The sequence below is a fragment of the Perca fluviatilis genome, chromosome 6 (assembly GCF_010015445.1).
Source record: "Perca fluviatilis chromosome 6, GENO_Pfluv_1.0, whole genome shotgun sequence".
NCBI classification, from domain to species: Eukaryota; Metazoa; Chordata; class Actinopteri; order Perciformes; family Percidae; genus Perca; species Perca fluviatilis.
Window position 1 is genome coordinate 38,682,214 of NC_053117.1, and position 144,179 is coordinate 38,826,392.

Consider the following 144,179-nt stretch of genomic DNA (forward strand, 5'->3'; position numbering starts at 1 on the left):
TTTGACCCAGGTCACTAAATATTACCACATTCTGTGACTAAAAGGATATGCCTTTTCTCACATTTTTGTAATCTACTTTCTTTGTCAGAGGACATTGTTTCATCCGTTGCTTTCTCTTCATTTGTGCAACAGGCTCAGGCTGCCAGATGATAAGTTTATATTTAGTCCCACTTTCTATTTGATAACAGTACCAAGGCGTTTGTTGGTGCTGCCGCTGCCTGTCTGTTTCAAGGGAAATCCCTCCTTTGTCTTTCAAGGAAGCTCAGCAAAACTGGGAAAACCTGAATCTGGCATCAGAAGTCAAACAGCTGGAACGTATTTGATTACGGAGAGCCACCGCTAAACGTGTTAGTCAACACTCCAGACTCTACCTATAGGCTCTGGAGACCACTCATTGCAAGAGCAGCACAGTAAAACTGTTTTTCAGTCAACGTGCCAGAGCTGTGGTGCAACGCAGCGACACAGGGCCACCTGGGGATTGCTCTTTAAGTGCTTAACCCCGAAGGATTACTGCTTCTTTATGACTATATGTGTGGTTTGTGCCTGTGCTCCAAATGATGCACATGTGATCAGGGTGGATCAGAGGTGACAGACACAGGGAACTGGATCTGATCTCATTCTTTCTACTCTCTCTCTCTCTCTCTCTCTCTCTCTCACGCTAACATTAAAATCCTGATCATCAGAGAAGAATTCGAAAAGTAACCCGTAACCCGTAAATCATTTTCGGAGATGATGCATCCATAACTCACGCTCGCTGCTGTTGTAATAACAGCGATGTTTAATTCAGAAGATCTTGCAGTTAAGAGTTCTGGTTTTACCTGAGTTTTTCCATTTGGTGATACTTTTTTTCAGAATCAGAAAAAGGGTTTATTGCCAAGTAACCCTTACAAGGAATTTGCCTTGGTGGTTGGTGCATACATAACCCTAAAGTGTGATTTATGGTTGTGCGGAGGCTCCCCGCAGAGCTTTCGCCGTAGCCTGAAGTTTATACTTGTGCGCTGGTGTGTGCGTCGAGCCGGCATGCAACGCTACCAAGCCACGGCCGAGAGACGTGCGCCGTCGCCACGTGTAGTTACATTTTTCGAGAGGTGCACGTCAGGCTACGACGTACGGTCTTTTTTCTTTTCTTTTATTGGTTTATTTAAAAGGGGACAATGCAATTTCATAAAACACATGAACAAACATGGTTAAAAAATGCCAGAATTAGCCAAAAGGCTATTTTTCATCTGTAGTCGCCTGGCCAAGATGTAAAAGAAGCATTAAAATACAAACATGAAGAAACATTTACAAATCTATGGCAAATTGATAACTACAATATAAATGACAATGTAAAATACTTAAGGTACACTGTAACTGTTAAAATATTATAACACACAAAAAACAAGTTCAAAAAACGACAGTATATAAAATGTATAATACAGCGTGATAGGCTCGTTGGCAGACATAATTGTTAATGAGCCAAATTTTCAATTTTTTAATTTTCCCGGTCCGGTGTAGCCTTACATGTCTCCACGTACCTACGCACGTAGCAACGGCGTTGATTTTACGCAGAAGTATAAAACAGCCTTAACCCTAAACATTAATATGAAACAAACAATACATGCAGAAAAAAATATATACTTACAAAATAGCTGTTTAACATTTAAAAAAGAGGTTGAATGGATTGAGTGCAGAATGTGCAAAATAGTATGTGCACGTGGGCAGATGTATAGTCCAGGATGAGGGTAAATGCAGAGTGTGGTGACTTGGGGTCGGGGTGTTGGGGTGGGGGTTAAAGGAGAACTCCGGGCAATTTTTATGTTAATCTTGATCGCTATAAATATGTGAGTACTTTTGTTGGGAAAAAAAACGAGCAGAATCGGTCTTAGCGAACTGGAGTTGCTGCAGTTAATGCCCATAGCTCCCAGTTAGCTAAAACGGTAGTTTTGGGGGCATAACATACGTCTCAACAGACACAAGTAGTGCACACAATTTTTATAGCGATCAAGATTAACGTAAATTGCTATGAGTATCGTTTGTTCAAGCAGCAGTAACGACCTATATTTAAGTGTATGGTGTCGGCGCCCTCTAGTGGCCGTAGTAGTTATGACGGGAATAGTCTCGCATTGCCAGACCTTCCTCCACAGCGCTGCGGAGGAAGGTCTGGCTAGTCCACACAGCATTCCGGGATGGGAGAGAAACGTGCTCTGGTTTATTGGCATTTCTTTAAACCAATCACAATCGTGTTGGGCGGTGTTTCTGATGTTTCTGGACTGGTTTACTGGTCTGGCCCACTTGAGATCAAATTAGGGTTACGTGGCCCATGAATTCAAATGAGTTGGACACCCCTGCACCAAAGCTTTAAATGGATGCACCCAAACTGACTGGATTTGGATTAAAACAGTCCTTGGACACAAACAGGCGTGTCCTGGGTCAAACTCTTTTGTTTTCCCCGGGACGCAAACTCCTCTCCCCGGCTTAAAAAAAGCCCTGCGCTTTAGGACACAACCGTCCACCCCGAGCCCCTCTATGCACGGACCAGAGCGCTCTTAAAGCAGCAGCAGTCACTGTGGTGCATACAGCAAAAAATACGGGGAATACATAGGAATTACAATGCTGCTACGTTTCTCTCTGCTCTGGCAACGCGTAGCTATATGAAGGAATGGTTGATGAGCGCAGCCTGAAATCAGCCACCTGTCGTCGGACAGGAGTTCACCGCGCAGAGCGGTTAGTGTGCGTCTGTGATTGTGCGAGTGAACGTAAGTGACTGGGACTTGGGTGGTGGGGTTGGTGGGGTGGGGGGCTGTCCATCCTGCTGCACAATAAACAGTTTGTTTCCCAGGAGCACCCCTCATGTTCCTGTTGTTGGCTCCATCGCCGCTCACTGGGAAACGTCCTGGCCTCTATTGTCCAGGAGGTCGGGGGGTCACAGGATGCTCCTAAAGGCCCAAAAGGGGAGGTAAGAGGTTGGATAGGGAGGCATGATAAAGAGCTACCCACACCCCCCACCCCCCCCACCACCTCCCCTCCCCCCAATCTCTCCACTCACACACCCTTTATAAATACAAAACTTTAAAAAATGCTTATTCCCCCCTCTCTTGTCACACCATCTTTTCAGTCAAAATGCCAGTCATTATCAAGAGTTTCAGGAAATGAAATTAGGACAATGCTCCGACTGACTGTTGCACATTGAACATCCTGATTAGTTTTATTTTTTTTCATGTGTAGAGCTCTGTTCCTTGCGTGCGTTCTTTGCATATCCTTAATGGAGGACTTTGCTTTCCCGTACAAAAAATGGTAAATTCAATCTGAGCAGCTAACAGAGGGTAAAAGGCGTATCATTAAAGGGAGGAAGAAAAAAAAAAAACAGCCAAGAAAGGAGTGGTTGTATTGTACCGTTTTCACCACACGAATGTTGTACTTTTACCACAAACGGAGCTCAAACCAGTGGCGATTTTAGACCCCTTTTTAGGGGGGTTCAAGCCCCCCCTAAATTTCATCTCAGCCCCCCTAAAAATTATAATAATAAAAAACTTTTTAGTGCTTCAAGTTAGAGTTTGCGGACATTTCTGTTAGTGAGGGGCTTCAAAGAATATATTTAATATCCTGTGTTTCTGTCGCCAATGCTACGCACCTGTAACCCAGTCAAGGGAAGATTTAATTATTTATTTATTTATTGTTTACACCTCATTATCATTTCATTTGATTCTTGTAGTCCACAAAGGGACCTTCGTAGTTTTTTTCCTATGTTCAATATTTTGCATGTATCCTCTGTTATAATAAGAGTTGTTTTGTGATTGTTGCGGGGCAAAAATCCTTGATTAATGCGGCACGTTTGCTTAAAAAATGCAATGGAATATGCTATATATGATATTTATGCAATTTTATGCGATGAAATTGCTGGAACTTGCAAAAACTGCGGTTTGATGAAAAAGAGAAAAAAAAGCGATTCCCCTGCTTTTTGATGATGTTCACATCGTGTAATTACGTCACTTCATAACGTTCCCATAGCAACAGGGTGAAACGGCTGCTCTTGTGTGAAGTAAACGCAACATTTTTCAACTTTCTGCTAAGGTTTATCACGGGACTTTTTTTGTTTTGAAATGTCTTTATTATTTATTTTGAAAATGCGGGGATTATGAAATCATGCAAGCCCCGCATATTTTGCGCGGAAAACCAGCAATTTATGCGGCGAAAGTGCGGCTTATTTGAAAAAATGCACCTCCCCCACCCCCGCAACAATATGCGCACTTTGGCTGATTATGCATTGAATTATGCGATCGCATAATTGCGTTTTTCTGGAGGGACTGAATACATATATTATTATTATTATTATTATACATTTATTCATTGTTATCCAGTGAAATTACGGATTTAGCAAGACACTGTATCCGTGTCACATTCTCATTAGGGGCTGAGCCCCCCCTAAAGGTCTGATCCTAGAATCGCCCCTGGCTTAAACACCGGCTGAGACTACGGAGCAGATACTTCTGATTGCACTGACCTTTTAAAACTGACTAGCACACAAACAGCCATGTAAACGCTGTTTGCGCAGCCCGATTAAATATGTGGCCTCATAATGACAGCAGACGTTTACGACAGTTAAACAGAGACACTCTCTCTCTCTCTCTCTCTCTCTCTCTCTCTCTCTCTCTCTCTCTCTCTCTCTCTCTCTCTCTCTCTCTCTCTCTCTCTCTCTCTCTCTCTCTCTCTCTCTCTCTCTCTCTCTCTCTCGAGACTACAAACACTCTGATGTGAGTTTCAGTTTGATCTCTTGTGTCTGTATTTGTCAAACAGCATCCAAGCAGTGTTTCCCCATGAAGTTCATTCTTTAAGGTTGTTGAGCAATAGCCCTAATTCTATTTTTTTTGCACTTGAACTGAAAAGCTTTAGGGCCTGCCATGTCTCTGGACCTTCACGGAGACACATTTAACTTTTTTTTTTAATGGAGCTGAGCTAACTTGGAGCTTTGAACAATATTCCAGATGCTTGTTTGCACTGCGTTGAATCGGCTTATTACTAATGCATTGCTAGCCACAGCGCCCTCCACAGCAACTGAAAAGGCTGTATCCGTCCCCAAAACTTAATTTTTTATCTATGTAGGCTACTGCATTACATTTCATGTACAGTATGTTGCAATGAAATTATATTGTTTCTCACATTCATAGGTTAAAATAACACTAGGGATGTAACGATGCATCGTGAATCGGTTACAAATCGATATAAATGTGTAAAGTTAACAACCACTTGAGTAAAAACATGAACCGCGATGCACTTTTTAAAGGACCAAGGGCATAATCTATTTGATTTCACTTATTTGGGGAAAAAAAATATTATTTTATGTTATTTAGGGAAGGTAACAATACACTCAACCCACAACATTTTTTGGCACTTTGTTTTGTTTTTCAATGTTTTCAGTGCTATTTTATCCAACTTATTACCAGTAGTTTTACACATATTTTTGGAATTCAAGGTCAGAAAATCTCATTTATAGGAGATTATAACTTATTTTGAAATGATGAATGACTTTGACTAATATTCACAGACGTGTGGATGTCCAGGTTTAGTCAGATTTTGAAACCATTTAAATTTTTTCAAATGCTATACAATTGAATACCCACAATTTAATGAAATTAGTAATCGAGTACTTGCAAATGTACTTCATTTGAGTAATTTGGTTAAAAAGAAACCCATATTTCTCTTATAGAAGTTTTGAGAACGGGTCAAATTTGACCTAAGGACAATATGAGGGTTAAGGTGCCCAGTGTGTTTATAAGACACCAAATAAAATCTGTTACACAAAAACTTCTTTTCTCAAAGCACAACTTAGAATTAAAATTATAATTATAATCATCCAGCCAGAAAGAAATCATCATAAATAAAGTTAATTTTTAAGGATGTAACTCACAATTCAGGATTTTAAACTCACCATGTGATTTTTTTTAACAGGATGAGCTGCAGACCTCCTTCATTACTTCAAATGGTGCAACAACAGATGTGTCCTCTTATCAAAAAGGGACACAGAAATTGTATTTGATCTTAAATAACAAAAATGTAATATAAAATTAATAATACGATTTCTAAAACAAATCCCACATTAAATAACTAAATATATAGAAAGAAATCTCTTCAATTAAGTAAACTAAGAAGACGCGGTGACGTCTGAAGTCTAACTAGTGAAATCTAAAGTAGATTACGCTCTAGGACATGTGTCAAACTCAAGGCCCGCGGGCCAAATCCGGCCCGTTGCAGATTTAGATCCGGCCCGTATATCAATTTGGGTTCACAATACATTTTGGCCCGCCTAGTTGGGTGCCAAACCAAAAACACAGGACTCTGAGACTCAGAAATTCCCCCAGAAGCAGCAGAGAGAGTTTTCATAATCAGGCTGAGAAACAGGTTGTTGTTAAAAAAATGTATCATTGTTCTGCTTGATTTGCTAAATTCTCTGATGGCTAAGGATCTCTTTTGATGACTTTTGTAGGTCTTCATGTCAACAAAAATGTGACAAAAAGCGCACAAAAATTTCAGAAAAAGCAACAAATTTACAAAAAGGTGAAAAATGTCTGAGAAAGCCACAAAAATGTTGGAACAAAAACAACAAAAATAAGAAAAAAAGCTACCAAAATGTTAAAATAAAGTGACATGCAGTAACACAAGCATGTCAATAAACTCTCCATGTCTGGCCCTTGGTGGGATTCTCTCTTTCCAGTGTGGCCCTCTGGGAAAATGAGTTTGACACCCCTGCTCTAGGACATTTAAAAACTGCATCGCCATTCATCCATCTTTACACATTTATATAGATTTTTAAACCGATTCCCGATGCATCGTTACACCCCTACCGCCAAACACGTGTAATGGAGTATTTACCTTTAAAGGTGGCAGAGTATAAAAGTATTAAAAAGTACATCAAGCACAACAGTAGAGTAGAGGTACCTGTTACATTCCTCCGCTGCGTGATTGTGGTTTGCCATTGTTCTTCGCCTTGTTATTGTGTGTGTGAAGACTCGTCGTGTCTGATGTAAGACGAGAAGTTAATGAAGGTAACGTGAGAGACAAAAGGCGCAGCACCCGGCCATCTTCATTTTCCAACCACGTGCAATTATGAATTTAAGGCTCACAGCTCGAGTTACGTGTTATGAATCTTCCTGGAGGCCCGGCCCTCACCTCGTCTTGCCCTGTCATATCGGGTTAGGAGTTCCACCGGAGCGGGGGGACGTGACAGCTGGAAATGATTTCAGGCTCTCCGGATAGTTTGTTTTTTTAGACGGCGCTGCAGGGAATGAGCGAGAGACACGTGTGGGTTAGCCTCTAGCTGTGGTGTGCCTCATGGCTATTAAACTGTTACTGTGAATCATATCTCTGAACACATCTGCACTGCTGCGTGTTTAGTAGAGTTCCCTGATCTGAGTTGTCTTAAAAAGTCCTCCAAATCATACGACGATTAGATTAGATTAGATTAGATTAAACTTTATTGTCATTGTGCAGAGTACAAAGTACAAAGACAACGAAATGCAGTTTGCGTCCAACCAGAAGTGCAAAAAGAGCAGAAAAGTGCAACGTGATATACAAAGTATAGACAGGTGGTGCATAGACAGGAGAAGAAATATACGTATACAGTACAGGCCAAAAGTTTGGACACACCTTCTCATTCAATGTGTTTCTTTATTTTCACGACTATTTACATTGTAGATTCTCACTGAAGGCATCAAAACTATGAATGAACACATATGGAATTATGTACTTAACAAAAAAGTGTGAAATAACTGAAAACATGTCTTATATTTTAGATTCCTCAAAGTAGCCACTCTTTGCTTTTTTTGGTATCTCTGCAAACCCTTGGTGTTCTCTCAATGAGCTTCATGAGGTAGTCACCTGAAATGGTTTTACCTTCACAGGTGTGCTTTGTCAGGGTTCATTAGTGGAATTTTGTCCCTTATTAATAAAAAAGCAAAGGGTGGCTACTTTGAGGAATCTAAAATATAAGACATGTTTTCAGTTATTTCACACTTTTTTGTTAAGTACATAATTACATATGTGTTCATTCATAGTTTTGATGCCTTCAGTGAGAATCTACAATGTAAATAGTCATGAAAATAAAAAGGAAACGCATTGAATGAGAAGGTGTGTCCAAACTTTTGGCCTGTACTGTATATGTACAGTTGGCTTACAGAAAGTGGTTCAGAGTAATATCAATTAAATATAAATATATGCAGTGTATTAGCAGTTTCCCGCCCTCGTATCTAAACCGTAACGGTTGCTATTTTGAACGTAAAGGTCGCAATTTTTTAACGCATCTTTTCAATCAACGGTCGCAGTTTGGTTATGCTTAGTCACCAAAAGTACTTAGTTAGGTTAAGAAAAAGATCGTGGTTTGTCGCGTCCACTGCGGCCACCCACGCTGTGCTGTCCCACGCTACACCCCGTAACGCCCTGCAGTGCCCTGATATGACATGAACTACTACGACTACCATTGTAGTCACTGTTCCAGTATCTTTATTGTGACTATTATTGCCACTGTTCATCACACCCCCAACTCTTGCTTGCTCTTGGGGGAAATTACTGGAATTGTTGGGTCTTTGTAAATTATAGAGTGTGGTCTAGACCTACTCTATCTGTAAAGTGTCTCGAGATAACCCTTGTTATGAATTGATACTATGAATAAAATTGAATTGAATTGATTGTGTGTGTCTGTCTGTGTGTGTGTCTCTGTGTGTGTTTGTGTGTGTGTTTGTGTCTCTGTGTGTCTGTGTGTGTGTGTGTGTGTGTGTGTCTGTGTGTGTCTGTGTGTGTGTCTCTGTGTGTGTTTGTGTGTGTGTTTGTGTCTCTGTGTGTCTGTGTGTGTGTGTGTGTGTCTCTGTGTGTGTTTGTTGTGTGTGTGTTTGTGTCTCTGTGTGTGTCTGTGTGTCTCTGTGTGTGTATGTGTGTGTGTGTGTGTGTGTTTGTGTCTCTGTGTGTGTCTGTGTGTCTCTGTATGTGTGTGTGTGTGTGTGTGTGTGTGTGTGTGTGTGTGTGTGTGTGTGTGTGTGTGTGTGTGTGTGTGTGTGTGTGTGTGTGTGTGGGTAGTGTGTGGTTGAGTGATATAGTGACAGGGAGTAGGTGTGAAACGACTACCGACTCCGGAGATGGAGATGGAGACAGAGAAACAAAGTGTCTCTCCTGTGCGTTCTGACCACGGAGAAGGAGAACAGGGAAATGAGTAGGGGGAAATGCAACGCTACCAAGCCACGGCCTTTCGGTCTGCATCGCCGCGCCGTGTAGTTACATTTTCTTTCCTTTCCTTTATTTATTTAATTCATTTAAAACAAATGCAACAACAGCATTTAACATGAATGAAAAGGAGCAGAAAGAAGTACAACTTATAATGTCTGCCCCCTATCAACACAATATCATTTACAGTTCCAGTTCATTTGAGCTGTCTCATGCAGCTGTCTCTTTTTCTAAGACATCAAAATACATCAATAAAATGTATCTGCTACTCCGCAGTATTATATTTCTGCAACATTGATAATTTAACACACTTCTTAAACACATAGATGGACGTTGAAGTTTTAATTCTACAATCAAGACTGTTCCACAAACTGACTCCTTTGATTGTGACACATTTTTCCTTTACAGCCGATAGGAACCTGGGTTTTGTAAAAACCTCAGTACCTTTTAGTTCATATACTTGTCCTCTTGGTGAATCTATTTTGCAAATTGTTTGGTAAACTTTCCAGATGGGCTTTATACATTTCTAGAGAGGTGCCCATAAGGCTACCTACGGCGTAGGGTCTGTATATACTGTACGTGCGTTCCCCTTAGTGTAGATTCAACGCAGAACCATAAATCAAGCTTCATATTTCCTCACCTTACATCAGGCACGGCGCCAGGATTCCAGTTTTGGATGGGCCAGGCCAATTGTGGGTGGGCCTTAAATTAAAAACATTATCAAATCACTGTTTAACCTAATACTAATGACTGACTAATATACTGTATATATATATATATATATATATATATATATATATATATATGCTTACATAATAAAGATTGTAATAGCTTGATGCTATTTAAATATGTTGTTGCATTGTAAACATTTTCGGTGCAAAAGAAGGACCTATCCGTGATCGCTCTCCTTGGTTCTGACCAAAAGAAGAGCGCTTTGGAATCTCCATTACGCACCATACCTGGCTGTGCTATAGCGCATCTCTCCTAACCTAAGGACTGTAAAAGTGGTCAGGAATCTAATATTTAACCAAAACATAGTTTAGTTCTGCTCGTAAAACATGAGGCCGAATATTTCACAAGTCTGTTCAATTGTTTTAAGTTTTCAACAATATACAAATCAACAACACTGCCCGACAGTTTCAATCAATGCTCGGCCACAGAACTTGTTCATTGACAACGTCATCTGTCATGTAAAACACGACTCAAGTTATTTCCTACTGAGACAAACTGTTACTTTAGCGTGATGATTCATGTTATAAACATGTTTAACAAAAATAAATAAATCACATTAACAAGTCCTAAAGCATCATTGGCTGTTTAGGTTTAATTACTAATGTTAACTAGCATGTTAGTGATCAGTAATTAGCCTGTGCCTATGTTATCTCCTTACATATACCTACGCTCTCCGTCTCTGTAAGACTGGGAATGATTGAGATTTCTCTCGGCACAGCTACCAGAAGACTTCACACTTTCACACAGGTTGCTCACGTCACATCTACGTTGTCTCTCTCAGTTGTAGGCTGCTCAGTAAAGCTAGAGATCACCGGAAAAGTGATTCTAATATCCTCCACTGGTCTCCATCCAGAGCAACGGGGTCTATTGGTCCATTATATATATGTCAATGCCCATAACGCCGTGCCTGCCTTACATCCTGCTTTGTTCCCGTCACAACTACTACGGCCACGAGAGGGCGCTGTCACTACAAATGTAAATATAGGTCGTAATTGCTGCTTGAACAAACGACCTATGGGAGCGTTTTTCAGGGGGAGGAAAGTCTCCCAGGTATCCCAGTTATGTGTCACTATCTGACTTAATTAGACTTGCCGCGCTTTGAGCACTGTTGACCTGTTGGGGATTCAGTTCCTGGCCTGTTATGTTTCCGAGGCTGCAACTGGGGTTCTTCTGGCATAATTTGCGTTCCCACTTCCCAATCCTTCTCAGACGGTGGGGGTGCTTTTCCTTTCTTTATGACCAAATAAATCTAACTGGTGCCAAAGAGGAAAAAAAAAAAAAATTGGGATTAAAATTCCCCTTTTCGCTGTCTTGAGGAGCCCAGCTGCACTGCACTGTTTGTTTTCCCCAGCGCGGTGCAGCTGCAGAGTCGAGCTTTATGGAGAGGTGGGCCAGAAGCAAAACAGAAATGACTTATTTTCGTTGGCACGCACCTTCCCCGTTCACTGTCTGATAATTGCATTGTGGAACTAGAAAGCAAGGCAACAGTCTGGTTAAGTTAATCTTAATGTGGTTTAACATGCTTTCTGTTTACATGTTCATCTACGAGGCGCTGTTTTTTTCCTTCCGCCTTGGAGATGGACTTTTTTTCAACTTTACTGTAGCTCTTTTCTCAGAGCTAAATGCTCTGCTCTCACCACAGTCTATTTAAGAAGACACACTGTACTCGCAGCACTTACCGTATGATGTCGAAGCGCATGAGTGACAACGCAAATAGTGCCTGTCGCCAGACAATGATAATAACCCTGATGGTGTAAAGATGATTTAAGCGCTACAAGAACAACATGTACAGTGTTTTTTTTAAGAAGAAGAAGAAGCTACAGTTATTTAACAGACATACAGCAGCTATTTTAACAACCACACGAGCAGCTTTAGTCATTCACACGAGACGGAATGAGCTGCAGAGAAGAGAGCGAAGAGGTGTTGATGCACTTAGAGATACCACAGGAAGAAATGTGGTGCAGCAGGTAAGACATGTCTGTGAGTAATATTATCTGGGTCCAGGTGATTCTCTGGGAATAACGTCTGGATGTAAATGACTGCAGGTTTATGAGAGCTCTCTCTCTCTCTCTCTCTCTCTCTCTCTCTTCGGCTGAATCACTCAATATCTGCCCTAACCTTGGAGCAAAACCTTTTTCTCAAAAAAGAGAGGGAGCCGCACTTTTGCTTAATTATCGGACCCATCTCATGCCATTTCTCTTGGATTTCTATTTACTTTTCTGCACAAACAGTCCTCGAAATTCACGTCTATTTTCAGTTCTTGAGAGTCCGGATGCGACTGAGCAACATGACTCAGTTCCCTGCAAAGAGTACACAGCCAGCACAACAAAACGTGGCACATGTTTTACCCCCTGAAATAATAAATGCATTCAAAGTGCACGAAAAGTAGATCTGTACTTTCCAAAGAAAGCATTTACTACGTCAGAAAAAGAGCACATGTTCTCCGAACGAACGCGGCCCTTAGAAATGATTCATCTGACTGATATTCAAACCCAAATCATCACAAATAAAATCAACTATTTCGTTGAAAGATCCTATTTTTTTTCTTATTTTGGCACTTCCTTTCCTCTCTTCCTTTTAACTTACTTCCTTTTCCGTTTCCTGGGCGCAATATTTTTTTTCCCCCACTATGGCCACGCCAAGACCCGCCCTTCAATAGCAGCTCGATTGGTTGGGGTTAGGCATTGACCTCGAGTGGTTAAGGTTAGGATAGCCGACTGGTCAGGGGATAGGACCTGTACAACTCAGGTTACATTACCTTGTGTAAGCATGGACGCCTGGCCAATAGTAGCTATTGAAGGGCGGGTCTTGGCGTGGCCATAGTGGGGGAAAAAATATCGCTTCCTGGGCCACGTTCAGCCCCGACAAAACGTAGCAACGAGGTGTAAAAAAAATAATAATTGAAACGGAGGTGCGTTGAACACCCTGTTGTGTGCGCAAGCGCTCTGCCGTTTTATTACCGCGAGTTTACAGTCACGTCTCTGCTGATTGGGTATCACCTGTGACACAGCCAATAAACAAGAGACACGCCCACCAAATGGGAGAAAACATTTCTCAAAGCAGTTGCACGCTGTTTCACACCGTTCAGAGGAAACATGTCGTTCAACCAGGACACCGTAGCAAAACGGTGCACATGGTTTTGAGATTGAACGTTCCCCATGTTCTTTTAAGCTTCCACCTGGGGCACGTTCAGTCTCAAAATGGTGTGCACCGTTTTGCTACGGTTTCCGGGTTGAACGACTTTGTGTGCTTTCAGGTATGTTTTCTCTCATTTTGTTGGGTGTGTCAGAGATGTTACCCAATAAGTAGCAATGTGTATGTAGACTTCTGGTAATACCAAGCCGGTCTACGGAAAGCCTTTCCATGCCCTATTCAGCTCCATTGTACCGAATTTAGTTGCAGTTCCACCAGAGTTCCACTGGGGGTGATCGCGGTCCAGTGCAAAATGAATGGGACTCTATGGAGCTAGACGGCTAAATGTGTCTCTTTTTCCTGATTGTCGTTGAGAAATCTCACATTTGATTGTAGTTTTTGCAAGTTCAACATGGGTTATAGGTCGAAAGTTGAATGAACGAGTACTTATGTCCTTTCAATTTCTTACAGGTTGAGTCATTGTTGCCCATAACACGCTATAGCATTCTGCTAATGAATGCTGATTGGTCAGTGAAGGACTGATTACGAAAAAAATCTAACACCCAGTATTTTCTTAGCCTCCCCTTTCGAATGCAACATTCAAATTACTAGACAAAAGATTGTATCATTATATAGATTATAAAAGTGGATTTTGAGGGGTATAGCTCCATAGAGCCCCATTCATTCTGCACTGGCCTGTGAGCGCCCCCTATATGCAACTCTGGTGGAACTGCAACCAGTTCAGAAGCCGGAAGTAGCGAGGGAGTGGCACTTCTTCCCTTATTAAAAATTCTTTGGTAACACACAGCAGCACAGCAGGGTGTTCAACGCACCACCATTTGAGTTTAAATAAACGTTTTGCTACGTTTTGTCGGGGCTGAACGCGCCCCTTGTCACCCCTAATTACATGATTGAGTTCACCTGGTCGCTCCTTGTTTAACACTGCACTCCCTCTCAGTTACAGTGATGGAGCGGCAGCTGGTAAGATGAGTTGTTTTTGCTCTTTAATCACACGTCCGTGTTAGTTTTAACCACACAGTCTATGTTTTTAACTGACAACTTTATTGTAACGTTATTCCCTGAAGATTGGTGACTTTTTGTCAAGTTCAAATTTGTAAGTTTGTTTTGCCCATGTGTGTTTTGTTGCACTCTTTATCATTTGCGCCGCCATTTAGTGGAAATAAACCTTTGTTGAGTGGACTGACGTTTCCTGGGTCATGCATTCTAGCCGATGACCACGCCAGATTTTAAACAAATGTACACATCTCCAACCAAACAGAAAAACAGTCTGCCAAATTCCACAGATTTTTATATTCTGAAACACCGCTGAAAACTGTAAAACAAATTAAAAATAAAATCCACAGATCTCGTTTGGGTCTGCCGATGACCCATGATTATGGCACTCAATCACAAAAACTGAACCCTCCTCCTTAACAGCTATGTCTCAAGTCTCCTCATTCCTGGTCGTGTCCAGAAATTCCTGTTAAAATATATAGACTTTGGTAGGCACGACAAATACAATGCATACACATACAAGCCCCCCGCCTCCCGTGATTGTGCACACACTACCAGCTGTAGACATTCAACTGTGAGGCAGAAATTCTACAGAAGAAAGATTTACGCAGCAACGCATAAAGATGATGGTTTCCAGACCCTGTGCATTATTTTAACTGTGTGCTGGACATGGTCATTGTGTAGCTAGAGAGGGTAAAAGACAACACTAATAATAAGTAAATCCATGTGAAAAACAAAAGTCCTCGTGGACTGGGAATAACTTAATCTTCTCCTGTGGATACACACGGACAAAAACCCAGCAAGGACGCTAAAAATATGCAGAAGACTTGTGGTGCAGTTTCCCAAGGCCAGAGAAAGGAAATAGACTGACAGTTTCTCCCTGACCTCTTTACTACCCCCCTGTAACCTCCTAACAACCCCCACGGGGGATCCTGTCTCTATGTGTAAAACAGACAGTCAAAAAAGCATCCTGGAAACTTTAGAGCCACGAAAACAAGAGGACATGAGGAAGTCCAATAAGCTTGTATGTAGAGGGCTCAGTCGGGAGATAATCTCGAGGCCACACAGACCCGGCGCCAAGCCTATAGAGCCTGAAAGCTCGGCGGCGCAGCAGAGCAGCGTGGTCATTGTTGTCTTTGGAAAGTAAGCAGCTTCAGTGAGGCCAGTGGTGTGAAAGCCACCGCTCTTCTTGAGTGTCTGCTCCAGACCTTGTTGTTGACATACATGGCAGGTGCAGCTGCTCTTTACAACTGCATCAAGAACCCCCCTACACACACACACACACACACACACACACACACACACACACACACACACACACACACACACACACACACACACACACACACACACACACACACACACACACACTTTTGTTTCACTATCTTTGTGGGGACCCGTCATTGACATAATGCATTCCCTAGCCCCTTACCCTAACCTTAACCATCACAACTAAATGCCTAACCTTAACCCTTACCCTAACCTTAACCATAACCTAATTCTATCCCTAATCCTAAAACCAAGTCTTAACCCTCAAACAGCCCTTTAAACTTGTGGGGTCCAGCATTTTGGCCCAAAGGCTGTTGGGAGCCCCACAGAGTATACTGGACTCCGGTTTTTGGACCCTACGAATATAGTTAAACAAGCCCACACACACACACACACACACACACACACACACACACACACACACACACACACACACACACACACACACACACACACAGCTTAGATTTTACAAGACAGGGTTATATGGACAAAGACAAATCTAACATTTTAGATTCGTCAGGGTTATACTAGTCTGGATCCACGGAAGTACATTTCCAGGAAAAAGCCTGACGTCTGTGTGTTGCTGTTCTCAAAATCCCTTCAGGAAACAACAACCTTCGAGCTAGCGAAAATGGCAAGTTTTGAAGCCAATTTGGATGGTGCAACAAGGCAGGCCTGCTTGGTCCTTGTAAAATGATTGTAAAGATTTACAAAGAATGTGTTTAGGGCATTTCCTCTCAAACTGGGACATTGTGGGACCGATTGGTGGGATTACTGGGAGTGGGAGATACACTGGTAAGAGCCAATGAGGTTTAACTATGTATCAGCTAATTTAAATAGCTCACGTTACTGTATTGTGTCAACAGTTAACTTCATTTAATATGATGGGGCGTTTTCTTTTGCGGGGTGCAAATGTTCCACCAGAACCAGTTTCTTCCCGAGACTATTTAGCAGAGCCGCTGTCGCTGCGTCCGGAGCTTAGCGCCGCCCAAGACGACTGTGATTGGATTAAAGAAATGCAAACAACCCAGAGTGTTTTTTTCTTCCCCCTCTTATCCCAGAATGTATCTGTGGTGAAGCCAGACTTTACTCCACAGCGCTGTGGAGATAAAGGTCTGGCAATGCGAGACTAGGGTTATATGGACAAAGACAAATCTACCATTTTCTTTAATATCTCTGCAACAATCAGCGAAGGCACTGCTGAGTTAACACAGGGCCCACAGAGATGAAAACAATGGCTGGATTCTTCTGGCTTGAAGATGGCTATGGGAAATGGCAGGGATGCCAGGGCTGATAAGTGACCGAGGGGCTCAAGTTACTTCCAGCTGTCTGCAGCCGTGCATGCCTCAGCGGAGCGTATGGTTCACGCATAATGCAAACCATTTCATTTGCGTAATGCTCATGAAGAAAAAAAATCTGGAGGACATATTAAATAAAGTCAACAGCCTCTCACTTGGGCAGGGTTTTACATCACAGCAAAGAATCTCCAATCCTCGGAGGAGCGCTGCTATGCGTCCTCAGCTGAGAAAACACAGACTGTTGAAGACTGACCTTGCAAGCAAAATGTTAACTGGATCAATAAAACCAGGCGATAGCAGAAAGCCTGAATGCAGCATCTGGTTAGTCTGACTCAAGCTTTGTGGACAATTACAGAGCTGTGCATTGTAAATAGTGTCCATGAGGACTTGTTGGCATTGTTGGCTGTGCTTGTTTTTTTCCTTCAACCATAAAAGTCAGATTTCCATATAGACACAGCAAAATAAAGACTATTTTTGTCTTCTTGTATTTAAAATGACGGGAAATTAAAGTTAATATCAAATAAAGCCTGTAAAAGATTAACAGTACTTTAATACAGGCTGTTTTTTGTGCTGTAAAGTAAGTTTCAATGAAAACCTAGCGCCACAATGCATTAGCATCACCTCAATACCAGTGAGGGCCTCTTCCTGTCCATTTGGAAAATACTTGGAAAGTACATTTTCAAGCTGCAGCACACTCCAAAAGGAGAGTGCTTTTGGCAGGCTTTGATGTCCTCAGAAATAATGCTCCTTAAAAGCATCCTCTGCAATACAGAAAAACATGAACATGTATTTCAGTCAAGAGGCGTGAGCGAGCACTTCTTAGCAACCATGTAAATCTGCACTGGAGGACTCAGACATGCTTGTCTTTCAAGTCTGATAATGTTGCATCAAGCATTGGTTTTGCTAAAGGAAAAATAATCCATTCACTCATTCATGTTTATGCCAGTCTTTAGTTTAAGCCAGTGATTCCCAACTAGGGGTATTTGGAAAGATTGTGGAACAGAATTTATCAGCTACAAGACCTGAACTCATGTATTTTGAAAAGGTTGCTAAAACTAATGAATGGTAGAAATAAATAGCTTAAAGTAATGACTAAACAGTTCAAGTAGTTAGCTAAAACTAATGACTTAACAGTTGAAATAGTTAGCTAAAAGTCATGACTAAATGGTAGAAATAAATAGCTAAAATTCATGACTAAATGGTAGAAATAAATAGCTCAAAGTATTGCATAAGCGGCTAAATTAGCTAAAACTACTGACTAAACAGCTCAAATAGTTAGATAAAACTACTGACTAAATAGCTCAAATAGTTAGATAAAACTACTGACTAAATAGCTCAAATAGTTAGATAAAACTACTGACTAAATAGCTCAAATAGTTAGATAAAACTACTGACTAAACAGTTCAAATAGTTAGCTAAAACTACTGACTAAACAGTTCAAATAGTTAGCTTAAACTACTGACTAAACAGTTCAAATAGTTAGATAAAACTACTGACTAAACAGCTCAAATACTACAGACTAAACAGTTCACACACTACTGACTAAACAGTTCAAATAGTTAGATAAAACTACTGACTAAATAGCTCAAATAGTTAGATTAAACTACTGACTAAACAGCTCAAATACTACAGACTAAACAGTTCACACACTACTGTCTAAACAGTTCAAATAGTTAGATAAAACTACTGACTAAATAGCTCAAATAGTTAGCTTAAACTACTGACTAAACAGCTCAAATACTACTGACTAAACAGTTCACACACTACTGACTAAACAGTTCAAATAGTTAGCTAAAATGAATGGATAAACGAGTAATGGATAAAAGAACTGGACAGAAATGTGTTAGCCTGATTCAATCTGTGTCTGACTAAATTAAATGTCAAATTCTGATTTTAATCATATAGAAATAAACCCATTTCATTAGCTGTCTTTGAGTGTGTGTGTGTTGTTGTTTTTTTCTTTCTGCGGATGAACCTTTTCTCAACCCTTCAGGAAAAGAATACTTCAAATGCAACAAAATGCCAGCGTGAAGGAGAAAAGTCAGCGAGCAAAGTCTTATTTTCTCTTCTCTGTGCACAGTTTAGTGTTTCAGTTACACCCTTTAGGCACTAAAAACTGTCATCTAATCATATCCTCACACAGTCTTAAATGCCATATACGCCCACACCAGCCTGGAATGGAGACCTTTCTGTGGATTAAAACGGATATGAGGTTATTTTTGTGAGATCCATGATTGCATGAGGCACTCCCATCCAGACTTAGTGTGATGACTGAGGAGGTGAGCGAATATGGCAGAGTGGTGATGCAAAAGAGGTGTGTAAATCCATCGGCAGTGGATCCTGCCCTTTGGTTGAAAGGTTTTCGTTTTTTTTTAAATCAGTTGATCCCTCTGTGATGTCTGAAAGAAAGTTGGTACACACCTTATGTTCATATAATGGGGTCACATGGGAAGAATTTCAGGATGTTTTAAAAATATATATAGGCCTCCAGATATAATGGCTAATTATGGATACAATTATGGAATGATGTAAAACCCTTGAATCACTTTTTTTTTTTTTTTTTATGAAAACATCCACAAGAGAATGTCCTCCCCCGAAAACAACCCCAGAGGTTGGTTGTTTAAGCAGCAATTCCGACCTATATTTACGTTTATACTGACGCCGTCCGCTAGTGGCCTTAGCAATTATGACGGAAGCAAAGCAGGAAGTAAGGTGACGAAGTTTAAGAGCACTAAATTTAAACGTAAGGATGCAGGTTGGGGTGGTGGATGGGTCAAACAAACAGGACCTGGGGTTTCGAGTCCCGTTTGAAAATAAAAGTAAAACGTTACGTTCACCGCCAAGTGCGTAACCTTCAGGAAGCGTCTGATTTTAAAGCTTTAGCGCGTAACTATTTTTATGTTAATGAACATCCGTAACATTCAAGCCATTGCCAAATAAGTTGATACAAAGCTAATTAACCATTGTGTTTTCCTCGGGTCAAGTTAGACCCAGAAATATGGGTTTCTTTCACCCAAATTGCCCAAAAATAATGGTTTCACTGACAAACCGTATCCTGACTAAACTTTGACATGTACCTGTACCAGTCTGTGATCCACTCAACATCCTCTGATTTTAACTATTAGTCGAAATAATTCATAATTTCTGCTTTTTTAACTCAAAATTTAACCCTTGTGTTGTCTTTGCGGCGACCGTGAACTTGTCCTTCTGGGTCAAAATTGAAAATGAACTTTTTTGTTGTTGTTGTCTATGCATTTGATGCTTTTTAAAAGTTTTTGCCATAAAGGCAGCAGCTTTTGTTACATTTAACGGTGCCACCCGAAGCGCGAGCGGCTGCTGATGCCGCTGTCGCTGCTACGTCCCCCGGATCGTTGGTCTGATTGGTTGAAGGACTATCCGACTGCGCCCAGAGGCATTTGAGCGGCGTCCGTTGGTGACGCCCCCTTTTGGAAATGGGCTGTGAATGAAGCTTGCCCAGACCCCCTCTCAGTTACAGCTGAGAGAGGGTCTGGTGTCAGCCAGGCTATGAGGCTGTATGTCCTGCTACAAGCGACTTTGCCTCGCCATCTTTCATTATTAAATGGTTCAAAACGTATCTGGTTGATGGTGCGGTCCTTGCTAGTGAAAGACGTGTTCAAAACGGCGAGCGTTACGTTCTCTGGTTTAGATATGAGGCTGTATGTCCTGCCCCCGCTAGGGGCTGTCAGTACCCGATCCGTTCCACCGGCACGATCCGTTCTGCGCATGTGCAAGATGATACGTATGCCATGACGTAGGCGCAGATGATAATACCGTTTTACGACCTGCGCAATCTGTTCCACGCTAGCCTCCACCGGGATAGCTAACAGCTAATTCGGCTAACCGCTAGCCGACAGCCTTCAGTCTAAAATAACGCATGCACAGAACGGATCGTGCAGGCAGAACGGACAGCTAGATTCAGTCTAAAATAACGTTAAGTCAAACTTAATGGGAAAAGCAGGCTACAGCTAAATTAAGACTTTACAGTAATAACAATAAAGACAAGTATTGAGTGATTGTATTTTAAATGAGCACAAGTAGAACTGACGTAACAGCTGTTATATATGTTAACGTTTATTTTCAAGTTTTATTTTGAGGGCCTTTTAAAGTTTACATGCTGTCTCAGCTAGCGGTTAGCCGAATTAGCTGTTAGCTAAACTAACGTTAGCTTCCCGGTGGAGGCTAACGGCAGACCGCTACAATCAGCTAGCGGTTAGCCAAATTAGCTATTAGCTAAACTAACGTTAGCTAGCGTGGGAACAGATTGTGTAGTGTCGTAAATCCTCGTACCACAGCGCACGCGTGAACATCTTGCGCATGCGCAGAACGGATTGTGCCGGTGGAACGGATCGAGTACTGACAGGGGCGCTAATTTATGAAACGCTCCTGTGGGTCGTATTAGAGGGGAGGAACAGAAGGCCGTCATATGGTTTGGAGGATTAGTTGAGCACATCTGTTATAGTTGATTCAGATTAGTTTTGATCAATTATTTTTCCACATCTCCCTAAATTCAAACTGTACAAAAAAAAACAAAATAGAGACATTGTGGAGGGCTCTTCAGATTAATGAACGAACATGACTTGAGTACACTTCAAAGACAATCAAGTGAGAGCTAAATCTCCTGAAGTGAGATAGATGGAAGCAGCAGTCGCACACCGTGTGATCTGACGTGTTCGCCGCACACTTTTAACTCGTATCATTAGAGAGCTTGTCAGGGCGGGTGTGGCCCCGGCAAGACATGTTGGACACACTGCAGCAGATCAGAGGGAAGACAAGGGAAATGCTCGAACGCCTCTGCAACAGTGAGGCGAAAACTTGACGAGGAGATGGGGAATTACTGCTGAATTAGGTGCCGCTTTGATTGGAAAGTGATTGACCGATGGTTGGCAAAACATGAAAGGATGACCTTGAATTCTCCAAAGCCGGGATGGATTGGCACACAGCATCTCGCTCTCCATCTCTCTCTCTCTCTCTCGCGCTTTCTCTCTCCATCTCTCCATCTCTCTTTCTCTCTCTCTCTCTCTCTCTCTCTCTCTCTCTCTCTCTCTCTCTCACCCTCTGTCTCTTAAACACACACACATAGAATAGAATAGATCTTTATTATATATATATATATATCATCGTTTTCAACAACGAAACACAGTTTAGCAGCTCTCAATGTGTTCTCTCAACAGTTAAATCACAGACAACCACAAATATAAAAATGTAAATAGTAAAATATAAAAATAACAAAATTAAATTAGTAAAATATAACAATCAAGATACTGTAATAAACACGATGACGTAGCACTATACCCATAATATCACCTGCAAGCACACAAACAGACACACACACACACCACACGTGGAAAAGCAGGCAAAATAATATAAACTTTATTTGCCGTCCACCTTTTTAAAAAAAAAAAAAAAAAACAATAGTTTACAAAGTGCTTTGACAGAAGCACATGTGCAAAGATGAATCGATTAATTGTCAAACCAATAGATGAATCGCCATCTATTTTGATAATCCATTAATCGGTTTCTGACATTTTAGAGACCAAACCAATCGATTAATGGAGAAAATAATCCACGCTAAAAATAAACGTTGGTTGCAGCCCTGATATCCGCGCATCATCGTAATAGTGAAAATATATTAGGACACTTTTAAAGAACAACAAAAATGACGATGAATAAATAAAATAAAATGAACACTTGATGGGGTAAAAAAAAAAAAAAATAAAAAAATGACAAGATCACAGATAAAAGCAAGTCTATAAGAAGTGGTTTAAAAAAGGCACTGATTCAGCAAAGCCTTGTCTCCGATATCAACACACAGGAGTGCTCTGTCTCTGCTTTTTCGCTCTCTCTTTTTAGTGAGTGAGGCGGGGGATGAGGCGGGGGGGGGGATGAACACACTGTCACGTACAACAAGCCAGAGTTGAGAGAGCAACTTCAAAGTAAGGCAGATGCAGGGACAGCACCCCCTGAATAAATTTTCTGGCCAACCAGTCGATCTGCCCCCAGGCTAGGATTGTGGCTGCTGTTTGCATCTCTCATGACCCCTCATCAGCTCCCAGTTAAAAGCAATCTCACTCCTAAAAAAAAAAAAAAAAAAAAAAAAAGGTATGCAGTCGTAGAGAGAAAGGAGCGATCCGTAGGTACATCTGAAGGACATCACATTCTCTCTCACGTGTGAAGAAATGATTCTCCATCAAATACTCCCATTGTCACCCGCTTTGATGAATAAATCAGCGCTTCATACCGACAAACAACACAGAACAGACACCTGGAATTTATCATTGAGTAGATATGTAATAATTATGTTTTCGGGGAGAGAAAGGAGCGATACGTAGGTACATTGAGCAATGGCTGTAACCCTATTATTTCATATCTAATATTGACTGTTGATTTGTGTCTATCCTACTGTCTACATTATTCCCTTATAATGCCCATATTTAATGCTGGTCTCTAGACTTCATCCTTGCACTATTGGACTTATTTGCCCTACCACCATGACACCCCCCTCTCATAGAGCACCTTACCATGCAGACTGAATCACAGGGTCAGGTCCCTGCCCTGTCACTGCAAGCCTCTCATGCTTATACATCCCTTATAGTATATTCACGTGGATTTTTAATTCAGCATCTTTTCTTTTATTGTCCATATTATTCATGTGGATTTGTCATTTTATCATCCTGTTTATGATGTATGTGTGTGTTGTGTGTGATGTCTTTAAGCTACTGGGACCTTGAATTTCCCCTTGGGGATCAATAAATTATCTATCTATCTATCTATCTATCTATCTATCTATCTATCTATCTATCTATCTATCTATCTATCTATCTATCTATCTATCTATTTAAAGGACATTGTCGCCCGCTTTGATGAATAAATCAGCAGAGTGAGGGGCTTCATACTGACAAACAACACAGAACAGACACCTGGAATCTATCATTCAGTAAATATGTAATAATTATGTTTTTGGGGACGCCTGGGTAGCTCACCTGGTAGAGCGCTCACCCATATATAGAGGAGGTTGACTCCTCGAAGCAGCAGCCACGGGTTCGACTCCAACCTGTGGCCCTTTGCTGCATGTCATCTCCCCTTTCATGTCTTCAGCTGTCCTATAAATAAAGGCCTAAAATGGCCAAAAAATAATCTTTAAAAATTTTTTTAATCAAATTTAATTATCTTTTCTCACTGAAGCTAAAAGCAAACAATTAACCTGCTTTATTTTAATGCCCGCAACCATTTTGTAACAAATGAAGGCCTCCTTTTGTTTTTTTTCACACTGGATTTTTTTAAAAATATATTTATCACAGAAGTGTTATATTTCACTGCGCTGCTACAGCTTACTGTGAACAACAGTCTACTCACTGCATGCCAATGGGGCTTAATAGCATACTGCTGAAACTGGTGCGTGTGTGAGAAGTGTCAGTATTTAAGTCAAGTCGAGACGTCTTTATTTATAGCCTATGGCACGTTTAAAGTTGACCCAAAGGGCTTTCCAGTCGAGGCAGATGGTTTAAGTTCTGCCTTTTTAAATAGATAAACAACACAAAGATAAAGGCAACGACACAAAATGTAAACTGACATGATAAAAGCAATCTCAAGTAAAGAAATAGGAAGTTAGATAGACAATAGATAGAAAGCGGTATAGAGAGGTGAAGTCCCTCCTCTTCCGGTGAACCCAATGGGACATTAATCTGGAAAACAACATGACCGGGGAAGACAGATGATATTTTGATCCCGTTTGAATTGAGCCATGAATTACACAAATGATGTTTGTCGATTTAACTGATAATTTTGCAAGTCAAAAAAGTCTCAGTTTATCGTAGCTTTGTCGTAGCACGACTCAGTTTTGTGTCAAAACCGCTCTTGTCTCGCACAATATATGTCACCTCGCCAGCTGCTTGTTTTAGCTCTGTTCCACAACACAGGTAACGTTATCTTACCTGATGTGTTTTATCCAGTAGAGTCTTTTCATCAGCCGGGAAGCGAAAGAACTGGCAAGAGTAACGTTACATCCCGGTACCACACACAGAAGCATCGTATAGCCTCGGCGAGGCTGAGACGCCACTTATGCGACTTTGGGCTGAGTAGTCTTTCTAGTTATTTTCACAGTCTTATACTTTAACAGTTTTACAACAAACTGCGACTCGCTCGACTTGCAAAATTATCTTTTAGTCCCTCCAGAAAAACGCGATTATGCGATCGCATAATTCAACGCATAATCAGCCAAAGTCCGCATATTTATGCGTCGGCCGCATTTTTTCAAATACGTTGCACTTTTGCCGCATAAATTGCCGATTTCCGCGCAAAATATGCAGGGCTTGCATGATTTCATAATCCCCACATTTTCGTTGCAAAAAAAGTCACGTATATCTTAGCAGAAAGTTGAAAAATGTTGCCTTTACTTCACACAGGAGCAGCCATTTTCCCCCTGTTGCCATGGGAACGTTATGAAGTGATGTAATTATGTCATCAAATCACTTTTTTTTTCTCTTTTTCATCAAACCGCAGTTTTAGCAAGATCCCACTATTTCATTGCATAAAATTGCATAAATATCCCGCATATTCCATCACATTTTTTAAGAAAACGTGCCGCATTATCAATTTTTGCCCTCAACAACCACAAAAAAAACAAATTCTGGAAGGACTGTATACTACTACCGATGAAAATTAGCACTTTGAGCTAACTTCGGGAACATTTATATTGTTTCAATGTTGTTAATGTTCACTGTCCTTCAAAAATAAAGAATGTTGAAAAATGAGAAAAACAAAATTTTATCTCCCAGAATAATATTGAAATCACACAGACAACAATAATCTATAAGGACTGATTTTTGCATGATGATATATTAGATTGACGAACATCATATGTGTAATTCATGGCTCAATTCAAACGGGATCAAAAAATAATTTGTCTTTCCCCGTTCACTGCCGTGCATCATTTTTTCTGAAATAATGTCCCGTGATGGTCCACCGGAAGGGGGAGGGTCTTCGCCTCTCTATAGGGAATTCTAAATAAGTCAAGAGGGGACATGACAGAAGCCAAGCAGCCTCAAAGTGAACTAAAAGCGAGTGAAAAAAGGTAGCTCTTTAAATATGATTTAATATTTTAAATTATGGAACATGACTTAATGTGGGACGAGACGCTGTTCCAGAGCAACAGAAAAAGCACGGTTTTAGAGATGTTCCTGTTCAGCAACTGCTTATGCATGTCATTATTATTTTTCTCTGTGTTGACGTGTTTTTAATATTTGATTCCTTTATTAATCTTTCATAAGGCTACGGTGCATGAGCACTGCATAATTGTAATTACACCTGCCGGGACACGGCCCATTACTTGTCTGACATGTGATACGCTGAGGAATTTTGTGCGTAGGAAACTGTACTATAGCTCAGTGTCAGACTACAGGGTTGCATTACAAATGTCTGTGAATCATTGGGAGAATGAATTCTCTGCATACTGTATTCCAGGAGGAAAAAAAAACAATGACATGTAGCCCTTAGGGCAAATATTCACTTGTGTGCGCATGCAAGTGCAAACATGAGTATCTCTGTGTACAATAAACCCAAAACCACCTCGTATGCAATTCAGAGAAGATGCGGTATGCAACTACAGTATGTTGCTTTTAACTGAATACAAATACCACACTGACATACACACACACACACTCTAACATCCAGGAGGAGTGTGGATCTAATGAGGCCCGTGGAGACTCGGCTGAATTGTCAGTCAACCCTCAGCTCGCTGACACGCAGTCGACAACATCAATGACTTCTTTTTCTCGAACGGGGGAAGCCTGTCGGATTGCATCAGAAGTCTGAGGTCCACTGGACTCGGACTGAGACAGGTGAAGATAGGACGAGGTAAGAAAATGTTCCAAAAAGAGCTCCAGTGACACAAGAGTGTAGCAGCTAACTTCTGCGTTACACCCGTAGACTGTGAAAATAATGGATGAAGCTTCCGGCCCTTAAACGTGAAGCTCCCTTAAAGCTGCATTCTATCTAATTTTATTTATTAAAAAACAGAAAGCAGTCTGTTTCTATAGAAGTCTATGAGAAAATGAGCCTACTTTTCACTTGATTTATTACCTCAGTAAACATTTTCATAATGAGTTTATGGTCTCAATCGCTAGTTTCAAGTCTTCTTCAATACAGCATTTTGTGTCATTTAGTAAATGATGGTCCCATTTATTTTAATATAGACGATAAAGCAGGAAATGCTTTAGGACCTGCCGATCAGAACAGAGGCTTAGCAAAGCAAACCATGCTAACACTGACTTTAAAATAGACCTCAACTTGTTTTTGGCTGTTGTCTCAGACTTTGACCCTCTCACTGTGTGTTTTCACTTCTTCAAAGTTAACTGGAACATTTTGGTCGCCTAAAAATGTCTTGTTCAGCGTTCTGCCAACCAAGCTAGCTAGCTAGATACCACTAGCGTTAGCCGGTAACTTAAGAAAATGTTTTGCAGATTTTCTGTTCTGGCGTCCAATGCGGACGAATGGCACCAGTACCCGACGGTCCGTCTGTAAATCTCCGCTGGATGACTCGCTTCAGAAGGGTTGAAAATCAGCAACTTTCCCTCTTTAGCGTTTAGCTTAGCGTTTAGCTTAGTGTTTAGCTTAGCGCAGCGCCATGAAACCATAAACAACACTGGCTTGGCCGCTCCATCCTCCCCAGCTCCATCCTCCCCAGCTCCACCCTCTCTTCAAAAATCATCACTTAAGGTTACAAAAAACCAAGATGCTATCGCCAAACTCGAGGCTTCAAAAAGGCAGTCCACGAACCAATGGGTGACGTCACGGATGCTACGTCCGTTATTTTACAGTCTGTGGTTACACCCAACTCTGGTTTAAAGGTTTAAAGGTACACTGTTTCTCTGTGTAGGAATTTCTCCCATCTAGCGGTGACATTGCATTTTGCATTCAAACCGAATAGCGCTCTCTAGCGCCTCGCTTTTTCAAATGCGTGTTGCAACTACGGTAGCCGTTATGTACCAAGAAGCTATGACAAAGTGTCTTCCAATTTTTGCTTTTTTTGGCCACGAGGATTCCTTCTCCTGTGGCTCGGCATAAGTCTGATCCTCCATTATGAACTAAAGGGCGGTGACAAGCGCCTCTCGCTGATCTCCTCCTCCGTTTCAGCTGGTTTCAGTCCCGCGGCGCTGGCTCTGAACCAAAACGCGTTGTGGATTAGCTAGACAGGTCGGCTAGTGCTTTATGTCGCTCTCAGCGATTATAGTTTTTCAAAATGGCGGAACGACATGGAAGCCTCCTTGGACTTGCCCGTCCAATGTAAATATAGATACGAAATTCTTCGCTTACGAGGATAAGTCAATGGCAGAGGCAATTTTACACCAATGACGACATATGTATGAATGAAGACACTGATTTTAGCTCATAAAATACTTCAAACACTACACAGTGTACCTATAATGCTTGGTGAGCGAACATTTCTTTTTCAAAACACATCTCCAAGTCACGGTTGTGATTTATGTGCAGGTTACTCGACAGGAACGAACGAAAGAAGAAAAAAAGCTGCAACCACATCCCTTCTTCCTTCTTCCAAGACTGCTTGTAAAACAGGGCCTCCAATCCTGTTCCTCAAATCAACAATGGGGCCATGTATTTCAGTCGAGAGAGAGAGAGAGAGAGAGAGAGAGAGACTAAAACCACCATGAACAGTCATCTGTGTATTCCTGCGCTGACCATCTGCACTGTGCTGATCTCTGTACATAGACACACTGTACAGATACCTCGAAAATGTTGCATGTTTACACAGTTCTCACTTATATTATTATAACTAATATAATATTAATACTATTAGTATATTAAGGCGCCCCTAAAGGGACATGGGTTGTTTTTTTTCGAAGAAGAAACTTTCTCATGAGCACGCCAAATTATCTCGTTCTCACAAGAAACCAATCTAGGGCTAGCAAAATGATGCTAACGTCATGTGGCCAAAGACAAGGAAATATTTCACATTCACTGCATGAAATTGTTTAACAGCTACCTTTAACTTAAATTTCTTTTAACTTTGTTAATGACACTATCAGGTACACTTTGTTGCAGCCGTTCTGACCGGTAGTCAGATTGGTTTCTCGTGAGCACGAGATATTTTTGCGTGCTCACGAGCAAAGTATCTGGTGAGCACGGTAAAAAAATAAAATTCCCCAAATCCCTTTAGGGGCTCTGAGGCACATATTGGAACATTTTTGTTATCATTTCACACTTGCTTTAGGAATATAAGTGTCTATTTCCCATGCCAATAAAGCCGTTTTTGAATTGAATTGAGAGAGAGAGAGAGAGAGAGAGGGCGGAGGCCTGGATGTTCAGAGGCTTGTTGCCTCCCTCTGTCATGCCTACAGTTGTGCCATAATGGGCCCGTGCTTATCCCAGGTGTTATAGAGCTTTGTCTTTCCCAGGGTATTGTTTCAGAACACACAGACGTGCAATTTACACGGCAGTGTGTAATTAGGACTTTCTCACTTAATCCTGGTCTGTCATTTTCACACAGATGGAGGCAGTTTGGTCTCTTACAGTATCCAGACAATACAGGAGATATCAGCTGGGCAACATGTGATACACTGCTGCTCAAGTTTACTTAAAGGTCCTATATCGTGCTCATTTTTAGGATCATACTCGTATTTTGGATTTTTACTTGAACTTTAACATGCTTTAATGTTAAAAAAAACACATAATTTTTCTCAAACTGTGGGACTGCATCTAAATTATTTTCTTGATTAATCGATTAGTTGTTTGGTCTCTAAAATGTCTAAAAAATGGTGAAAAATGTGCATCAGTGTTTCCTTAAGTCCAAGATGACGTCCACAACTCAAAGATATTCAGTTTACGGTCACAGAGGAGAGAAGAAACTAGAAAAATATTCACATTTAACGCGCTGCAATCCGAGCCATTTAGCTTATTTTTCATTTTTTTATTAAATGACTCAAAACGATTAATCGATTATCAGAATAGCTGGCGATTAATTTAACAGTTGACAACTAATCGATTAATCCATTAATCTTTGCGACCTCGACCTGCTTTAAAATCAAAGCAGACATGGAAATGTGACTTTTTAGCCTACAATATGGAACCTATAAACTATAGAAACATACAGTTGTGTTTTATTTTCCAAGTCACAACATTGGCTGACTTCTCCCACTTATTTTTGATATAATCTGCAATAATAGAAAAATCGTCGTTTTAGTGAATACATAACAATGCCATTAATCTGCATCTCTATTTCCCCATGTGCAAACCTCCACTTTTCTGTAGTGAATGCCCTCGTTTCCCTGCGTGGTGTGGTGGCTCGAGGGTAAAGAATAGCTGATCTACATGGCGTTGAATGAAGTGTCGGTTTTCAGTGCAAACTCCTCCCCTACGGACGGGGCTGCGCTTTTTCTTCCACTTGAACAACCAAGTAGTTTTTCAGGGCGCATTCCCCGGCAGCAATGTGGAGGGAAAGGGCGACTACATCCAGCTGAACATTTGATTTTTTATACGTTTGCATCGTTTTTTTCCCCTTTCTTCCTATTTTGTAAACTTTAGCGATTTTTAGCGCTTCTTTTGGGGGGGTAAAACAAGCGAGTGCCTGACCCTCTCGTGTTTATTTTTTTCTGTATTTTTTTTTTATTTTATTTTTTATAACTCGAGCCATTGTTTTCTCACACATGGATATTAGGAGATGAAATCGGACGTGCGTCTTGTCGTTGCTTTCGCTTGAGTAACCCTCTCGGGACTAGTGTAGTTTATGTGGTCCCCGGGCTCCGTAGGAGGAGGAGAAGAGAGTCCTATTCCTCGGCAGCGCAACCAGGAGAGACACGCAGGGGCCACAAGTTGTCCGCAGGCTGCGAAGGGACACCAAACTTTGCCAAGTTGCTGCGCATCCGGCCGCGGACGCCAAACACTCGATATCGATATTTTTCGATCTCTGTCGCGACATTTAACTGTGTGGATTATCATCGCGATCGAGGCTCGTCATGGACTACTGGAGCCCGTTCACAGGATGAAAAGGGTGTTTTAAAAAAAAAAAGCATCGACACTTTCTTGCATTTAGCCTATAGTCCACTACTACGGCGGGGGACTCGTCTGGACTACACTGATCTGATAAAGAAAAGAAAAGAAAAGTCATTTGTTATTGCGGTTGTCCCCCCCCTCCTCCCTCTTTTGATATCTAACGTTATTCTGCAAAAATGCCACAGTTGAACGGAGGCGGTGGGGATGATTTGGGGGCCAATGATGAGATGATCTCGTTTAAAGACGAAGGGGAGCCGGAGGAAAAGATATCCGAGAATGTGTCAGCGGAAAGGGATTTGGATGATGTGAAATCCTCCTTAGTGAACGAGTCGGAAAACAACAGCAGCTCGTCGGACTCAGAGGTAAGCACACTGCAAATATAGGCTGTAAAACAACCATAGGGACACTTTTTTTTTTTACACTTTCATTTCATATTTGTCCTTTATAATGCACGTTTTTTTTTAAATTGCTTTAGTTGCTACTGTTATGTTTTGCCTGACTTCTGCAGCATTTAGCATGTATGTAGGCTATATTGTATACATTAGGCTATCTGTTACTTGTTGTGCATAGCATAGGCTACATGTTGCACCGTGGGTCGGAGAGAAATGTATTTGGACTCCTCTGTATCCACATATTGAGGGAATTGGGAATTGACAATAACGTTGACTAAACTTGCTTTAATGCTGTTGGAAGTTTCAATAGTTTCTTCCCCTCCTGTGTGTACATTTCTTTCCCTGTCAGCAAGCAGAGAGGCGCCCCCAAACCAGACCCGACTTAGAAAGTTACGAGAAAGCGAGAGACTACTTCAGTGAAGGTAAAAAAAATAATAATAAAAAAAAACCACACAAACACCCTCGGTACTTTGTGTGTGCTTTAGCTAGCATTTTTTTTAGTTTGTCTCTTTTAAAGACTGACTTTTCCTCCCTCTCCCTCTTTCTCTCTCTCTCTCTCCTTCTGCAGCCCTAAGGAGGCAGCAAGATGGTGGCTTTTTTAAGAGTCCTCACTATCCTGGCTACCCGTTTCTCATGATCCCAGACCTCAGCAACCCGTACATATCCAACGGTTCACTGTCTCCGAGTGCAAGAACAGTAAGTGTCCCCTCGTCGTCGACATGTTTCTCTTCGCTCTCTTCCCTTCGTCTCACTCTCTTTACTCCGTGAAAAACTTTGTTTGGCCGTGCGTTAAAGTTCCCTGTGCACTGCCAGACCGCCATATTCCCTCCGAGTGGCCTCTCAAGGAGTCCTACTAACTACTTCTTTGTTCTATTTTTTTGGGGATATAAATTTCTCCCTGGCTGCCACCCCCTCCCTTTTCGACAAGCCTCGCGTTTGACAACTTCTCATTCGGCTCAAAGTTCAGACACATTAGCCTTTCTTTGTCATTTTTGAAGGATTTATGGCATTTCCTTGTCGAAAATCCCCTCATGCTCACGCTGCATATTGATTGTATAGGCTAGAGCTGCAAGGACGAATCGATTAGTTGTCAACTGTTCAATTAATCGCCAACTATTTTGATAATCAAATTAATGGGGTTGAGTCATTTTTTTAATGAAAAAAAGTAAAATATTCTCTGAGTGCAGCTTGTTAAATGTGAATATTGTTCTAGTTTCTTCTCTCCTCTGTGACAGTAAACTGAATATCTTTGAGTTGGGAACAAAACAAGACATTTGAAGACGTCATCTTGGGCTTTTTGGGAAACCCTGATCCACATTTTCTGACATTTTACACAGCAATCAATGTATTTTAGAATTGCAAGATATTTTTAAAGTCGGACGCTAAATTGCTTTCCATTTAGTACTTGTGTTTGTAATGAAGGTTTGTCTTCAGCATGCAGGATAGTAACTATCAGCTCTTTAAAAACCTGCAGGCTGTTTGCACACATTCTCTGCAGAAAATTGAAGAAAAAAATAAAACAAAGCTGTCCCTGAAGTCATATCCTACAGTAACAACAACGTAATATCTCGCTCTGACACACACAGGAGGCGTTTCACTGCAGTGTCCGTGACAACTGTTGTTCAGAGACTTTTAAAAGTCTAGATAAGGCTGACAGTCTTAAGTAAGTGTTGTTGATGCAGAGTTTTTTTTGCAAAGGTTCAACCGACTTGTTGCAATCGCACCAGTAAATGCTGCATTGGTTTCTGCAGTTTAATCCATACATATCACATATTAAACATCCCCTAACTACCGGTAAATAAAGCATGGAGACCTTACAATAGTTGGCATGGCAATGCTGCAAACAGGAGCCACATAAGACAATTCATGATTAAAAAAAAAAATCCAACATTAAGGTCAAAGAACGTGTTATAAACATAGTGACGAATACTAGGGCTGAAATTAATGATTATTTTCATTATCGATTAATGGTTTGGTCTATGAAATGTCAGAACAAAAGGGGGGAAAAAATGTCCATCCCAGTTTCTCAAACTCCAAGCTGATGTCTTTAAATGTGTTGTCCAAAACCCAAAGATATTCAGTTTAATATGACGATGAAATAGAAAAGGGCTGGAAATCTCCATATTTATGAACTGAAAGCAGCATTTTCTGCCATTTTTGTGTGACAAATTATGCTAACGATAAATCGATTATCAAAATAGTTGCCGATTTATTTTTCTGTTGATTGACTAACCGTTGCGGCGCTATGAGAAAGTTCATGATTAAAAAAAAAAAAATCCCACTCTAAGAGGGTATACACGTAGTGACGACAAATAGCGATTCCAAACAAACGTGCGTGATTTTAAGCAATTCAACCAATTGGAATATTTGGAATGCTAACCTACTAAATACAATTGAACTATGCAAACTTCCTTGAAATAATCCCTGCTGGAGAGCTGTGTTCTTTGGAGCTCGTCCATCCCCCAATCCGTGTCACACCCCCCTCCCCACCCCTCCCACCCCCCAAAAAACAAGTACTTTCGTTAATGCCTGGCAGGCATCTGACTGAAAAGACGCCCCCCTTTCCCTCCCTTCTTTTCTGTCTCCTTTTCACCGTTCCTGGCCCACTCCCCTCGCCTCCCTCTCTCCACCTTCCATTCAATTAGAAAGGCGTTAGTTGACCATTGTTATTCTGAGCAGTCTTGATGGCTTCATTGGAGGTCTCCGTTGGGGCTCATTAACTAAATGGCTACTCTGGTGATACATAGATTTGTCTCTCTCGTTGCTTTTGGGCCGACAGAGTTCGGCAGGAATGTTGTCAGATATAAACATGAAGGAATGCAAAGGCATTGTCATATTTTGTGCTTTTTCTGAACGATTTTTTAGCAGGAAAAATGGTTTTGGGTAGACCTGCAAAGATCAAACGTTTGATCGCCAACTATTTTCAACTATTAATAGGTTTGAATCATTTTTTTTATGAAAAAAAAAAAAAAAAAGTTCTCTGATTCCAGCTTGTTAAATGTGAATATTGTTCTAGTGTCTTCTCTCCTCTGTGACAGTAAACTGAATATCTTTGAATTGGGAACAAAAATCATCAATTTTTTTTTTTACCATTTTCTGACATTTTAGACAACTAATCTATTAATCGAGGAAATAATGGACAGATTAATCGGCAATGAAGATAATCGTTAGTCTCAGCCCTAGTTTTTTGGTATAATCGAGGAACACACCTAACAAATTGACTGAATTTTCAGCAGCCTATTATCTCGTCTGTGCTTTTTGTCTCGTGTGTCTGCTATGAAAGCCTCTCACTCTTCCTTGTGTTTTTATGCAGCATAGTAGAGTTTGAAAAAAAAAACCATCAACAAAAAAACCCGTTGTTCTTGTTACTTGAGGCAAAGTAGCAAATAATTGGAGAGGACTTAAAATTCAGAGGTATAAGCCCCCAATATTAGAAAAAGAAAAGAATGAGGTCAACGGGACAGAGTGAGCTGACTGTGTCAATCATCAGCGTTGCAGAAAACACGCAGGCAGACAATGGCCGGCTTACACCGCAGACGTCTTAAAGTCCTCCATATTGCTCGTGGCTTTTAGTGCGAACGCAGTGAGTTTGATTGATTATGAGAGCTTCGACTTAGCACCTCTTAAGGATGGCATTCGGGGAGTGGGGGGGGGAGGGTTGGTTTGTTTACACCTGTGGATGAAGTTCAATACAGTCAGATGATATTTACCAGCCGCTCACACCCGCGTCTGGCCAAGCGACCTTAGTTCAACTAGCTCTACATTCATCACGCATCTTTAGTCTGTGGAATACACCGATTGGCTCTTGGGCTGCAACTCGGGCTGCACGATATGAGGAAAATATGCGATACGCGATAAAGTTGATTGAATATCGCGATAACGATATTACTTAAATTAACAGATATTTGAGCGTACTCAGTTCTGCCTTTCAGTATTCTTTTAAAGTAGGGCTCGGCAATATATCGAATTATATCGATATCGTGATATGAGACTAGAAATCGTCTTAGATTTTGGATATCGTAATATGACGTAAGTATCTTTTCCTGGTTTGAGCACGTTCCAAATGTCTAGTTGACCAATCAGATTGTCTGGTCGGACCTACTTGTTGTACAATATGATATAAAACAGAAAAGAGCAAAAAACCTCCATATTTGAGGCTAAAAAGAGCAGCTTTTTTTTTTCCTGCCATTTCTGCGTGAAACATTACTTTAACGATTAGCAAAATAGTTTCAGGCGGTTCTTTTTCTGTCGATCAACTAATCGATCAATCATTTGGTCTATCAAATGTCGCGAAATAGTGAAAAATGTCTTTAAATGTCTTGTTTTGTCAGTCCCAAACCCCAAATATATTAAGTTTAACATAATTTAAAACAAAACAAAGCAGGAAATCTCCATATTTGAGAGGCTGAAACAGCATTTTCTGCTATTTTTTGTGTGATAATTCACTTTAACGATTAATCCATTGTCAAAATAGTTGATAATTTTTCCTGTCGATTGACTAATAAATCCTCGCAGCTCTAATCGGCTCGTGAGATCAATATTTGCCCACAGGGTAAGCTGATTTGTGTCGTTGCCTCTCCCCAAACAGTCCCAGTTTGTTGTAGTGTGTCTCTTGGAAGGCCCCATCGGGTCTGACAGATATGGTTTATGGGTGTGGTGTGTGTGTTGTTGTTCTTGTGCTGCATGAGACACATTAAAGTTACGGCTCCCAAACAGATCATATGATTCATGCCAAGTCGATAGAATCCACTTCTTTCTCTTTCGCTTTCATAGCTTTGAGCCTGGTGTAAATATTTCTGTAATTACAGATGGAACATTGTGTTCTTTTTTTTTTTTATTTCCTGCATGTGTCCTACTTACAACTCCCCCTTCTGGTCTGACATCTTTGTAGTTTTTAGGCCTGCTTCCTCTTAGTCGATTAAGTGACAAAGAGAGGGGAACTCGCTTTGTTTTATCCAACGTTAGCACCTCTCTCTCTCTCTCTCTCTGTTCTTTCTCTAGCTCGCTCCACCACTTTGTTTTATCAAACGTTAGCACCTCTCTCTCTCTCTCTCTTTCTTCCTTTCCTTTCTCCGCTTTCCTTCCACCCTTGTTTTATCAACCTTACTCTCTCTCTCTCTCTGTTCTTTCTCTCTCTCATCACTTTGTTTATCAACGGATCTCTCTCTCTCTCTTTCTTTCTTTCCACGCTCCACCACTTTGTTTTATCAAACGTTACCTCCTCTCTCTCTCTCTCTCTCTCTCTCTCTCTCTCTCTCTCTCTCTCTCTCTCTCTCTGTTCTTTCTCTAGCTCGCTCCACCACCACTTCCTAACGTTAGCACCTCTCTCTCTCTGTTCTTTCTCTAGCTCGCTCCACCACTTTGTTTTATCAAACGTTAGCACCGCTGCACATAGCACTCTGGGATACTGTAGCAGTAGCTGTTGTTATAGCAACAAAAGACGCTCTCGGCTGCTTTTTGGAACCAAAACGCTGCCAGCTTTTCTTTTCTTTTTCTTTTTTTATTACTACAAAAGCGCCATAGTCAACTTTTTGTTATAAAAAAAGACGCCATGTGTGAACACAGCCTAAGCGGTTCTTTTGGTCTTTAGACAACCATGATTTCTTTAGTCGATTGGTCATTCTTTGCGGAGAAAGTCAGTTTTACAGATCCGTCATTTTGAATCAAACAATTGATTAGTCAAAATCATGTGTTATTCAACTAAGCATTTCCTTAGCTGCGATAAGTTGTCAACTGTTAAATGAATCTGCAACTATTTTAATAACCAATTAATCAGTTTGAGTCATTTTATTTTTAAATTAAAAAAAAGTAAAATGATCAACTAAATGTGAATATTGTTCTAGTTTCTTCTCTCCTCTGGGACAGTAAACTGAATATCTTTGAGTTGGGGACAAAACGAGACATTTGAGGACGTCGTCTTGGGACTTTGGGACACATTTTTCACCATTTTCTGACATTTTAGAGACCAGACAACTCATCCATTCATCCAGAAACCAATCAACACATTAAATGACAATAAAAATAATCGTTAGGTTGCAATGCAGCCCTTTTAATAAACCCACCTGAAGCAGTGTAATGCATATATGGGGTGGCGCCTTTCCATGGGCAGCCCCTCACTCTGACATAAGTGCATGTATAGGTACTGAGCATGTGTGTGTAATTTAGGCCTGTGTGTAATAACAACAGAGTGAAAACATTGTAATTTCCACTTGTGGGATTAATAAAGTATAAAAAAATAAATAATTATATATATATATATATATATATTCTGCAGAGACACAAGAGTCACCGAGCAGTGATTTTAATGTGCGATGTGCAACATGATGAAGGATTTGAGGCCCGAGAACTTAAAAATTTGGATGTGGCAACCCTATCATGAGCAATGAGGGACAGGCGTACATGGGATCAGCGCAGAGTTCCCCCCCCCCCCCACCCCCCCCGAGGGGCCAAGCATAACTGATTTAAAGCCTGCTCCGAGCTGACATGCTGCTGTAATCCACTGAGAGCGGAGGAGGAGGTTTAATGTCTGCAGAGATGTTCCACCAGACTTCTGCCTGCTGTGCTGAGCGGGGGGGGCAGAGAGAGCTTTTTTCCAGTGGTGGAATGTAACTAAGTACTTTTACTCCAAGTCCAGATGTGGAGCTACTTGTACTTGTAGTCTTTTCTTTTCATGCCACTTTCTACTTCTACTCCGCTACATTTCACGGAGAAATATTGGACTTTTTACTCCACTACATTCATCTGTTACAGCTCTAGTTACTAGTTACTTTAGTTACTCCGCTACATTCATCTGTTACAGCTTTAGTTACTAGTTACTTTAGTTACTCCGCTACATTCATCTGTTACAGCTGTAGTTACTAGTTACTTTAGTTACTCCGCTACATTCATCTGTTACAGCTTTAGTTACTAGTTACTTTAGTTACTCCGCTACATTCATCTGTTCCAGCTTTAGTTACTAGTTACTTTAGTTACTCCGCTACATTCATCTGTTACAGCTTTAGTTACTAGTTACTTTAGTTACTCCGCTACATTCATCTGTTCCAGCTTTAGTTACTAGTTACTTTAGTTACTCCGCTACATTCACCTGTTCCAGCTTTAGTTACTAGTTACTTTAGTTACTCCGCTACATTCATCTGTTCCAGCTTTAGTTACTAGTTACTTTAGTTACTCCGCTACATTCACCTGTTACAGCTTTAGTTACTTTACAAGTTTAGTTTTTTTGCGCTCTAAACACATGCAGTGTATAAAATATGATGTTTTATTATAAATTAAACTACCCAACGATATATAGACCCCACAGCTGACATGATGAGACCATTAAACACACAACTGTTGGATCGTTTTCAGTTTCAATGCAGGACTTTTACTTAGAACAGGGTATTTTTTTTACAGTGTGGTATTAGTACTTTTACTTAAGTAAAGGATGTGAATACTTCCTCCACCGGTGCTTTCCCCCCACCCCTCCCGAGTCAGCGTATTGTTTGTGTATTCATTGATGTGATTATGGCCCCATTGTTCCCGTAGTGACAGACTAGTGCCAGATTTAATTGGCGAGCAAACACTCTGCTTGACGCCACCGCTTGTCAGCTTCATCAGCACTTTTAGATATCTCTGGCGAGTACCTCATCATCATCGGCGCCGAGGAGTGAAATGCCTCTTGTGTGTGTGAGAGGTGGCACGTTGGCGAGAGCGAGGTTAGCCGCACAAATGTATCTTCATCAAAACACGCAGCGGGACAATCGAACCCTCCCGAGTAGGGCTGCAGCTAACTATCATTTTCATCGCCGATTAATCGGTGGATTATTGCCTCCATTATTGGAATAGTTGTCTGGTCTCTAAAATGTCAGAAAATGGTGAAAACTGTGGATCAGTGTTTCCCAAAAAGTCCCAAGATGACGTCCTCAAATGTCTCGTTATGTCCACAACTCAAAAGATATTCAGTTTACTGTCACAGAGAGAAGACACTAGAACAATATTCACATTTAACAAGCTGACATCACAGAATTTGAACTAGGGCTGGGCAATATATCGATATCTAGATATAGATTTTGGATATTGTCATATAGCATAAGTGTCTTTCCCTGGTTTTAAAGGCAGCATTACAGTAAAGTGATGTACTTTTCTGACCTTACCAGACTGTTCTAGCTGTTCTATTATTTGCCTTTTCTCCACTTAGACATTATGTCCACATTACTGATGATTAGTTATCTAAAATCTAAGTGTGAAGATATTTTGTTAAAGCACCAATTGCCAACCCTAGAATATCGCCGCAATATCGATATTGAGGTATTTGGTCAAGAATATCGTGATATCTGATTTCCTCCCTATCGCCCAGCCCTATCTTTGAACTTGTTTCCTATAGAAAATGCAGGGTTCAACAGTAAGGGTTGATGTGATATTGCGATATCTATTATGAATATTGCGATGTCGATATTAATTTTGATATTTTTAAACCTATGTAAAATTACTAAACTTATGGGAAAACGCATCGAAATAGATTCATAACAAATAAAACAAGTTTTCTTACAACACAAGGTTTATTTCAACTGACGGCCATACTGGACTGGTCCAACATGAATAAATAAATAACAGGACATGTTAGAAACAATAAAAATAAATATAAAAAAATATTGCATACTTATCACGACACTTTCAATATAATATTGCGCAACGTGATATCGCGATAATGATATTGAGTCAATGCACCCCTAGTTGCCGGATGGCCCGGGGCAAGTAAAACGCCACTTCGGGCAAGTAGATATAACAACCTACTTGCCCAATGAGATTGATGCTTTTAATGTTTGACATTTTTTTGACATTTTTTGTGACGTTTTCTGGTTACATTTGTGACGGTTTTTTTTTTACCTGTTTTCTTTTCGAAGTTTGACTTTTTTCGATATTTTTTCAAGTTTTTTTAAAAACGTTTTTTTTGACGGGGCCAGTAAAAAAAACAACAACCTGAAATGATTCAAACCGATTAATCGATTATCAAAATAGTAAATATAATATATATATAATAAATAGATTAATTTAACAGTTGACAACTAATCGATTCATCTTTGCAGCTCCAAACATATGTGGTAAATAATGTGGTTTGTCAGAATCCTTCATTTTCACTTGAATGTAACAGACTTGTACAGTAAAATGCCAAGGGCTCGCCACACACACACACAGACAGACAGACAGACAGACAGACAGACAGACAGACAGACAGACAGACAGACAGACCGATAAAATAGTTGACAACTAATCGATTAACCTTTGCAGCTCTCCTCCCGAGCACGGTTGTGGAGTGGGAGATTGTTTGAGATTGAGATACGATCCTCAGCTTGTATGAGTCCGAACATGTCGGTGGCTACGGTTGCACGCCTCTTTGACTTCTTTTTTCCCCGTTCTTTTCTGCTGCTTTCGGTGCTTAAAAATGTGCAGACAAAGAAAAAGTCAACAGAGACATTGTCCCGCCGAATAAAAGAGCCTCTCCCTGCATGAGCAAACGCTGTTTGTGTGGAGGTGTCTTTTCATCAGGTGGCTCACTTTGGCATTTCGCTCGCCTTGCTGCGCATGTGTGTGTGTGTGCGAATGTGCACACGTGCATCCATGCGTGCCGCGCGTTTGTGTGTGTAAAGTGTGCAAGTGTCGGGGGCGGTGGGTGGGGTGAGGAAGGGAGGGGAGGAGGGGGGGGGGATGTTCAGGTGAGGCTCTGTGGATAACTTTGCAACAGAGGGAACAGTGTGCAAGGCCTCACATTCTGACAACCCTCAGTGTTGTGTTCCTGAATGTTGGCGCGCAAATATTTTTTCAACCAAGCGCTGTGTCAACAGAGCGAACATATTTTCGACTAGGTTTGTAGTTTTTTGAAAAGATTATTTATTTTTTTCCTTCAAAGGAAAAACACATCTACATCAATTTTGTGACAGCGTTCAATTAAAACCAGATTGCGAGCGACCGCAGAAATGCCATCGCTGGCTGAGAGCGCTCGCCTGGAGTGATTCATTTCGGTAATGAACTCAGTGCTAGGGGCTGGAGGAAATTAAATTAAATTTAGCCAAAAATTGGTTTTGAAATATTAGATGAATCATGATTTATTTTGAGAAGGAGAGGGGGGCAGATGTTTTTACTGATGTTATTGCACTTTTAACGTTTCAAAATAGAAGCATTTTAAGTGATTGCACTTGAAACTGTTGCGTATTTTAGGCAACTGTGTGTCTCAGCAGTTACTTTCATGTTACACAGAAATAATCGAGGTCAGGTCTAATTAGTGCAACACAAACCAAAGCAGTTCGTAGTGAGGATTATATAACCACAACATGTTACAAATGTTCCACTTTGCGTGCCTTTACATGTATAAATCCAGAGCTGCAAAAATGAATCGATTAGTTGCCAAGTATTAAATTAATCGCCAGCTATTTTGATAATCAATTTGAGTCATTTTTTGAAAGCAAGTTTGTTGTCAGAGCTATAATCGTGCAGGAATGCAAACACATTGTCATATTTTGTGCTTTTTTTACCTGAAGGACTTTAGCAGGAGAATGTTTTTGGTAGATACGAACAGATGACTCGATTAATTGACTGTTTTGATCATCGTTTCATCGGGTTGAGTCAACAAATTCTCTGTCAGCTTCTTAAATGCGAATATTTTTTAGTTTCTCCTCTCCTCTGTGATCAGTGAACGCCGATCGACATTTTTCACCATTTTCTGACATTTTAGAGACCACAGACTAATCGATTAACCCTTGTGTTGTCTTCCCGTCGACCATGCAACTTTTTGGTCGTCTTTTTCAACACTTTTGTTGCTTTAACCACAAGGTTTTTGTGACTTTTTTTTCAAATTTTTTGTCACTTTTCCTGATGTGTCTTTGTCGATTTCTTTCAGCACCTTTTGACGTTTTTGTTTTTTCTTCCCACGTTTATTGAATCTTTTTCCGACATTTTTGACACTTTTTTTCAACGTTCTTTTCTGATTTTGTTTCTCCAAATGCTATAAAATTGAATAAAACACCCAAATTCAATGAAAGAAGTGAACTAGTCATTTATTTGACTTGTGAAGAACGTTGTAGAGAACCATTTTTGGTTAAAAGAAACCCAAATTTCTGATATAGAAACTTTTTGAAAATGGGTCAAATTTAACCCGAGGACATCAGGAGGGTTAATGGAGAAATAATCGTTAGTTGCAGCCCTAAAATCAGTAGATGATGATGATGATGATGATAATAATCAGCAGTGTTAGTAGCTCCACATAAAGCCCTTCTAATGGAGTCCTACAGGAGCACGCGTGTTGGTTTTCAGACCGTCGGCGCTCACGCTGACTTCCCAACATCACTTGTAAAGAACCGTGTCAAATGGTGTCAGTCCTGGTCTGTATCCTTCCCTCTCCGGTCTCTGTGGAAAAGCATTAGTTGGCGTCAATTCCTCCCTCTACCCCATGCTCTGCTAGTTCACTACGTTAACCCACCCACCCGCGCGCCCGGCTGGCATTACAAATTCTGTTTATAGCGCTCTCTGGCTTCTCCAGCGCGCGGCCCGTCAGGAGCATCCCAGCGCCCTTTGAGGAAAGGATATCCAACATCATCCACTCTCCCGCCGCCGACTCCCCGCGTTCAGCGACATTAATGAATCCCTTTGATGTGCCAAGATGAATATGTGTGCAAATATGTTTTATTTTTTTTTATCAATTAATGTGTTTTTCTCTTTGGCTGTGTTTGGCCAGAGTTACAGAGCGGCGCAGTTTGGTACATAGCTTTTTCTTTTTTTCTTTTTTTGCCCTGTGAAAATTTGGGGCGAAGTTGTGTGTTGAGTTGAGTAGGGCTGTGCTTGATTTGAAGAAATTCTTAGTCGACTAACACTCATTCAATTGTTTCGACTAATCGATGAGTTGATTTAATCGACAGATCTGTAAATCTGAGTTTCTCCGCAAAGAGTCACGCTAAAGCGCCACTTTAATTCTTGTGTTTACCAGAGATGTGCTCGTACGTTTCTTGGAAATAAGTCATTCAGCATGAAAAAAAGCATAGAACATGACTAATGGACTAAAGAAATCTAAGTTGACTAAGACCAAAACGACCGATTAGTCGACTAATCGACTAAGAGGGAGCAGCCCTAGAGTTGAGAGAAATTTTGGCCAAAGGTGAACATCTCTAAAGGTGTGGACACATTAAGCCGACGGCCGACCGATGACAGAAAAGCCAGTCGAGATGATCAGTCGGGTCCCCGAGGTCCAAAAAACTGCCCCGGGACACACTGAGGCGACACCAAAATGTAATACGTCTTCATAGCAGCAGGCGGCGCTACTCTATATTGTTGCCCAAGAAATGAAAACCGGCAGCTGATTGGACGAACGCGTCACATGGGTTGGTTTTCTCCGGAAATTCAAAGCCAGACTGTCATGGCGGCTCGTTCAGAATACGATCTCATATTGTACTAAAATAGTTCACTGAAACGTGTTTCTGAAAACATTTTAAGAGAGAAATAGGCCATGCAGTTGCTGAATCTGTCTTCATTTCAGATCAACAAAGGTCAGTTTAAAAGATTTTTGTCAGATTTTGAGAGACTCTAGTCCCCTCATCCCGCTCGCCATTTCCGGGTGAGTCCCGACTGCCCTGCCGCCGACTGAACACGTCAAGTCGGCCAAAATGAACGCCGACAGCCCCCCCAGACTGACGACAGCACGGGACACACCGAACAGATTTGAGTCACTGACCTCGCCAGACTGTCCAACGGCCGATAATCGGCTTAGTGTGTCCACACCATAACACGCCCTGAGTTCACTCCAAAATATCTTTTTTATAGCTTCGAAAAACCGTTTAGAGATGACCACGTCTGGGTGTATTCCAAACAAAAGCAAAACAGTTGCAGAGTTACATTATTAAAGCCTTTTCAATAAACAAAGAAATCTCAAGCTATTAATAGAGGAAACTGCTGGTCTACACGTGTTCGGTCTCTACTTTCAAACAATCCCAATCCTTGTGTAGTGGATGGTCACTTGAGTTGAGTTATTCAGAGACTCAGAGACAGAGGAGTCGAGGTTAAAGCAATGGAAATGCAGATTCTTGCTGTTTCTCATCCACAGCTGCTCAGTTTTTGCCACGAATTGAAGCGCTGGGTTAGGGTTGCAGAAGGTCAGCTTTCGGTCAAGACCTTCATAAGAGTAAACATAAGATAAAGGTAAAATATACATAAGTAAATACATAAGGACCAGCCGGAGCGCCGGTCATCCAGTCTGATATTTTAGATAGTGGCCTAAAGCAAAGTAGGCTTGCTAGCACCTGCTAGTTTTTCTGTCGTATGAACAAGATCATATTTAACTTGGGTGCGTTTCAGAATGAGACGGCAAAGCTTTAACTTTGTCCCATTCTTTGTGTAACACCTGCTAGTTTTTGCTAGCTAGCTGTTACCCTGTGGGATGCAGCTTGATTGAGCATGCTAATGCTAATGGAGGATGTTTTAATGATTCTTATTTCCATTCATTCTTTATCGTGAAACATTTCTTTTTATAAATTCGTTGTCCACTTTAAAACCTCAAAGTTTGCACACTGCCCACATTGACGGCTCAAATGTTTTTTAATAGTACCTTTCCCGGTTAGCTAACTTGCTAGCTCGCGATCTCCCCATCACACATTGTAGGCTATATATTTGACAAATTAATGGATTATGTCTGCTTATGATATAGTAACATGTTTCTTTCTTGTTGCTTTTGACATGGTCAACACAGCCTGAGCAAATAACCCTTTGTATTTTGTATTTTTGTCCTGTTAATTCCCATTAATTTCCCACATGGAAAGGTTCCACCTTGAATATTTCTGGAATTCTACAACCCTACTCTGGGGGATGGAGATGTGGGAGGGGGAGACACGTATCATGTGTCATGTGAATACCAGCATAGTCATGTCTGTTCTGTGGTCTTAACCTGGAGCCCCGGTGCAGGGTAGGAGGTGGGGGTGGGGATGGGAGGATTTATCAGCACAGACTCACTCCCAGGCGACCACAGTCCTGAAACTATTTCTGATCATGGATTAATCATTTAACTCATAATTGACCCCGTAAAAATCCTTTAAACAAGCTCTCTGCAGCTTCTTCCCTGTGTATATGTTGGTCTATGGTCTGTCAGTCTGAACAAGTGATTTGAAAACATTATCGCTGCAATCAATGATCATTTTGTTAATTAATTGCTTAATCGTCTAGGCTGTAACATATTAGAAAATATTAGAAAACAGCAATTAGATTTTCCGAGAGCCCGTGGTGTTGTATTTGAAATGGTTTTGAAGCTGGAAGCGGTGAATTTGGGTGAGTTTTTGCGTAAAAAAAATAACTAAGGATGAATTAACTAATCAACTTATCAACGGACTAGTCGAAGGCATCGTTTGAATGAACGCTTCAGTTACTTGCAGCCATACTTGTATCGAACTGTTTACGTACGTGTCCACTGGCGACGTCATTTCCATGCTTTCCATTCGTTGTCCCTGTAAGCAGCTGTGCAATGCATTCTGGGAGCATTCTGAGGCGAGTTGCCTGCTCCTCGTTTGCCATTTGACTCACCGCCTCTGGAATACACCCGAAAATTCTTTTCCGGCTGACCGTGATCTGAAACACATGTTGGCGAACAATTTTTTTGAAGCGAGCCGCCATCTTGGTCTGTTTTTGAAATTTGGGAGCAGACAGCCCACGAGCGAAAGCAATCGTCCCAATCAGGTGTAGCCATTGCGGTTGTAAGAGGGTGGAGCCTGTTTTCTTTGCTTGTCAGTGTCCATGAAAGAGAAAGTGATACCTGCTAGTGGCGGTCCCATCAAGCATCAAATCCTGGGAAGCGGGGCGCTTCCCTGCCGTCAGAAATCGCCACTGCTGTCCATACCAGGTCCTGAACGAACCGTTCTATGAAATCCATTTTGACGAAAAGAAATGACAACGTAAGGCTCGTCTCTGTGTAACGTAGAGTTTATCCTGCATGTCTCTATGACGACAGACAATCACAAGCGTTAGTGGATCTCGGTAGAAGCATGCTGCGTGCTTATTGGCTCACTGACTCTGATGAGATTAACTCCTTAGGTATTGCAATTTGGTATTGAATGACGAGGCATTTTTGTCTGAGGCAATTTGGTCTGTGCCTTTAAAAGTATCGAAGTTCTGTGTTCAGCCATACTGTTGACACGTACCGTTAGACAGGGAGGGGTGGGTGGGGGGGGCAGTTTAATGTGCTGTTGGACTGGTCATATATAAGTACATAAGTGTATATATGTAGCCCCCTCATTGCCATAACCACTACTGTTCAGCTCACATAAAGAAATGTTTTCCCCTCTGTAATTGTACCTTAAACGCTTCACTCCATGCTAATAAAACGAGATTGTACAGCAGGAAGAAAAAGAAAAGCTCTAAACAGGGTTTCATCAGTCTGGTATTCCGAGCAGCTGTTTTCAGTTTAGAGAGAGAGAGAGGGAGAGGGAGGGAGGGAGAGAGAGAGAGAGAGAGAGAGAGAGATTGTTGATGAGATGTGGTGGTGGGAGCGTAAACTGGGGCAGATACGGGTCCTGCTATATTCCTTTGCCTGTTATCCCGAGGTGGGCCGGCTTCCAGACCTTGAGGCACTCACTTATCGGAGGGATTCTGTCTCCCACAGAGCGCCTGGTTTCTCCACCGTAGCCCACAATGCTTTGCCATTCCTTTACAGTCACGTGCCCAATCAGCAAACAGCAGGAGGTTATCAGATCTAGCCCATCACTACTACCGTAGGCGTAGATTTCTGGGGGGATACAGGGGATATGTGTCCCTAACCCCCTCCCCAATACTCAGAAGAGGTAGATTTGACCCCCCCCCCCCTCAAAACATATGAAGGACAACCCACTCCCCGAAAGAGGCTAAAATAACAGTCCAGGGGGCCTCAAAACATGTATATATCCTTCTTACCTGTAAATGTGTTTCCACATGATTTCAGACACCCCTACACTGGACCGTACCATCTTAACCTTTTTTGCGCTGCATGTTTGTGTTGCAGTGGCCAAAAAAGCACGGTCCCTGCGTGTCTTTTCTTTCTCTTTCTCCGTCAAATGAAGCTGCCTTCGAGTGCGGCAGCAAGTGTCGAGATCTATGAACGATCTGACAGGAAACAATAATAATAAAAAGTGTCTACTTGTGCTACACAAATTGTTGCTTAAAATAAAATCCCCAGGATGCAGGAAAACGAAGATGCTCGAATCTTTCTGTGGGACGACCCCCAGATCCCCCGGTTTTAAAGTGTCCCCTCCAATGTTGAAACAAAACCTACGCCTTTGAGTACTACTAAGAAAGAAAGAAAGAGGTGTTTTCCGTGCACCTGGCCTGTTAAAGGCCACGTCTAACAGTGTGTGCGTCGTATCAGCGAGGTTGTAATGGTCATACTAAATTAAGAAGTGGATGGATATCCGTCCAGAACGATGTTAGTTGACCGCGAGCAGAGCAGCTGTTCTTCTGCTTGGAGTTATAAATCAGTGTGTCTGCTTCCCGCTGACGTTGTCCCTGTTATGGAGCACCGAGTTCGGACTCGGGTCCCCCGACGGACGCGCGCCACGTCAACACACACACTGCACCTGCGTACACGTGCGGCACACAGACCTTAAGCAGTGTATGCTTGATTTAACTTAGCTTTCATTTGTGTAGATTGTCACTTAACCTGATTGCACGTCTGCCTATTTCATTGAATTTGAAGTTGCAGCATGGATCTGTCTTTCCCTTTTTTTTAATAACTCTGATTATAGATTAAAACTTAACATATGCTGTATAAACTTCCAGCTGTAAGCGATGATGTAACCGATGAGACTGGCGTGCCATCTGTAATCTGAATTTAACCCCGGCTCTAAAAACACAAGTAGAGTGTGTAATGGATCGTATACATAAATCTCCAAAGGGCGCCACGGGGAATTTGTCCATGTTTTAATACGTATAAGCAGGACACGTGCTACTTTGGGGCTACTTTTACTCACTTTGTCTTAAAGACAGAAGGGGAAAGGATCTGCTAAAGTCTTACAGGTAGTTTTGGAAGTACAACCAGTCAAAAAAAAAATCTGTTATTTCTCCAAAACATAGCCATGTTATCGGTAACATTTCTATAAATGTATTTATTTGTCAAACAACTTTGGAATTGCCTTGACTTATTGGATTAAGTCATGAGTCTGTTCTTCAACTTAAGGTTGATTCAAAAAAAAATTTTGGTTCGGGATAATTGTCGTTCTTGGGTATATATCGTACGCTTAAGCCCAATTTTCCCACGAGATCGGCCTGCTCATTCTAATATTGCTAAGAACGTAACCTTTGGGTGCCTCCTTGCTTCTCTTAGTTATCCTCATAAACCAATTGTACTTGTTAGGAAGTCACAATGTTCCGCTGAGCAACAAATTTGATTAAAGGCGAGCAAAGTCATCTAAAAATGTGTAGCCTCCTTATCTGGAAGCAGGCTCCTGTTAGAATAAACAGCAGAAAAGCTTCTGATATCTGTTTGCATTGGCCTCGGCAAACCGAATGTCACTCTTTTCCTGACCTCATCCGCTCAATTTAAAGTTATGAGCTAATGAAATGTTGATAAGTTTTTGAGTAATGGCTGTGGTTCGAGGTCCTTGTGCTCCTCAGACATAAAGACACTCTGTAGTGATAGAGGGATTTCCCCCTTGGGCCCGCCTCAGATGACCAGCCTGATTAGATGCCTTTGTTCTGACAGAGTTAATCATTTGATACACTCAGGTTTGTGTCTCTCATTCCTGTAAATTAAAAAAAATTAAAAAAAAGTGTGTTACCGCGAGGTGAACCTTGTTATTGGATGATAGCGACGATGGCCGTAGGCGGGTCGGAGCTAGAGCTGTGGAGATTTATTGATTAGTTGTCAACTATTAAATCAATCGCCTATAACTATTTTGATAATCTGTTTTGAGTTGTTTTTATGATAAAAAGTCAAAGTACTCTGCATTCAGTTGTTTGTGAAAAACCAGTATGTCTTTGCCTTTTAAGTGTAGTTCAGTTTCGTGTCCATTTTATGTACATTGTTTGGAATTTCATTGGCTTATCGTTGGAGTTGTTTTTTTTAGCCGATATCTTGCATCCCATTTGGAGTAGAGCTAAGTAAAGATATATCACTTAGTTGTCAACTATTTTTGATATTCGATTAATATGTTTGAGTCATTAAAAAAAAAAATTGAAAACCAAGTAAACATTCTCAGATTCCAGCTTGTTAAATGTGGATATGTTTCTAGTGTCTTCTCTCCTCTGGGACAGTAAACTGAATATCTTTGAGTCGGGGACACAACAAGACATTTGAGGATCTTGGGTTTTTTGGGGAAACACCGATCCACATTTTTCCCTCCATTTTCTGTCATTTAAGAGACCACACAACCAACCCATTAATCGAGAAAATAATCAACAGATTAATCGCCAATGAAAACAATCGATTGCTACAGCCCTAGTTGGGATGGCAGCTCCACATAATCCCTCATCCATTTCTGTGGCTTTATACCAACCCCCAACCAAAATGTGACTCATTTGCCTCAAATATAGAGTAGCTACATTAGGGGGGGAAAAAAGATCTAATCAGCCTTATATGACATAGAGTAGGCCAAGGAGCCCTTTTGTTTGATTTGTACATGGCTTGGAGGGGCAGGCTATTGGAAATCCCTGAAGCAGGCTTTAGGGGCAGGTCTGATTCTCGTGTGAAATGGGAAGGCTCTATAGCTCTCGGCTGACTTGACTGGGGCTGTATGGGTGTGTTGGCAGGGGGAGCGCCGGTCATGAATGGGGTCTTTGACTACCTCAGACTTGCCCTGAAAAGGCAGGACAAAGACCCTAGGGCAACGGCTTAGAGCCTCACAGCTGAGCTACAGAATGCTTGGCCCAGTCGTCCTCCCTCCTTGCCTGATTTAAATACTACAGTGGCTTTCAGCATTCTGGCGACGGAGGCTCGCATTCACCGCGCAGCACATTTACCAATCAACTTTTCTCCCAGTTTCTCTGTTTTTGTTTACAGTGTGCTACGCCCCCAAAAAAAAAAAAAATCCATTGTATAGAATCCACCCGAGGTGCGCGTGAATAGGCATCAGTGACTCTCTTAAAAACCGCTCCATGTTGTTCGTGTTAAGCATTTGGATACACACTGACTGCTGGCATATGTGTGTATCTCCGCTAATCACAACTCGACTCAGAGTCGTTAATTATGGAACGTTTGTGTAAGTTTTTTTTTTTTTGTTTGTTGCTTATCTCCGTGCAAGATGGAAATACTGGCAAGTAAACAAGACGCTGCGCACACACACACACACGCACACACACACACACGTCTTAAGTGCTTGATTATTTTTGACAGACATGTGCGCGACTCATCACCGTTGAATTTGCAAGAGCAGAATTTTTTAAAAAAAGCCATCCATCTTTCTTTTTTTTCCTGCAGAGTTAATGGGGTTATTTGAGTCGCGTCCAGACAACTCTCTCCCCACAGAGTGTCTAGTTTCAGATGTCACTCAGAGCTTTGTTTGCCGCCCCCCTCCCCCACCCCAGGGTGAAGGGTTACAGGTCAAGGTTCGGGGCCAGTTGGCTGAGTGGCCACAAAAGCCCAGGCTTCCCCTCGGCACATCCGATCTCTACCTCCACGCCAGCCTGCGGCCGCAATGGCAGCATCACTCTGCAACATTTGTCTCTTTCTTATTATAACCCGAAAAGTAAATTTTCACTCATGTCACGAGTGCAATTATAAAGTTATAGGCCACAGTTTCACAATGAGGTCATTAAACTGTCTTAGGTTTGCGGTTAGGAACTTTATTTCTCAGTGGAAACTTGTGTAATTGTTCTCAAGACTGCAGAGATTATTCAATTAGTTGTCAACTAATAAATTAATCGCCAACTATTTTGATAATTGATTAATCGGTTTGAGTCATTCTCTGTGATGTCAGCGTGTTAAATGTGAATATTGTTCTAGTGTCTTCTCTCCTCTGGGACAGTAAACTGAAGATCTTTGAGTTGGGGACAAAACGAGACATTTGAGGACTTCATCTTGGGCTTTTTGGGAAAACACCCATCCACATTTTTCACCGTATTCTGGCGTTTTATAATAATCGACAGATTAACCCTCCTGTTTGTCCTCGTGTCAAATTTGACCCATTTTCTAAAAGTTGCTATATCAGAAATCTGGGTTCCTGTGGCCGGGTTAGCTCAGTTGGTAGAGCAGGCGCACATATATAGAGGGGTGTGCCTCGACGCAGAAGGTCCAAGGTTCGAGTCCGACCTGGACGATTTTCCTGCATGTCCCCACATGGGTTTCTTTTTTTCAACGAAAATGTCCCCAAAAAATAACTTGGATGCTTCCATACTACGCTCTTTACAAGTGAAATAAGTGATAAGTTCACTACTTTCTTTGAATAGTATAGTAGGTGTTTTATTCAATTTTATAGCATTTGGAAGAAAAAAAAATGGATAATGGAACGTTGAAAAACTGACAAAAAAACTGACAAAAATGACTGAAAAAGCTTCAAAAACGTCAGGGAAAAGAACAACATGAACATCAAAAAAGCGCAGAAGAAGAGTGACAAAAACATCGGTGAAAAGGGGAAAGGGAAAAGAAAAGTTGGATAAAAGTATCAAAAACGTCAAAAGAATGGGACAAAAATGTCGAAAAAAGCGGCAGAAAAAGTTTTACGGTGGGGCGGGGGGGGGACAACGCGAGGGTTAATCACCACCCAAAATAATAGTTTCAGTGAGTGTAATTATGAAGTTATAGTTCACAGTTTCACAATGAGCTCTTAAAACTGTCTCAGCTTTTTTTTTTACGGTTTGAAACGTTAACTGTTCCTCAGTGGAAACTTGTCTAATTATTCAGTTACAGTTTTGGAACGGTGGTTGTTGTTGTTGCGTTTACTGTCCGGCTACTGTGCACCGCCCACTCCCACAACCCCATCGCGGCATCGGCTCGTACACTCGCAGGACGGGCGTTCTCGTTCTCTCTCTTTCTCCGTCGACATTAACCGTCCAGAACGCCACCTCGGCAAAAAAAAAAAAAAATAAAGAGTTCTGTTTCTTTGTTCTAAACACCTTCGAAAAGTTTGCAAGCCCACAGCCTCGCTCGCATCAGCCCCCACACTCACAAACTCAACTTTTCTCCCCCACCCACCCAAACATGTCCTCCAGCCAGGTTTATTATGCCGTTTCACGCAGACCAAAATTGCAGCTGCATGGAGAACAATCTGGAGCACATTAGCTCAGGCGCTGTGATTTATAAATTGTTTCTCAGGCCATAAATCCCTGCTGTAATTGTGCACAAGCACCCCTCTCTCTCTCTCTCTCTCTCTCTCTCTCTCTCCCCCTCTCTCTCTCCCCTCTCTCTCTCTCCCCCTCTCTCTCTCCCTCTCTCTCCCTGAGCAGCGTACAGTTCTGGGGTTAACACTAATTGTTTGCAGAAGTGTGCAGTTTGCATTGAGTAAAAAGTTTGTTGCATTGTGGCGCACATTTTCATCTGAGGCTCGTAGAAACCGCTCTTCGCCGGAGATAAAGTCTCCTCACGCTGTTCGTAAAAGCCTCATCCGTCGCGTGGTGTGTGCCAGCGGTGGAATGTAACTAAGTCCATTTACTCCAGTACTTTACCTAAGTCCAAATGTTGAGCTACTTGTACTTTACTTGTAGTCTTTTCTTTTCATGCCACTTTCTACTTCTACTCCGCTACATTTCACAGAGAAATATTGGACTTTTTACTCCTCTACATTCATCTGTTCCAGCTTTAGTTACTAGTTACTTTAGTTACTCCGCTACATTCATCTGTTACAGCTTTAGTTACTAGTTACTTTAGTTACTCCGCTACATTCATCTGTTACAGCTTTAGTTACTAGTTACTTTAGTTACTCCACTACATTCATCTGTTATAGCTTTAGTTACTAGTTACTTTAGTTACTCCTCTACATTCATCTGTTACAGCTTTAGTTACTAGTTACTTTAGTTACTCCTCTACATTCATCTGTTACAGCTTTAGTTACTAGTTACTTTAGTTACTCCACTACATTCATCTGGTACAGCTTTAGTTACTAGTTACTTTAGTTACTCCGCTACATTCATCTGTTACGGCTTTAGTTACTAGTTACTTTAGTTACTCCGCTACATTCATCTGTTCCAGCTTTAGTTACTAGTTACTTTAGTTACTCCGCTACATTCATCTGGTACAGCTTTAGTTACTAGTTACTTTACACATTAATATTTTTGCACACACAACACATGTAGTTTATAAGTATGTATTATACGTGTCTGTGTGTGTGTGTGTGTGTGTGTGTGTGTGTGTGTCTGTATGTCTGTGTGTGTCTATGTGTGTGTGTGTGTGTCTCTGTGTGTCTGTGTGTGTCTGTGTGTTGGTGTGCGTGGGGTGTCTGTGTGTCTGTGTGTGTGGGTGTGTGTGTGTGTCTCTGTGTCTGTGTGTGGGTGTGTGTGTGTCTGTATGTGGGTGTGTGTTTGTATCTCTGTGTGTGTGTGTGTGTGTGTGTGTGTGTGCTTAGCGTCCAGAATGGGATGTGAGCGTTTTGTCTCCAGCTCCATGTAGCTGTGGTTCATGCTCTGCATTCCTGAATCCTGTGTAATTGTAAAAGGGGGGGGGGGGCCTCTCCTAAAACTCAGTCCTTGGGAATCTGATATTTACAGCAGCCCCTGATCGTAATCACCTTCCCCTTCTCATTAGATTGGATTGGAACTGAAAGATAGCAGCAGCTGGATATATTGTTTTTAAAAAAAAAGCGTGTCCAGCCTTGAGTTCTCTCAAAGGTCTGGTTTATGTTATGAAGACATTTTTTCTGCAACTTTGCAAACTAGACCAGCTCTACTGAATCAACGTTGGGTCCCCTAGAACATATTAGGGCCGCTCGATTATGGAAACAAAAAAACAGAATCACAATTAGTTAGGCCAATACAGAAATCAGGATTATTGAACACGATTACTCGTTGACTTTTGTAAAGACGTTGCATTTATCGAAGCTAAAAAAAACAAACCGCGAAACAGATCAACAGTGAAAACACCTCCAGCTGTGACGTTTCCCTTCATTCTTTAAACTTTTGTGTATCTCCCCCTTAAAGTAAAGAATATAAAAGCCGTATTCACGTCTCGGCTGAGCGAGTTTAGCCGCGTGGAGGGGCGGGAGTGCACGCGTCGTTCGGAACACGAGACAAAATAACGGTGCGTTCTTTTTGTCCACCGAAGTCGATCTACGAGTCGTTTTCCGGCAGTTACGAACCGGAAGTTGCAAAAAGAACGCCCCCCGAGGTCGTACATACGACTCGTCAAGTCGTCTGAACTCATGGTGCGTTCTTTTTGTCTTTTGATCGCGACTAGTAGCTTGAGCGTGACGTCACATCTGTGTCGAAATACGAATAACCGTGCGGTTGTTGCGTTCTTTTTGTCACACGATACTACGAGTCGGAGAAAAGATGGATTTTTGTAACATTTTTAGTAACATTTAGGATTCTATTCACCCAGTTATTGACATATTACACAAATATAGTTCACAGTTTGATACATGAAAATTACGTTTTGATTAACGTTAACGTTAGGCTACTGCTCTGCTTTCTGCTCAAGACTCGGCTTAAAGCCATTGTTGTCATATAGCAACCGAGCGTCTCTAGCCAATTTCAGCTGCACAAGCTACAAAATAACTAATCAGGCGGTATTTAACTCCTAATAAGACTGTAGAGACATGCCTATAGGTAGCAGTATACAGCGCTATGTTTAACTCCTAATAAGACTGTAGAGACATGCCTATAGGTAGCAGTATACAGTGCTATGTTTAACTCCTAATAAGACTGTAGAGACATGCCTATAGGTAGCAGTATACAGCGCTATGTTTAACTCCTAATAAGACTGTAGAGACATGCCTATAGGTAGCAGTATACAGCGCTATGTTTAACTACTAATAAGACTATAGAGACATGCCTATGGTAGCAGTATACAGCTATGTTTAACTCCTAATAAGACTGTAGACACATGCCTATAGGTAGCAGTATACAGCGCTATGTTTAACTCCTAATAAGACTGTAGAGACATGCCTATAGGTAGCAGTATACAGCGCTATGTTTAACTCCTAATAAGACTGTAGAGACATGCCTATAGGTAGCAGTATACAGCGCTATGTTTAACTCCTAATAAGACTGTAGACACATGCCTATAGGTAGCAGTATACAGCGCTATGTTTAACTCCTAATAAGACTGTAGAGACATGCCTATAGGTAGCAGTATACAGCGCTATGTTTAACTCCTAATAAGACTGTAGAGACATGCCTATAGGTAGCAGTATACCGGCCTATGTTTAACTCCTAATAAGACTGTAGAGACATGCCTATAGGTAGCGGTTTACAGCGCTATGTTTAACTCCTAATAAGACTGTAGAGACATGCCTATAGGTAGCATGTATACAGCGCTATGTTTAACTACTAATAAGACTGTAGAGACATGCCTATAGGTAGCAGTATACAGTGCTATGTTTAACTCCTAATAAGACTGTAGAGACATGCCTATAGGTAGCGAGTAGTACAGCTATGTTTAACTCCTAATAAGACTGTAGAGACATGCCTATAGGTAGCAGTATACAGCGCTATGTTTAACTCCTAATAAGACTGTAGAGACATGCCTATAGGTAGCAGTATACAGCGCTATGTTTAACTACTAATAAGACTGTAGAGACATGCCTATAGGTAGCAGTATACAGCGCTATGTTTAACTACTAATAAGACTGTAGAGACATGCCTATAGGTAGCAGTATACAGCGCTATGTTTAACTACTAATAAGACTGTAGTGACATGCCTATAGGTAGCAGTATACAGCGCTATGTTTAACTCCTAATAAGACTGTAGAGACATGCCTATAGGTAGCAGTATACAGCGCTATGTTTAACTCCTAATAAGACTGTAGAGACATGCCTATAGGTAGCAGTATACAGCGCTATGTTTAACTACTAATAAGACTGTAGAGACATGCCTATAGGTAGCTGTATACAGCGCTATGTTTAACTCCTAATAAGACTGTAGAGACATGCCTATAGGTAGCAGTATACAGCACTATGTTTAACTACTAATAAGACTGTAGCGACATGCCTATAGGTAGCAGTATACAGCGCTATGTTTAACTCCTAATAAGACTGTAGAGACATGCCTATAGGTAGCAGTATACAGCGCTATGTTTAACTCCTAATAAGACTGTAGAGACATGCCTATAGGTAGCAGTATACTGCGCTATGTTTAACTCCTAATAAGACTGTAGTGACATGTCTATAGGTAGCAGTATACAGCACTATGTTTAACTCCTAATAAGACTGTAGTGACATGTCTATAGGTAGCAGTATACAGCACTATGTTTAACTCCTAATAAGACTGTAGAGACATGCCTATAGGTAGCAGTATACAGCCAGGGTTCTAAATTAGCACCGTTTACCAGCCAAATGCTGGTGAAATATGCAAGTGGCTGGTAGATTTGCTTCACTCACCAGCCAAAAACCCAATGGTAATCTATTGAATGGCTGGTAATATTTGAAAATTCATTAACCATTTGGCTGATAGACGAAAATGTTAATTTTGAAGCCTGTATACAGCGCTATGTTTAACTCCTAATAAGACTGTAGAGACATGTCTATAGGTAGCTGTATACAGCGCTATGTTTAACTCCTAATAAGACTATAGAGACATGCCTATAGGTAGCAGTATACAGCGCTATGTTTAACTCCTAATAAGACTGTAGTGACATGCCTATAGGTAGCAGTATACAGCGCTATGTTTAACTCCTAATAAGACTGTAGAGACATGCCTATAGGTAGCTGTATACAGCGCTATGTTTAACTCCTAATAAGACTGTAGAGACATGCCTATAGGTAGCAGTATACAGCGCTATGTTTAACTCCTAATAAGACTGTAGAGACATGCCTATAGGTAGCTGTATACAGCGCTATGTTTAACTCCTAATAAGACTGTAGTGACATGCCTATAGGTAGCAGTATACAGCGCTATGTTTAACTCCTAATAAGACTGTAGACACATGCCTATAGGTAGCAGTACACCAGCTATGTTTAACTCCTAATAAGACTGTAGAGACATGTCTATAGGTAGCTGTATACAGCTATGTTTAACTCCTAATAAGACTGTAGAGACATGCCTATAGGTAGCAGTATACAGCGCTATGTTTAACTCCTAATAAGACTGTAGACACATGCCTATAGGTAGCAGTATACCGCACGCTATGTTTAACTCCTAATAAGACTGTAGAGACATGTCTATAGGTAGCAGTACACGGCTATGTTTAACTCCCTAATAAGACTGTAGAGACATGCCTATAGGTAGCAGTATACAGCGCTATGTTTAACTCCTAATAAGACTGTAGAGACATGCCTATAGGTAGCAGTATACAGCACTATGTTTAACTCCTAATAAGACTATAGAGACATGCCTATAGGTAGCAGTATACAGCGCTATGTTTAACTCCTAATAAGACTGTAGAGACATGCCTATAGGTAGCAGTATACAGCACTATGTTTAACTCCTAATAAGACTGTAGTGACATGCCTATAGGTAGCAGTATACAGCGCTATGTGTACGACTTCTTCATTTGATTACAACAAAGACAAAAGTGCTTAAAATTGTAGAAAACCACAATGTTGACTACGTGTGATGCACGACGTAGCCATCTTTGAAAGTGAGCTCGGGGTCCTCTGAGTTCAGACGACTTGACGAGTCGTAAATACGACCTCGGGGGCGTTCTTTTTGCAACTTCCGGGTCGTAACTCCGGAAAACGACTCGTAGATCGACTTCGGTGGACAAAAAGAACGCACCATCAGAGGACAAGCAAAAACCTACGACGTTCTCAGGAGATAGACAGTCCCTCGCTTAATGGTTGTACGCCATTGTTTCGCTTTTCAAGAGAGCTGATGACCCAACAACATCCCGCCGGGGGACTCCTTTAAAGGCTACACCTTCTCACTGGGGGATTGGGGAAGTATTCAGATACTAGGGCTGCTCCCTCTTAGTCGATTAGTCGACTAATCGGTCGTTTTGGTCTTAGTCAACTTCGATTTCTGTACTCCATTAGTCATGTTTGATGCTTTTTTTCATGCTGAATGACTTATTTCCAAGAAACGTACGAGCACATCTCTGGTAAACACAAGAATTAAAGTGGTGCTTTAGCGTGACTCTTTGCGGAGAAACTCAGATTTACAGATCTGTCGATTAAATCAACTAATCGATTAGTCGGTACGGTTGAATGAGTGTTAGTCGACTAAGAATTTCTTCAATCGAGCACAGCCCTATCAGATAATAGTACTAATACCACACTGTCAAAATACTCTGTTACAAGTTAAAGTCCTGCACTGAAAATGTTACTTAACCCTCGTGTGGTCTTCTCGTCGGTCATCAACTTGTTGTCCTTAGGGATCATTAGGGATTTAAACTTTTTTGGGGCGCCTTTTTTCCGATGTTTCGAACCCTTTTTTTAAAATTCATGGTCAATAAACCTTATTTATATGACATATCCAATTTTTAAGTTGGAAAAAAAGCAGAAATCATGAATTATTTTGACTAATAGTTAAGATCAGGGGATGTCGAGTGGATCACAGACTTGCTTATCTGTCAAAGTTTAGTCAGGAAACTGTTTAAGATTGTTTTTGGGGCTTTTCTGCCTTTATTTTGATAGGGCAGCTAGGTGAGAAAGGGTAGAGAGAGAGGGGGAAGACATGCAAGAAATCAGGTCGGATTCGAACGCTGGACCTCTGCGTCGAGGCATAAACTTCTCTGCACACGTGCGCCCGCTCTACCAACCCGGCCACGAAAACTGTATTCTTTCCAAACGTTTGAGACGTGTAAGAGGATCCCTGGATTTCCAGCCGAAGCTATCACTGGCTCATGATTTAGCTCTCGGTACTCGGACGCGCAGCGGGATGAAAATGAAACCTGTAGATTGCAGCAGGAATGACTTTTACAAATGTATGAAGGTATGAAAAAGAAAGGGGGAAAAAAAATTGCCGACGTTCCAGACCTCCCCGCGGCACTGCTGACAACACACATAACTAATCCAGGGGAATGTCATGGTAGGAAGTTGTGCGCCTTGTCGCACAACTGTGGAAGTTGTGAAAATGACTTGTGAAAGTATTGTCTTATTCAACGAGATCCCGGGGAACAGACCCAGCTTTAGACGTCAAGTGAGATGGTTTCCAAGTCAACAAAATGCTAAATATTTGTTGTAGTTTGTCTGATTTACGTCTGTTAGAAGTAGAAGAACAAGAGACGTTTTATTCGTGCACGTTCCCCACGTGATGAATAATTTTTTTTGGGACGGTCAGCCTGTGTGTGTGTGTGTGTGTGTGTGTCCCGTGCAAAACGGCGCCGAGGAGGGTTGAATCATACCTGTGGCGTGTGAATACGTCTGCGCGTTTGAGTGGGACAGCGGTGTGTGTGTGTGTGTGTGTGTGTGTGTGTGTGTGTGTGTGTGTGTGTGTGTGGAGAGTGGAGTGAGTGGAGTTAGCGGTGGGGTGATAGCGATGTCAGGTAGTAAAAAGTGAGATGAGGCAGGGCCCGGGGTCTGCGGGGTCTGGAGGTTTGCGCCTGCACTCGGAGAGCAAACACAGGAGGCATCTGCAGGCAGCTGTGTGTGTGTGTGTGTGTGTGTGTGTGTGTGTGTGTGTGTGTGTGTGTGTGTGGTGGGGGTGGGTGGGGGGTGGGTGTGGAGCTGGGTGGTGGTGAAGAGAGGGGGAGGGTGGGGGGGGACTTGCGGAGTGAACACAATCAGCCCTCTGTTTTCATAAGACTTGTGGTATGTGAGAGCAGAAACAAATGTGTTTAATTTAGGCCCTTTTCTCTCTCTCTCTCTCTCTCTCTCTCTCTCTCTCTCTCTCTCTCTCTCTCTCTCTCTCTCTCTCTCTCCTTCTCCACTACACCCACTTATGCCCACCTCCAGGCTTTTCAAAACTGACTTGTCGCCCCTTCAAGATGCCTCACTGACTACGTCTACATGCACATAATTTTCCGTTTTTCTGCCCTTATTCTGTAAAAAGACAATGTTCCCACTAAGCTGTTTACACGGCTAATGAAAGGGAATATTTCACCGATATATTCCCGTTTACATGGCAGCCGCGCAACAATAGGATTATTCTAAAAGGACTTGTCGGAGCGTGTGAGCGCGGCGTCCCTCTTTCATTCCTTCAACCGGCTTCTTGAAAATGTTCGGCGTTGCGATGTGGTATCCCAAAAACCTGTTGATATCCAAGTCTTTCAGGATGTTTTAAAAGTAGCTGTGTTTTCTCCTTTTCCTTTTGCCCGTGCGTCTCTACAGCTGGCAGGAGGCCGTAAAGTGTCCCAAACTGCAGTAAAAACCCCGACTGAGACGCAGACTCTAAATGCGCTGTACACATGTCCAAAGAATTCTTCTAAAACCAGAAAAATACCGCTGTATCCCATATGTCTTGATGAAAAAAAGAAGGTCAATTTGTAAAAAGGCCTTATTCGGGCTATTGAAACGGAATATGTTGTTTACATGACCTGAATCAGATTTGGAATATTCGCCTCTTGCCTGTTTACGGTGTACGGTTAGTGGTGACTGTACACAAACCAACCAGCCGAGATGCATGGCCGAAAGAAAAGAAGGAGAAACACAGCTACTTTTTTTTATTTTTAAGATGAATTTTTGGCCATTTTTAGTTAGGGCTGTGCAATTAATCGAAATGTAATCGGGATTATGATTTCGGCTCCCAGTGATCACAAAAACAGAATAATCGAGAAAAACAAATTATTTAGCTCATTACGTTTTGCAAGTAAACGCTTATTTTCTCTTTTCTGAATGAAAAAATAAAGTTTAAATAGGACAAGTATTGAGGCAAATTTCAGTGGTATGTGTTTTTTTTTTTACTATTGATTTATTTAACTTTCTCCACTATTTTTTAAGTTCAATAATTACATCTTTCCAGAAGTCAACGAGTAATCGTGTTAAATTATCGTGATTTCAATATTGACTGAAATAATCGTGATTATATATTTTTTTCCATAATCAAGCAGCCCTATTTTTAGTCCTTTATTTGACAGGACAGCTGATGAAATGAAAGGGGAGAGAGAGAGAGGGGGATGACATGCAGCAAAGGGCCGCCGGTCGGAGTTGAACCGATGTAGCGCATCTATTGTTTTTAAGCCCTCAACCTGCTATAGGGACTGCAGATGAAAATGAGCCTGTATGGCTAAAATCTGGCGCATTTACACATTGGACCTTGTACTTGTGTTGATTAATGTGCGTTGTCCCTTTTTTAAATAAAGAAATCTTTAAAAAAATAAAATAAAAAAGAACCTGCGGCCGCTGCGTCGAGGAGTAAACCTCTATATATATATATATGGGCGCCTGCTCTTCCAACTGAGCTACCAGGGCGCCCCAAACACAGCTACTTTTAAACATTATCAAAGGCTTTGATATCAACAGATTTTTTTGGATATGCGCACACACCGCTGAAATGAAAGAAGGACGTTGTGTTCGCACGGTCCAACAAGTCCGCCACCGGTTTAAAACTTTGAAAAGAAATCCTACTTGGCACGACTGCATATGAACGGGAATATTAGTGGAATAATAAAAAAGCTTAGTCAGAATATCATCTTTTTCAGAATAAGGGCTGAAAACGGAACATTATGTGCGTTGTAAATGTACCTTGCCTCTCCTGCCGCTGTCAGCTGCACTTAGGAAGTAAAAAATAAATAAAAAAAGAGAGACACAATCAGCCACTGTGCCCTGTCAGGAATAAAACCAACTTTCAGACACACTTTTAGCAGACGTACTCAAATTTGCTCCTTCAGTGGGGGTAAATATTTATCTTCAGTTTCTGGAAAAAGAAGAGAAAAAGATTATTTTTATGTCTTCGCCCAGAGTTTGGAGTGATTGCTGCGCTGTGGTATTTGCCGTGTTCAGGGTGAGGGGTGCATGCTGGATTATTGCCTCCTAAATGCCTTGGCAGGAAACGCTGCATTATATTGCTAACCCATGCTGTCTCCAGTCAGTTTGTGTTTGGTCATAAATGAAAAATTCAGGTCTCACTAGTGTGTCATTGGCGTAGACGCGGGCGCACACACACACACACACACACACACACACACACACACACACACACACACACACACACACACACACACACACACACACACACACACACTTCATTTCTAAGTCAGTCTTTACTGTAAACATCGAGCCGACCAGCGGTGGAGGAAGTATTCAGATCCTTTACTTAAGTAAAAGAACTAATACCACACTGTAACAATACTCTGTTAGAAGTAAAATGTTACTTAAGTGAATTTGTGTAAGTATCATCAGGAAAATGTACTGTAGACACACACAGACACACACACACACACAGACACAGGCACACACACACAGACACACACAGACGCACACACACACACCACACACACACACACACACACACACACACACACACACACACTAACATTGCATTCAATATGTAACTTAAGTAAAAGTCTGTAAGTATCATCAGGAAAATGTACTTAAAGTATTAAAAGTAAAACATCCTCCCATTGTAGAAAGAGTAAAGGATCCAACCAGCTGTGTGTTTAAAGGTCTCATCATCTCAGCTGGAGACTTGTAGCCGTTATATTGTCGGCTAGTTTACTTTAGAATACAACATCTGATTTTATAAACTACATGTGTTTTGTGTGCAGGAATCTGAATGTGTAAAGTAACTAGTAACTAAAGCTGTAACAGATGAATGTAGCGGAGTAACTAAAGTAACTAGTAACTAAAGCTGTAACAGATGAATGTAGCGGAGTAACTAAAGTAACTAGTAACTAAAGCTGTAATAGATGAATGTAGCAGAGTAACTAAAATAACTAGTAACTAAAGCTGTAACAGATGAATGTAGCAGAGTAACTAAAGTAACTAGTAACTAAAGCTGTAACAGATGAATGTAGCGGAGTAACTAAAGTAACTGGTAACTACAGCTGTAACAGATGAATGTAGCAGAGTAACTAAAGTAACTAGTAACTAAAGCTGTAACAGATGAATGTAGCAGAGTAACTAAAGTAACTAGTAACTAAAGCTGTAACTGATGAATGTAGCGGAGTAACTAAAGTAACTAGTAACTAAAGCTGTAACAGATGAATGTAGCGGAGTAAAAAGAACAATATTTCTCTCTGAGATGTAACAGAATAGAAGTAGAAAGTGGCATGAAAAGAAAAGACTCAAGTGAAGTACACGTACCTCAACATTTAGACTTAAGTACAGTACTTGAGTAAATGTACTTAGTTACATTCCCCCGCTGCAGCCGACCACTGGGAACCACCGCGTGCTCTGGAGTTAATTATACCGATGTTTACGGCTGTGAGTTTCAATGAAAACGAGGCGACTCCCCAAACAATAAAAAGTCGTGTTCCTGTGCGTTTCGGACAAACAACGCCACAGGACACGGGGGGGGGGGAAAGGACGACACCTTTGACATTTTGGGGGTGTAGCCCGTCCTGACATCAGATCACGTTGACATTACACGGAGCAGTCTGTGACAATAGAAAGCAGATCTCTCCCAGGTACGGAAAACCACATAACGGACTGCACATAATTGACTTGAATAGCTTCGCACCCTCCTCTCCATCTTTATGGGATGGCCTTGCTCTCACCAGATGCGTAATTATTTTCTTGTGTGTCTAATTATACAGTGAGTTTTTTTTTTTTATATGGCCTGCTGTTTGTGCTGCTCTGTAACAGAATTACTCACTTGTTCCTAAGTTTAACCCCAGCGAGACTGAACGCTTCCTTTAACCCGTTCTGTATCAGAAATAACATGGATGGGTCCACGCAATGTTCCTCGCAGGTAAAACAAATGAGAACTTTCCTTTTTTTAGTGGCATTTTAGAGCTTTACTTTTGAGAGGACAGCTTAGACATGAAGGGGGAGGGAGAGAGGGGGAATGACATGCAGCAAAGTGACTTAAACGTTAAAAAAGTGACAAACATTGAGAAATGTGACTTAAAACACTGGAAAATGTGACTTAAACGTTGATTAAATCGACACAAAAATTGGAAAATGTGACTAAAACTGTGAAAATTAGACTAAAACGTTGGAAAATGTGACAAAATTATTGAAAAAAGTGGCTAAAACGTTGAAAAATTTGACTAAATTATTGAAAAAAGTGGCTAAAACGTTGAAAAATGTGACTAAATTATTGAAAAAAGTGGCTAAAACGTTTGAAAAATGTGACTCAAAGATTGAAAAATTTGACTAAATTATTAAAAAAGTGGCTAAAATGTTGAAAGTGACTAAAATGTTAACAAATTTGACTAACACATTGAAAAAGGTGACTACAACGTTAAAAAAATTGACTAAAACATTGGAAAATGTTGACTTAAATGTTGATAAATGTGATTTAAACGTTGATAAATGTGACTAAAACGAAAATTTTCAGCAGTTTAAAATTTTTGACAAGTTGTTAGACAACACAAAGGGTTAAACTACGTCTGATTCAAAGTAGCTGGATGTCAACGAGACGGATTTAGAACAATGGCGACTTCATTCAAAGACTCGAGTTAGGTTTAAAAGCTGTGGATCCGGGAAGCAATAACTCAGGAATCATGTCATCATGCAACGGGAAGAAGAAAAAACAAAAACCCCTGATACAAAATAATTGCTTGAGTTGCAAAAAAATGCAAACTCCTGCTGAAGTGGCAGCTCGCTCGCTGGGACCGAATGCTTAAGAATCTGTTTGTTTTGGCCTTGTTTTCTCTACATGCTGCTTTATGACTCAAACGGCAGTAAAATCACTCCCAGGACTCTTAAATAAACCCAGTTTAGTAGCCAGTTTGGACAGAATAGGCATGAGGACACAGTCTCTGACACCGTTGCTTGTTGACTTTTTAGGAGTTGAATATTAAAACGTGGCGCAATAAACGCATCGGGAAAAGCTGCGACGTACCTCGAAATACACTCTTAAACGTCAGTTAAAACCAAACGATTTTGATTCCTTTTTTTATTCAACTCAACTTTCAATTTGTTGGAAATGGTTTCCTTTTTTCAATTTGTTTAATTGCAGAACTGAGTACACTTTAATATCGGATTATTTATCGCAGGTAATATCGTGAATGGCGATATTCGGCAACGTTATCGCATATCGCATAATGTGCTCATATCGTGCAGCCCTACTTTATATGCAGCTCAACCTTTTTTATTTTGGATTTCCTAATACATAACCCACACAGACAGTTTCTTCTTAAAGCGATAGTGTGTAGTTTCTGTCGCACCCATGAGGAATTCTAAGTAACAATGCTGTCGGCGCGTCCACGCGATACAAGCCTTCTGTGATTGCGCAACCTGTGTAGATCTGATAGTCTTAACTAGCTTTGTAACAACTCATCTGGCAATGGCTTGAATGTAACGGACGTTCTTTAATATCAAAAAGTTATGCAGTAATGCCGTAAGTGTAGGGCTGGGCGATATGGAGAAAATCAGATATCACGATATTTGTGACCAAATATCTCGATATCGCTATTGCGGCGATATTCTAGGGTTGACAATTGGTGCTTTAACAAAATATCTTATAAATAATCATCAGTAATGTGGAGATAATGACTAATTGGGGAAAAGGCAAATAATAGAACAGCTAGAACAGTCTGGTGAGTTCAGAAAAGTACATCACTTTACTGTAACGCAGCCTTTAAAACCAGGAAAAGACAAAACTTATGTCATATCACGATATTACGATATCCAAAATCTAAGACGATATCTAGTCTCATATCACGATATCGATATAATATCAATATATTGCCCAGCCATACTTAAGTGTCCTCTAAACTCTAGGGCTGCTTCCTCTGAGTCGACTAATCGGCCGTTTTGCTCTCAGTCGACTAACATTTCTTTAAGCGTTAAGTCATATTTTTATGCTTTTTTTTTTTCTCGTGCTGATTGACTTATTTTCAAGTAACTTACGAGCACGTCTCTGGTAAACACAAGATTTAAAGCGATGCTTTTGCGTGATTCTTCGTGCAACCATCTTGGAAATCTTGGAAAGTCCCTGTCGCTTAATGGATTAGTTGTTTGGTCCATAACGTGTCAGAAGAAGGTCTAACAAAAAGTGTGTGTTTCCCAGGCTCCTTGGTCTACTCTATGATTAGATCTGTTTCCCCCCCCCCCCCCCCTAATGTAGCTACTCAAAATTTGAGGTAAATGAGTCACATTTGGTTGTGGGGGAGGGGTTGGTATAAAGCCATGGAAATGGATGAGGGATTATGTGGAGCTGCCATCCCAACTAGGGCTGCAGCTATCGATTGTTTTCATTGTCAATTAATCGGTCGATTATTTTCTAGATTAAGCAATTAGATGTTTGGTCTGTAAAATGTCAGAAAATGGTAAAAAGAAAAGAGTCGATCAGTGTTTCCCAAAGCCCAAGATGAAGTCCTCAAATGTCTCGTTTTGTCCCCAACTCAAAGATCTTCAGTTTACTGTCACAGAGGAGAGAAGACACTAGAACAATATTCACATGGATTTATTTTTGGGCATTTTTCTGCCTTTATTGGATAGGAAAGCTGAGATATGAAAGAGGAGAGAGAGGGGGTGGGGGGGGGGGGGAGACATGCAGGAAAACCGTTGCAGGTCGGACTCTGGACCCTGGACCTTCTGCGTCGAGGAATAAACCTCTGCATATGTGCGCCCCCCTCTACCAACTGAGCTAACCGGCCACATACTAGAACATATTCACATTTAACAAGCTGCAATCACAGAAGTTAGACTTTTTCTTCACCCAAAAAAAACGACTCAAACCAAATAATCGATTTATCAAAGTAGTTGGCGATTGTTTTAAAAGTCGACAACAAATTGAATAATCGGCCGTTTCAGAACAATTACCCAAGTTTCCACTGGAGAAATAAAGTTTCTAAACGCAAACCTTAAGACAGTTTAATGACCTCATTGTGAACCTGAGGCCTGTAACTTTATAATCGCACTCTTGACATGAGTGAAAATGAGCTTTTCGGGTTATAATAAGAAGAGGCAAATGTTGCAAAGCGACCAGTTGATTCATCTCCGCTGCTCTGCTCCATATAGACGTGAACGGAGCCGCGGGCAGAGTGCGTAACCATCTTGGAAACGTTGGAAAAACCTTGCGTCTGTGTTGTCGGGACCTCCCTGGCGCTGCCTCCCCTCTTCACTCTCCTCTCTCCCTCTTTGCACTAATAGTTCTTTTGTGTACAAGAGCATGTTGAGAGGCCAATGAGCCTGGCCTTAATAGGCCATGTTGCCATAGAAACCACAGCACTCTGGATGTCTGACCTTTGACCCAGTTTTCTTTTTTTTCTTCTTTTTTTTTTTTAAACCGGGCTGTGAATAAGAGCGCAGGGAGACCAACCGGGTCACAATGGAGGCCCCGGCGAATGGAGGGAGTGGCCCTGTCATAGTCACTTAACTTCATTCCTCTATGGACTAATGGACACTTCAAATGTGCTCGCCATTAGCAGGATGCTATCTCCACTCAGGCTGCTCGGGGTTAATATAACGCAAAGAGACTCGGCTGTATGTGTAACTCAAGTGAAGAGCGGGGAAAACGGACGAATGTAGCCGGGCTGCCACTTCTTAACGGTTAGTCGACCAATCGGTGGCCTCGGTCTTAGTCGACTACGATTGCTTGAGTCGAGAAGTCTTTTTTTTTTTAAATGCTTTTTAATGCTGAGTGATTTGTTTCCATTAAAGTTCTGACTTTAGATTTCCAAAGTAGAGCTGGGCAATATTTCAATATTATATCGATATATCGTGATATGAGACTAGATATCGTCTTAGATTTTGGATATCGTAATATCTTAATATGACATAAGTGTCTTTTCCTGGTTTTAAAGGCTGCTTTACAGTAAAGTGATGTCATTTTCTGAACTTACCAGACTGTTGTAACTGTTCTATTATTTGCTTTTACCCACTTAGTCATTATATCCACATTACTGGTGATTATTTATCAAAAATCTCATTGTGTAAATATTTTGTGAAAGCACCAATAGTCAACTCTACAATATTGTTGCGGTATCGATATTGAGGTATTTGGTCAAAAATATCGTGATATTTGAGTTTCTCCATATCGCCCAGCATGAGAGGAACCAAGGAGAGCGATTAGTCGACTTATCGGAAGATTTTGGTCTCAGTCGACTAAGATTTCTTGAGTCGATTAGTAATTTTTTTTTTATCCTTTTTTTTTTTATCCTGAATGACTTGTTTCCAAGAAACCTTTGATCAACATATCTGGTAAACACAAGATTTCAAGTGTTTTCTTCTTGTGTGTTTTTACAGATCTGTCGATTAAATCAACGTATGGATTAGTCGACAAAATCATATGAGTGTTAACCCTCGTGTTGTCATTTTCTGAACTTTTTAGACGTACTTACTTATTGGCAGACTGTCCTCGCAGTTCTACTATTTGCCTTTACCCCACTTAGTCATTATATCCACATTATTGGTGATTACTTATCACAGATCTCATTTTGTAAATATTTTGTGAAAGCACCAGTAGTCTCCTCCAATATCATCGCAATAGCGATATCGAAGGTATTTGGTCAACAATGTCGAGGTGTTTGATTTTCTCCATATCACCTCTGTGATTTATTTCCAAGAAACTTCTGAGCACATTTTTTGGACAACACAAAATTTAAAGTGTGGCTTTTTTGCATGATTCTTTGCGGAGGAACTCAGTTTTACAGATTTGTCGACATGTGTTAAATCAACGTATCGACTAGTCGACAAAATCGGACTAAATATTTCTTTAGTAGACGAAGGCCCTGAAGCGTAGGTGCCCGACGTGACTGATTTCAGCATCTAAAGACAGACAGAAGAAAAACAATAAAACAAAGTCTGTACAAGTTACACCCTCCCTGAATATATATTTGTCCTTTTTATCTCTTTGTACCTTCCTTTAAAATAGCTTTAATTAATAACTTCCTCCCTGACTAATCTACTTACTTCACAGTGAACCGGATAATGGGACATGGTCCCCATTCAGAAAAAATTTGCAGTGGCCCAGCAGTGCATTGTGGGTCTGAGCGGCTGAGCCGCTTGTCGTTTCCCCATCAATTACACACTAATTAGCACAATGGCCGCCGTGGTTTGCTTAAGAATTGTTGCTGTAATTGCCTCTAATGTTGGCCAACAATGAGCCTTAATGCAAACTCTGCAGCCAGGCGGGGGCTACTTATCACAATGTCTTTGTCCCCCCAAAAAAGCTTTTAATTGTGTTCGGTGCATAGATCAGGTTGAGGTGTCAATGGGCCCCCGCGTGGGCAGGTGATATCAGCAGAGCAAACCAGGGAGGGACAGTCGAGCGGGGGGCCTGACGGGGCCCATTGTCTGAAAGTTGCTGCTCATACGGGGCAGGGGACGGTAATTAACACCTCAGCCAAACAGCAAGCTGTGCGGCCCATTTGTTTTCTGTTGGGGGGGGGGTGAAAGAAAACAATGGGGAGGGGCTCTCCACACAGTAGGTGATTGACATTATCTGCCGGAGCGATCCGCCGAGGCATTCCTGCCGCTCGGCTATTCAACACGAGCCAGGAGAAGCCGTTTGACGAGCGTCTGAGCTGCCGCTCCGTGGCCTACATAAGCTCTCCTTTATTACTGGCTCTAGGTCTTTGACTTTGTCTGCTCTTGACTTCTTGAGTTAATGCAATTCAGCATAAGACGCAATAACATTTAGATAATGTTTAAGATTATAATAGGGCTGCAACGATTATTATTTTTTTTTAAAGTTGATTAATCCGTGGGTTCATTTCTGGATGAATGGATGAGTTGTCTGGTCTCTAAAATGTCAGAAAATGGTGAAAAATGTGGATCAGTGTTTCCCAAGATGACCTCAAATGTCTCGTTTTGTCCCCAACCCAAAGATATTCAGTTTACTGTCACAGAGGAGAGAAGAAACTAGTAGTTGTCAACTATTAAATTAATTGCCAACTATTTCGGTAATCGATTAATTGGTTTAAGTAATTTTTTATGAAAAAAAAGTGAAAGATTCGTGGCCGGGTTGGTTCAGTGGGTAGAGCAGGCGCACATATACTGAGAGGTTTATGCCTCAGCGCAGAGGTCCAGGGTTCGAATCTGACCTGTGATGATTTCCTGCATTTCTTCCCCCCCCCCCCTCTCTCTCTCTCTCTCTCTCTCTCTCTCTCTCTCTCCCCTTTCTCACCTAGCTGTCCTGTCAAATTAAAGGCAGAAAAGCCCCAAAAAATGCATGCTTCTAGTGTCTTCTCTCCTCTGTGACAGTAAACTGACTATCTTTGAGTTGTGGACAAAACGAGACATTTGAGGACGTCATCTTGGGCTTTTTTTGGGGAAACCGATCAAACAACTAATCGATTAATTGAGAAAATAACCGACCGATTAATCGACAATGATAATTATCGTTAGTTGCAGCTCTAGTTGTTGCGCATATCTGCTGTTTTCTAGAATCAAGAAATATTTTATGCACATTATATATGACTGGAAGTACAATTCTACATTGATATTATTTCTGAGTTTACTTCGCCCTGGAGTCGACAGACAGCAGCTAGCAAAGTTTTGGATTTTTTTTTTTCTTCTTCTCGCCGTCTCTTTGGCAGAGTTTCTGACTTAGTTTGACAGCAAAATGTCCAGACATCTGCCTCTCCTCGGCGCTCTGATGTTGGCCTGCAGTATGGCACCACACACACTTCAGAGATGACAAAGACTCTTGGCTGGGCTTTCCGTTCGCTCTGTGAGAGCGATGTAACAATTAGAACCCAGCTCTGGCAGGCCACAGGCCCCAGAGCATATGTTGCATTCTCTGTGTTCAAAAAACCAAAGTGCTCCAGTGTAGCCCTTTTTGGAAAATTTCGGTGGCATCACTGCCACCTTTGTCGCATCTGGGTCCTGTAAAAGTAGCACATTCTACTGATGTCTATTCTGAGTGTTGGAGGCAGCAGGGAAAGCTGGAAGACAATTAGAGAAAGCTGTGAAAATGGATCAGCTAAACTTCCCTTTGGTTGCTCGTTTCTTTCAGTAGTCCGTCCGAGTCGGTTTACCCAAAGCTTCCAGCTCCCGTTGCTATGTGCCCCGACCATATGTCTGTATTTGTTTCTAAATAAAATAAGGGCATGTGGAAAGCATCTCTTAATGTTCTGCAGTTACATTGAGTAGGTTAACACGCACACTTATTCTGAATTTGATACAGGTCACTTAAACTGCATACTCTGTTTGGATATTCAGAATAAGGCCTTTTTTTACCCCAAATATAGCATTTTCAGATTACATAATATGATATTACATAGAATATGATATATATACCTATATAATACACATATATATACCTATATAATACACATATATATATATATATATATATATATATATATATATATATATATATATATATATATATAGGTATTCTTTGGACATGTATACAGCGCATTCAGAATCTGTGTCTCAATCAGGGGTTTTTACTGCAGTTTGTGACAGTTTACGGCCTACGGTCAGCTCTGTGCGTTGCTACGGTTGTCGGAGACAAACCAACCAGCCGACAGCGTGCAGGGCTGCGGTAGAGATGCACGGACGAAAGAAAAGAAGGAGAAACGCAGCCGCTTTTAAACGTCTTGAAAGACTTGGATACCAACAGGTTTTGGGATATCCTCACACATCGCTACACTGACCTTTTTAAAGAAAGAGGGTTGAAGTGATCAAAGAGGGACGCTGTGTTCCACAGTCCACCACTGGTGCAAAACTATGAAATAATCCTATTTAACACCGCTTCATATAAACGGGAATATTAGGGGAATAGTCTTTTTTTATCAGCCGTGTAAACAGCTTAGACGGAATATTGTCTTTTTCGGGATAAGGGCAAAAAAAACCAGAATATTACATGCATCATTGTGTCATTGGCTCTCCTGCCGCTGTCAGCTGCTCTTAGGAAGTCAATCAGCCACTGTGCCCTGTCAGCAAAAAAAAAAATAACCTACAACTTTCAGACCCACTTCTAGCAGACGTACTCAAAGTGACTCTTGATCTGCAGTTTCTGGAAGAAGAAGAAGAGAAAAAGATCAGACGTAGTCGCCGTTATTTAACGTATCTCCTGTTTCAATCTTTTGCAAACGTTTAATATCACTTCGTCATAACTGTTTGAGTCATCCACTGTAAGTGCCGCCTCTGTCGTAACTTTTCTTTTTCTTACACCTCCCTCGGGTCGGGTTGTCTCCCCTGCAACAGTGAGAAAGTTTTTCGCTCAGCAGCACGGCCCACGATTCCTCGCCTTTTGTTTCCTGAAACAACTCCTAGACCCAAACACCCTCCCTCTCTCTCTCTCTCTCTCTCTCTCTCTCTCTCTCTCTCTCTCTCTCTCTCCTGTGTTAGTGAGTGTGGTGTGCTGCTACCGTAGTCTGGACTAGAGCTAATGTGACAGCGTGCGGCTGAATGTTCCGGCGAGTGTGCGAAACAGTTGCTCCATAGGGCAACGCTGGCAATTAAAAGAAAAGTAGGCGCCTCCAAAACCCCCCAAAAAAGTGCCCAGGGGGCATGTTCCCTCGGTCCTGGCAGAAGCTGTCAAAATAAAGGATGGATTTGGGCGGGAGGGAGGTGGGTGGAGAGCCGGTGGCGGGCACGGCCCGGGCAAGACCCAAACGCTCACAATAGCGCTGGTTTCATTTGTGGAAGGACTCATGATTGACATAGATTAGACAGAGAGAGAGAGAGAGAGAGAGAGAGAAAAACCTGCATTGTTTTTGGATTTTTCTCTCTCTCCGGAGAGCAGCATTCATTAGGCGCCGTGCACACAGCAGAGTAAAGTTTCAACGTGGGAGCTAGCAGCCTCTAAAGGCAACCGGCTCCTGACAGTTGTATGGACCAGGGCCCATTAGCTGGGAACCTACGATTCAGCCTGGAGCAGTATAGTAGAAAATGAAGAGGGCTGATGTCAACTCCAAGAATTTCCCCCTCTTTTTTTTTTTTTTTTTTGAAAGGGAAAAAGGGTCCCCCCACACTCCCCACACCCCACACCCCACCTCCTGCCTCGGTTCTCTGTTGGACCCCAGCTGTCAGGAAACAATACCCTCTGCCTGCTCCGACAAACTCATTCCTGAAAATGTTTTTTTTTCTCTCCCTCCTCCCTCCCCCCCACCCCCACCGCCCCCCACCCCCTGCTATAATGTCTTTTCCATTTTTAACCCGCACAGCCATCCAAGCTTCCTTCCTCCTTACAACCCCCCCCCGGTGATGAATGAAGTTTTCTTTTTAAATCCGATCGTGAATACACGACTACTCCAGTTTTGCTTGTTTGTCGTCATTTCTCTTTTACTACTTTTGGTCATTTAAAAAAATAATAATAAATAAACGACGCGATTTCTCTCTTCGTCTTTTTTTTCCCCTCTTCCTCTCCATCCATCAGATGTTTGCTATGGCCGGACGTCACACTGTTTGGGCATAGGAATTCGCGAGCGCAAAAGCTATGTAAATAATAAGGCCTGTGTACATTGTAGAATAATAACAGAGGATGCACGGGGAGATTGTGTAATCACCACTTAACAGACCGAATGTATAACCCCATAGTACGCTTGTCATTTTCACGGACCTGTATGAGCAAAAAAAAAAACATAGCCTAACCTATCAAATAAAAGCCCTTTTTAATTCATTTCAAATTGTACCAGAGAGAAAAAAAAATCCACATGCATGACAAGCTGCCGTGTCCGGTATGTAAACTGATTCACAAACCAGATGGTTGAGCCGTGCTTTCCGAGCTCGGGCTCCATGCTTTCTCCACTGCTGGAGGAGAAAAAAAAAAAATGTAAAAAAGAAAAAGAAGCTTGTTGCACGAGGCAATAAATCACAAAAAGACACAGCGGTGACACGGCGGCGAAGGGATGGGCAGCGGCGAAACGGTCGTTTGGAAATCTCTGTGACGTGTGTGTGAGAGGGGGAAAAAAAAAAAGAGGGAAAGCAAACGCTTACACAAGCCCTGTATGATAACTTTGATACATGTGTGAAAAACCATTGACGCCAAAAAAGGAGGAGGGCCTGTGTGTCCGAGGGTTCAAAAGGCCAAAGCGATGTTAGCGCCGAGTCCGCGGCCCCAACCTCTGTAAACGCGGCTTCCTTCCGGCTGTCTCTTCCCACCTCCGGCTCAGCGACGGGGCGCCCACAGCTGGCCCCTTGGTTTTTTTTTTTTGGGTCTTTTTTTTTTCCTTGACAAACGGCAATTTCACAGTCCTCCAGCAGTCCGTTGTGTTCACATGGCTCTCCGCCCTCTCCCACCGTGCCAGAACCTGGCTCTGTCTGACTCCAGCAGCTACAGGTGTCTGCCCGAGATCTCTGCGGGGCCCCACACCCAGTCATAACACTTTTACACGCTTCAGTCCCTACGGTTTATATAATAATAAAAATAATAATAATAATAATAAACTTTATTTCTAGAGCACTTTTCTTAACAAGGTTACACAGTGCTTTCCAGAAACCCAGCAAATTAAACAAGAGCAACACAGCCAACAACAATGAAGCACCATCTACTGTATGTGTGTGTGTATACATGTAAATAGATGTGTGTGTGTGTGTGTGTGTGTGTGTGTGTGTGTGTGTGTGTGTGTGTGTGTGTATGTATATATATATATATATATGCCTGTAAATGTACACAGACATACATTAAATGGGCAAGGCAGGGCAGGATGATAAAACCCAACAGTGTATTAAATATTCATAAATGCTTTCCTATAAAAGTAAGTTTTAAGAAGGGATTTAAAGGTGCTGTAGGTAGGATTGGGAAGATCCAGGACTTAGCCAAAACATGTGAACAATTTCTCAGTCCCTCCCCCCTTTCCGCTAAAGCCCAAAACTGTCTCCTACAAGGGAGAATGAATGCGTGTGCATGAGCAGTGATTGACACGCAGTTAGACACGCCCCTCTTGCCCTGATTGGTGCATCTGAACAGGGAGCTGTGGGTTTTTGCAAATCACACTACAGGCTGTAGGTGGTGCCAGTTTATTTATTTTTTTATTACCTGCTTCATGTAGTTCTACTGGAACATAGGGTCAGTTTCAGCTAATATGACAGAAAGGTAGTTTTAGAAGTCTTACCTACTGCACCTTTAAATTATCCTAATGATGTGGCGGTTTAGTAACAATAAATACCTTTTCCCTGCAACATAGAGCCTTAGATTATGCGTTTTGGTTTCTATACTGTCTGTTTTTGAATGCATTTCATCAAATCTTGTATGTTTTTGATGTTTTTGGTTACTGTGTATTCAGGGCTGCAACTAGCGGTCATTTTCATTGTAGATTGTAGATTATTTTCTCAATTAATGGATTAGTCGTCCTCAAATGTCTTGTCTTGTCCACAACTCCGAGACGTTCAGCTCGCTGTCACAGAGGAGAGAAGACTAGAGGATATTCACATTCAGCAAGCTGACGTCAGAGCTTTCTGTCATAGAAAATGACTCAAACGGATACATCGGTTATCAAAATAGTTGGTGCTAAATCCATTAGTTGGCAACTAATGGCTTCGTCTTTGCAGCTCTTCTGTGTATGTTTACGTGTTGTTTATTTCGGCTCCTTTTCTGTCTCTCCCCCCCCCGCAGTACCTGCAGATGAAATGGCCTCTCTTGGACGTCCCTGGATCGGCAGGACTAAAAGACTCCCGTTCTCCAACGCCGGGGCATTTAGTAAGTGGACACTCGAAAACAAAACTCCAATGGATTGAATTAATGACAAGATGAAGCTAAAAAAAATAAATAAAATAAGATTGTGAAGTCAAACCTGAGAAAGGGTGTTTGACAAAAGAGCAACACGGCCGGTTGGAGGGAGGGAACCCATTTCCAATTTCCACATCAACATTTCACACACAAATAACCTGTGTGTGAACACAAGCACTGTCACTCGCCTTATTTCTTGGCACTAATTAGCTTTTTCCACCAGGACATTAACCTAATTATCAAACAAATCACGTCAACTTATTGGGGGGGGGAAATCAATTCACAGCCAACCATACGCGCACAGTAAATGCTTTAATTACACAGTCACCGTAATGTGGTTTATTTTCACAATAATGAAGTTATAGTGTGCATGTAAATCTGCTGGTTCCCATCCATCCACGGTTAGTCCCCCCCCCCCCTTTAGCGCCCGCAGGTCTGTCTGTCTTTACCACGATCGCTCCCATCTCCACCATAAATCTCTCAACTTTCCAACCTCTTAGCCATTCTTGAACCTTCCCACACAGGTGTGAACTAGTCATCCCGGTGTCTCACTCGGGTTAGACAATGCGGGGCCTCGGCAGGCCTGTTTGCTCTGTGGCTTTTTCGCTGAGGGATGGGTGTGTTTGGGAATTGAAAAACATTTTTAGATAACACGAGCATCTGTCTGGCATCTCACCTGCCTGATTGTATCAGGGCGTTTCCTAAGTTCATGTAAGTCCTCACATATCCTGGCTAGACGTGCCTGCTGAGGCTGCAGCTACACTTTTTTGGGACTTTAGCTTATGGTGTTTTTCCATCACATGGTACCTGCTCGACTCGCCTCCTTTTTTGGTTTTCCATTACGAAAAAAAAAGTCCCCGGTACCTGCTAACGGGTACTTTTTTTAGTACCATCTCAGTCGAGGTTCCAAGCGAGCTGAGGCGACACCAAAAGGTGACGTGAAAGCGACAGAGCGGGCGGTGTCCTGAACAAACCCGCCATTTTTAAATAGTTTAGCCAGCTGTGTTTTTATTTTATTTTATTTTTTTGCTGCCTCCAGCTTCATTTGAAACTAAATGTGTCAGTTTACTGCGGCACCGCTATGACGACCAGCCACGCTGAGGCGGTACTAAAATCTGCAACGGAGGCGAGTAGAGTTGAGGCGAGTCGAGCACGTACCGTGTAATGGAAAAATGCCATTATTCCCCGTATCCCCCAGAGTTAGACAAGTCCATACATACCCTTCTCATCTCCGTGCGTGTCCTAACTCTGTCTGACGCACCCACCGCTAGCCTAGCTTAGCACAGATCCTGGAGGTAACCAGCTCCAGCTAGCCTAGCTTAGCACAGATCCTGGAGGTAACCGGCTCCAGCTAGCCTAGCTTAGCACAGATCCTGGAGGTAACCAGCTCCATCTAGCCTAGCTTAGCACAGATCCTGGAGGTAACCAGCTCCATCTAGCCTACTGCTCCCAATAAGTGACAAAATAACACCAACATGTTCCTATTTCCATGTTGTGATTTGTATAGTCACAGCGTGTACAAATAACAAGGTCACATGACACACAGCCATCTTCTAACCCTATACATACTGGGAACTATATTCTCAGAAAGGCGAAGTACTGCTACTTCTGCTACTTGGGCGGAGGGATTATTACTCCAACTCTGAGCGAACTCCAGGCGAACTCTCCGCTCCTCACCCCGGGGCTTCTCAGGTGCTGCCAGCAAAATATATGCATTTCTCTATTTATTCTGACCGCATTTCGTCCCTAAGGCCAAGAATCCTTCCAGCATTGTGTTACTTTTCTATATTCTAAGTAGCTCTGTTGCAGAAAAGACTGCGGAGACAGAGCAACACCTAGGTGGAACTGTTACTGAAAGTAATGCGGGACTACAATGCAATAAAGGTGGAGGAAAACGCAGATTGAGAGTCTGTGAAAAATAAGCCATCGATAGTCAGTCCAGGACGTTGCAGCGTCTCCGTTTTAGGGGCTCAAAGGCCGGAGCAGTGTGGACGCCAGGCGTGAACGTAGCAAAAAGATGTTCATTTTTAAGACCAAAACGTAGCAGTGCAGACGTAGACTGAGTTTGTGGCTGATTCCCTGGATCCCGCGATCTCAGCGACGCACATGACAAAGTCCTCATTGAGCGCGACCCCATTGTCGAATGGGGAATAGCTGTGTTTGCTGAGGACTGACTTTAGTCTCAATAGAAACCAATCCAATCCATTTTTAATAGAATAAACGCTGACCTGTCTGTGACCCCCGTTGGCACACAGCAGCTGCTGTGTGACGTTCGGTTGCAGCAAACTCGCTCAAATTAGTTTAGTTTAGCCAGACAATGTGTAACATTATGAAGTCTGTGACTCCACGACGCAGGGAGACGGGATGAAGAGAACACGTCAAAACAATGAGTGGGATAATAGCAGTTGGATTTAAAGGAAATGAAAGCACATTGACTGAGTTTGAGTTCCCTGTTTTTTCGGATTGTTTCTGCTCTGTCCTTCGGCGGTTGCCGTTACTCTTCATGTGGCTCTGTGTTGGTGCTTTTCTTTTTTTGTTTGGCCTTCGTCTCTTTGAGCGTCATTAAAGCTATTAAAAAAACAACAACCTCAATGCAGAAAGAAACATTGTAGAAGACGGAGAATGTGAGGGATCCAACTGTGCGCTGTAAGAAATGTTACTCACATTGTCAGAATAATAAGTAGCCTTCACTTTTGTGTGCTTACACATGTACTTTTCTTCAAGTTAGTTTTTTTTGAATGGCTGCATGTAAATGTTATTCAATTGAATGCGTTTTATATCTGCACATAGGAACTTATAAATGCCTATACAGGCTCTATATGTTAGCATGGGTAGAAGCTTCTTTGTATCTTGGCTTTATTCAATTAAAGACGATACTTTAATGCTTTTTAATATGTTCATTTTAATACTGCAACTTAGATTATTTCATATATCTATATATTTCATGATTTCATAATGCGTAAGTGCTTGAAAACCAAACAAATATGCTCACCACACATCAGCTAAATACTGTCGTTTATTGTAATTAAACCTACATGTAATGGCCGGTGTTCAAGTCAGTTGTTTGGTCTCTAAAATGTCAGAAAATGTGGATCAATGTTTCCCAAAAAGCCCAAGACGACGTCCTCAAATGTCTCGTTTTGTCCCCAACTCAAAGATATTCAGTTTACTGTCCCAGAGGAGAGAAGAAACTAGAACAATATTCACATTTAACAAGCTGGAACCAGAGAATTTTATCTTTTTATTTCATAAAAAATGACTCCAACAGATTCATTGATTATCAGAACAGTTGGCGATTAATTGAACTAACAACTGATCGATTCATCTTTGCAGCTCTAGATCATTTAGCTATTTTTATTCCAGTTGAAAAACACGACTCTAAGGAACGGGCCAAACATCTCCTGTTCTCCTCGGGGGTCAAATCTGACCCATTTTCAAAAAGTTTCTACGTCAGAAATTTGGGTTTCTTTCAACCAAATTTTAAAACGAAACGACATGGATGGTTCCCTACTACACTTTTCACAAGTTAAATAATTGATCAGTTCACTACTTTCATTGAATTTGGGTGTTTTATTCAACTTTATAGCATTTAAAGAAAAATGTATACTAGAACGTTGAAAAACACAGGAAAAAAATGTCTAAAAAGCACAGAAAAAGTGACAAAAACATTGGAAAAGCGCAAACAAATGCAGAAAAATATTGACAGACACTTCGAAAAAAGTGACAAAAGTGTCGAATAAGACCAAAACATTGGAACTTTTTTTGGATTTACATTTTAACCCAGAAAAACAAAAAGTTGCACGGTCGACAGGGAAGAAGACAACACGAGGGTTAAATTGGCAGGAACCGAATACCAGGTAGCTTTCATTTTCAAAGCAGTATCAAAGGTAGGGAAGTTCACTAAAAGTGTAACAGCTTGTCAGCGTGTGAACTAAAGGAGGAAGTGGCCGAGCCTGAGCTGACGACCTGTGACCACAGTCACAAGTTGTATCACAGTACGATATCATATTGATTCTTTAGACACCGATACAATATTTACTGATATCTGTTACGACACAATTTCGATTTGATCCATTTCAGGGGCCTGCGATCGATACGGGCCGATATCATTAACGCCTATTCAACACAATCAGTTCCATTTATAGCAACTCAAATAAACAACTGAAATAGGATTTTTATAACTGTGCTCTTCCAGGCATTTAAAGTAAAGTCTTCCCGTCCCCCATGCACGTTTTTCTGGGTCAAAATTCAAATGCTTATTTTTCTGTCTTTTGTAACTTATTCTGATGTTTGTTGATTTTTTTTCTGCGCTTGTTTTTTGACGTTTTTTTGTTGTTATTTCCCCATTTTCCCCTTTTTTCTGAACCATCCACGTTATTTTTTGGGGACAATTTGGTTAAAGTAAAACCCAAATTTCTGATGTAGAAACTTTTTGAAAATGGGTCAAATTAGACCCGCAGACAACAGGAGGGTTAAAAACAATCAATTTTTTAGTAAAAAGAATAAATACGACGCGGGGAATCTAAAATAAGGGGGCGTATACGTAGACATATCTTCTATATGTATCGCTATTTTCACTTTGCATCGTATCATCATATCGGATCGTGGTGGATCTTTGAATCGATACACCGATCCATAACCATGTGTCGTTTCCCCCCCACCCCCCCTAGACAAAAGTTTTAAAGTAAAGCTGGGCGATATGGAGAAAAATCTGATATCACTATATATATATATATATATATATATATTATTATTATAGTGTGATATTAAAAACAAATCTGCAATTCTTCAAGTGAGATTCCCTCAAAATGTCTCACAACAGATTTTCTGATAAAATTGAGTCAGTGTGTGTTTATCTTTTTAGACAACATACTTGTATATAGGGCTGCACGATATGAAGTAAATATCTCATTTCGATCATTTTGACTGATATTGTGATTGCGATAGGATTCCCGATATTGGAGGGAATGATCATTTTGTATCATTATTCTCATTTTCATTGAAAAATATATAGATTTGTTTTGCGAGGATCTGTACCAAACAAATACTTTTTCTTTAGTCTGTAGGATACGACAGACGCCCCCCTTTCCAATTTGGATATTGCACTAGTTCATATTGCGATTTCGATAAAATTGTGATTAATTGTGCAGCTCTACTACAATATCTTCATATATGATTTCATCAGGATATGATTCCATTGGTAGTCTGTAAATGATCATATTGAATTATTGCCCATCCCCCCCCCCATTTCAAAGCAGAAACGGAGGTAGGGAAGTTCACTGAAAGTGTAACCGCTTTCAGTATGTGAAGTAAAAGAGGAAGTCACCAAGCCTGATCTGACGACCTGTGACTAGAGGGTCATTTGATCAGTTGTGGGGCGCTCTAATACGGGGGCGTGGTGTACCCAGCCCCCGGTCCTCCGCTCTGGGCCAGGAGCCCACATGCCCCTCTGGTGTGCTGCTGCTGACAGCGAGCCAGGCTGATTATGTGCTCATTACGCCAGCCGCGGTGAGAGAGAGAGAGAGAGACAGAGAGAGAGAAAGAGAGAGAGAGACTGGCTCCTCCAGGCCTGCAGGCTCCCCAGGCCCCCCAACACTGCACTAATGAGAGCAGGGGGAGCGGATGGGCACACACTGGGGGGCCGGGGATTACTGCCCAGAGAGAGAGAGACAGACACCAGCAGGGACTCCTGAAGCAGACCTGGACTTCTGCAACCAACGGTTACTTTCACTGTCGGTTAATCCGTCCATTATTTTCTGGATTCATCGATTAGTTTGGTCTATAAAATGTGGATCATTGTTCCCCAAAAAGTCCCACGATGACGTCCTCAAATGTCTCGTTATGTCCACAACTCAAAGATATTCAGTTTACTGTCCCAGAGGAGAGAAGAAACATGAACAATATTCACATTTAACAAGCTGACATCAGAGATGTTTAGTATTTTTTTTCAGAAAAAGAGACTCAGTGTGGAACAAGAATTAGGGGATGTTTAATAGAAATCAGAGCGTTCGGTAGATACCAAACTCCGGGCAAAGAGCATCCTGTGGCTGTGCAGATTGGGTCCATACGGCCTGTATGCTAATGGGAGCCGGCTCCGGCCTGAGAGCCTCAATTATTCAGCAGACAGGTTTGTTTAGCATTCAAGCGGTATTGCTTTTGGTAGGAATGGTGGTGGTGGTGGTGGTGGTGGTGGGAGGACTGGGAAGAAGGGAACCAGCTTTGCTGTGAACGTGCCGCACCCCAGCATCAATATACACACACACACACACACACACACACACACACACACACACACACACACACACACACACACACACACACACACACACACACACACACGATGTTCAGCACCCCAAAACCGCCAAAAAGACCCCAGTGTTCAGAGGGGTGCCTCTTCATGAATAAAACATCAAAGGCGCTGCAGGGCCAGGTGATGCAGTATGGGTAACATGTCAGCCGTCAGGAGTGACTGAGGAGGAGAGGAAACGAGAGGAGAGGAGAGAGGAAAGGAAACGAGAGGAGAGGAGAGGAGGAAATGAGAGGAGAGGTTTTCAAAGTCTCTTTATTGGACCATTTCCAAAGAGAAATACAGTCAATGCACATTCAATCCTAAAGGAAGGAAAGAAGAGAGGGGGAGGAAAGGAGAGGAGATAAGATGATAGAGAAGAGGACAAAAGAGCAGAGGAAAGAAAAGGAGAGAAGAGGAAATGAGAGGAAAGGAAAGGAGACAAGAGGACACAAAGAGAAAGGAAATCCTGTGCGTCTCGTTCTCATCTCGTCATTTAACGTTTGATTTATGGTTGTGCGGAGGCTCCACGCAGAGCTTTCTCCGTAGCCTACGTACGTGTGTGTGTGTGTGTGTGTGTGTGTGTGTGTGTGTGTGTGTGTGAGTAGCGACTCTAGAGTCGTAGTGAGAGAAACAAAGTGTCTACCCTGTTTAGGCCCGTCGCAATATGCAATAAATCAGTTAATCGCATGATAAATAAAAATGACCTCGATCATTTTTAAATGGAAATCATCGCGGCTGGAAAAACTTCCATTTTGTTTATTGTTTTTTGGGCCGTTTGTTCATTTATTGTGGACATTTAAAATGTCTTCCAGTTCCAGTGTTAAATATTCTTCAGAAATAAAAGTTTATTGATCTTGAAAAAAGGTGTACCTGCATTATTATTATTGTTATTATGCCATTGTCATTATATTAGATGAAAATGGTCTCAGAACGACAATATTATCATTTATCGCAATCATTTCTGGGACAAGTTATCGTCCAGCAAAATCTGTTATGGTGACAGGCCTGCCCCTGTTCTTTCTGACCACGGTGGGAAATCTGGAGCGGGAGAAGTTGACCCTCGCGACGCTACCAAGCCACTGGCCGAGCCACGTGCGTCCCCGCGATGCGTAGTTGAATATTTCGAGAGGTGCACGTCAGGGTCCGTGTCTCCACGTACCTACGTGCGTAGCCACGGCGTGGATTTAACGCAGAAGCATAAATCAACCTAAGCGCTCGGCTGATAATGATGTCGAGGCTGCGGACTTCCCTGTCTGAGCTCCCTCAGTCACTCGCACGACTTTGCTTTGCCGTTCTCCGGATTAGACGGAGCTGTGGCTCCCTAATGAGGTGGAACTGACCAGGGGTGTCTGTGCCTCCGTTACTTATCAGATCACGGCGCACTCAGCGCTCAAATATGGGCTCTGACCTCCACTCGACAGGCGCACAAGAATCGCCTCTTTGTTTTTAATATTGTATCAGCGTCCGGAGTAATCAAGGCATCAGGGGACTGCCAGCGTGTCATAAGTCACTTAGTCACAGATTTTCTTTAAGTGAATTGAAGTGGTTAAGGTCTAGAGCAGCGTTCCAGAGATGCCGTTTGTCTCGCTGCACGTGTCCAGTGCAGTTTTTATCTCTCAGTAGGCTATACGACACTTGAAGTTGCAGGGCTGGGACGATATGCTTTTGTCTCAATTCAATTCTAAAGCCGCTTTCTGACCGGAGGGATTTTTGCAGTTCCTAGAACCCTTTTTTTTCTCGTGTTCAGACTGGACCAATTTGGGGATTATTAAGTTCCTCTGGCCACAGTTCCTGTAACTCTTTCAGCTCCTACTTCAGGGCAGGGTCTTTTCCCTTTTCCGCATAGTGGTGGTTAGATGGCTGTGTTATAATAACAAAAGGTCAGTCCCTGTGGCCACTTGGCCAGTGTCAACGCAAATGGCAAAACCTGTTTTGGGGGAGAGTAGTTATTAGAACTGTTTAGAAGTGGACTGTTCCTATAACTACGTTCCTGTAATGACTTGGTCAGGAAGCGGCTTTTAATGATAAATGGGCGCTGATTGGATTTGTATTGAGTATTGGGATTTTCTTTTCCTATTCAAAAAGCCATGTTACAAAATTTCATCTACTGTTTTATTCATATATTACACTACTTTTGTGAACCTTTGTGAAGACTTCGGTAAACTCATTTCAAGCAACAAAAGAATTTGTCTACACGAGTAAAGGTTTGTTTTCATCTTCACGAGATTTGAGGACTTCCCAAAAAAAATGAACTTTTCATCTTTTAGGGTCAAATGATCTCTTTACACATTGCTCTCGGACAACTTTGGGCCTCACTATACAGCAAGTCCACATTGAAATCAAATCCAGGAAGTGGGGATGGATCGGTCATACACTTAGGAAGGATCCGAGGAACATAGCAAGACTGGCTCTGGACTATAATCCCCAAGAAAAGAGGAAGCTAGGGAGACCTAAATCCAACTGGAGGCGGTCCGCGCTTGATGAGCTGACCAAGAAGGGGGACCTCCTGGCAAGAAGTAAAGACCTTAGCGCAGAGGAGAGTGAGGTGGAGATCCATGGTGGACGCCCTATGCTCCCAAGGGGGCCAAGAGATTAAATGGAGAAGAAAAAAAAATACAGCAAGCTGAGTTTGTTCTGAACAAGTTGATATGCAGCACACAGGGATCAGGTTATATGGAAATACCCTTTAAAAGGAGAATTTAAGATGTGTATAAATCAGGTTAACAACAACTAAAGTTGAATAATATATCATATATCATGAGACGTTTCTAAAAACTGTTTTCTAAGAAGAATGCACATCACGTCAGTCAGTCAGTCAGTCAGTCTGACATTTATTTCATTTGTAAAGAACATAACGTGGATTTTCGCTCTGTTTTGCTAGGAACGGATGTGATGCGGTCGCTGTCGGCGGTACCGCATAAACTCAAATATTTGGGTGAATCACTGGTAAAAAATAAATAAATCAAAAGTAGCGATTCTGGGGAAAAGAATCTATCTTAAAGCTATATTGTGTAAGAATTTCTCCCATCTAGCGGTGAAATTGTATATGACGACCAACTGAATATTACTTTCTAGCCCCTCCCATTCCGATCGCTACGATCGCCATCGTTTACACGCAGCTGTTGTAGCCACTCCACTATTAACTTTGGTCTTGTTGCTTAGCCTGTCGAGTTGTCGTTTTAATTCTCTTTTTTCGCTTCCCCTGGTGAGTAATCTCCCCCAGGCATTCGTCACGGTGCCACTGAGTATAAAAGGGCGAAATGCAGAGGTATGTCCCTCTTTGGCTAATGTATTATAAAGATGGAGGTATGTCCCTCTTTGACTAATGTATTATAAAGATGGAGGTATGTCCCTCTTTGACTAATGTATTTTAAAGATGGAGGTATGTCCCTCTTTGGCTAATGTATTATAAAGATGGAGGTATGTCCCTCTTTGGCTAATGTATTTTAAAGATGGAGGTATGTCCCTCTTTAGCTAATGTATTTTAAAGATGGAGGTATGTCCCTCTTTAGCTAATGTATTTTAAAGATGGAGGTATGTCCCTCTTTGGCTAATGTATTATAAAGATGGAGGTATGTCCCTCTTTAGCTAATGTATTTTAAAGATGGAGGTATGTCCCTCTTTGGCTAATGTATTTTAAAGATGGAGGTATGTCCCTCTTTGGCTAATGTATTTTAAAGATGGAGGTATGTCCCTCTTTGGCTAATGTATTTTAAAGATGGAGGTATGTCTCTCTTTGACTGTATATTTTAAAAGATGGAGGTATGTCCCTCTTTGGCTAATGTATTTTAAAGATGGAGGTATGTCCCTCTTGAGCTAATGTATTTTAAAGATGGAGATGTCCCTCTTTGTAGTATTAATGTATATAGATGGAGGTATGTCCTCTCTTTGGTTAATGTATTTTAAAGATGGAGGTATGTCCCTCTTTGGCTAATGTATTTTAAAGATGGAGGTATGTCCCTCTTTGGTTAATGTATTATAAAGTTTGGAGGTATGTACCTCTTTGGTTAATGTATTTTAAAGATGGAGGTATGTCCCTCTTTGGTTAATGTATTTTAAAGATGGAGGTATGTCCCTCTTTGGCTATCTATGTTAGATGGGTATTTCTCTTTGGTTAATGTTTATAAAGATGGAGGTGATGTCCCTCTTTGGTTAATGTATTATAAAGATGGAGGTATGTCCCTCTTTGGCTAATGTATTTTAAAGATGGAGGTATGTCCCTCTTTGACTAATGTATTTTAAAGATGGAGGTATGTCCCTCTTTGACTAATGTATTTTAAAGATTGAGGTATGTCCCTCTTTGGCTAATGTATTTTAAAGATTGAGGTATGTCCCTCTTTGGCTAATGTATTTTAAAGATTGAGGTATGTCCCTCTTTGGCTAATGTATTTTAAAGATTGAGGTATGTCCCTCTTTGGCTAATGTATTTTAAAGATGGAGGTATGTCCCTCTTTGGTTAATGTATTATAAAGATGGAGGTATGTCCCTCTTTGGTTAATGTATTATAAAGATGGAGGTATGTCCCTCTTTGGCTAATGTATTTTAAAGATGGAGGTATGTCCCTCTTTGACTAATGTATTTTAAAGATGGAGGTATGTCCCTCTTTGGTTAATGTATTATAAAGATGGAGGTATGTCCCTCTTTGGCTAATGTATTTTAAAGATTGAGGTATGTCCCTCTTTGGCTAATGTATTTTAAAGATGGAGGTATGTCCCTCTTTGGTTAATGTATTATAAAGATGGAGGTATGTCCCTCTTTGGCTAATGTATTTTAAAGATGGAGGTATGTCCCTCTTTGACTAATGTATTTTAAAGATGGAGGTATGTCCCTCTTTGACTAATGTATTTTAAAGATGGAGGCGCTACATGGCGGCCGTCATTGGAGCGACTCGCTCGTATTTTTTCTGAATGATTCTGAATGGCAGATTCTACGCTGACGAGAATACTTTAATTAGTTGGTGGAAGTAGTTACACATGAATGAGCACATATTTGTGAAAGAACAAAGTTTTTTTTTTGGTAAGAATCAACTCAAAACATTACACAATGGAGCTGTAAAAATCGTGGGCAAAAATAAATAAATCTCGATACATATGTGAATCGATTTGTTTCCCACCCCTATTAGGTTGAGATATTAACTGAATATCTGCTGTTTGTTTTTTTTCTCCCGAAGAGATAAATATGCTTGCTTTTTGACCCATTTTCTTTCAACGGAGCTTTGAGTGGGCGTCCGGTGAGATTCTCTCGTTTTGCATTAGGCAGTGAACAACCGGGATCCATCATGAAATCAAAGGCTTTGGGAGGACTGCACTGAATACTGATCTGAGGTCTGCAGCCCTGCTGGGCCACTGCAGAGGCTGGATCCTCTTCAGAAAATAGGAAACGAGGAACCAGCACTTTGAGTCTGAAGCGAAGAGATTTAGGAGCGCAGAACGAGTTTGTGAGATTACACAAGATGTGGTTTATCAGAGGCAGATTTACCAGACAATCTGTCGGTTTACAAAGATGCATTTACACACCAGATCCCTCTGAAGTTCATCCATATCCCGTGCTGATTGTTTTATAAAAAAAAACTCAATTTATTGAATGATCACTGGGGATATTGTAGAGCTGCAAAGATTGGATCCATCAGTCGATTCATTGTCAACTATTAAATTAATCGGCAACTATTTTGACAATCGATTAATCTGTTTGGGTGAAAAAAAAAATTCTCAGATGTCAGCTTGTTAAATGTGAATATTGTTCTAGTTTTTTCTCTCTTCTGTGACTGAAAACTCAATATCTTTGAGTTTATTTGAGGACGTCATCTTGGGCTTTGGGAAACATTTTTCACCATTTTCTGACATTTTATAGACCCAATAACTAGGGCTGCACAATTAATCGCAATTCTATCGAAATCGCAATATGGACTAGTGCAATATCCAAATCGCATGGGGGGACGCAATATTTGTTGAAGGCAAAATATGTGTCAAACCGTTCTAAAATAAAGTATTGTGGTGCTGCAGAGACGTCCCGGCCTACAGATCCTATCCTACAGACTACAGAAAAACATCTTTGTTTGGTACAGATCCTCGCAAAAATAAATATATATATATATATATATGTATATGTATATATTATTTATTTTTTCAATGAAAATGAGAATAATGATACAAAAACGATCATTCCCTCCAATATCGTGAATCATATCGCAATCGCAATATCAGTCAAAATGATCACAATTAGATATTTTCCTCATATCGTGCAGCCCTACCAACAGCTATTAATCTATTAATCCAGAAAATAATCGACAATGGAAGCCGTCCCTGGTTGCAGCCCTAGGATATGACGCTGCTCTGCGCTGCATTGTTTTAAACTACAATATCACTCCCATCGACCCCTTTTTTCAGAGGCGATGACCAGACGCAAAGCACACGTTGGATGGCAGAGTTTTGGAGCGGGCAGATTTTTTATTTTTTTAAGACATACGACACGGTCAGTCCCCTCTCACGTCCGCTTCCTGTTGGCGTTGACAAACACGAGGCTTGGATTTCTCAGCATGCCAGGCATTCTTTTCAGCCCCGTCTTTCCTCTTTTTGAGTTTTTTTTGAAAGGCCTCCGAAAGCCTCCCACCCAGAATCACCGAGCATAAAGACACACAAAGCTGCGGGGTTATTCAGTTTGTTCTAAGCTCTCTTCCCCATCGGCTGTTTGCCTAGTAATTCAATTCAGATGTGCAGGATCCAAAAACATGTTTGCTTGAATGAAATCCACCCCTCCACCCACACTGACCAAGGACTGTGCTTTTCTTAGCGCCGTTCCAAGTTGGACAGCAAGGCGAGGTACTGCCACCTCGGCTCTTTTTAAGCTTCAAACCCTCTTAAGAGACAGACATCTTTTTCTCTGCACTGGCTCCGCAAACCTTCTGCTGTTCCTCCCCATCATCAAACATCCCAGTTCATCAAACCAGTGTTTACACCTTTTACTTATTTATCTATTCATTACTGAGGCTGCTAACTTCTCAGGAATGTGCAATAACTTATCCTTATCTCTTATCTGTACTGTGCATTATCTACTGCTGGGACCTTTTCACTTGTTGCTCTACTTAAATGCCTTTCCCCCTCCCCCTATTTTGTGTTTTTTGTTTTCAAATTTGACCCATTTTCAAAAAAGTTTCTATATCAGAAATTTGGGTTTCTTTCAACCAAATTGCCTAAAATGAACATGGATGGTTCTATAAAATGCTCTTCTCAAGTAAAATGAAGGATCAGTTCACTACTTTCATTGAATTTGGGGTGTTTTATTCAATTTTATTAAGCACATTTCTGCTTTTTAAACTCAAAAATTAGGTTGATTGACCCTGAATTCCAAGAATGAGTGTCAAATGAGTGTATAAGTTGGTAGTAGTGGGGAAAAACGGGTCAAGTAACAAAAATGTCAAAAAAATTACAAGTGACAATCAGTCAAAAGCAACAAAAATATCAAAAAAAGCAACAAAACTCAACGAAATTCAGAAAAAAAAATCCCGGAAGCTGGAAATTGGAAAAGTGCTAACATTTCTTTAGCCGGGAGGACAACACAAGGGTTACTACTCAGGGAGTACTAAATGAAATAATTTAGTTGTAATCAATCAGAATCTGAATTGGAAAACTTTATTGATCCCCGCTCAGGGAAATTGTTTAGTTGCAGTTGCTCACAGTCAACTTTAAGGTAAAATAAGAGCGAGTCATTAAGTGTATAAAGCAACATAAAGTAGCACAGCTACAGTAAGAAATAAAAAACGTATTGAATTAGGGTATAAAAGATTATGGATTGTACAAATGCTATTGTAGTACAGCTTCCTATGTCTTATGTCCAGTGCGCTGTAACCAAGGGCGTAACTTTGGGTTCAACATTGCGGGGAGGGCGAGATCAAACCCTTAATTTTCTGCATTCTGGTGCCTTTTTCTGCAACAGTTTGTGCTTTTTCTGCATCAAGTTATGGTGCAAATGTCTTTATTTATGTAAAGGTAGTTATTATTAGGTATTTGGGCATGGAGGGTGGCCAGTTTTGATTATTGGCCAGTGCCCCATCCCCCCTGTATATTACGCCTATGTCTCTAACAGCAGTTCTGGGTGTTATATCCTCTGCTAGCGGAGAAGAACGCGCCACTGCAGGCCTGTTTGCAACGAGCCGGTCTATGTAAAGAGCTCGGATTCCGTCTGTCGATGCAGATACCATCTGGTTCCAGGTTGCCCTTTATCCGTCCTATCGCGTAGGTTGTTGTTTATATTTAAAACACGGCTCGTGTTCCTCGCGGTTTCCTCATTACACTCTCGCTCGTTGGATGGTGAAAACAGACGTATGGAGCTCTCCCGGGCTGGAGGAATATTCCCTCCACACGTGAAGCGAGTGAAAGAAGGCATTGATGCGTCAGTGTTTGGTTTGAACTCCTGATTGAGCCATTAGTCTGGCTTTTTCTTTTTCTTAGTGATTCCACAAAACCACACGTGATGCTCTTCAGATCTCTGCAGGGCGTTTTGAACGTTTGAATTCGATCAGAAAACGACGCTGCTTTTTTGATTTGGCTCCGCTCCGAAACGTTGTGATTTGAAGGCGAGGGATCTGCGTGATGAAGTAGCCATGCCTCATTCCTAACGGGAGACACTCTGGCAGGGAGGACACAGGTCCCAATAGTTTTGCATATGTGCAACCTGCGTTCTCCATTCTCTTCCCTCTCTCCACATTTTGGGTTCGGGGCTGCTGAACCGAAAAGCCGGTTGAAACTAGTGCCTTCAAACTTGGAAAAAAATATGTGTAGAGCACACGATTGGTGTATTCCAGGATATGAATAATTAATAAGTGTCATTTCAAATTCTCACTGAAGTGCTTTCCAAAAAATGTGTTGGCACCCAGGTCTAGAGGTCTCAAACAGCCTTCACAATATTAGGGAGGGGAGGAAAAAAAATCCAGGCATATTGTACATTAAGTAGAACAACAAAGCATAACTCAAATATACATGACATGTGGGAGTTGGGATTTTCGAGCCAGCAGGTCAACACTATTTCTGCCGCGAACGCTTCATCAAAGCCTGTTTCTCTGTGTTGTGTGAAGCCGCGTTTCTCTGCGCGTCAGTCCTACGCGTTGACCTTACACGCTCTTTAAGTCTGGAGAAACTTAAAAAAAAAATAAAAAATAAAGTCCAGAGCAAAGAGGTCTTAATATAGCCATGTTTAAACACCAGTAAATATTTTCCCTCACTCCGTCCGGCATTAGCAGAATCAAAGCGTGCTTTAGACCCGGGACAGAAAGGGGGGAAAAAAAAACCAATTTGCTACAGATAAAAAAAAAAAAAAAAAAAAAAAGAGTTGGACCTTTTTCTTTTATATAATGGTGGGCGGGGAAAAAAAATTAAAAAAAGCAAAAGATTTGGAACAATTCTTAGCAGCGTGAAGCAAGAGAGTGCACAGACGTCTCAATGCAAACCTTGTTCCCCGGCAGACCACGCTGGAGAGGTTGAGAAGGGGGTGTGAGGAGGAGGAGGAGGAGGGAGGGGGGGGTGGATATTGAAGAAAGGTTAGCCTGGAGGAACAAGACTCCTTTCTCCCCCCCCCACTCCCTCCCTCCCTCCCTCCCCCTCCCTCCCCTTGACCCTCCCATGTGACAAGTTGAGCCAACAAGTGCTCCATTGAGCCGGGCAGCCAGGGGGAAATGACTGCGAGACGGAGCGCTGCCTAATGAAAGTAGAGACGCGGGTTATTATTGTTGTCTTCGTCGTGTTGGTCGTAGCGGCGACGGCGGTCAGATCTCGGGGAGGGGTGGGGGGAGGGGGGGGCTGTGCGTCGACATTATGGGGCCGCAACTAACTGATTATTTTCATTTCACCGATTAATCTGTGGGTTGTTTGCTGGATTAGTTAGTTGTTTGGTCTATAAAAAATGTCAGAAAACAGTGAAAAATGTGGCTCAGTGTTCCCCCAGAAAGCCCAAGATGACGTCCTCAAATGTCTCGTTTTGTCCCCAACGCAAAGATATTCAGTTTACTGTCACAGAGGAGAGAAGACAATCGGTTATCAAAATAGTTGGCGAAAATGTATTTCAGATCAGTATTAATACCACACTGTCAGAATACTCTGTTACAAGTAAAAGTCCTGCATTGAAAATACTACTTAAGTAAAAGTCTGTAAGTATCATCAGGAAAATGTAGTTAAAGTATTAAAAGTAAAAGTACTCGATGCAGAACTCTCCTCCCATTGTAGAAAGAGTAAAGGATCCAACCAGCTGTGTGTTTAATGGTCTCATCATCTCAGCTGGAGACTTGTAGCCATTATATTGTTGGCTAGTTTACTTTATATTATTCTATCTATCTATCTATCTATCTCTCTATCTCTACCTATCTATCTATCTACCTATCTATCTCTCTACCTATCTATCTCTCTATCAATCTATCTATCTATCTATCTCTACCTATCTATCTATCTATCTATCTATCTATCTCTACCTATCTATCTATCTATCTATCTATCTATCTCTACCTATCTATCTACCTATCAATCTATCTATCTATCTATCTCTACCTATCAATCTATCTATCTACCTATCTATCTATCTACCTATCAATCTATCTATCTATCTATCTACCTATCAATCTATCTATCTATCTATCTATCTACCTATCAATCTATCTATCTATCTATCTATCTATCTCTACCTATCTATCTATCTACCTATCAATCTATCTATCTATCTATCTATCTATCTATCTCTCTCTCTATCTCTACCTATCTATCTATCTACCTATCAATCTATCTATCTATCTATCTATCTACCTATCTATCTATCTATCTATCTATCTATCTATCTATCTATCTATCTATCTCTCTATCTCTACCTATCTATCTATCTACCTATCAATCTATCTATCTATCTATCTACCTATCTATCTATCTATCTATCTATCTATCTGTCTGTCTCTAGCTAATCATGTCAACTCGTTATATTGTCGGCTAGTTTACTTTAGAATAAAACATCAGATTTTATAAACTACATGTGTTCTGGGTGCAAAAAAACCCTAAACTTGTAAAGTAACTAAAGAAGGAACAGATGAATGTAGCGGAGTAACTAAAGTAACTAGTAACTAAAGCTGTAACAGGTGAATGTAGCGGAGTAACTAAAGTAACTAGTAACTAAAGCTGTAACCGATGAATGTAGCGGAGTAACTAAAGTAACTAGTAACTAAAGCTGTAACAGATGAATGTAGCGAGTAACTAAAGTAACTAGTAACTAAAGCTGTAACCGATGAATGTGGCGGAATTAACTAAAGTAACTAGTAACTAAAGCTGTAACAGATGAATGTAGCGGAGTAACTAAAGTAACTAGTAACTAAAGCTGTAACCGATGAATGTAGTGGGGTAACTAAGTAACTAATAACTAAAGCTGGAACAGATGAAATAATATAGTAACTACAGTGTAACAGATGAATGTAACTAGTAACTAAAGCTGGAACAGATGAATGTAGTGGAGTAACTAAAGTAACTAGTAACTACAGCTGTAACAGATGAATGTAACTAGTAACTACAGCTGGAACAGATGAATGTAGCGGAGTAACTAAAGTAACTAGTAACTAAAGCTGTAACCGATGAATGTAGAGGAGTAACTAAAGTAACTAGTAACTAAAGCTGTAACCGATGAATGTAGCAGAGTAACTAAAGTAACTAGTAACTAAAGCTGTTACAGATGAATGTAGAGGAGTAACTAAAGTAACTAGTAACTAAAGCTGTTACAGATGAATGTAGTGGAGTAACTAAAGCGGAGTAGAAGTAGAAAGTGGCATGAAAAGAAAAGGCTCAAGTAAAGTACAAGTACCTCAACATATTAGGTGTTTCTTAAGTACAGTAGATAGATAGATAGATAGATAGATAGATAGATAGATAGATAGATAGATAGATAGATAGATAGATAGATAGATAGATAATTTATTGATCCCCAAGGGGAAATTCAAGGTCCCAGTAGCTTAAAGACATCACACACAACATCCACACACATCATAAACAGGATGATAAAATGACAAATCCACATGAATAATATGGACAATAAAAGAAAAGATGCTAAAATAAAGAAATCCACATGACCGTACTACTTGAGTAAATGTACTAGGTTACATTCCACCAGTGCTCTGGACTTCCTGTTCTTCCCCACTTTATCTAAAGTTACACCGTGTTTTTCTAACTATAATTAGTTAGGGTGGTCTGCAGTGTAACGTGGCGGTGTAATCCACCCACGCTGCTGCTTCTTCTTCTTCTTCTTCTTCTTCTTCCCCATCCAGTGACTTCTGTCAGACACAGTGGGATGATGATGTCTCCACTTGTTTACGGGCCGTCCAGTTTACCTTTCGGCTGCTTGGGTTTGTCTGTGGCTCCGTGGTGTGACTTTTGGACTGCGTGGCTCCGTTGTTTTTCTTCTCAGATTGAACAAACAGTCCTCTGCTCGGCTTAAACAGCCGTAATGGTCTTGGCATGTGTCAGCAGGGCTTTTTAGTGTTCCTTGGTGCCGGTCCAGATTGCATCACAAGGCCGGTCACACGCACACAGCACACAGTCTGATGGGATGTTTACCGGAGGGGGCACTCACACATGATGCCCTCCTCTTACACCGTGTGTTTCTTCTGAACAATGGGCGACAGAAATGCGGTCTACACTGAGGGATAGTTATAAGCTTGTTTGTTTTGTTTTTTAGCCGCCAGCGTGATGGCTTTCATTGTTTTCCCCGAGGTCTGTGGAAGACTTGAGGCTGTTTTATGATTCTGCGTCATCTCCACGCTAGGGCTGGGCGATATGGAGAAAATCACATATCGCGATATTCTTGTCCTAATACCTCGATGGCGATATTGTGGCGATATTCTAGGGTTGACAATTGGTGCTTTAACAAAATATCTCCACAATGAGATTGAAGATAAATAATCATCAGTAATGTGGAGATAATGACTAAGTGGGTAAAGGTAAAAATAATAGAACAGCTAGAACAGTCTGGTAACACAGAAAAGTACATCACTTTACTGTAATGCAGCCTTTAAAACCAGGAAAAGACAACGCTTATGCCATTTACGATATCACGATATCCAAAATCTAAGACGATATCTAGTCTCATATCACGATATCGATATAATACTGATATATTTCCCAGCTCTACTCCACGCCGTAGCTACGCCATCGCTCCTACGCCGTCGTGACCCTTTCGGAGTTCTGCATCGGGGTTGCTTTGCTTTGCAGATAATTTTTTTTACCACAAAAAAGGCCAGTTTATCTTTGCCATTAATAAATTGCATTCGTAGTATTGTACATTTTTAGACATATTTGAATTTCTGAAAAAATAAACTTTCAAAAACATTTTAAACCTAATTTGGCGGCCCCTCCTGAACTTACTCTGAGGACCCCCTAGGAGTCACAGACCCCGTTTTGAATATCTCTGTCTTAAAGGTCCCATGACATGGTGCTCTTTGGATGCTTTTATATAGACCTTAGTGGTCCCCTAATACTGTATCTGAAGTCTCTTTTATATAGACCTTAGTGGTCCCCTAATACTGTATCTGAAGTCTCTTTTATATAGACCTTAGTGGTCCCCTAATACTGTATCTGAAGTCTCTTTTATATAGGCCTTAGTGGTCCCCTAATACTGTATCTGAAGTCTCTTTTATATAGACCTTAGTGGTCCCCTAATACTGTATCTGAAGTCTCTTTTATATAGACCTTAGTGGTCCCCTAATACTGTATCTGAAGTCTCTTTTATATAGACCTTAGTGGTCCCCTAATACTGTATCTGAAGCCTCTTTTATATAGGCCTTAGTGGTCCCCTAATACTGTATCTGAAGTCTCTTTTATATAGACCTTAGTGGTCCCCTAATACTGTATCTGAAGTCTCTTTTATATAGACCTTAGTGGTCCCCTAATACTGTATCTGAAGTCTCTTTTATATAGACCTTAGTGGTCCCCTAATACTGTATCTGAGGTATCTTTTATATAGACCTTAGTGGTCCCCTAATACTGTATCTGAAGTCTCTTTTATATAGACCTTAGTGGTCCCCTAATACTGTATCTGAAGTCTCTTTTATAAAGACCTTAGTGGTCCCCTAATACTGTATCTGAAGTCTCTTTTATATAGGCCTTAGTGGTCCCCTAATACTGTATCTGAAGTCTCTTTTATATAGACCTTAGTGGTCCCCTAATACTGTATCTGAAGTCTCTTTTATATAGGCCTTAGTGGTCCCCTAATACTGTATCTGAAGTCTCTTTTATATATGGCCTTAGTGGTCCCCTAATACTGTATCTGAAGTCTCTTTTATATAGGCCTTAATGGTCCCCTAATACTGTAACTGAAGTCTCTTTTTATATAGGCCTTAGTGGTCCCCTAATACTGTATCTGAAGTCTCTTTTATATAGGCCTTAGTGGTCCCCTAATACTGTATCTGAAGTCTCTTTTATATAGACCTTAGTGGTCCCCTAATACTGTATCTGAAGTCTCTCTTATATAGACCTTAGTGGTCCCCTAATACTGTATCTGAAGTCTCTTTTATATAGGCCTTAGTGGTCCCCTAATACTGTATCTGAAGTCTCTCTTATATAGACCTTAGTGGTCCCCTAATACTGTATCTGAAGTCTCTTTTATATAGACCTTAGTGGTCCCCTAATACTGTATCTGAAGTCTCTTTTATATAGACCTTAGTGGTCCCCTAATACTGTATCTGAAGTCTCTTTTATATAGGCCTTAGTGGTCCCCTAATACTGTATCTGAAGTCTCTTTTATATAGGCCTTAGTGGTCCCCTAATACTGTATCTGAAGTCTCTTTTATATAGGCCTTAATGGTCCCCTAATACTGTAACTGAAGTCTCTTTTATATAGGCCTTAGTGGTCCCCTAATACTGTATCTGAAGTCTCTTTTATATAGGCCTTAGTGGTCCCCTAATACTGTATCTGAAGTCTCTTTTATATAGACCTTAGTGGGCTAATGAGCTTTCCTTAGGATGTGCCATTTCTGTGTCTGTAGCTTTTGAGGAGGAGAGAGGGGCGGGGGTGAGGCTTTGTTTTGTGTTTTTTCAACATGCGCTAGGTAAATCAAATCCAACTGTTCTCAATGTTATGTGTCAGACACGTGTTGCACGTTGCTCACTTCCTGCTCCTAACTGCTGTGTGTCTGTGTCTCTCTGTGGTTTTGTCTTCACCAACAGTCCAATAAAGTCCCCGTGGTGCAGCACGCCCACCACGTCCACCCTCTGACGCCCCTCATCACCTACAGCAATGAACACTTCTCCCCCGGCACGCCGCCGTCACACCTCTCCCCGGAGATCCTCGACCCAAAGACAGGTAACGGCTCGGCTCCACTTCACTGCACACTGTACTTCTTAGAGCAGTGGTTCTCAAATGGGGGTAGGTGTACCCCTAGGGGGTACTTTGGAGGACTGCAGGGGGTACGGGAGCGCTTAAAAAAAAGTTTTTGTCGCTTTTCGACCTGTTCTTGCCTTCCTTCCTTCCTTTTTTCTACTGTCTTCTTTTTCTCTCCAAGTTTGTTGAAGTTTTTTCAAAAAACAATTCTGCCTTTTTCAAGGTTTTTGTCACATTTATTTTCAGTTTGTCTTCCTTCTTCTACTGTGTTTTTTTTTTTACAAGTCTGTCGCTTTTTGTGAAGTTTCTGTTGCTGTTTTCGAAGTTTTTGATACTATTTTCCACCTGTTCTAGCCTTTACTTCTTTCTACCGACTTTTTCCAAGTTTTAATGTTTTTAAAAAAAAGGTTTGGTTGCCTTTTTTCATCAGCATTTAAATATTTTTCAGTCACTTGGCTTTTGTTTGGTAAATCTATCGCTGGTCAGGGGGTACTTGGCTTAAAAATACAATTCAAATGGGGCACATTATTGACAAAAGTTTAAGAACCACTGCATTAGAGTGTAACTGTGTTTGTTTTTTTCAACCTAGGCCCTATTTTCCCATCTTTTTATGTCTAATGGGAATAAAAATCTTTGAAGTTGGTCCAATATGAAGCCCCCAGCACAAGCTGTTAGGGGTGCCCGATTCAGAAAATGTCACCATTCAATTTTTAGGCTCAAGATTCGATTCAAAATCGATTTTCGATTCAAAAAACGATTCACAGTATGTAAATGTAGTTACTTTTCCCATGTGATTGCAGTAGACATACAATTTAATTATTATTGTTTTTTTTAATTAAAAGATATGAATAGATTTTTGGAATTCTATGAATCGATTTTGAATCGGTAGAGCTTGAATCGTGATATGAATGTGACTCGATTTTTTTGTCAACGGACAATTGCACATACTTAGTTTCCATCCACTAAAAGTTTTTTTTTTTTGCCGTCGACAGACTCAGATTATTATTCTGTGTCTGACAACATTATGGAAAGGATCCCTACAGAGATAGACCTTTTAGTTAAAGAGTAAGATCCTTTTAGTTTAACATGAAACAGCCCCGAAAATCCTCATCACCAAACTACACCAGACTCCATGTAAATAAATAGTGATTTTATCATCGTAAAACACACTTTGAAACTAAATAAAACTAGCAAAAGCCGTCTTGGTTCATCTTTCCACTGTTCCAACCATCACCACTCTGGTTTGGTTGAAATAAACTCTTAATTCACCCATTTACATGTGGAAATATGCTGGCTCTATACACGCTAAAAGTCCTGATTATTTACATGGAGTCTGGTGGAGATATGCTGGCTCTATACACGCTAAAAGTCCTGATTATTTACATGGAGTCTGGTGGAAATATGCTGGCTCTATACACGCTAAAAGTCCTGATTATTTACATGGAGTCTGGTGGAGATATGCTGGCTCTATACACGCTAAAAGTCCTGATTATTTATATGGAGTCTGGTGGGTTTGGCATTCAGCCTGGTTTACAGGTGCAGCAGTTCTCGCGGGACCAATTTAAAAGATTTTTTCTTCACATTAGTCACTCAGACACCATAGCATTGGAAAATTACCTCTCAAATTACCTTCCAAAGTGAAATTCCACATACAGGCTGTCAGTAATCTCGACTAGGTGGCTGTAAAAGCTAAATTTTGTTAAAGCATCAGTTAAGATGAATTCACCAACGTGACCAAGCTGAAAAGAAATATTGAAACATCCACAGAAAGCAGGAGGCAGACACCGTGACGTGCACCAACACACGCACGCTCAACAGGGTCACGAAGTCTGAAAAGGAAACTGTTTCTGTTTGAAACGTACTGAGCAAGTTTCTGTGGACATTTTGTTACTTTTTCTCACCTTGAAAACTCACTATTCTAATCCCCAGAGTGAAAGGATGAAACTACGAACTTTATACAGCAACCCTTTCAACGCTAGAGTACGGAGTACCAAGAGCAAGGCGATTGTTGTCTTTTGCGTTTCTGAAATAAATTCTTTCCAATTTTATGTTCCTCTTTTTTTGTAATAAATGTCAATTTGAAGAGGATTTTGGATATGAGAGAGGGGAGAACATATGTAAAGAGCAATCGGGAAGCGGCTTGATTTATCAATCAGTGATTTGTATATTTGTATATTTGGCTTCCATTCGACCGTGAATCATCCTTCAAAACTGAACATCAGCTCTCTTTCTGGCGTCTCTTTTTTCGACATTTTAGGCGCTTTTTTTCATTGTTTATGGCGCTTTTTAAAAAAATATATATTTAAAGCTTATTTTCACTACCATGTATGAACACCATCACTAACTTATATAGTTTTACACTTATTTTTGGAATTCATGGTCTTCCTTTTTAGAAATACCGAATTGTTTAGTTAAAAAAGCAGGAATTATGAATTATTTAGATTTAATATTAAAGGAAGGATAATCAAAGAAGAAAGAAAGAAAGAAAGAAAGAAAGAAAGAAGAAAAACACCTCGAATTGTGAATGAAAATAGAGATCCGATCTTTTGTTGTACTTGCGAAGCTAGTATGGAATGATCGGTGTTATTTTTGATCAAAATTAGGTAGTTAAAAAGATATATTTCGGATATAGAAATTTAGAAAAGACAAACACAAGGGTTAAATCCTTCTTCTCACTTCTTTCTCAATATGTACACAAATCAACAAGCATTCACCATTACCTTTGTTGTAATGACTATTATTAATTATCTTGTTATTCATTTATGCATTTAGTTTTATTTCTTGTCTGCTGTTTCTGTTCTTTATGTATTTGAAATAAAAACCTCCTCAATCAATCAAAGGTGATGGCAAATATTTGAAATAAGTCAGTAAGAAGCTGCATGTTTTTTTAAAGCTGCTTTCTTCTGTCTTTGCCCCCCCCCCCCTCCCTGCAGGTATTCCTCGGACGCCTCACCCGTCGGAGCTCTCTCCGTACTACCCGCTGTCTCCTGGCGCCGTCGGATCCATCGCACACCCTCTGGGCTGGTTCATGCAGCAGTAAGTCCCGTTTAGATTCAGCCGTCCACTCAGCCACACGTGTTGTTGTTCCAGACTGATCTCATGAAGTGGCGTATGTATTCCACGCAAATTCATATTCCATTAGTGGCGTGTTATCAAGACGCATAATCGCTTTTTAGCGTGTTTGCCAACGCCGTCTGGCCTCCGTTGACTTACATTACCTTGCGATTTCGTGTCAATTGATGCCGTAGCGAGTAGTATGAAAGGGCGAAAATCCGCATAGGGAGGTTGGTCGGGACAGGACTTCCACCCAGGAGACCGGGGATCGGGTCCCGCGTGTCACGTTTCCTAAACCCAACTGTCCCGTTCTTCTTTTCCTAAACCCAACTGTCCCGTTCTTCTTTTCCTAAACCCAACTGTCCCGTTCTTCTTTTCCTAAACCCAACTGTCCCGTTCTTCTTTTCCTAAACCCAACTGTCCCGTTCTTCTTTTCCTAAACCCAACTGTCCCGTTCTTCTTTTCCTAAACCCAACTGTCCCGTTCTTCTTTATCTAAACCCAACTGTCCCGTTCTTCTTTTCCTAAACCCAACTGTCCCGTTCTTCTTTTCCTAAACCCAACTGTCCCGTTCTTCTTTTCCTAAACCCAACTGTCCCGTTCTTCTTTTCCTAAACCCAACTGTCCCGTTCTTCTTTATCAACCCAACTGTCCCGTTCTTCTTAACTAAACCCAACTGTCCCGTTCTTCTTTCCCTGTCCATTCCAACTGTCCATTCCTTAACCCAACTGCCGTTCTTTACCTAAACCTGTCCTGTCTTTTTATAACTCCGTCTTCTTTCTAAACCAACTGTCCGTCTTCTTTCCTAAACCCAACTGTCCGTTCTTCTTTACTAAACCCAACTGTCCCGTTCTTCTTTACCTAAACCCAACTGTCCCGTTCTTCTTTACCTAAACCCAACTGTCCGTTCTTCTTTTACAAACCCAACTGTCCCGTTCTTCTTTACCTAAACCCAACTGTCCCGTTCTTCTTTACCTAAACCCAACTGTCCCGTTCTTCTTTACCTAAACCCAACTGTCCTGTTCTTCTTTACCTAAACCCAACTGTCCTGTTCTTCTTTATCTAAACCCAACTGTCCCGTTCTTCTTTACCTAAACCCAACTGTCCCGTTCTTCTTTATCCTAAACCCAACTGTCCCGTTCTTCTAAATCTAAACCCAACTGTCCGTTCTTCTTTATCTAAACCCAACTGTCCGTTCTTCTTTACCTAAACCCAACTGTCCCGTTCTTCTTAATCCTAAAACCCAACTGTCCCGTTCTTCTTTACCTAAACCCAACTGTCCCGTTCTTCTTTACCTAAAACTTCTTCCTACTTCTAACCCACGTTCTTCTTTCCCCAACTGTCCGTTCTTCTTTATCCCAATCCAACTGTCCCGTTCTTCTTTTCCCTAAACCCTACTGTCCCGTTCTTCTTTTCCTAAACCCACTGTCCCGTTCTTCTTTAACCCAACTGTCCCGTTCTTCTTTACCTAAACCCAACTGTCCCGTTCTTCTTTATCCTAACCACTGTCCCGTTCTTCTTTCCTAAACCCAACTGTCCCGTTCTCTTTACCTAAACCCAACTGTCCCGTTCTTCTTTACCTAAACCCAACTGTCGCTTCTTCTTTATCTAAACCCAACTGTCCGTTCTTCTTTATCTAAACCCAACTGTCCCGTTCTTCTTTACCTAAACCCAACTGTCCGTTCTTCTTTACCTAAACCCAACTGTCCAGTTCTTCATTACCTAAACCCAACTGTCCCGTTCTTCTTAACTGCCATTTCTTATACCCAACTGTCCCGTTCTTCTTTACCTAAAACCCAACTGTCCCGTTCTTCTTTTCCTAAACCCAACTGTCCTGTTCTTCTTTTCCTAAACCCAACCCAACTGTCCTGTTCTTCTTTTCCCTAAACCCAACTGTCCCGTTCTTCTTTACCTAAACCCAACTGTCCCGTTCTTCTTTATCTAAACCCAACTGTCCCGTTCTTCTTTACCTAAACCCAACTGTCCCGTTCTTCTTTACCTAAACCCAACTGTCCCGTTCTTCTTTACCTAAACCCAACTGTCCGTTCTTCTTTACCTAAACCCAACTGTCCCGTTCTTCTTTACCTAAACCCAACTGTCCTGTTCTTCTTTACCTAAACCCAACTGTCCTGTTCTTCTTTACCTAAACCCAACTGTCCTGTTCTTCTTTACCTAAACCCAACTGTCCTGTTCTTCTTTACCTAAACCCAACTGTCCCGTTCTTCTTTACCTAAACCCAACTGTCCCGTTCTTCTTTATCTAAACCCAACTGTCCCGTTCTTCTTTACCTAAACCCAACTGTCCCGTTCTTCTTTACCTAAACCCAACTGTCCCGTTCTTCTTTACCTAAACCCAACTGTCCCGTTCTTCTTTTCCTAAACCCAACTGTCCTGTTCTTCTTTTCCTAAACCCAACTGTCCTGTTCTTCTTTACCTAAACCCAACTGTCCCGTTCTTCTTTACCTAAACCCAACTGTCCCGTTCTTCTTTACCTAAACCCAACTGTCCCGTTCTTCTTTACCTAAACCCAACTGTCCCGTTCTTCTTTACCTAAACCCAACTGTCCTGTTCTTCTTTACCTAAACCCAACTGTCCTGTTCTTCTTTACCTAAACCCAACTGTCCCGTTCTTCTTTACCTAAACCCAACTGTCCCGTTCTTCTTTATCTAAACCCAACTGTCCCGTTCTTCTTTATCTAAACCCAACCCGTCTGCTGTAGACGCCGTAGACATACGTACAGATATGTTTACGTGAAGTCATGATGTCACGTTGTTTGTTCTGAGGCTACATCCACAGTAGTACCTTTTTGGTTTCAAAACACATATCTTTTGCTACGTTTACGCCTCGCGACCACACTACTTCGACGTTTCCGAGCCCCTAAAACGGAGACATTTGGAAACACTGCTGCCCTTATTTTGGTTAGAAAACTCTGGGGCTGCTTTGTAGTCTGGACGGACACAAACGGAGAATTTTGGAAACGACGCACGTCAGTCAGTCTTATCGGTTAGGTAGCTTACAGACCTCTCAGTAACTCCGAGATAATACATCCCTGCTCTTACTTTTCACCGTTGTTGTTCTTTCTCCAAAGTAGTTTCTGTATTTTTTAACTTTTACATCCATGATTTTCAACCGCAGAGTAACATCAGAGAATCTGCTTCCTGTTTACACCGACACACACATGCCCAGTGTGTGTGAATATGTGATACGTGTTGATTAGCTCTGCTACTGGAGCTGAAACTCTTGTGTGGATCGGTTTTGTCTCAAAACGCCGCTTAAAAATGAAAAGGTAGCGGTGTCGATGTGGTCTTAGTTTGAAATCACACCACAGTTAAAGTGGTGATGTTAGCCGATTCCCATTGTGGCTAACTCCATGTGATGAGTAAAGATTTAGGAAAGCACCACAAGCAGTTTGATAAAGTCCAAGTCAAGAAGCAAGTAACTATATATATACATTTTTTGTTGTATGTTTTATGAACTGTTGTCTAAGTGCAGGTGCACCGTGTCAGAACAAAAATGAATGTGAACATTTGAGTTCAGCGGGAGGAATTTCTGAACATTTATGGCTTTTGGTACGGCTCTCGTAATCAATTGCAACGGTGCTGTTCCACAGGCAGAGGACTGGAGCTGATGAGTAGAGGATTAGTGCTGCTGGGTTAGCTGTCAGCTGGGTCGGATCCACCGCACACTGGAGCTTTCGCTCCCTCTGTCTCTCTCTGTCTCCATCTGTCTCTCTCCGTCTCAGTCTGTCTCTTTCTGTCTCCATCTGTCTCTCTCTGTCTCCATCTGTCTCTCTCCGTCTCAGTCTGTCTGTGTCTCTCTCCGTCTCTCTCTGTCTCTCTCCGTCTCTCTCCGTCTCTCTCTGTCTCTGTCTCTAGCTGTCTCTCTCTGTCTCTCTCCGTCTCTATCTCTCTCTCTGTCTCCATCTGTCTCTCTCCACCTCTAGCTGTCTCTCTCCGTCTCTGTCTGTCTCTCTCTGTCTTCCTCTCTCTGTCTCCCTGTCAATCAGTTTTCTTTATTGGCATGACAAAATCAATCCATTTGTGTTGCCAAAGCATATGAACAAGCAAACAAACAACAACGAGGAGTAAAAACATCTGATATAATAATGATAAAAGTCAACCGGATAGTCACTCTCTCTCTTTTCTCCCTCCATCTCTCAGGCAGGGCCAGCCCATGTACTCCATCCCTCCGGGGGGATTCCGTCACCCCTACCCAGCGCTGGCGATGAATGCATCCATGTCCAGGTGAGCGGCTCATGTTTGGCCACATACTGTCAGGGCACGCCCTCATACTCTGCTTCTGACTGGCTAGTAGTCCTTACCTAGGTACTGTCAGGGCACGCCCTCATACTCTGCTTCTGACTGGCTAGTAGTCCTTACCTAGGTACTGTCAGGGCACGCCCTCATACTCTGCTTCTGACTGGCTAGTAGTCCTTACCTAGGTACTGTCAGGGCACGCCCTCATACTCTGCTTCTGACTGGCTAGTAGTCCTTACCTAGGTACTGTCAGGGCCCGCCCTCATACTCTGCTTCTGACTGGCTAGTAGTCCTTACCTAGGTACTGTCAGGGCCGCCCTCATACTCTGCTTCTGACTGGCTAGTAGTCCTTACCTAGGTACTGTCAGGGCACGCCCTCATACTCTGCTTCTGACTGGCTAGTAGTCCTTACCTAGCTACTGAGGATGTGCGACTCCCAACAAAGATGGAACAGAAGTTGAGATGCCTCACTCTGTAGCTAAAACAGAGAGCTCAACACACAGGGTGAAAAGAGGAGCTGCAGCAATGTGTAGTACAACAAAAATATGGTGTTTTTTGAAAATTAAACCATGTAAACCTATTCTGATATAACCTCTAAATACAATTATGAACCTGAAAATGAGCATAATATGAGCACTTTAAGTCCAAAGTCTGAACCCATAGTCGATCTATAGTTGTGTCATTTTAATTTACAGACTGAAGACCTTCACTTAAGCTTTTCACAGGCATTTTGTATTCATATTTAGACCGATACCGTGATGGATCATTATAGGATTGTCAGGCAATATATTGATTATCGCAGACTTGCTGCATCGTGATGTTATCGGTATCGTGAGCCGTGTATCGTACCGTGAGGTCCTCTGTGATTTCCACCCCCTGTCGTTAAAATGTTTTGGCAAAACTCTTTATAGAATAAGCTTCTTTTTCTCTTTTTTTGAATAACACACTTTCAGCTTCTGACAAAATTGTCAGATCATGAACAGGCAGCGGCGTCGGGAGCACAAAGGGATCTGAGGTTTAAGTCCATCGCAGCACAAGTTGAGCTTGTTAAATAGTGGGCGAAGGCGTTATTGGCATTCAGTGCTCCTCTCCTGTCTTTTCACCCAGAGCGAAACTTCTGTGGTCGGGGCCAATGTTCTGGAAATACACACCACACACATACACACACACACACACACACACACACACACACGCACACACACATACACGGCAGAGATGAAAGGGCTGAGAATCAATAACGACAAATCAAAGCTCATCTGAACCTGCACGTCCAATCACACTAAACTCTCTGACCCTCTTTTTTTTTTTAAATTGGGCAGATTTGTAGCGAGCCTTCCGGTGATGGTACGAGATGAAATATTCAGGAGCGTCTCTGTGATCAATAGGATGTGCAGCACCGTCCTGAGACGGACTCGCAACAATCACCGCACACCTCACAGGAGTTAGTTTTTTTTCCAAACTTTTTAATGCGTCAGATTTGGTGCAAGCTAAATGCCGCACCAACTTCAATATGAAGCGGTCTGCTCTTAACTTTGTCTGCATTTGTTCATCTAAAAGATGTCACTTTAAAAGCGCGATTATTACAAACTAGACAATGAAGCGAGAAAGCATTAAAGTAGGAATAAAAAAAGCAACTAATTTCAACGTTATAATGAAGTCAAAATGGTTCATTGTTTACATTATTTGTATCTAGAAGATGTAACGTTCAAGTTGTTAATAGATAATGAGGTATAAAATGAAGCGAGAAAGAATTAAAGAATTAATACAATCTTATTTCAGTTCATTTTTATTTATAGTGTATAAATCCTAACAGAAGTAATCTCGGGACACGTTACAGATAGAGTAGGGCTGGGTCTCATTCCGCATCCTTCCATCAGTACGCTGCTAACGTGCACTGACCACTTCCTGCCGTAGCGCCCACTTTGGATGGTTAGTGTTGTCCCAAAAGGAACACTTATGTTAAAACACTTACCGGAAATGACGAGCGGGATGAGCGTGACGAACGCAGTGCATGGCAGCTGATTGGACCAACGCGTCACGTGGGTCTGGCTGCTCTCGAATTTCAAAACCGACCGTAGCGGCGGCTCGTTCGGAATACGATCTCATATTTTACGAAGATAGTTCACCGAAACGTGTTTCTGAAAACATTTTAAGCGAGAAATAGGCCGTGCAGTTGCTGAATATTTGTGTTTTTTTGATCGACAAAGGTCAGTTTAAGAGATTTTCGTCAGATTTTGAGAGACGGCGAGCCGACTGCTCCTCATTTGCATAAAGTAGCCTGGATTCAACTGATTAAAAACTTGCCGACGTCCCTGGTCCCTCCCTTTTTCCGCTTTGTAGTCAAGATGGCGCCCATTTAGTGCGCGTAGTGTCCATCGTTCCACACTGAACTTTTTAACCATTTTTTAGGGGGTCATCCGGGTACTTTCAGTGCGCTGACTTTTTGCGTTATACACGATATACTTAAAACTAAAGTGTTTGAAGTGTGCAAGTAGGCGGCCTGAGACACAGCCTAGGTCTAGACCACACTATAATTTACCCAGACTGCATTGGGAGCATTATTTTGACTGCGTGCCATCACTTGGAGCAGCAGTCATCGGGGACCGAGTGGGATGTTTACAGATTTAGTCGGTGTAGGTTTAGCACCCAGGGAACCGTGTGGCACCTCCTTCTTCATACAGCATGAATTATTGAGTGGTTCAAGGCAAAAGGAGGAAAATAAAGCCAAATATGAGTTCCTAGTAACAGATATTTGTATTACACCTCATGAATTAAAACCCATTTCTTCCTTTAGGTCAGATTTTATACTCTGTCAGAGAGTGAATGTTGAACGAGGAGTCAAAACGAGCTTCTAACTGTCTTTGTGTGTGAGTGTTTGCAGCCTGGACTCCCAGCGGTTAGAATCAGGGTTACTAAAGGGTCCGAGTCATTTCTTTACGAAAGAAACCGGGGGAAAGTCCACCATAAAATAAATCCCCAACTATTTTGATAATCGATTAATCGCATTGAGTCATTCTTTATGGAAAAAAAAGTCAAAACATTCTCTGATGTCAGATTGTTAAATGTGAATATTGTTCTAGTGTCTTCTCTCCTCTGTGACATCTTTGAGTTGTTTTGTCTTTTTGGGAAACACTGATCCACATTTTTCACCATTTTCTGACATTTTATCAACCAGACAACTAATCCATGAATCCAGAGAATAATCGACAGATAAATCATTGTTAGTTGCAGCTCTAATGCATTTATAATAGAAAAAAAGAACATCAAAATGTGCACTCAAGTGTGTGTGTGAAGGGCTCTGTGAGGGCAACAGGAGGCGACGTTTGATCGGTCTGGTTTACCAGCGAACCTCTGTGAACCGGACGAGAGGAAGAAGTTCAGCTGACTTGGCACACAAGCGCCCCGCGTCGCCCCGCATCGCCCTCCGGGCCCACTGCGTCCGTCCGGACTGAACTCATACGCACAATGAGCTACATGCCTGCCTTTTTGTCCAAATAAAGAGTTCTTCAAAAGCCCCTTTTTATTATAGCAATGGCTGCGGAAAAAAAAGTGGAGTGTGTTGTTGCCGTGGCGACAGCATGGCCGTGACACCTGAAACCACTTTCCTTACCACGTTCCAGAGAGCGCTCCGACAGCCCCGTGCACACACACAGAACACCTTTCACTAAAGAGTCTCGCTTCTATTTCCAATTGTTAGCACAATGGAGCATTGTAATGAACAGCACTGGCACACACTCTAGTTAATGATTGGTCGGAAAATGACTCCATTTTAATTCTTTTAATATGTCACACATGCAACCTATACACACACACACACCTTATGACATGTTCAGTATGCAACCTATATACACACACACACACACACACACACACACACACACACACACACACACACACCTTATGACATGTTCAGTATGCAACCTATATACACACACACACACACACCTTATGACATGTTCAGTATGCAACCTATATACACACACACACACACACACACACACACACACACACACACACACACACACACACACACACACCTTATGACATGTTCGGCAACCTTTTATGACAAAATTATTGTTCACATGTAACCTATACAATAATAATAATACCTATACACACACACACACACACACACCTTTATGACATGTTCAGTATGCAACCTATATACACACACGCACACACAAACAAACACACACACACACACACACCTTATGACATGTTCACTATGCAACCTATATACACACACACACACACACACACACACCTTATGACATGTTCACTATGCAACCTATATACACACACACACACACACACACACACACCTTATGACATGTTCAGTATGCAACCTATATACACATACACACACACAACACACACACACACACACCTTATGACATGTTCACTATGCAACCTATATACACACACACACACACACACACACACAACCTTATGACATGTTCACTATGCAACCTATACCACACACAACACTAATAATAATAATAACCTTATGATATGTTCAGTATGCAACCTATACATACATAACACACAAACACACACCACACAACAACCTTATGACATGTTCACTATGCAATCTATATACACACACACACACAAATAATAACAACACACACATCTTATGACATGTTCACTATGCAATCTATATACACAAAATAATAAAAAATAATAATAAAATACACCTTTATGACATGTTCACTATGCAACCTATACAAACACAAATAAAAATACATACACACACACACACACACCTTATGACATGTTCAGTATGCAACCTATATAAACACACGCATCTATCAATACAAACACACATAAACTAATAAACACCTTATGACATGTTCACTTATGCAACCTATATACACAATACACAATACATAATACAAACAATACATACCATTACTAACTGTTCACTATGCAACCTATATACACACAAAAACAATAACAATAACAACAACAAAAAAAATCTTATGACATGTTCAGTATGCAACCTATATACACATACACACACACACACACAAATAAAAATAATAATAACCTTATGACATGTTCACTATGCAACCTATACACAATACCAATAATAACAACAATAATAACCTTATGACATGTTCACTATGCTAACCTATAATACATAATAATAATAATACACAATCTTATGACATGTTCAGTATGCAACCTATATACCAACAACCACAAACAACAAACACAAATACATAATCTTATGACATGTTCACTATGCAATCTATATACCACACACACAATACATAAACACACCAATACACAATAATACAACCTTAAGAGATGCAATTACTCAGCAACTTATATACACACATAACAACAAACACACACACCTTTATGACATGTTCAGTATGCAACCTATACATACACACACACATAACACATAACACATACACACCTTTATGACATGTTCACTATGCAATCTATATACACGCACACTAACAATAACAAACACACATAATACCTTATGGACATGTTCAGTATGCAACCTATAATACATACCATACAATACACACACACACACACTTATGACATGTTCAATAACTATGCAACGTATATACCATCAACTATTACACACTAATCAATAATAACACACACACACCTTTTATGACTTGTTCAGTATGCAACCTATATACACATGCAAACACACACAAACACACACACACCTTATGACATGTTCACTATGCAACCTATACACACACACACACACAAATAATAATAATAACACACACACACACACACCTTATGACATGTTCAGTATGCAACCTTATATACATACCTATCACACACAACAACACACAAACACACATAACCCATATGACATGTTCACTATGCAATCTATATAACAAACAATACATACACACACACACACACCTTTAGGACATGTTCACTATGCAATCTATATAATAATAATATAACAACAAACACAAATACACACCTGTATACATGTTCACTATGTAACTATATAATATCACTAATACACCCCCTATGACATGTTCAGTATGCAACCCACACACACACCCACACATAATAATACACATCATTATCAACAATAATAATACACACGCAGCGAAAGATATTCAGTTTACTGTCAGAGGAAGTGAAGAAACTAGAAAATATTCACGTTACAGAAGCTGGAATCAGAGAATATTTGACTTTTTTTTTTTCATAAATAAAAATGACTCAAACCGATTAAACAGATTATGAAAATAGTTGGCCATTCATTTAACAGTTGACAACTAACAGCTGATTCATCTCAGCTGCTCCTGAAACGCATGCCATCTGAATATGTTTCCCACCGACTGATCAAACCTTGTCTCCATCACAGCTTGGTGTCCAGCCGTTTCTCCCCCCACATGGTGACTCCGCCGCCGCACGGCCTCCACCAGACGGGCATCCCCCACCCGGCCATCGTGTCCCCGGCCATCAAACAGGAGCCCAGCGACATGAGCCCCTCCATGCATGCGTAAGAACCCTTTAAAAAAACACGAAAATCTCATCAGAAAACTGCACGTTAAAATTTAAACTGTCCTTCTTTTTGTAGTGGAGCCTTTATTAGTAGTTTTAGTAGTGAGCTGTTCTGTAATGCGGGGGTCAGCACCTTCCAGGCATTGTCTCATCTACAAATTCATTTGTCGCCTGAACGTCTCCCAAAATAAATTTGTTATGCTATTAGTAAATCCTAAGGTTTAGTGCCATACGATACCAATCATCACTATGGAAACACTGGTATAAGTGTCTTTTATAGAAATGTGGTATTGTTGTTTCTTCTGGATTTTATTTCTTTGTATATGTTTTTATTTGTTTTTAAGGTATGTTGTATGTCATGTCTTTGTCTCTTGAATGGACCTTGAGTCTGGAATAAAAACGTTGATATTTATGTTCAATTCAGTAAAATCATGTTAGATATCATTTCCTTTTCATTTATTTTAAATTCAACCGGCACTTTGTTGTGTTTTAGCAGAATACTGAAAGCAGCAGAACTGACACTACACTTACATATCTGTTTATTTCTCGCTAGTAATGTAGTTCTCGCGATATTCAACAACGTGCTCACATATCCAGTATTTCATAGAATAGAATACACTTTATTGCCCCCGACAGTGTTGCTTCACAAACATGTAACAGAAAAAAACATCCTAAAATTGACATTAAATCATCATTAGATCAACATAAGACTTTGTAGGACATAAAGGAAAGGCTTTTTCACTTTGTAAAGCTATAACGTGCACAAAAAAGATACTGTATATAACACAATATAAAGCATAATATGAGCACTTTGAGTCAGTTTGTTTTACATCCCCTCCCTCGTATCGTGCGGCCCTACCGCCCAATGTCTCGCCCTTGTTTTGGCGTTAACTCACCAGCACCTCGCCCAGCGTTCAGGGTTTGTTAACGCCATGTTTTTTTGATGTTTGGGATTAGCAGGAAATCGCCCGTTCCTCCCAAGAAAGAAGAGGACAAGAGGCCTCACATCAAGAAGCCCCTGAATGCTTTCATGCTGTACATGAAGGAGATGAGAGCCAAAGTGGTGGCCGAGTGCACGCTGAAGGAGAGCGCCGCCATCAACCAGATCCTCGGCAGACGGGTGAGCAGCACGGACGGGCGTGGGAGCATGGGGTAGGCCTCCGATATTTAGAAGAGGGAGATTTGTCCCCCATCAAAAAATGTGAAAGACAACCCACTCCCCAAAAGAAGTCAAAAGAACCGTGTGTGTGTGTGTGTCTGTCTCTGCGTGTGTGTCTCTGCGTGTGTGTGTCTCTCTCTGCGTGTGTCTTTGCGCGTGCGTGTGTGTCTCTGTGTGTGTGTCTCTGCATGTATGTATGTCTCTGCGTGTGTGTGTCTCTGCGTGTGTGTGTGTCTGTGCGTGTGTGTTCTGCGTGCGTGTGTGTGTGGTTCTCTGGCGTGTGTGTGTCCGTCTCTGCGTGTGTGTGTGTGTCTCTGCGTGTGTGTGTGTCTCTGCGTGTGTGTGTGTCTCGCGCGGTGTGTGTCTCTGCGTGTGTGTGTGTGTGTGTCTCTGGCGTGGTGTGTGTCTGTGTGTCTCTGCGGTGTGTGTGTCTCCTGCGTGTGTGTGTGTCCTCTGCGTGGGTGTCTCTGCGCTGCGGGTGTGTCTCTTTGCGCCGCGTGTTTGTCTCTGGCGTGTGTGTGGTCTGCGTCGTGTGTTTGTGTTGTCGTGCGTGTGTGTGTGTGTGTCTCTTCGTCTGTGTGTGTGTTTCTGCGTGTGTGTGTCTCTGCGTCTGTGTGTGTGTCTCCTGCGTGTGTGTGTGTGTGTCTGTGTCTGTGTGTGTGTGTGTGTCTCTGCGTGTGTGTGTGTCTCTGTGTGTGTATGTCTCTGCATCTGCGTGTGTGTCTCTGCGTGTGTGTGTGTTTGTGAGTGTGTCTCTCTGCGCGTGTGTGTCTTTGCGTCGCGTGTGTGTCTTTGCGCGTGTGTGTGTGTCTGCGCGCGCGTGTGCGCGTGTGTGTCTCTGTGTGTGTCTCTGTGTGTGTATGTCTCTGCATCTGCGTGTGTGTGTCTCTTTGTGTGTGTGTCTCTGCGTTTGTGTGTGTTTGTGAGTGTGTCTCTGCGCATGTGTGTCTTTGCGCGTGTGTGTGCGTGCGTGCGTGTGTGTGTGCGTGCGTGTATAGGTTGCATGTGTGACGTGTGACGTGTGTGTGTGTGTGTCCAGCAGCCCTTTGATAATGCCTGCTGTCTCTGTCCACAGTGGCATTCCCTGTCCCGAGAGGAACAGGCCAAATACTACGAGCTGGCCAGAAAGGAGAGGCAACTGCACTCGCAGCTCTACCCGGGCTGGTCCGCACGAGACAACTATGTGAGTAGCTTCCATCGTCGGCTTTCATCTCCCACAAAGGAGTACAGGATGTTAGTTTCAGTCAGACGCCACTCTGTTAGTTCATTCTAGAAATAACACCAAATCACCGTGACGTCTCGCTGAAAGGAAAATCAACTTCCGGGTAGACAGCAGGCCTTCCGTTTGAATCGTGGAGATATGTGAAATCGGCAAAAACTTGTTTCATTTCTGTTGTCCTATTCAGCCGTAACTGTAACGTTTAAAGATATCCAGTTACGCAGGGGGGGTGTGACCTATCTGTGGTCTCTGCTGGGTCATTTTCTGTATTGCTGTGCTGCTCTGTTAGCGTCGTTATCGCCAAAAGCTAGCGTTAGCAGCTAAACACCGGTTTGCGGTAGCTAGTTTCAAGCTAGAGACACATTCGATTAGCACGAAAACATATCCCAGAGAACGGTCGACTCGGTACACGTGTGTTATTAGCCCCTATGTTCATTTTTGCGCCGGAATTGTCCTTTAAGTACTCCAGCCTAGTCTTTAAACGCTGCCGTTCAAACTCCGATGGCCTCCTCCACGCTGGTTTGTTGTTGTATGTGGCGCTAAAGTCAAGTGACGGCGCTACAAAGGCCGTTGCCGTGCTTGCGTCACTCCCTTACCCCTCCTACCAGTTCCTGTGGCCACTTGGCCAGCGCGAATGCAAATGGCAAAACCGCTTTTGGTGAACTGTTCCTATAACTACGTTCCTGTAACTACTTGGTCAGAAAGAGGCTTAACTGAATGTCCCAGACAGGTTTGGGAAGCGGCAGACTGTTCCCATGAAGCATCCCTACATATGCACGGGACGGACGTTATCGCTAACGAGCGTTGTGATTGGGTCTATACGTCGAGGTGGTTGAAGTGGTTTCCTCTCACTATGAAAACTGATTTTAACAGCGTTGTTTTATCCGTGCAGGGAAAGCGGAAAAAGAGGAAGAGAGACAATAAACCCGACTCGAAACCAGAAGGTAAGGGGCCTTTTCTTCTTTCTTTATTTGCATTTTATTTTTCACAAACTGGAATCAGAGATAATACAGGGTACCTGCGGGGTCTTAAAAGTCTTAAAAATGTCTAAAGGTGCTTTAAGCAATGTCGCACGTTTTTAGGCTACAATATTTTTTTGTCACATACAGCAAACATCTCCTCACTATCTGCTAGCTGTCTGTCCCCTGAACACACTGTAAAAAACATCTCCTCACTATCTGCTAGCTGTCTGTCCCCTGAACACACTGTAAAAAACATCTCCTCACTATCTGCTAGCTGTCTGTCTCCTGAACACACTGTAAAAAACATCTCCTCACTATCTGCTAGCTGCCTGTCTCCTGAACACACTGTAAAAAACATCTCATCACTATCTGCTAGCTGCCTGTCCTCTGAACACACTGTAAAAAACATCTCCTCACTATCTGCTAGCTGTCTGTCCTCTGAACACACTGTAAAAAACATCTCCTCACTATCTGCTAGCTGCCTGTCCCCTGAACACACTGTAAAAAACATCTCACTATCTGCTAGCTGCCTGTCTCCTGAACACACTGTAAAAAACATCTCCTCACTATCTGCTAGCTGCCTGTCCCCTGAACACACTGTAAAAAACATCTCCTCACTATCTGCTAGCTGTCTGTCCCCTGAACACACTGTAAAAAACATCTCCTCACTATCTGCTAGCTGTCTGTCCTCTGAACACACTGTAAAAAACATCTCCTCTCTATCTGCTAGCCTCAGTTTTGTTTGAAAATACTTTGAACGTCAACAAGAAGTGACATCACCCAACATCACTTAGAGCACCTTTTAATTAGAATATTCGAAAGACAAGTCCTTAAGAGTCTTTCTTTAGAAAGTCTTCGATCTCATTTACAAAGGTCTAACATTTGTATTGTCCTTTCATAGATTAAATAACTTAGGCTATGTTCACACTTGGCGTCTGTTTTACATTATAATCCTGATGGTTACAACGTGTTTTCAAAACAGTCCTGAGCTCTTTTTTAAATGCCACCGCCGACTCTTTCTCTGCAGCTCAGAGCGTCTTTTTAAAGTTGAAAAAAGTTCAACTTGTCTGAAGAAAAAAAGAAAAAAAAAACGCCCTACGTCAATCGCTTTTTTGACAGCCGACCAATGACAAGCAGATTAGCGAGACCTGTCGCTTCCATAACAACAACAAGACATGGAGTCGGAGCGTAGCGAGTTATATGATATAACCTGGTGCTCCCTGTACAGGGAACTCACTTTGTTTTATCTAACGTTAGCCCACCTCTCTCTCTCTCTCTCTCTCTCTCTCTCTCTCTCTCTCTCTCTGTTCTTTCTCTAGCTCGCTCCACCACTTTGTTTAATCTAACGTTAGCACCTCTCTCTCTCTCTCTCTCTCTCTCTCTCTCTCTCTCTTGTTCTCTAGCTCGCTCCACCACTTTGTTTAATCTAACGTTAGCCCACCTCTCTCTCTCTCTCTCTCTCTCTCTGTTCTTTCTCTAGCTCGCTCCACCACTTTGTTTAATCTAACGTTAGCACCTCTCTCTCTCTCTCTGTTCTTTCTCTAGTTCGCTCCCTCACTTTGTTTTATCTAATGTTAGCACCTCTCTCTCTCTCTCTCTCTCTCTCTCTGTTCTTTCTCTAGTTCGCTCCCTCACTTTGTTTTATCTAATGTTAGCACCTCTCTCTCTCTCTCTCTCTCTCTGTTCTTTCTCTAGCTCGCTCCACCACATTGTTTTAGCTAACGTTAGCACCGCTCCACGTAGCGCTCTGGGATACTGCAGTAGCTGTTGTTATAGCAACAAAAGACGCTCTCGGCTGCTTTTTGGAACCAAAACGCTGCCAGCTTTTTTTTATTTATTTTTTACTACAAAGCGCCCTAGTCAACTTTTTCTTATCAAAAAAGACGCCTTGTGTGAACACAGCCTTAATGGTATTAAAAAGGTCTTAACAAGTCTTAAATTGGTAAATTGGTACCTTGGAATAACCGTAGTGAGGGCTTTATTTTCCTGCGACGCTGAACCTTTCTTCTTTAGTTTTTTTTTTTAATCTACCTTTCCTGCATGGATTCTTCTCCTTCACTAACACTCCCTAACTTCTTTCCCTGCTTCTGTACGTTGACGAGCAGCTTATGAGGTTCAGTGCTAATAGCGGCAGGTATGTCTGCTGTAATGTGTCCAAAATAAGACAGCCTTCCACCCTTCAGTGCACATTCACATGTCATGTTTCTGTTTTCTCCATCATACATGCACTAGGGCTGCATAACGATGATTAATCTGTCGATTATTTTCTGAATTATTTGAGTAGTTGTTTGGTCAGAAAATGGTGAATAATGTGGATCAGCGTTTCCCAAAAAGCCCCAAGACGATGTCCTCAAATGTCCTCAGTTTCCTGTCACAGAGGAGAGAAGACACTAGAACAATATTCACATTTAACATGCTGACATCAGAGAATTCAGACTTTTTTTTATCATAATAAATGACTTATCAAAATAGTTGGCTTCATTTAATAGTTGACAAGTTATCGATTCATCTCTGCAGCTCTAAAATGCAAACCATCTTGTAACAACGCATTATGTAATAATCTGCCACGTTTTGTAATAAAAACCTGAACCCGATATGTAATAAATTTCTTTCTACAAAATGCGAGGGTTGCACGAACATGTCACATGGTGCATTATGTAACAGCCAACCAAAATGGATTTCTTCATTCCATTTTTTTGTAGAACATTGTCAGGTTTTGTATTAGTAGCGTGAATCATGGCAACTCCAAATTCATTTTATTATTATTATTTCATTTATTTGTCCAGTAGGTTAGTTTTACCTTTCATCACTGAATGTATTACACATTTGGTTCAGGGTTTACAAAATGCGTCAGATTATTACATAATGGAAGTATACATTTATCACATTTTGACATTTTATTACGTAATGCGTCGTTGCAAGCATGTTTAACCCTTGTGTTGTCTTCCTGTCCACCATGCCGTGTTTTGTTGCTCTGGGTAAAAAAAAATTCACATTTGAAATTTTTTTGTCAACGTTTCGGTCGTCTTTTTGTCGCTTTTGCCGATGTTTCTGTTAATTTCATTTTTCCGAACGTTGTTGACGATTTCATTTTATTTTTTTATTTTTTTAACAGTTTTGTTGGGGTTTTTTTCCAACTTTTTTGTCATTTTTTTCAACGTTCTTAAAAAAAAATCATATATAATGAATTGTACGGAAGACGATTAGGGCCACTGTTGAAAAATGTATTTGAACTATCTAACTCTAACAGAACTCTAACTTTATTTTACTTAATTCTTAATTCTTAATTCTGACTTTAAAGTCAATTCTGAGAATAAAGTCAGAACTCAAATACATCTTTCACCAGTGGCCCTAATCCTCTTCCGTAGAATTGAACACCAAACACCCAAATTCATTGAAAGTAGTGAACTGATCATTCGTTTGACTTGTGAAGAGTAATGGTTGTATAGAACCGTCCACGTTATTTTTTTGACAGTTTGGTTGAAAGAAAACCCAAATTTCTGATGTAGAAACTTTTTGAAAACGGGTCAAGTTTGACCCGAGGACAAACAGGAGGATTAACATCTTCTTTTTCCCCGCTCCCTGTCGCACCGTGTTTCGGTTACACTTTACTCAAAGGTATCTACATAAGAGTGACATGACGCTGTCATGAACACGTGAACACATACATGACGTGTTCATGAACACATGACCGTCTCATGTCACTCTTATGTAGATACCTTTGAGTAAAGTGTAACCTGTGTTTGTGGGGGTGGCAGTAGCTCAGTCCGTAGGGAGTTGGGTGAGGAACCCAGAGGGTTGCTGGTTCAAGTCCCCGTACGGACTGAAGTACGGAGTCTGGACTGGCAGCTGGCGAGGTGCCAGTTCACTTCCTGGGCACTGCCAAGGTGCTCTTGAGCAAGGCACCGAACACCCCCCCCAACTGCTCACTCTGACATCTCTTCATTACTGTGATTAGCATGTAGCCTATAGGTGCTGAGCATGTGTGTGATTCAGGCCTGTGGTTAATGTGTGTTCAACTGTACTAACACAGTGAAAATTGTTCATTTCCCCTCGCGGGATAAATAAAGGCGTTCTTCTTCTTCACCTTGATTTAAACATTGTACCACTCACTGCCATCGTCTTCACTGATGTGGTAGCGGCTCGCTGGCGGCGGCGGCGCTAAGGGACATGAACCAGATTTTTGCAGCCAGCAGCCGATCCATAATTCAGCGTCCTCTCCTCTCTCTCTCCTCGCAGACTTCTCCATCCGGAGCAAGAAGCAGTGCGTGCAGTACCTGCCCTCGGAGAAGATGTGCGACAGCCCGGCGTCGTCCCACGGCAGCATGCTGGACTCGCCGGCCACGCCCTCGGCCGCCCTGGCCTCGCCGGCCGCGCCGGCCGCCACGCACTCGGAGCAGGCACAGCCGCTGTCGCTCACCACCAAGCCGGAGGGGCGCATGCACCACCACCACTTCTCCCTGGCCGGCAAGGCTTCTGGATCCACATCTTCTTCTTCTTCTTCTTCCTCTTCTTCTTCCTCCTCCTCCCATCTCTCCATCCCCATTGGTTCTTCAGGTAGCCATTCGACCACGCCCATCCTCAGCCGGCCAATCCCCTTCAGCTCTCTGCACCCCTCCATGCTCTCCCCCCCTTCCCCTTTCCATCAGGCGGCCCTTCACTCCCATCACGCCCTGTTCCAGTCGCAGCCCCTCTCCTTGGTTACCAAACAATCCGACTGAGTGAATTTGGAGACGAAAAAAAAAAACGCCATTTTTGTCCCCGCGTGTTGTGCTGTATATTGCTTTTCTTTACGAAAAAAAAAATAGGTATTAGAACTGCTTTTTTTCAACAACAAAAATTAAAAATTAAAAAATAACGAAAAGGAAGAAAATATTATTGGTCAATATTTGACTGTCTCTTTTTCTCCATCTCTCAATGAAAACAAAATGTATTTTTTTGTAAAGTTTTACCGCAGAACTGGTTTCTTTTCTTTTCGTTTTGATGATGATGCATTTATCCAAATGAACCTCTTGTATAAAAGAACCATTGTACATAACGTTTCTTTATATAAAAAAAAAAAAAAAAAAAAAAGAAATTAAGGAACAAAAAACACGTTTTCTTTTTAGCCAAAAGCCTGATTAATGTTAGTGTTAAGTTGAAGTCATAGTACTGGCCAATAATTGCAGCCGACCCTCCCTTTTTTTTCAATTCACGAGTGTGTGCCCCCCTCCTTCCCCCCACCCCTTCTTTGACATGTTAAAATAAACATTTGAAAATTGTTTCTTAAAAGCAAATGTCTCGTCTTGGTCTTTTCACGCCTCTACCAGCCCGTGTGTTTGTCTTTTTTTTTTTTCAACGAGGTCATGTGGTCTGGATTCATGTTCTCGCGCTAGCGACCGCAGCGCTAACCAACTCCATGACTGCCCTTCGTAGGTGTTACACACGAACGTTTAATGAGCGGTGTCATTTTATTACAGCCATATTCAGTGGTTGGAATGTAACTAAGTACTACTAATTTACTCCAGTACTGTACTTCAGTCCAAATGTTGAGCTACTGGTACTTTACTTGTAGTCTTTTCTTTTCATGCCACTTTCTACTTCTACTCCGCTACATTTCACAGAGAAATATTGTACTTTTTACTCCACTACATTCACCTGTTGCAGCTTTAGTTACTAGTTACTTTAGTTACTCCGCTACATTCATCTGTTACAGCTTTAGTTACTAGTTACTTTAGTTACTAGTTACTTTAGTTACTCCGCTACATTCATCTGTTACAGCTTTAGTTACTAGTTACTTTAGTTACTAGTTACTCCACTACATTCATCTGTTACAGCTTTAGTTACTAGTTACTTTAGTTACTCCACTACATTCATCTGTTACAGCTTTAGTTACTAGTTACTTTAGTTACTCGCTACATTCATCTGGTACAGCTTTAGTTACTACTTACTATAGTTACTCCGCTACATTCATCTGGTACAGCTTTAGTTACTACTTACTATAGTTAATTCGCTACATTCATCTGGTACAGCTTTAGTTACTAGTTACTTTAGTTACTCTCCACATTCATCTGTTACAGCTTTAGTTACTACTTACTTTAGTTACTCGCTACATTCATCTGTTACAGCTTTAGTTACTAGTTACTTTAGTTACTCCGCTACATTCATCTGGTACAGCTTTAGTTACTAGTTACTTTAGTTACTCCTCTACATTCATCTATTACAGCTTTAGTTACTAGTTACTTTAGTTATCGCCGCTACATTCATCTGGTACAGCTTTAGTTACTAGTTACTTTAGTTATTCCTCTACATTCATCTGTTCCAGCTTTAGTTACTAGTTACTTTAGTTACTCGCACATTCATCTGTTACAGCTTTAGTTACTAGTTACTTTAGTTACTCCTCTACATTCATCTATTACAGCTTTAGTTACTAGTTACTTTGTAGTACCTCCCTACATTCATCTGGTACAGCTTTAGTTACTAGTTACTTTAGTTACTCCTCTACATTCATCTGTTCCAGCTTTAGTTACTAGTTACTTTAGTTAATCTCGCTCATTCATCTATTACAGCTTTAGTTACTAGTTACTTTAGTTACTCCGCTACATTCATCTGGTACAGCTTTAGTTACTAGTTACTTTAGTTACTCCTCTACATTCATCTGTTCCAGCTTTAGTTACTAGTTACTTTAGTTACTCCGCTACATTCATCTGTTACAGCTTTAGTTACTAGTTACTTTAGTTACTCCTCTACATTCATCTGTTCCAGCTTTAGTTACTAGTTACTTTAGTTACTCCTCTACATTCATCTGTTCCAGCTTTAGTTACTAGTTACTTTAGTTACTCCGCTACATTCATCTGTTACAGCTTTAGTTACTAGTTACTTTAGTTACTCTCTACATTCATCTGTTACAGCTTTAGTTACTAGTTACTTTAGTTACTTCACTACATTCATCTGTTCCAGCTTTAGTTACTAGTTACTGTAGATTCGCTTACATTCATCTGCCAGCTTTAGTTACTAGTTACTTTAGTTACTCCGCTACATTCATCTGTTCCAGCTTTTAGTTACTAGTTACTTTAGCATTCACATTCATCTGTTCCAGCTTTAGTTACTAGTTACTTTAGTATCTACACATTCATCTGTTCCAGCTTTAGTATAGTTACTTAGTTACTCGCTTACATTCATCTGTTACAGCTTTAGTTACTAGTTACTTAGTACCTCTACATTCATCTATTACAGCTTTAGTTACTAGTTACTTTAGTTACTTCTTACATTCATCTGGTACAGCTTTAGTTACTAGTTACTTTAGTTCTCTACATTCATCTGTTCCAGCTTTAGTTACTAGTTACTTTAGTTACTGCCACATTCATCTATTACAGCTTTAGTTACTAGTTACTTTAGTTATCCTACATTCATCTGTTACAGCTTTAGTTACTAGTTACTTTAGTTACTCCTCTACATTCATCTGTTCACTTTAACTTGTACTCCGCTACATTCATCTGTTCAGCTTTAGTTACTAGTTACTTTAGTTACTCCTTTACATTCATCTATTACAGCTTTAGTTACTAGTTACTTTAGTTACTCCTACCACATTCATCTGGTACAGCTTTGTTACTAGTTACTTTAGTTACCTCTACATTCATCTGTTCCAGCTTTAGTTACTACTTTAGTTACTCCGCTACATTCATCTATTACAGCTTTAGTTACTAGTTACTTTAGTTACTCCGCTACATTCATCTGGTACAGCTTAGTTACTAGTTATTTATTACTCCTCTACATTCATCTGTTCCAGCTTTAGTTACTAGTTACTTTGTTACCGCTACATTCATCTGTTACAGCTTTAGTTACTAGTTACTTTAGTTACTCCCTACATTCATCTGTTCCAGCTTTAGTTACTAGTTACTTTGTTAATTCGCTACATTCATCTGTTACAGCTTTAGTTACTAGTTACTTTAGTTACTCCGCTACATTCATCTGTTCCAGCTTTAGTTACTAGTTACTTTAGTTACTCCGCTACATTCATCTGTTCCAGCTTTAGTTACTAGTTACTTTAGTTACTCCGCTACATTCATCTGTTCCAGCTTTAATTACTAGCTACTTTACACATTAAGATTTCTGCACACAAAACACATGTAGTTTATGAAAGAGATGTTCCAATACCGATACCAGTATCAGAAAGGCCTCCGATACCGCCTAACATACCGGTATTGGTAGTTTACGCACCGATCCGATACCACGTAATTTAGCCTCGGAGAGAAAGTAGTTTATTGATGTTGTTTTTCCGTACTGACTGACTGTCAAACTGGATCGTAAAAGAAAGTTCTTTGGCGTTCATTGTTTGTGTTTGTTCATGTTTCACAAAGAGTTTAACCTGAGCCGACAACAAAGATAGAAATCATATCCCATCCATACAGGGATAGTAGTATACAGCTGTTAAAACATATTCAAATATATGACACACTGGTATCGGAGCAAAGAATGGTATCGGACCATCTCTAGTTTATAAAATCTGATGTTTGATTCTAAAGTAAACTAGCCGACAATATAACGTCTACAAGCTGGTTGGATCCTTTACTCTTTCTACAATGGGAGGAGACTTCTGCATCGACTACTTTTATATTTTCCATATGATACTTGATACTTTTACTTAAGTAACAATTTAAATGCAGGACTTAACTTGTAACTTTGTACTTTCAATTTTACTGTAGCGTGTGAGTGTGTGTGTGCGTGCGTGTGTTCTTACAGTGTGATAATAATACGTTTATTTGATAGAGCACCTTTTACAGACAAAGTCACAAAGTGCTTCAAATGATAAACATTTGTAAAAATACGGTAAGATCCAACAGAAAAATAAGCAAGGAAAAGATCATTGAAAGACCAATGAAAATCATTTCAAACAGAGATCTTATCTTATTATAAACAAATATAAATCAGTCTATTTGTGAAAAAACACACTGATGATAGATACAGATACAGTTGATCTAATGTTACTGTGCCACATTTAACAATAAAACATGATTTATAAAACCATGCTAACCGTTTTTATTTTTATTTTAATGGCTTTGTATTCTTTGCAGTAAAAAAGGTATATGTAAAGTCTTTAGGCCACCCACACGTTATTGTAGGCCCAATTTAATATGCAACTTAATTGTATACAACATATGCAGTAGGGGGTCCCTGATCCGCCTCCCTCTCAGGTCAGGGGTCCTTGGCTTAAAAAACGTTGAAGACCCCCGATTTAAAAGATTAAAACCTAAAACCCAAAGTTACAAACATGAGTCAAAAGTGAATTTAGACAAGCTTTCAAAAGCATCAACAGAGAACAGCAGAACGTAAGACAGTACGAAGGGCGTTCCACAGGTTTGGAGCCACCGCCTTTTAGTTTTAGTATTAGTACTTTTACTAAAGTAGTAAAGGATCTGAATACTTCTTCCACCAGTGGCCACGCTGTAGATGGAATAAAAGCCCATAACATACCTGCTGTGTGTTCTGCTTCAGCTCTAAACGCATGGCAGCCAGTTTCATGTTTTAGTAAAGCAGAATTACACTCTAACCACACTTGAAAATAACAGCCTGAATGAAAATTTAAAAGCCCCCGAAATAAAGACAAATAAAAAAATAATAGACATCTGCTCCGTCTCGGAGTATAACGTCCCACAACAATGACAAAAAATAAATAAAGCAGGTCAGCGCCATCCCAGCAGAACACCAAACCCTGTTTCTCCTTTTTTTTTTTTTTGCACTTTCGCTGCATCTTTATTCACCGTTTGGCACACTGCTTAGGCTTTAATTAACTCCGAGGTAATGGGATGGAGCCCCTGGGACCTCATTAGGCATTTCAATTAGGGAAAAATACACAAGGTAGGTTATAGTTTTTGGTGGCTTTGGAGAGATGAGGGGTAGTGCCAGGGATGGACCAATTATGTCGGAGCAGAAGGGGGAGTGGGGGGTTGGTGGTTGGGGGACGCACACACACACACACACACACACACACTGTTGCCTTACCAACAGGGTTAGGGTTAGTGGGGAAGCTGGGAAATATTACCTCTCAACAGCATTTGAGCTGATTGGAAGATTCAGTTTGTGTATTTTATCGGTCTCCAGAGAGTAGACAGCACCATCAGTAGCGCTGCCAACGATTGTTTTCATTGTCGATTAATCTGAGGATGTGTCAGCCCCTCCCCCCTCACCCATCGTAGAGACACCACAACTGTCAAGTCCCCGCTCTGTTTTAAGCCATCATTAGCCATAATAAATCGTTTGCTTATTTGCCGTTGCATCTTACATCACTCCAGGCACAAAGCGCTCAGTCGGCCCGCTCGGAGCCACTTCACCGATCCGTCAGGTAAATTACAGGTAACGAGTTGTCAAAAACAGCCAGAAATCTGTCTCCTCAAGGCTATACATCCACAGCAAGGTTCAGTCCTCCTAAGACAGAAGCCTTATTATGAAACTCAGCCCCCCCAATGGACGACTTGTTCCTCTGTTAAATACATCGCTCTGCCTGTACATGCTTATTCATTTACATTCATCTCATATTAGTTTGATCTTAGCCAAGGAAATACCATGAAATCTGTTTTATACACTTCATTTAAGAACTGTTTACATCTCTCTCTATATAAGTACATATTTACTTGTCATTATTAGGGGTGGGAACAAATATCAATACGGCCAATAAGGGTTGCCCGATGGCCCGGGGCGAGTAACTATAACAACCCAGTGGCCCGTTTGGGCATCATCGTATCATAATCGTTTGATTTGAGTGCACCGTTGGCCAATCAAGAATTGTGTTGCCGCTTGAGGCTTTTGACGTTTTTTTTCGGCTTTTTTTTTTTACACTTTTGATGCTTTCAACGTTTGACTTTTTTTTCTTCAATGTTTTAGTTTACATTTTTGGCGGGTTTTTTTGTTTTTTTTTACCAAAGTTTGCCTTTTTCCCGAAGTTTTTCCTCGAAAATTAAAAAATTTATATATAATTTGCATATAGATATAGGCAATGATAAAATAACACAATATAATACAAAAGAATATAGGGAGGAAGAGGCATTAAATGCAATAATTAAGATCAGTGTATATGATGGAATAGTGGCATTAGAATGTGCCAGAGGCCACCAAATTTGGGCTTTTAATGCCAAATTTTTCTCACACGCATGCACACACACACACACACACACACACACACACACACACACACACACACACACACACACACACACACACACACACACACACACACACATATATTTACTGCACCCCCTCCAACAAAATATTTCCAATGTCCCTGTGACTAATTCATTCAGATGTTTTTGCATATTGATGACCTTAGTACACGTGTCAAGCTCGGCTTCTCGCAGATTTTGATCCGGCCCGCATATCAATTTAGGTTTATAATACATTTTGTTGCTTTTTCAACGTTTCTGTCAATTTTGCCGAAGCTTTTGGTGCTTTTTTTTCTGATGTTTTTAGCACTTTTTTTTAAAAACCTTTTTTGTAGCTTATTTCTTTGATGGCTAACATACTTTTTGGGGGCTTTATGTCGACCAAACTAAGTGAGAAGACTATATGAGACACGCAATAACACGGTCCAAGATGTTTGACTTTTTCGATGAAATAAAAGCATGTCAATAAACTCTCCATGTCTGGCCCTTGGCGGGATTCTTTTTGTCCAGTGTGGCCCTTAGTGAAGTTGACTTTGACAGCCCTGCCTTAGTAACACGTTTGGTCCGCTGGCATGCTCCGCCTCCATGTGGCAAATTAAAATGTTAGCAGGGCTCCCATTGGGCGAGATGCAGCAGTAAAACAGTATGGAACAGTAAATGATTTTTTGCGATTTTTTTGGAGAGCCAAATGGGAGAGGATCTTTTCAATAAAAATCCTCCTCGTGAACAGTCTCTACCCCCCCCACTTCTGAAATAACAGCTACGCCCCCCGAATGCTTCACGGCTCCTCCAGGCTGAACGAGGGAAACTTGGAACAGAAGTTAACGAGACGAAGAGGAAGAGGTTTCCAACGGGATGTCGGACAGCAGTCTGAGGAAACTAACAGACGCCCCAATTCTTAACGACAACATTAATATTTGTAATAATGCAGCAGGTTAGAAGGTTTCCTCGTATAATTTACAGCAATAGATCTCTGAGAATCTTTGGTATTGCATAACTGAAATTTCCCTGATTGAATCGATAATGAATCAAATCAAATTCAGGAAATCAGTGGCGATACCCAGTAGCCTGGATGTCAGCCGAACGTAGCCCCGCCCACAACATTTGAGGTCGGGAAGTTCGGTCTGGTCTTGATCCGTTGTGGTGTAACTATGCTCGAACCAGAGCTATTCGGACCAATCAAACTGTCAGGGCGGGCTTTATACGATGATGGACAGATGATCAACAGTAAACGTAATCAACCACGTCACCAAAGAGAGCTTGGGTTGAATTTGTTTACAACAAAGATGGCTGCCGCTGGAGAACTGAGATGTGTAGATTCCTCCATGGCGTCTGTTATAGAAGATATCGACAGCGCATTGATTTTAAAAAAGGAACAGAGAACCGCGATCAAGGCATTTATCGGTCAAGATGTTTTTGCCGTCCTTCCTGCGGGATTCGGTAAAAGTTTATCAGCTGGCCCCGATGGTCGCTAAGAAGATGGGGCGTTGCTCTGATTGGTTGTAGGTCTATCCAATTGAGTGCAGAGGCATTTTCTTTTCTGGTTCAGTTGAAAAGCCCCATTATCACAGCCCAGTGGAGCAGTATCAGACTCATATTCTGACCAGAATCTGAGTATGACCACCTCAGGCTAGATAGCCAGCCCTATATGTCATTGATCGTAATTGACGTAATAAACACGAGCACGTAGGATTTCACAGCGTTTTGCTCAGTTTGAAACACGATATCTACACTGCAAAATAACAACCTTAAAACTTAAAAAAAATCTAAGTAATCAATCACACGAAACGTTGAATCAATGTAAAAAAAAAAAATTGTATTCAGTTTAATTTATATGTTTTAACTTCATGCAAACTATTTTCTTAATGTGGAGTAAACCAATTATTTAAAAAAACAACAGTTGTCTTTATGGACTTAACGTGAATAATCCATTAAAGGTCCCATGGCATGAAAATTTGACTTTATGAGGTTTTTTAACATTAATATGAGTTCCCCCAGCCTGCCTATGGTCCCCCAGTGGCTAGAAATGGTGATAGGTGTAAACCGAGCCCTGGGTATCCTGCTCTGCCTTTGAGAAAATGAAAGCTCAGATGAGCCGTTTTGGAATCTGCTTGTTATGAGGTCATAACAAGCAAGGTTACCTCCCCTTTCTCTGCTTTGCCCGCCCAGAGAATTTGGCCCGCCCATGAGAGAGAGACATCATGGCTTTCAAACGAGAAAAGTGGCAGTTGGTCAAGGCCACACCCCCACCCTCCACCTTGCCCCCCCTCTCCTCTTCAATAGCTACAGACACAGAAATGGCACATCCTAAGGAAAGCTCATTGTGGGACTGGCTCTAGTGGCTGTAGTTCTGCACCAAGACTGAATTTCGGGAAAGCGACTTCAGACACAGTATTAGGGGACCACTAAGGTCTATATAAAAGAGACTTCAGATACAGTATTAGGGGACCACTATTGTCTATATAAAAGAGACTTCAGATACAGTATTAGGGGACCACTAAGGTCTATATAAAAGAGACTTCAGATACAGTATTAGGGGACCACTAAGGCCTATATAAAAGAGACTTCAGATACAGTATTAGGGGACCACTAAGGTCTATATAAAAGAGACTTCAGATACAGTATTAGGGGACCACTAAGGTCTATATAAAAGAGACTTCAGATACAGTATTAGGGGACCACTAAGGTCTATATAAAAGAGACTTCAGATACAGTATTAGGGGACCACTAAGGTCTATATAAAAGAGACTTCAGATACAGTATTAGGGGACCACTAAGGTCTGTATAAAAGAGACTTCAGATACAGTATTAGGGGACCACTAAGGTCTATATAAAAGAGACTTCAGATACAGTATTAGGGGACCACTAAGGTCTATATAAAAGCATCCAAAGAGCACCATGTCATGGGACCTTTAACCTGAATTCATACTTTGCACGTGACGTCACAACTACTGGCTGGCGGGCAAGACCATCATTCTATAACATATATAGCCTATATATTTGTTGTGTGAATTGAGTGAATTTGCTCAAGAATCAATTTGTTGGCTGAAAGCCTACTGTGAAATTTAACACAGGTGTCAGCAAAAGACTGGTTAAAACGAGACCGATAAGAAGAGGCATTGCAACAATGTTTACAAATATACATCGTAACGCTGGCGGCACAGATTATGCAGACGCAGACCGCTACGATTGACTGACACACACACACACGACACACATACATTGTTAAAATCATACGCTGGACGCTTTATTAGTCTTTCTACATGGGTTTAGTTAATGATCGGGCTATAATAAGACCACGTCGGTTATGTAATCGCTGACACCCGGGACAATTTCATAGTGGTTGGTGTAAACCGGGATATTTTAGCGTCCCGACACAGCTTTTGTCGGGACTCGGGACTGTCCCGGTCAAACCGGGACGTCTGGTCACCCTACATGATACATAGCCTAGTGTTGGCAGAAGGTTTAAAAAAATAAACTACTTATCAAGCTGTAATTTGCCGGCAGGCAGGGTGTACGTATTCAGATGAAGACTAGCGGGTAGTTAGCTAGCTAGCTAACTAACTAGTAACACTCAGCTTTGCTTTGATTATGAAGATATTCCTGTTTTTCACCTCTCATAGGACAGCTTTGTTAACCCATCCACTCTTGAAAAAAAGATAGCCATCTGTACTTTTGTAGGCTTTCATTTTTTGTGCAGTGTAAGGTGACGGATTCTCTATAAGATAGATGTAAATATCTCCAAACTCCAAGTCTGGTAGGGACTTTGCCAGCTTCAAAGCAATGAAAACATCAGCGGGTGCTGTGTATGGATCACAAGTTCCGAGTGACATATGGTCTGAATAGTTGATTTATTGTAGTATTGGAAATCTGCAAGGCTGCAATTCCCGTGACTGGCCACTGTTCAGCGCCATTCTATCGGCGTTTCTTGCCCGCCAGGTATCCATGGTAATGACGTCACTGCAAAGTATGAATTGCTGAACTCCATGCAACCATTTTTTTGAAGGTTGGTTCAATCTGATTATTTTAGGTTGCCTCAAATAAAATAATTTTTTTTTTTTTTTTTTAATTAAAGCAAATCAAATTGAAAAGTTGCTTTTATTTTGATCAATGACTATTTAGAACACTTTCCTTTGGGACACGATTATATTAAATGTTCCATAATAACAAGGGAATATCCCCAGTGTGGGATTAATAAAGACAAAATTATCTTTAATTATTATTTCAAACATCTGCAGAGACAAGACTACTGGTGTCGTCCTCAGACCAAACGCCGGAGCTGTATCTGAAATGGAATAAAAGGTATGTTATGTGGACGCTCCCATGCACCCCGCCGCTGTTTATCTCTGATAACGTGTGTGCTCGCTGCTCCGCTCAACATCTGCCATGTAAGCACCGGGTCAGATTTAATACATGTTAATTTTTGCTCATTAAATTCTTCCAATCTCTTGCCAAGGTTTCTAATTTGGGCCTTCCTTTGATCTTGAAATTATTCCAGGTTTAGCCCTTTGATAGTTCACATACATACGTAGAAATGTGGCACCGAGAACTGTCGTTTCATAAATCACTAAAATAACATTTAAACAGGCTTTTTGGTTGATCTGTCAGCACTTGTACTTGTTTTGTATGTAGGGTACTTTGTACGTACTGTTTTATTTTGAATCATTTTGTATGTTTTATGCATAGGTGTAATTTACAGACGGGCATTTACAACAAAAGCATATCGTCCCAGCCCTAATAAATGACATTATCTTCTACTGACTCTTGACCTTATATTGCGGTTAATAACCGGATGCTGTGTTTGCTTCCCGACGTGATATTAAATTGACCGCTTCTGTAACATTCAGTGAGCTCAGCAACACTCAGCTGGTGTCTTTGTGGCGACAGGTATCGCTGGCTGTGAGCTTAACAACCTTCTTAATGTATTATTCAAACCCATTTGACCTTAAAGACGGAAATGCAAATGGCTGTGAAGAATGAAGAGGGATCATCGGACTTTTCAAATGTCAAATAGCCCGCATGCCACAATTAAGACACATTCATTACAGGGAACCCCCCCAGGAATACCCCCCCCCACAGACACAGACACACACACACACACACACACACACACACACACACACACACACACACACCCAGCTGAGATGTAAAACATACCCAATTAACATTTGGATGATTATCTCATCTCTTAAGCTACTGCATACATTCAATTCAGGTTAAATGGAATAACATATACATAGGCATTAAAGAAGGTATGGGGAGGGGGGGGACACATTATAACTGGTGGGTCTGGGTGTCCTCCCCCAGAAAACTTTGTGCAGTCTAACGCTTCATTTCCTGCATTCTGCTGAATTTTTCTGCCACAATTTGTGCCTTTTCTGCATCAAGTTGCAGTGCAAATGTCTTTATTTATGTAAAGGAAATTATTATTATTATTATTCTCCTCCTGTATTGTTCAAAACTTTCTGCATATTCAAAACCTCACGCGTGTTTTCGTGTTATTTGTGTTGTGTTTTTCTCACGCCATCAACCTGCCAGCTGTCATGACCTGTAACGGTGGTTGTGTCCTTTTACTCCATGTCCATGCTTGTGTCTTCTTGTTCTATGCTTTTGTGTTTTGCGTTGTTGTAGCCTGTCTAGTGTTTTAAGCCAGCGGTTCTCAACCTTTTTCGAGTCGCGACCCCATCAGAATAATGAGGTACGTGTTCGTGACCCCCCCACCCCCCACCCTCCTCGACAACGAGAGACAGAGAGCTGCAAACTGGTGCAAACAGCTGTTTCTACACGCCTCCCCCTGCTGATTTTGGATGTTTTTTGTATATGCTCTGATTAATACATGTAAACAAATAATGCTTTGCTTTAATGACAGTTTAAATTTAGTTTTAGCAGCTAGCACCTAGCCTTGTCCAAGCGCCCCAGGCTCTGTGGATTTTTGATACGTTTGTATTCGACCCCTTTCTGTGTTCAAGGACCTCCTGATTTACGAATGAAGCTCTAAATATACATGAAATGTACCGAACTCACACAGTAATGTAAAAACCATTCCCCAGTCTAAAATGTTATTCCATTTTTTTCTCCCCAACCATCTGGCGACCCCCAGAAATGATCTCACGACCCCCTCAGGGGTCCCGACCCCCAAGGTTTAGAACCACTGTTTTAAGCCATCAACCTGCACTCAATCAATTCAAATCCCTATAGTAGTGTATAGATAGATATTAGTTATGGTGTTCTGCTGTAAAGTTAGGTGACTTTGTGTTCATTATTTTACTCAATGCTATTTTACTCTTTGGAATAAATACAATTATGTGCTTCAAATATAATAACTTTGGGGGCTGGTAGTTTTTGCATACCCACACATTTACTCAACTCCATAAAGTAATCTGGGGCCATGATGTGCATTTTTTTTTTTCAATCACACTGCATATCAACACTGCCATCTGCTGATAAGGTCAAACACTGACACAACAAGCGCCTCAGAGGAAATCTCTCCAATTACCAAACTAGACAGGCTAACAATCTATCTTCATCTTCCTCTGTAGAACATTTCGGGGAGTTATTTTTTGGAATGAAAAAGTACATTTAATGGATTTCCTCTGTTGTCGTTTTCTACATATAAAAATTAGAATCTTAGAAATACCCTTCTGTCTAAAGAATTAGATTTGGAAAAAGAATGATCGCTATTTTAGAAACGGTTGTTTATGCTGTCAATACTTCCGTGTCTCTGCACGTATTTCTCTTTTTTAACAATTGTTTTACATGAAACTTTTGACCACTGATACTCAGTGATTTTTTTGTGAGGACTCTTGTTGTGTTTATTGTGATATTTTTCCTCTATTTATCTATTAATGTTTAAGGTACCAGCAGGTTTTGGAAATACACCTATATATATATATATATATATATATATATATATATATATATACACACACACACACATATATATATATATACACACACCCACCACACAAGGCCAAAAGTTTGGACACACCTTCTCATTCAATGAGTTTCCTTTTTATTTTCATGACTATTTGTAGATTCTTCTGAAGGCATCAAGCCTATGAATGAACACATATGGAATTATGTACTTAACAACAAAGTGTGAAATAAATGAAAACATGTCTTATATTTTAGATTCTTTCAGTGTGCCACCCCTTTGCTTTTTATTAATAAAAGGGAAAAATTCCACTAATTAACCCTGACAAAGCACACCTGTGAAGGTAAAACCATTTCAGGTGACTACCTCATGAAGCTCATTGAGAGAACACCAAGGGTTTGCAGAGTTATCAAAAAAGCAAAGGGTGGCTACTTTGAAGAATCTAAAATATAAGACATGTTTTCAGTTATTTCACACTTTTTTGTTAAGTACATAATTCCATATGTGTTCATTCATAGTTGTGATGCCTTCAGTGAGAATCTACAATGTAAATAGTCATGAAAATAAAGAAACACATTGAATGAGAAGGTGTGTCCAAACTTTTGGCCTGTACTATATATATATATATATATATATATATATATATATATATATATATATATATATATACACACATATATATATATATATAATGTAAGTCCTAATAAATATAATGTAAGTCAAAATGTTTAAAAAGAATAAATAGAACATGTAGCAGCATTAGCAGTGTACATGAACACACATGGTCACACACACCCAGTCATTGCACGAAAAAATGGTATTAACACACCTTCACAGCAGAAAAACAGTATGAACAAACTGTTACATACATCTACAGACATGATCTATCCCACATCAGCTTCCATATTGCACATTTTTTTGCAGCATTAAGGGTGGTTATTGCAGTCGGATAAAAACTATGTTTAAGTCTATTTGTCCTTGCATTAGTTGATCTGAAGTCAACAGTTCAAACAGGGAGTGACCGGGATGGTGTGTGTCCTCTATGATGTTCCAGGCTAACTACTGACTAAGCAGTTCAAATAGTTAGCTAAAACTACTCACTAAACAGTTCAAATACTTAGCTAAAACTACTCACTAAACAGTTCAAATAGTTAGCTAAAACTACTCACTAAACAGTTCAAATAGTTAGCTAAAACTACTCACTAAACAGTTCAAATACTTAGCTAAAACTACTCACTAAACAGTTCAAATAGTTAGCTAAAACTACTGACTAAACAGTTCAAATACTTAGCTAAAACTACTGACTAAATAGTTCAAATACTTACTAAATAGTTCAAATAGTTAGCTAAAACTACTGACTAAACAGCTCAAATAGTTAGCTAAAACTACCGACTAAACAATTCAAATGGATAGCTAAAACTACTGACTAAACAATTCAAATAGTTAGCTAAAACTACTGACTAAGCAGTTCAAATAGTTAGCTAAAAATACTGACTAAACAATTCAAATGGATTGCTAAAACTACTGACTAAACAATTCAAATAGTTAGCTAAAACTACTGACTAAGCAGTTCAAATAGTTAGCTAAAAATACTGACTAAACAATTCAAATGGTTAGCTAAAACTACTGACTAAGCAGTTCAAATAGTAAGCTAAAACTACTGACTAAACAATTCAAATGGATAGCTAAAACTACTGACTACACAGTTCAAATAGTTAGCTAAAAATACTGACTAAACAATTCAAATGGATAGCTAAAACTACTGACTAAACAATTCAAATAGTTAGCTAAAACTACTGACTAAGCAGTTCAAATAGTTAGCTAAAACTACTGACTAAACAGTTCAAATGGATAGCTAAAACTACTCACTAAAGAGTTCAAATATATAGCTAAAACTACAGAATAAACAGTTGAAATAGTTAGCTTAAACTAGTGACTAAAGAGTTTAAATATGTGTAGCACACATCACCCACTGCCATGGAAACCATAGCCCTGCAATGTCAGCACACAGCCTGTAGGCGACAGTAAACCACACCGCTGCGTGTTCTTCTGCCGAAGAAAAGAAGAGCAGGATTGTTTGTACACGGAAGCAGGAACAGGTTGTCACTCACCCGCACTCACCAAGGGTTGTCAACACCTCCTCCGCCATAGTCCAGCCAACCTGTCGACCTGCATTTATCAACGCGTATTGTGGCGTGAGCTCAGAGAATAGACAGGTTGAATTAATTTGGTTTGTGTTTTTCTATCTCTGCGCAGACACGATGAGGACGGTTTTCCTGACACTCACAATATGTCTGTGTTTCTGCCTTGTCAGAGGTGAGTAGAGTTTGGTTTGATTTGGCTATTTACGTCTTCATGATGCTATTCAGAGAAATGTTTGCGCCACTATAATCCTTGCTAGCCAATTAAGCTAACGTTAGTTGACGCTGTTGCTGTATCACTGATGGTGCGTTCCTTTTGTACTCGAAAGTTCTAAAATGGAACGCACTAAAAGCTTCCTTTTGAAGAAGATGAGCTAATGTCACTTTCTGTATTAGTCTACCGGACATTGCTTGGCTACAAGAAATGTTCCCTATGAAGTTTAATGATTGAAATGACATCTATAGGTCTTGTGGATGGAATTAAGCTTGGCTGCTAAAAGTGGGCAATTTCAGTAATTAGCATAATAAGCTAATTAAGGTTAACGTTACACTACAAGTGAATAGGGAAATTATTTTAACTAAGACATATGAACATAAAACTTCGCCAGTTGATTACTGACTTTAGGACAATTGTTTTTTGTATTACAAGTTTTCTGAAATTGTATGTTTAGATATGCAAATTATGCATTATCTTGTTAAATGTGTGCTAATTTGCATACATTTTCAGAACGGTAATGTGAACATTGGATTAAAACCAGGTTAAAAACTCTTGTTTTATGTTGACATATTAGAGTCAAAGGTTTTTACAGAGGGGATTTTTGCTATCTCTTTTTATCACTCCATAAATCAGAAAATACTGTCAACAGCTATAAAAAAAAAAACCAACTAATTTTCTCCATGTTTTTATGAATACAATGTTGTATAAATAATAATAATAATAATAATAAATTGAATTTATATAGTGCTTTTCATGGACTCAAATCATAGGGGTGGAACAGTACACAGAAGTCACGGTTCGGTTCATACCTCGGTTCAGACATCACGGTTCGGTTCATACCTCGGTTCAGACATCACGGTTCAGTACGAGTTTGGTACAATGGAGGGAAAAGCAACACAAAAATGCAGAAGGCAATTTTTTTTTGGGTGCATGTGTCAGGCTGTACCACCTAGTGTCATACAGTCTCTCCCCTGAGCTAGCTGCAACAGCCTGAAGTGTGTAAAGTAAGATGTAAACAATAAGTACCCCACATCGGGTCTGTTTCAGAAAGCAGGTTTAGTGAAAACTCTGAGTTTGTTAACCCTGAGATGAGGGAAACTCTGGGTTTTCTGTTTCAGAAAGAGAGGAAACTTAACCTCAGAGTCAGTTACTATTGTTAACGGAGTATGTGAACCTGCTCGATTATGGGAAAAAAAAAAAAATAATCACGATTATTTCGGTCAATATGACACGATTACTCGTTAACTTCTGGAATGATGTTGGAATTATTGAACTTAAGAAACAGTGGAAAAAGTTAAATCAACAGTAAAAAAAAAAACACATCTGTGAAATTTGCCTTTATACTTCTCCTATTTAAACTTATTTTTTTCATTCAGAACACAAGAGAAAATAAGAGTTGACTTGCAAAACGTAATGAGCTAAATAATTGTTTTTCTCGATTATTCTGTTTTTGTGATCGTTGGGAGCCAAAATCATAATCACGATTACATTTCGATTAATTGCACAGGCCTAGAACCTAACCTGGTCGGGAGCAGGTTTTCTTCAATAAACCTCGAGTTTCTCTCAGTCTCCTGCCTCTGACACAGCGCGCTTTCATTTCCTCATTCATTCAGTCTGTTTCAGGCATTTCCTTTTGTTGACGATCCCGTTGATGAAGAAGCTTCTTTACTTCGCAGGCTGTTATGTCGGGAAATGATATTGAATTTTCAGATAACTTCCTATTTGAGCAGTATCGTTTTTCTTCCCAGTCTGTTATGCAGCCTAGGCTACATAACCTTATCCGTCCTCATATCACTAACGTCACCCATCTTGGGCATGATCTACATCCCAGCAGATTATTTGTGACACATAATTTTTTTTTGAAAACAGCAGTTTTCATTAAAGTAAAAGCCACTGTATAGCAAAGCGCCGTCAGAAGAATGTGACTCGCTCTGAAACGTGTTTTAAACATGTTTGTAGTGTTCCCTGGACACAAACAAGTAAGCCATTAAAAAGGAGTGTTGTAAACCCTTTGAAATAAAAGATTATGGATTATAATTCTGTTAATGATAGTGCTGCAGCCTCAGTGGGATTAGTAGGCGTAGTACTTTGTCGCCCGCAGTATTGCACTTGAAAATGATAGATTATAGTTTCAATACCATTTCACCAGTAATAATAGTCTATACTTATGATTAAATATGATACAGTAGCCTATCTTGGAATATACGCATTTACTCTAGCAGCAATTTTCTCCCATGGCAATTCTCTCTTTTGCAACAGCCACTGTGTTGTTTTTTTAACTCTCTGTATGTGCGCATGAGTATTTCTCATCATGGCTCCATTCATGCTGTCTTTTTATTGTGGTGGTGCACGCGTGTGAACCTACTCTGAGTTGATTGAACCAACTCATATCGGCTGTTCTGGAACCGAAAATTCAGAGTTTCCCATCTCAGGGTAAATCAACTCAGACATCGGGGTTAGACTCAGAGTTTGTTAAACCTCCTTCCTGAAACGGGCCCTGATCTCCAGACTCCATCTGGAACTTGTAAACAAAATAAGACAATCAGCTATAAAACTGAAAATTAGGGCTGGGCATTCGATTAAATTTTCTTAGTCGATCGTCGGGAGAAATAACGATCGACTATCGATTAATCATTCATATTTTTATATTAAAATTCATTATTTAACTTTTTATAAATAAAAAAAATGCAATGAAAATACAAAAATACAGCGTGTTTTTCCTCGATAAGATCTTTATTACAAGAAGAACAACTTGTGGCAGTTAAACTGGACGTTCGGTGAGGCTAAACTTGAAGATATATGCGCTGCTGTGCTCTAAAGCAGCAGAACCTGCGCGAAAAAAAAAAAAAAAAAAAAAAAAAACAAAAATTGCAACATATATAAAACTTAGATCTGACAGGTTTTGTCAAAATGTAACTCAAAACTATCCAAGGCACAGAGTCGAGAAAGCGGGTGAGAGAGATTAGCCTACCTAACAATTAATTAGGCTACTTAACAAAGCCTCATAAAAAATAACTAGTAACTCACATACAACTTCTGCACCAGTCTACTGATTTTTGTTGAGAAAGATAAGCATGATGATGATCTGTGGTGATCTGTGGTCAGACGCGATCGCAACCTGGTGACCGTCAGTCCAGCTGCCGAAAAACACCCCCTCTGAGGGGACTGACTTTGCCGGGATGCAAAGGTACCTCCGCGCTAACTTGGCCAGCCCGGGGGACCTTATTCCGTTCACTTTCCACCAGTGTGTAGGGGTGCAATCCAGGGGTGGGGGAGTCTCCCTCACAAAGTCCTGAAGTTCTGCTTCGATGCCAACCTCTCATTGAGTGGTATAGTGCTGCCCAAGGAGTTGTGTCATAGCAGAGGACTGGGAGGCCGCCACTCCAGTGTTTGCACTCCCCTCGTCCGTGTCAGACAACGCGGCCTTGTCTCCCCCCAGCCTGTGGGATAGCCGCCCTACCGGTCTCCACTGCCTCTCCCAGTTCAACCAGTTTCGCATTAGCAGCCGGTCTCTGTGTTGGTGTAAGAAAGCCTGGGTGCTTGTGACGAGGGTCCAGCATTGATGAGATCATGGGGGCGAATGACACAAGCTCACCAGTTGTGCATCGCAGCTCCTCCGTGCTAACGCCGACTTGATGCTAAGTTGAGACTGAGAGCAGGATGCACCGCCACCGACATTAAACCAGGGTCGGATGCACTTTGTTTAAGTGGTACATCATTTGAGTCGTGGCTAGGGCTGGGCAATATATCGATATATCGATCTTGTGATATGAGACTAGATATTGTCTTAGATTTTGGATATCGTAATATCGTGATATGACATAAGTGTGGTCTTTTCCTGGTTTTAAAGGCTGCATTACAGTAAAGTGATGTACTTGTCTGAACTTACCAGACTGTTGTAGCTGTTCTGTTATTTGCCTTTTCCCCACTTAGACATTATATCCACATTACTGATGATTATTTATCTAAAATCTAAGCGTGAAGATATTTTGTTAAGCGCCAATTGTCAACCCTAGAATATCGCCGCAATATCGATATTGAGGTATTTGGTCCACAATATCGTGATATCTGATTTTCTCCATATCGCCCAGCCCTAGTTGTGGCTGTGTTGTACTTATACACGGCATCGCAGTGTTTGCGGTGAACTAAACCGTTTTTTATGCCGTGTCCTCTTCATGATTACTTTTGAAATCAAAACACAAACTCGCAGGTAACTGAGTATGGCGTTAAATATTGCCCCCGGGTGGTAAAATGTTTAATTGCTGCCACACAGTGAAATTAATTTCATTGCTTCAAGACTCCGACTACGCAACGCAACCTGCATTAGTTTAATCAATAACAAATTAAAGCGATCGACGAAATTCTTAATGATCAATTTTCGATTAATCATGCCCATCCCTACTGAAAATACAGCATCTCTCTTCTCTGTAATGACGAACTAAATCACTCGATTAATGCAACGTTATCACGACGTCTCCTGGCCATTTTTCCCCTCAGAAAGCTGCTCCCTGCCTGGTTAAAGCTAGTTAGACTAAAGAAACAAGGCGTCTCTCCCAACTAACGTTACGGTTCGTAGCCGCGATGCTGGAAACGTAACACTAATCTACAACAGCAGTCTTATCCACCACTCTCTCGCCTGTACTACTGGAACTGACTGGGAAACCAAAGTTTTCCCAAATTTGCGATCTTAAAGAGGCCGGCAGGTCCTCTAACTCTTGTGGGTCGCCACCACTCGCCATACTCGTCCTTAGTGCTGCTATCTCTGACTCACTAAAACTGCATACATAGGCGGAGCGCGGCTACGTAGGCGGCGCGCCAATCAGAGCTTCAGAGCTAAGGCGGGGCTACAGATTAGGTGTCCCTGAAGAACCCGCGTATCTAACTGTAGTTCCACATTACATTAATTAATTTGCACGCAAGTTTGATTTATTTTTAAACCGTGTATTCTCCGTGTAAATTCATGCACCGAACCGTGACGCCCGTACTGTTTCGGTTCAATGTACGAATACATGAACCATTCCACCCCTAATAAATCAGACTGTGAATGATATACATGAACAAAGCCCTGTGTAAAAAGCTTCAGAACAGAGGTAGGAATGACATTGGAAAGTGTGGTGTGTGTAAGTGCTACTAAAGTGGAGATTTCTGGCTCAGAGTCTGAGAACAAAACCTTTGTAAAGATATGAATTGCAAAATGTAGATATTACAGGTGAAAAACCCGATGAATGGTGAAAATAAAGTGGCATGAATCGGTCTATGTTTGTGACCTACTGTGTCCAGTACGTTCGATTCATACACCTCCTGATCATGGCTGGATTATATACCACGCAAAGCAGGAGGGGAACTGCCCCGTGGGCCCAGAGGTCCCTGGGTTTCTGCATGTCAGTTGATCATTTGATAAGCTGATATTTGAAATTAAATAGGAGTACTGGTTGTCTGGGTGTGTAATGAAGCTGCTGTGTTTAGCCTGTTGTGTGCTCTGTACTCAAGGGGACCTTAGCGACAGGATGCATAAATCAGCAGATGAGGGTGTGGCGTGCCAGACCCTCTAACTGACACGCAAATCCGGCGATACTGTTTACACACCAGCCAGTGCAAATATCAGAGCCGCGCTCCGCCTATATATATATATATATATATATATATATATATATATATATATATATATATATATATATATATATATAGATAGATAGATAGATAGATAGATAGATAGATAGATAGATAGATAGATAGATAGATAGTACTTTAATTATGCACTTCCTGGGACTTTGATGCAAATACACATTACAGATCAATGTGCATGTGACAAATCTATTATCTGTGGCCACTTCATTAAGTAAACCTTTACACAAGGGTGTAGGGTTTGTTTCAACATCGGAGGGGACACATTGTAACCGTAAGGGTTCAAATTTTGAGCGCAAACACTTACTTTCCTGCATTCTGGTGAATTTTTTTTATGCATCAATTTATGGTGCAAATGTGTTTTTATTAATGTAAAAAGAAAAGTCTTTCGTCATGTAAATAAAAAAAACATCCCACGAGATGTTTTTATGTAAGAATCATGAACATCTACAACAAGAAATCTGTTAGAGAATGAGACCTATTTTTTTTTTAACAGTTGTTTTTTTGTTTTTTTACCTCTTTAGGGGAGTGGGTTGTCGGTCATATTTCATATTTTTTTTAGGGGGACCATATTGGCAGGGAGGTGTGGGGACATATCCCCTGCATCCTCCCCCGATATCTACGCCTATACCTGTACATTCTAATGCATGAACTTCCATTGGTTGACACTTTTTTTCAATGGCCCTTTTCCTGTATTATAATCAGCACTAATATTGGTTATCCACATTAGAGGATGGATACCTGAACCGAGCCCGTTGGGCCGGGCCGGGTTTGGACAGATATTTAGAAATGATGTTCGGGTTCGGGTGGGCTCGGTCACATCAGCGCGATAAGGCATTGAAACGGCTTATTATGTAAGTGCGCGCCTGTGTTAACGTGCGCTTGTTGCCCCGTGTGCGCTGATGCGGTCATCTGTTGACATTTCCGAATGCCTTCTACAGCTGCTTAATAAAACTGGTATTTCCACACAAACAAACGTGCATGTGTCATTAGTATGAGAAAAAAATGAGATTTTAACTGTGTCGGGCTCGGGTCGGCCTCGGACATAAATATCTTAATGCCTGTCGGGATCGGGCCGGGTTCGGTTACTGCTCTGTCGGACGCGGGCCGGGCTCGGACAGAAAAATAACAACATAGTCAACGTAGCTGGAGATTCATTTAATAGTTGACAACTAATCGAATAATCTTCGCAGCTCTAATTTATTCCCTTTTTAGAGTAAATGATTGTTAGCTTCAAAATGTTAAAATCTTTATCAATCTTTGCAGCTCTAGTGGTAACTGATATTTAAAAATTTGCAGTGGAAACAAAGAAGGAACAGTAATGAATACATTGAATACACATACGGATGTGTCTAGATTCTTTTAGGCATTTATTATAAGTAGGGCTGGCTGCCTCCTTAGTTTCGAGTATCGAAAAATACCTCGTCATTCAATGCCTAAGTAGGAAATCTCATCAGCGTCAGTGAGCCAATAAGCACGCAGCATGCTTCTACCAAGATCTAATAATGTCTGTGATTGGCTGTCTAACGTTACATGTAGTAGAGACACGCAGGAAAAACTCTACATTACAGAGACGGGACTCATGAACGAATTATGTTAATTTTTTTAATTCTGGTCTCGTTGATTTTAAAATCGGCGATAAAGCAGGGGGTGTTTTAGGGCGTGGCTATGATGTGATTGCCAGTGAACGTGTGTGACGTAGAGTGTAAAGGGCTCCTCCCTCACTCCTCCCTCTCGTCTAAAATCGTCACATCGGCAACCAGGATGGCTGCGCCCGTAACGGCAAACTCGACGACAGATGGCAGATCTCCACAAACCAATGGGTGACGTCACACACATCAAGTAAAAAGAATTAGACTAAGTTAGAAGTATTGTGGTGCTCCAGTCTACAAATTGTATCCTACAGACTAAAGAAAATATTCCTTGTTTTGTACAGGTCCTTGAAAAAAAAATCCCATTATAATCATTTAATTTTTAATTTTAATATTTTTCTAGGAAAAAAAAATAAAAAATTCCTTCCAATATCGTGGATCATATAGCAATCGTAATATCAGTCAAAATAATCGCAATTAGATATTTTCCTCACATCGTGCAGTCCTAATCGGTATGGACTTTTTTCTTTTTTTTTAACGATACCCAGCCCTAATTGTAAGATGGCATTATATTCTCTGATTGTGTGTTATTGTCACCATGCCCTGTGTTCTGCTGGTTACATTTTATTTTGTCTTTATTTACAGGGGCTCCAGCAAACTCTCCCAAGAACCCAGATTCACCCCTCAAGGAAAGCAAACCAGATCAGTTAGATAATAAAGAAATGGAGGAAACTGATGGGAGTTCTACAGGAAAGAGAGTAGGGGTCAACGTACCAGATCTGACCAAATCGCCAGCTCCTGAAGTCAAGTCAGAAGCAAAAAAGATAACCGGCATACCAGACCCGGAAGTCACTAAGCAAGGGCTAGCAAAGACACCAAGTCTGGAAAGTCCTGGGGAAGATGGCGGCAACAAAGCAAAAAATGTGAATAATTTGGTGCCTTTTTCGCCAGCCGATCCAAAAAGTCCCTCTGACAAAGAGACGAAGGTTGGGACAACCAAGGAGCCCGCAAGCACGCTGACAGCCGGCGCAGGGGATGCAACAGCACAATCTGCAGCTACCGCGGATAACAATGCACGGACGCCTGCAGAGTCTGGAGGGAAAGACGAGGAGCCAGAAGGAGACAACGCCAAGAAGGACGAGATGGAAGGAGACGGTGAGGACAAGACAGAAGGAGACAAAGGCCATGAGGACAAGACAGAAGGAGACAAAGGCAATGAGGACAAGACAGAAGGAGACAAAGGCAATGAGGACAAGACAGAAGGAGACAAAGGCGTTGAGGACAAGACAGAAGGAGACAAAGGCGTTGAGGACAAGACAGAAGGAGACAAAGGCAATGAGTACAAGACAGAAGGAGACAAAAGCAATGAGTACAAGACAGAAGGAGACAAAGGCGATGAGGACAAGACAGAAGGAGACAAAGGCAATGAGGACAAGACAGAAGGAGACAAAGGCGTTGAGGACAAGACAGAAGGAGACAAAGGCGTTGAGGACAAGACTGAAGGAGACAAAGGCAATGAGGACAAGACAGAAGGAGACAAAGGCGTTGAGGACAAGACTGAAGGAGACAACTCCAAGGAGTACAACCTCAAAGAAGAGGACTCCAGAAATGGAGAAGCAGGAGGGAGAAGCCCGTATGACCCGTCAGATTTAAAGGACGAGGCAGAAAGCAGTCACTTCTTTGCCTACCTGGTCTGTACGGCTGTGCTGGTAGCGGTGGTTTACATCGCTTACCACAACAAGCGCAAGGTACTGAAGCCTACTCCTGTGTTTCAACTAGGGCTGGGCAATATATCAATATTATATCGATATCGTGATATGAGACTAGATATCGTCTTAGATTTTGAATATCGTGATATGTATATATATCGTGTCTTTCCCTGGTTTTAAAGGCTGCGTTACAGTAAAGTGATGTACTTTTCTGAACTTACCAGACTGTTGTAACTGTTCTGTTATTCGCCTTTTCCAACTTAGTCATTATATCCACATTACTGATGATTATTTATCAAAAATGTCATTGTGTAAATATTTTGTGAAAGCACCAATAGTCAACACTACAATATCGTTGTGGTATCGATACCGAGGTATTTGGTCAACGATATCGTGATATTTGATTTTCTCCATATCGCCCAGCCCTAGTTTGAACTAGTCTCGCATTGCCAGACC

General features: G+C 41.1%; 2 protein-coding genes across 4 annotated transcripts in view; both read left to right on the forward strand.

The window, feature by feature from the left end:
• Positions 1-30,071: 30,071 nt before the first annotated feature.
• tcf7l1b (transcription factor 7 like 1b) lies at positions 30,072-119,503 on the forward strand. Of its 2 annotated transcripts, none has more exons than XM_039802709.1 (12): positions 30,072-31,021; positions 31,401-31,473; positions 31,620-31,747; positions 75,552-75,635; positions 97,131-97,266; positions 100,218-100,320; positions 104,497-104,580; positions 110,951-111,088; positions 112,048-112,210; positions 113,325-113,432; positions 114,361-114,412; positions 118,670-119,503. In XM_039802709.1, exons 1-12 carry the CDS (start codon positions 30,836-30,838, stop codon positions 119,149-119,151), a joined length of 1,737 nt encoding a protein of 578 aa, XP_039658643.1. In that variant the 5' UTR covers positions 30,072-30,835; the 3' UTR covers positions 119,152-119,503. The 2 variants fall into 2 exon arrangements, with proteins under 2 accessions (XP_039658643.1, XP_039658644.1); XM_039802710.1 differs by having other exon boundaries at positions 112,051-112,210.
• A 15,012-nt stretch (positions 119,504-134,515) lies between these two features.
• The window catches only part of tgoln2 (trans-golgi network protein 2), an 11,057-nt gene continuing 1,393 nt past the window's right edge, over positions 134,516-144,179 (forward strand). For both annotated transcript variants that reach the window (XM_039802713.1, XM_039802712.1), the window contains exons 1-2: positions 134,516-134,755; positions 142,660-143,762. In XM_039802713.1, the coding sequence (XP_039658647.1) occupies positions 134,701-134,755; positions 142,660-143,762 (1,158 nt within the window). In that variant the 5' untranslated portion in view covers positions 134,516-134,700. The remainder of the gene's footprint in view (positions 134,756-142,659; positions 143,763-144,179) is intronic.

Bases quoted from the DNA above. Each gene is read 5' to 3' on its own strand.
- tcf7l1b (XM_039802709.1), top strand. From the start codon at position 30,836: ATGCCACAGTTGAACGGAGGCGGTGGGGATGATTTGGGGGCCAATGAT. The intron at 31,748-75,551 runs GTAAGTGTCCCC...CCCCCCCCGCAG, and splicing joins TGTCTCCGAGTGCAAGAACA to TACCTGCAGATGAAATGGCC. The intron at 111,089-112,047 runs GTAAGAACCCTT...GTTTGGGATTAG, and splicing joins ATGAGCCCCTCCATGCATGC to CAGGAAATCGCCCGTTCCTC.